Below are 144,179 nucleotides of genomic sequence, written 5' to 3'. Positions count from 1 at the left end.
CCCAGTGGCCACTGTTCGCTGGTCCTGGCCAATGGGAGCTGCGGGAAGTGGTGGCTCAGGTAAACAAAGCGTCTCCCGGCCTGCCAGGGGCTTACCCTGAACAAACTGCGAACCAAGTTTGGGAACCCCTGGATTAGAAGGATCAGTGTAATGTCCGGTGGGAGACAAACCTGTATAAACTAGAGGAACACTAGTTGGGGAGTGGAGGTTGGAGGGGGACATTGACTAAATGCAAAAATATAGTTTAGATCCAGTAATTTGTATCACTATCGGGATTTGAAAAGTCAACACAGGTGCTATGCTTTGTATGTTAAATATTACACTGTTTATAGCCTTTTTGACAAGTTTATTTTGATCAACATTAAATAGCAGATGGTATTTTAAGCAGGGATAATGGAATGTTAGGTGGTTAGACATTTGGGTATGCTTTCAAAAAAGTTAAGATTTGGCTCTGCAGCCCTACTTAGACACATTTGTACAAATCTACATGTTCTTGCAAGTGTGAGTCTATAGGTACCTTTCCACCCATTCAGAAGTTAGTCTATTCAAACCAAAAAATGTGGCTCTAAAAGCTTTTAAATCATGCACAACTAACAGTAGTGCTTGTAAATAGCACATGAGAATTCCAGGCTGGGGCAACTTGAGAACTGAAAAGACAGAGTAACAAATGTAAACCATGAATTAGGAATATTGTTCCTCTGCTGAGTGCTAGCGGATGTCCAGGTTATATATATTGTAACCTGTCCATGTAATGAAATTATAAACTTTCCATGCTTACGTTTGTTAATAATCATACTCTTTATTAATAATCACCAGTTCTTTCCCAAAGTGGGTTACACAGAAGTTTCTCTTACAAATGTTTCTCTTTCACTGTGAGATTGGCATGATTTGCGAGTGAGATAGATATTCAATTATACTCTTTCCTAAAATTTCACTCATCAATATGACGAAATAGCAAAAAGCCTTGTATGTAGCAAATACTTTTAAGCATAAGGTATCATAGCATACTTACAACAATTAGAAGAAATAAACAGAGGAATATATAATCAGTAGAGCACTGCAGAAAATGACATATCAGTTGACACCAATTCAGGAGCCCAAGAAACCTGAAAATTAGACACTGGACTGAATCTTATATCCTGTCTTTATGTAACCCATTGGATACACAACAATATTTGATCATTTTCTGTGATCATAACAATACTAATATCTGCCCATTATCCATATGTCTTATTCCAGGTGCCCATAATTACACTTCTGGTCATTAATATTTATTATCTGTATCAATCATTCTTAACAATTCATATGCACTAATGCATATGAACTGCCTAGTTACCATGTTGTCCCCCAGAAAACCCTTATTGGAAAATTACTTCTGTGATTCTGCTTTATACCCATATTCTCATGGTCACTTTGCCTCTCAAAATAAGAATGCAGACTCATGTTCTGCAGTTAATATTCTGCAATCTTTTAGCCGAAAACTCAGCTTTAGCATAACTGCTCACACAAGATCTCACATTAGTAACACAGGTCTCTAACTAACATAAAGCCTAACAAAGTAATTAATTATATTTTCCTACTTGCCTCCTAATATATATCAATCTAATAAGTCTTATAAAGCTGTCAATATTACATCCCGATAATAGTCCTAGCATAAAACAGGGTCAATGTCAACAGTATAATAAGAGGCTTTGTTTCATTATTTTTATATATTGCAGCTGGAACAATCCAGCCTTCTCTCACCTAAGGCCTCAGTGGCTGTACCTATAGGCTGGTTGTGCTATTCCTTGAGGACTGAGCAGACAAGCTCATCTACTGAGTGATATATTTTATTTCTAAGGCACCTATCAATCTGGTATCTAAGCAACATACCAAATAAAGATGCAGTGGTGTTGGAGTCCGTAACAAAAATGTGTTTTCTCTCCATTCTTTGATGAAGAGGGTTGTGTGACTGAATCTTCACTGGTGTGCCAGAGGAAGGCTTCTTCAAAAAGTTGTCTGTTTAATCAGCTGAATTGGGAATTATGGAAGAGAGAAGGAGCACTGCATGTGCTCCCTCACAGGAGCAAAACCAGAATTTTCCTAAGGAAGGGGACCAGAGCTCTCCCTCCCCTGTCCTGCACACATTTCCCCCCATTTCTTCCATGCAGACTGGCACCCTACACCTATTCCCCTCCCGCTGCCCCATACCCAGCTCCCTCACACATTTCCCTGCATCCAGCTCCAAACTCTCCCCCCGCACTCATCCCCATGGTCTTCCCATGCCACACCCAGCCCTGAGCTCTTCCCCAGAGCAGTGCTCAGGCTGAAGAGCACCATCCCCACCAAGGGCCAGGCAGTTCAAACCCAATCCTCCTTCTGCATCTCCACTTCCCCAGGAAGCACCAAAAGCCTATATCCAATCTTCCCATCCTTCTGTGATAAGGGCACTTGGTGCCCATGGGCACCAGAAGGACCCCGAAGATAGGGAGGAGGCAAGCAGGTGCATGGGGTTTCAACACCACTCAATTGTGCCCCAGTCACCCCTCTAACATGAGAGGAGTGGCTGGACCAAATTTTTAGCTCTGGTCTGGGGCCAAGGGAGCCGCTCACTGTGCCCCTGCTCCCTCCAGATGATGCAGTGAGCTGGGAAGAGACTTAGTGCTGTTCTCCTGGTTTTCAATGTGCGGTTCCAATTATAACACCTCTCCTTAAAATGTCTGGTGGTTTTCAGTAGCTGTTTGTCAAATGCAGATAATTCACAACACTTTGAATCAGTTTTCTTGTTGTTAAACCAAATTGTAGTTGGGTAGACTACTTCAGAATATAGAACAACTGTACCAGTAGCATCATCCTGAGCCTAATAGAAAAACCCCATTGAAGTCAATGTAAGTTCTGTTTACCAGTGTAGAGACAGGCTTCTGGGGATTTATAAGCAGCATGTATTATAGATAATTTCTTTTAATAAATGAAAAAAAGGGCTTTTTACTTCAGGGGAATAAAGAGGAACATGAACTAATAGATTTTATATCTATTGTCCTATTTTTGTAAAAAGATGAAAGTTTTGTCCATGTACTCACTAAGGCACACCTTCCAAACAAATAACAGTAAAATAAATCCAAGATGAAAGTCTAAAAATTTTACTAGAAGCTTTGAATGATAGAGACCTGAAGAGTCTGCAGCCATAATATGTCTGTAGCTCATAAACTGTCAAATACTAGCATACAGTACCTCTCTCTCTTTAAAGCCAAAATTCAGTTTCATTATTTCCAGTTTACTTGGCTTTTCAGTATTCAGTACTTTAAAAGGCAAAAAAAAGAGGAGCAGGAATTTGGAAGTAAGAATAAAATCCTTAACTTCACTAGGTTTAAGAATGGAGTTTGAGTTATTATTGAGTTATAGCTATTTTGTTTCTGGGCCTTAAATGGCTGCTTTAATGACAGTCTGAGACAGCATCACATAAACTGTTGCGGTAAAGAGCAATTTTTTCCTCTGTAAGAAAAGGGAAACAGTTTTTGGTCGGTTAAGGAGAAAATAACAGGCCAAAACATTATCTGTTAAGGGTTTTTTTTCTTTTTCACTTCATTTCTTTTGTGAGTTAGATAATTACAGTAAATTCCCAGCAGAGAACAGTAGCATATGGCAGTGGGCAGGGGAGAGGAAACTTGAATGATAAAGAATGCACAAATACAAAAATAAGCATAAGTCAAGTTTGTGCTGCTGGGTAGTTTCCTTTTCATCTTTCTGTGAGGTTAATTAACTGCACAATATGCCTTAGATACTCTAATATGCCCAGAGTCCAAAATGGCTCCACCTGCACATACTAAATTACAGTAATACACTGTGTTCGCCAAGCTTGCATTGTAATTGAGATTGGTGAAACGGTTGTCGAAAGAAGAAGTAACACAGATCTCAAAGTGAGCTCAAAAGCTGTTTTATGACTCAAAAAAAGGTCTTTAAAAAATACACACAAACCTTTTGCAGAAAAAAAAACACAGAAAGACAGACCCAGTCTATTTTGGTGTTATTTTTGAACTGGTTCAGAGGACAACATGATGGATGTCTCACGAGAAATATTGTTTTCCTGAGCTTTCCACAAAGGGTGAAGTTTCAAATATCAAAACCAAATCACTTTGTGATTCATATCTCACTATCTAAACCTCTCCTTTCTGTGTGTTTTTTCACCCTGTGTAACATTTTGGGGATCAACACCCAGCACTAAAGGGGGTTGTGTCCACACCAGCCCTGAAAATCCTGGGTGCCTTAAATGCTGTTGAGGCTCACAGCCCAGTCAACAACAGCCAGCAGACAAACATGCAGTTCCCTGAGCATCTGTGTGCTGTGCAGCTCTGGTTCAGCACTCTGACCCCAGCAGCCCGCCTACAACACAGCAGCCCCACTCTGAACTCCACCAACCTTGGTTACTACTTGCAGGGTGAGCCCAATACATCCCAGTCCTTAATTTCACCAAAACCATCTGCCCTGAAGTATCCAGCCCTTGCCTGGAACTCTCAGAAGTAATTATTTTTCATAGCTCCTTTAAAGAAACAAAAGTATAGCTCAGGGGTGGCCAACATGTGGCTCCGGAGCCACATGCAGCTTTACAGAAGTTAATATGCGGCTCCCTGTTTAGGCACAGACTCCAGAGCTGGAGCTACAGGAGCCAACTTTCCAATGTGCTGGGGGTGCTCATTGCTCAGTCCCTGGCTCTGCCCCAACTCCACCCCTTCCCTCCCCCTCCCCGAGCCTGCCATGCCCTCACTCTTCCCCCTCCCCCTCCTCCTTCCCCTCCGAGCCTCCTGCACGCCACAAAACAACTGATCGGGAGGTGTGGGGAGGGATAGGGAGGCATTGATCGGCGGGGCTACCAGTGGGTGGGGGGCTCTGGGAGTGGGGGGAGCTGATGCGGGACAGCTGACGTATTACTGTGGCTCTTTGGCAATGTACATTGGTAAATTCTGGCTCCTTCTCAGGCTCAGGTTGGCCACCCCAGTATAGCTGATTACTTTAAATGGAGTTAACAATCACTTCAGTTCAAATACAGCACTGGGTTGGTTCAGGGTAAAAGTAAAATAAGTTTATTCAGTCAAAGACAGAGATTTTAAATGAGTTCAAGTACAAGGCATAAAGCCAAAATGATACTAAGCAAATAAAAGTAAAAATACACTTTCTAATGGCTGAAACCCAACTTAACATCCTACAGTCTTTCTTCAGGGTTGATTTCTTACCAATCTTTCTCTTTTCCAGCAATAATTGACTCTCTCTGTCAGGACATTCCAGAAAAGTACAAGGTGCTAGTTTCCTTTGTCTTACTAGACGAAAGATAGCAAAAATGACTGGGTTTCTGTCTCTGCTTCTGCCTCTCAAAGGGATGTCTTTGTCTTACAAGTCAGAAAGGTCTTCTGGCATTCAATCTCCTGTGTCTCTCTGGGGTGCAGGAGCCATGTTAATTTGCTCTCAAAAACAGGTTAACCTCTGCTGGTTTAGCTAGATAATTTTACATATTAGCATTAAATAAAGCTAAGGGAAATCCACATTTCTTTGTCTAGGAGAGACCTATTTATCCCCTTTACCTACGCTAGGCTGTCTTATCCTAAACATGTTCTAGTCACATCATACAAAGGGAATTCACATATAAGGTTAACACACACATTTTACAATGACCAGAATGTTGTTAGCTTCCATGTACCACTTCACAAGATATATATTGTAAAAATATCATTGCAGTAGTATAGGGTGTGAATACAGGCGTCTGTAGGGTCACACCCTGTAAACACTGTTGTGCAGAACTTCTTGTGTTCATTTCTTCACTTTAAATTTTTTAAACAAAACCTCTGGGGCCTGTTCCACTCTAGACTTGTTAAAAAAAATGTATTCCCTTAAATTTACCATTGTTACCACCAGGGTGTGTTCCCCCCTACTAGTAGTAACAGAGGTAGCACTTGTACAGATTGTACAGATTGCTGGTGCTTTCAATGGCTTCATTGGGACTACTTTTGAGGGAAGGTACCAGTCAGCATGACTAAGGCTATCAGAATCTGGTCCCTGGTCTTATTCTTTTAATATTTTCCTTATATTTGCAGTCTTTGTCTACTTGCTCTAATTCACATTTTTTGAGTGCGGGGAAGGGAATCCCTCTTACACTTTTTTTCCTGAATATGCTGTTCTACTTGAACATGCTGCAAGCTAATCTCTTCTGCTATTTATTTTTTTCATCCACTGGACTGAATGATACTGTAGTGCAATATAATTTAAGTTTTTTGTGTAGATAAAATACATTTAAGATGAAAGATCATGGACTCAAATCCCAGACTAAGATTTAGGCTCATACCCAATACATTACAGTATTAAAAGTAATAAAAAAGGTGCAGCACAATTGGAGTTACCCTTTGAAAGTGGTGGTAGCTGAAATTCCTTCTCCCTGTCTCTTTCGTACTCCAACTTTCTACTCGTATTCTAACTTTCTTACTCTTACTTGCCATAGTCAGCTTTGACACTCACAATACAATAGACCCTGATTTCAAGGATTGTATATGAGCTATTGTTGAGCACAAAATGATGGTCGCATTTTGTATGCCAGGTGCTTATCGCAGCTGGAGATTGACAGAGTGAAATGACAGGTTTCAGAGTAGCAGCCGTGTTAGTCTGTAACCACAAAAAGAAAAGGAGTACTTGTGGCACCTTAGAGACTAACAAATTTATTTGAGCATAAGCTTTTGTGAGCTACAGCTCACTTCATCGGATGCATGCAGTGGAAAAGTTTCTTACATACTTAAAGTCTGTATAAATTATTTTTTCCCTCTCCCCCCTCTGCAAAGATGACTTCCAATGCATGCATCCGATGAAGTGAGCTGTAGCTCACAAAAGCTTATGCTCAAATAAATTTGTTAGTCTCTAAGGTGCCACAAGTCCTTCTGTTCTTTCTACAGAGTGAAATGGTGCTCCAGCCCAGCTCTATGCACTTTCTACCCCAATGGCTGTGATTGGGAGGGAGGGGGCAGATTAGGTGGAGTGGGCTATGCCAGATGTATACCACCTGTGGAGTCCTCCATGCTAGGAGAATCCTCAGTGGGCCTGAAAAACCAGTCTTTAGACCAAAAGTGTTGTGCTGGGACTAAGGACCTGGTCTTAAATGCACTTTACTATGCAGAACACCCAGGCAGACATACAATGACAGTAGCAAAGTAAAACCAGTTCCTTGTCACATGCCATTTTTTTTAAATCTGAAATTAACTAATGTATAGGTGAAACTATGGTGGGGGGGGGAGGAATGGAAGGAATAAACCCATATTGAATATACAGAGTAATCATTTCCCTAAATTCATTTGTCACAATGAATTATATTACTAATTACAATCCAAGAAAAAGGAGAACCATTCACTTACTAATTCAAAAGCCATTACTGCAGTACTCATAATGCAAATATGGCCTTTAATAGCATCGACTCTCTTATCTTTCAGATGTAGCCTTTTGATAGGCTGAATTGCTGTAATTTGCATGATATACATCATTTTTACAATTATTATTTAAGCGGCCTAAATAGCAAAGTTGATGATTAGAACATGTATCTGTTTTCTTATAATTACCAGACTGGATTAATGTTGGACTAAATCAGTTCTTGTCTTAAATTACTAGGAAAAATGTGGGCATAAGACTTGAAATAATAAAAGGATTCTTTTCTTTACATTTCCAGGCCATCTCTAAAGTAAAGAACCAAACTCCAATATATACCATAGGTCTCCGGTAGGCAGACTGAGAGAGGCATTCCATATGTTGTTACCTAAAGGCGTAGTGCCCCATTCTCCCTTACAATGAAATAATCCAACTCACTGAGTTAAATTCTCTGTTGGTAGGTGTGATGCTGTATGACTGGAACATGACCATTTATATCACTGATATGGCAAGTTAGATAATTGCAACAAATCTTGTACGAAGTATGTCATGTAAGGTGTCAATGGAAAAGTTATGATTTGCTGAGTATGATTATCCTGTTTATATGCATATATCATCTTTGTAGCTAAAGTTATGAATGTTAACTATGTACCAGTGCTTCAAATGTGTATGTTCTGGGGTAACACCACCAGATAATTTACATCCAGTCTGGCCAGCACATGGTGAATGAGCTATTCAAGTTAATGGCCCATTAAAGAACATTTAGTTCTCAGAATGGGTCATAGAAAAAGCTTGTCCCTGACAGGTGAGTCTGCCTGAGGACGCTTTAGCCAGAATATAGGTAATGGCTGCTCCTATGAGTCATCCAGCCATGTAAGGTCATGTGACTTGTTCATGTGACAATGGACTCTATCTTGTGCCAGTAATTTCCCACAAACTAAGACTGAGAGCATCCCCTCCACATGGGAGAAGGTAGAAAGGACCTTGGAATCATCTCCATTTTGGCTTCCTGCTCTGATCTCTGGACTTACACTGAAAGGAGTGATCCAACCAATGGACTGAGGACCTTCCAATCTTTTGGAAGTTACCAGGAACTTTACAAGCCCACAGTCTGTACCATCACTGCTACAAACCTGATCCAAGAATTTTGCAATGATTTTATGTATATGATTTCTTTGGCCGTTTAAACACTCTCCTCTTCTTTTCTCTTATAAATAAACCTTTTAGTTATTAGTTACTCAAAGATTGGCAATAACTTGATTATTGGGTAAGATCTGACTTATATAATGACCTGGGTATTTGGCTGATCTTTTGAGATCAAAAGAACTCTTTGTTTGATTACATTGTTTTTCAATAGCTACTCACCATAAAGTCTAGTGTCTCGGTGGTGAAACAAGGGAAGGGGTGCCTATGGAGACTGCAGTTCTGACTTTTTGTTAACCGGTGTGGTGAGATAACATTTAATTTTATATTTGGCTTACTATATCTAATAATGGACTAACCAACAGTTTGGGGTGAGTATGCCCTATTTCTCAGCAGTTTGTCCTGAATCTGATATTCTCAGCTGTGACCCACCGAGGAACAGTGACAGTAGGAACAGACCTAGTTCGCCCTCTACCCCATGGAAAAAGCCAATGACTCCTCTCCTGCAATCCACAAGTATTAGTGGAATCTGTGGAGACTGCTCTAACTTATCCCTTACTGCTGCTAACCCACTACGGGCCATCCTCTGAAGTGGGAATAGCTGGATTGCTGTGTTTTCCAGCCATGCGCCTTCTCTTCCAAGTGTGTCCCTTTTTCCTTGCTCATCTCTGGTGCTACTGGCTACAAAAGGGATGTGTGGGAGAGGTCCAGTATTTTTGACCAAATGGATAGCCCTCTTGTACACATTTCCCTCAGGTCAGTTGTGCCCACTACATAGTCCCTTCATGCCCTCAGAGTAGCAGGTAGAAGGAAAAAAAGAATCTGTCTCAGTATTTTGGCTCAGGCCCATCTCTATTCCTGAGTAACTTGTTTTCACTTAGGGCTAAAGTTGCTGCGGAGTAAATTTGTCTAGATATTCTTAGTGGTAAGTGAAGATATCCTAGTACTACAAATATCTCACTATGCTGGTAGGTTATGTGTATAAACACAGTAACTGTCTTATTTTCAACCATAACTCACATTAGGTTCTGTTGGACATTAGAATCTATTTTACAGAATAATTTTGGCCAACAGATCAGGACTTATGATAAGACCAGTGGACCTTTAATTTGTACACGGTTTAACCCCTCCTACTCCCCCAGATGGGCGGCTAATATATCTGAAGGTATGTCTACACTATAGAGAATATATTGGCATAGCTATTGCAGTGTAGCTATGCTAGCATAAAACCCTATAGTGTAGACAGCTTCTGCCAATGGAAAGGGTTTTTCCATCAGTGTAGGACCACCACCGCCCTGAACAACAGTAGCAATATCAACTGAAACACTCTTTGTCAGCATAGCCATGTCAACGCTGAGAAGAGGTCATCATAACTCTGTTGGTCAAGGGTGTGGGTTTTTCACACCCTGACCAGTGTCACTATATCAACCTCACTTTTAAGTATAGGCCAAAGTGCCAAACCTGACTGTCACAGCTGAAGAATGTTGCTTCTAACAGTAGAGAAGCCTCTGAATACTGCATTGTCAACATCGTGAAATAAGCCGCAATTTTGTAATCTAACCTTTTCCAGATTCCAAGGCTTGCTATGGCACAGAAGCTCATTAAGCATTAAGTGCCTGAAACATTTTGGCTTATCAGAGCTGCTCCAAACGATGTCTGATACTACTATAAATCTATTTTTTTAAACTATTCTAGATTTAACCTGATTAAAGTTCAAGTGAACTGATTTAACCACTTAGTTGGGGAGGAAAAACCTACACCTGGAAAGACAATTATATTTTGCTATATAAGAAGATGGGATTTTTAATTTAATCTGCCATTAAATTAATCATAAAGAGCATAACACTGACACTGAAAAAATATTCTGCCAAAACACGGTGAGAATGTTGATTTCAAAACAGCTATTCACGCAATTGAACACTGAAATACAGGAATTGGTAGAAAGTTTGATATCAGTGATTTTTGTGCATCTTTTTTTAGATCTTACAGGAGGTATTGGACCTGATTTTTCCTTTCCTGGAGAAGAATGGTCCAGTTGTTAGTGTGCTATAGAGTAATTCCTCCAGGAAGCGTAGAGATGCCATATTACTTGTATACTGTTTATGTAGTTCTTGTGGCACCTTAGAGACTAACAAATTTATTGCTACAAGTACTCCTTTTCTTTTTTGTGAATACAGACTAACACGGCTGCCACTCTGAAACCTGTTTATGCAGTTGTTTGTCAGGGGGGCATTCCTGTGAGGCACTGTTTGCTGGGTAATAGAAACAACAAGTAGCATGGACAGGCTTAGTCATATGCTGCAGCTAGATAATAGTAGGGCATGTTGTTCCTTTGTTTCTGTACATAGCTTCTTTCCTAATAAAGGGTTTATCTTAATATACTGTGTGGTACTAGAAGTGGAAGACCTGCAGTTCTAGAAGACCCAGTGAGAGAAAGAACATTACAATGATTACTTGCTGTTGCACAGGCTCTATAGCAATGTCCCTGCCAGCCCTGAGAATCAGGGGAAACACTGAATGAGCTTGGTAAAGTTCAAAGAGCAATTTGAACTGTATATGAAACCACAGGGGCAAATAAACACAAGGATGAGCAATCTTGATGTGTTCTTAACAGAGGCAGGCACAGAAGTTGTAGATGTGGACAATAAATTCTCTACAGATGGTGGAGGGGAAAGAGTTTTCAGAAATAATGAAAACGTTTGAGGCGCATAGTGTCCCTAGGAAAAAAAGTTACTCTCTTTCTCTTTATATATATATATAATGTGAGTGAGAGGATTAGATTTAGATGCATGCTCAGAATGACAACACAGAATGAAGGGGAAACAATAGAGAAGTTTGTCGTAGTCTTAAAACTGGACTATTTAAAGACACTCTCAATAAAGACTAGATTGTCCTGGGATGTAACAAGTTTAGGCAACTATAGGCTATGGTGGGAGTTTTGTGAATCCCAATGGAGCCTAAATTTGGGACTTAGGTGACTAAAGCCAGACTTAGGCACCCATGTCTGAGGTGTAACTGTTTAAATACCTTTGTGAATCCCACCAGTGGTTTCTCTGTGGTTCAGTTTCCCATCTGTAAAATGGGAATCGTATTAACTTCTACCTTATAGGGATAGTGTGTGGATAAGTACTTTAAAGACTGTGATACTTGGATACTATGGTAATGGGAGCCAAATGAATACCATAGACCTATAGATTTCACACTTGTGTAAATCAAGAGTAACTCCACTGACTTCAGAGTAGCAGCCATATTAGTCTGTATTCGCAAAAAGAAAAGAAGTACTTGTGGCACCTTAGAGACTAACAAATTTATTTGAGCATAAGCTTTTGTGAGATGAAGTGAGCTGTAGCTCACAAAAGCTTATGCTCAAATAAATGTGTTAGTCTCTAAGGTGCCACAAGTACTCCTTTTCTTTCCACTGGCATCAGTGAAGTTGAATTAGGCTAAAGCCAGTAAGTGAGGGGACAATCAAGCCCATTTATTTTAAATATTCATCACCTTTTACTATTGAGGTGCATAGTAGACTTAATGAGATTTCAGATAACATTCTCAATTCAGTAGCATTTTAAATACTACCAGTTCATACCACCTCATTTGTCTGTTTATAGGCTCCAGCACCCATAGAAAATTAGGAAACAACATGCATGGGTTGAACTCTGTATCATACCCTTGCCAAAAAGTAATCTTTCTGTATTTTCTCTGGAGTTTGGGCAATATAATCTAGTAATAAGTTACCTGGCCAAAAATGCAATAATGCTGTATTTTCTGACTCTTTTGTACATTGAATTAGACTGACACTGATCAGTACTTTTTATTATACACACAAGGGGACCTTTTTTATTTTGGTATCAAAGTGGGTTAAAAAGAAGCCGTGAAATGGATGATTGTCCAAAATATTTTTTAATATTGCTTCCCCAAGAAAAATAGTGCAGTTTGTTTATTTATTTATATTTTATGTCTTCAATCACACCCTCGGCAAACTTGAAGGTAATTGACTTTTTGTTCCTTTTTAAATACCTGGAGGAGTAATTTAACCTGCATTATAAAACAAATGCTGCTTTTTATTTTCACATCAGGATATTTTTAAAAGGTTTGTATGGAGTGGCAATAAATATGCAAAGAATTCAACAGCTAAGACAAACATCTCAGTAAATAACTTAATTGAGCTGTGAATATTCAGTGATTGAAATCCGATTACTTTGTGACTTAATTTGTGTACTGCCTGACTGCTTTCCAATTGCAGGCAATTTAACAAAGTAGACAGTACATGAAGAGGGAATGTTAAACAGTGACTGAGGTACAAAGTAAAAATGCAGCTTTTTTTTTTTTAATTTTAAATAGTGCATCACTGGTTGGGCTATTGTCTCTATTCAAAAGCCTTGGGAACATATGCAGTGCCTTCAGAAATGTAAAACTAAAGGGTTGTTTTTTTCCCCATATAATTAAATTATTACATTTTCTCCCTTGTAGAGTTTTTGTAATCATTGTGCTCAAAAAGATTAAAGATGTATTACTCTGAATCACCTTTACTCCTGCGAGCTGCAGCTTTCTGTCTAATAGCAGACTAGATATCATGCAGTCATTTTTCCTGTGAAATTCTCTCAACATTTCCACCAATACTCTCATTCCCTTCAGAAACAATATGAAGTCTGTGCCTTTCCTGAACAAAGACTTCAGTCTTGCTAAATTGCATACATGCAGTGCTTTTGTAATGTGTGGTGGTGCTGCTGCTGCTGCTTGTACCAAAAAAGGGATCATCGAATCCATTTCCTGTAAGATTTTAATCCTTCTCCTTTAGAGTCATATTACGGATAGGTCAGAGCTCTTATCAAACAAGGCCCAAATAATTGTTCTTTTTTCAGGTGAATATTTGCTTCTCATTTACATCACATATCTCCAACTTCCATTCATTTTAACTGGCATTCTGCTAAATTATGTAAAATTGATATGCTACTGTGCATGAAATTCTATGTGTCCATTTAAATTAAGAGGGAAGGACTTCTCTTCTTCAGAGGTGATTGGACACAGATACAAAGAGGTGGGACTTGTTTTCAAAAAGTATACAGTAGATTCTCCAGGAAAAGACGGGGGAAAGAATATATGCAGAAATAACAGAGGTGAATGAATTAAAGATGACACAATACATATGCTTGTACAATGCAACTGTTATTCCATGAACCTACCAGGCATTTACAATAATGTAACTGATAATTTACTAAAATTCACACGGGGGTGTGAATGCTAGAACTTGCTATTAATTTGCCAATTAACATTACTGCATTATGTTCATGTTGTAAAAATCTGTCTTTAACATAATGCACAATAATAATCACAGGAACTGATCTGAGCCTCGGCACATGGGGTTAATGGACCATCTCCATCCCTGACAAACTCTATTGAAGTCAGAATTATACCAGGAATAAATCTAGATACTGCTGTTTCTAATGATGAGCTAACAACGGGGAGGAACATGGTAAACTTCAGAGAGAATTACACAGGCATTTCTGAGAATTTACTTTAAAAGATCATAAACAAGGCAGTTATTGTCCTGAAATTCAGGCTAGTGTCACATACAGCTTGAAGCATCCCTGGGGGGGCAAGCTATAGCACTTCTACACTAAAGCTAGCAGTCTTGTATGAAGTTCATGAACTGGGAACTAGTTGGAACATGTTCCTTTATTAGTGTTCATCCTGATACAAAACTAGCCACATACTGTTAAGCTTCAGGATGACTCTATAAACTAGACTGAAAGGCTTCATAGAATTCTGAAGCACTGGACAAACAGATCTATGGGCCCCGATGCTGCTCTTGGTCATACTAAGGTAAATTGGGAATACCTCTATGAAGTCAGTGGAGTCAAATTAGTATTGAGATCAGACTTAGGCTCATGTGCTTTTCCCAGAAAGGTTTACAATTCTCAGTGGACATTGGATCAGTATTAAAAACTGTTTTATCTAGTCTAATTTATAATATGCCCAATCCAATCTGCGCACTCTTACCATTATAATGAACAATTATAAATAAACCAAAGTACAGTAAGCACTCCTTGTGCATCACTAATCAATCAGGTTAAGCAAAATCTCTCAGCCTTGTACTACAACACATAACCCACTTTATCTCTGAATGCTAGTAGAAAAAATGCAGCCATCCAAAAACTGGATTATATACATTAAAAATAATAAATCTTACAAACAAAACATTAACAATCTCAGAACTCTCCTCAGCCTTTTTACAGTAATAAAAGCCATTCATCTTATAGCCTCTAACCTCCTCCTTTCTCAAAAATACTCCACCCAACTTGCAGCATGCACTGTTCAAGCCATGGTAGACTCAGAACCCTAAAGGTAATTTAGGCACCTAATTGTTATTGATTTCAGTGCAAGTTAGGTGCCTTAATATATTTGGGGATCTGGATCTTGGGTTCTAACAGAACAAGAGGAAAAGTGAATTCCAAAATCAAGAATCCACCACTAAAAACTTTATGATAAAATTAGAGGTTTGTCAGCTTGAGCACCTCAGCTGATTTCATGGTACTTCATGAAGAGAAGTGAGGTAGGGCCTAGATTATTTAGCACTTTACAAATTTAAGCCAATACCATAAAGTCACTCTAGAAATAAGGTGGCAGCCAGTGCAGATTACAGCATAAGGAAAATTCCTTTAAGCAGTGGTGAAGCCTCATTCTGCATTAGTTGGTTTCCGAATGGGCTATGGCTACAGTGCCGGATGGAACATATTACAGTAATTCAGTGTCAAAGTGAAAAGGTATGGATAACTGTAGAATGGACTACTCCTAAGAAGAAGGTTGCAACCTTCTAACCATGTGTAGATGGGGAAAACTGTGCTCTTGAGTACTGTTGCTATGTACGTGACCAGAATGAGGCAAGCTCCCCCACCGAAGGTAGCTGAAATAACCTTTGCCAGTTCTTCCCATGGCAACTCTGTACAAGTATATCCTCCATTTTATCTAGATTCAGTATCAGCCCATTTGCCCTCATCCTTACCTCACTCTGTAAGGCACTCAATTGCACCAAGTGGACCATGAATGAGATGGAAATTCAGATGCAGGTGTCATTCATATAGTGGGCATACCAAAGCTCATATTACTTACTTACCTCCCCTAGAGCCCCCAATTATTTGTGAAATAAAAAGAGTGATGGAACCAGAATCATGTGGAACCCTGTGTGAGAGAGGTCTTTGGCCGATGAACAATTTCCCAATAATACCTTGTGGGATCTCTCAAAGAAGATAGCAGACCCACCCAACAGCAGTTCCATCTACAATGGTAGAGTCTGCAGGCACATCGTTAGCATGTCATGGATGGCAGTACTGACATCAACTGACAGATCTGAAAGGATCTTCATGGGCACTTGACCTTGGTTTATAGCTATCAATCTGTTCAATCAGCTTAGTCTCTACCACACTCAAGTTTAAACCCAAATTCACTGCTATTAAGGAGTCTGGAGGCAGCCAGGTATTGGTGAAGCTGCCTTCTCTTTTAAACAGTCTGCACTAAAAATAGAAGACTCAAGGCATGGCAATAGCTCCTGGGTTGGTTAATGCAAGAAATGTGTGGCTTTTTGAGCAAAGATCTAATAATGGTCTCATTTTTCCATCCCTAAAGGATGTGCTAACCATGAGCTTCAAAAATGGTCCCACACCCTCCCTTCTGCTTCTCTCTCACCAGAAGGGATATGAATCTAAATCACAGGTTAGTTGATGAGCTTCCCCCTAGAATTCTTAGAACCTTAGCAAATGGCAAAACTTGAAGAGACACTTCTGAGCCAGATCCTCTGGTACATTCTACCTATAAAGCTGTCATATCTGGCCTCAGGAGGATAACCCCAGTGCCAAGGGAAAACCCTCTGGTATAGAGTCAGAGTGGAGGTTCCTACCCCATCTCCCTCCTGCCTACAGGCAGGGGTGAGGCTGGAACCCCAGGGTTGTAGCCGGAACATCTGATGCTATAAGATCTGGAGCTGCCTTTTCAGAGCCTCAGATCTGTTAGCCTTGGGCACAGTGAACCCAGGATTGAGCAAATGCAAAAGTGAGCTAGGAGGACCTGCGTGTGCACCTCATCCATAACCAAGTATATGGCTCCCTGTTTTTTGTCCCTTCCCTTCAATCCTCCTCCTTCCCTGGATATGTCCAGAGTCTCAGATAAATCCCATGAATGACTGTAGTATAAAATAATATGAAGCAATATATATGTTTCTTGACTAAACACTAAGCAACCTACATGATGCAGACAAGTTTTCTCCATAAAGGGCTTGTTCCTAAGTGGGCTCCATGTGGCATTCTATCCCATATGGATGGCAAGAGAGAGTACAAATAATCATTTGAGTCTCCTTTTGTGATGCAGTTTCCAAGCTCAAAAAATGATCTTCTCTAAGGCACTTTTTCCATTCCAGCAGCTCCCCCCTCTAAGGCAATCTTCAGACTTAAGGAGATTTTTAGTAGTGGTGGATAGCTTCAGGCAGACCTCAGTGAAAAAATCTCTAATCACTAGGAAACATGAAAATGCATTTCCCAGCCCTCAGGAGCTCCATAAATTAGTCTGCTGTCCCAGCTGAATTTGTTGAAACAGTTTCTAACCCTGAGGGTACTGGGAGGCAAGATTAAATGATTGTTCACACCATGAGGCTACACACAGGCCAGGTGAGATTCCCAGAGGCAGTTGGTATCATGGGTGGTTCTGTGAGAAAGTTTCTAGACTGTCTCCCTGTGGGCATCTTTAAACAAGAATGTTCAAAGAGAATCCTTGGAGGAATCTACTTTTCCAGGAGATTTTATATCTATGCACAGCTCCAGTTTAGATAAGGTATGGTAGGAAAACTTTAACATAAAACTAAAAGAAAAAGTATGATTCTAAATAGAGATTGGCTTAAAATTGAGGCATTAACTGTAATGTTAGAGGGAAAGTGTTCTGATCTGGAAATCATGCAGGAGAGTGCAGGTGGTCACTTGTTTGTTTCATGGGTTTTAGCCAAGGAAACTGGAGAAGGTAAGGGAGCATGTCCTGGGAATCAGGATCCAAAGTTGATAGCTGTGGCCAGTAAAAAGAGAACCCCTAAATTGATATGACTGACCACGCATTTATTACATTGTACGTACATCCTGTGTTACACCATTCACACTGCATTGCAATATACTAGACTTGAGTTCTGGGGCACTCTTCAGACTTAAAGAGATTTTTAATAGTTTTGTATAGCCTTGAGTTCTTCATACCTTTACAGCTCCCTGAGCCTGAGGGCCAGTCTACATCGGTCCCTGCCCTGAAGACACTTAGAGCAGCTGCTGGGCTACTTTAAAATACAAAAGTGGAGGATTAGGATAGTGGAACTCTAATACACCTGCCCCCTCCCTACACACCAGAGCAATTCTCTGCTGGTCAGTTGTCTCTAGTCTTTTCCATCTTTGGGCTTGGCTGCACTTGCAAGTTAGAGCGAATTAAAGCATCCCCAGGAGCCCTAGCTCCCAATGTGTCTACACTGTCAAGGCACGTAGAGCGCCTGGACTTTGCAGCTGGAGCGCTCCTGGTAATCCACGTCCACGAGAACAATAAAGCTTGCTGCGCCCTGGCTGAAACGCCCAGGCATCAGTGTGAACGAGGTTTGCATTACTGCATGGTGATTTGCCTCCAGAAATGTCCCATAATCCCCAGAAGTCAAGTGGCCACTCTTCTCATTGTTTTGAAATCAGCTACAGGAATGCGGGCATGCCCTTTCAAAGCTCCATTTCTGACAGTCGGCATGCTTATCTGCACCAGGACAAAGCAAACCATTAGTGTGGAATGCTGCTGTTGTGACTATGTGTGTCTGTGGGGGGGGGAGATGGAGGTCTGCTGCTGTCTGAACTTACAAGACAGCATGCTACCACGCTCTCAGCCCCCCAAAAACCCACTCTCTCTCTCCCCCCACATACACACAACGCACTCCCTGTCACATTCCACACACACCCCATTTGAAAAGCATGTTGTAGCCACTTGCACACTGGGATAGCTACCACAATGCACTGCTCTTTGTGATGTTTCAAGAGCTGCTAATGTGGCCATGCCAATGCGCTTGCAGCTGACAGTGTAAACACACGGCAGCGTTTTCCCTGCTGCGGTCTCCAAAGGCTGGTTTAACTCCCAGTGCTCTACATCTGCAAGTGTAGCCATGCCTTTGTGTCAACACATGGCACAAAGGGCCTGGAATCCGTATCTCTAGGGTATCTGGGCCCCTATGTTATGAAGCCAATACAAAGTGTTCAGACATGACCGAGATGTTGACTTGCATATTGCAGAAGGAAATGATTTTTCATAGAAATCATTGGGGGGGGAAGGGTTGGACTGTTTTATGATGTTTTAATGTCCCCCCTTCCAGCCACAAACAGACTGAGCCTTTATAACTCATTTCACTATTTCAGTCACTTTCCAGCTCGCATTTAGAAACTGAACATACACCTGGGAAAGGTTAGTGTGTTGGATATTATGCCATTTCCAAGGCAAAGTCTCTCTAAGAACACAAGAATGGCCGTACTGGGTCAGACCAAAAGTCCATCTAGCCCAGTACCTTGTCTTCCAACAGTGGCCAATGCCAGGTGCCCCAGAGGGAATGAACAGAACAGGAAATCATCAAGTGATCCATCCCCTGTCACTCATTCTCAGCTTCTGGCAAACAGATGCTAGGGACACCATCCCTGCCCATCCTGGTTAATAGCCATTGATGGACCTATTCTCCATGAATTTATCTAGTTCTTTTTTGAACCCTGTTATAGTCTTGACCTTCACAACATCCTTTGGCAAAGAGTTCCACAGGTTGTTTGTGCTTTGTGTGAAGAAATACTTCCTTTTGTTTGTTTTAAACCTGCTGCTATTAATTTCATTTGGTGACCCCTAGTACCTGTGTTATGAGAACAAGTAAATAACACTTCCTTATTTACTTTCTCCACACCCGTCATGATTTTATAGTCCTCTATCAGATCCCCCCTTAGTCGTCTCTTTTCCAAGCTGAAAAGTCCCAGTTTTTTTAATCTCTCCTTATACGGAAGCTGTTCCATACCCCAATTATTTTTCTTGCCCTTGTCTAAACCTTTTCCAATTCCAATATATCTTGTTTGAGATGGGGTGACCACATTTGCACATAGTATTCAAGATGTGGGTGTACCATGGATTTATATAGAGGCAATATGAAATTTTCTGTCTTATCGATTCCTTTCTTAAGGATTCCCAGCATTCTGTTTGCTTTTTTGACTGCCGCTGCACATTAAGTGAATGTTTTCAGAGAACTATCCACAATGACTCCAAGATCTCTTTCTTGAGTGGTAACAGCTAATTTAGACCCCATCTGGGGTCTAAATACATATTTTATATGTATAATTGGGATTATGTTTGCCAATGTGCATTACTTTGCATTTATCAACATTGAATTTCATCTGTCATTTTGTTACCCAGTCACCTAGTTTTGAGAGATCTCTTTTTTGCTCTTTGCAGTCTGCTTTGGACTTAACTATCTTGTTTGTATCAGTAATTTTGTATCATCTGCAAATTTTGCCACCTCCCTGTTTACCTCTTTTTCCAGATAATTTATGAATATGTCAAATAGGACTGGTCCCAGTACAGGCTCATGGGGGACACTACTATTTACCTCTCTTTGTTCTGAAAACTGATCATTTATTCCTACTCTTTGTTTCCTATCCTTTAACCAGTTACTGATCCATGATAGGACCTTCCCTCTTATCCCATGACATCTTACTTTGCGTAAGAGCCTTTGGTGAGGGAACCTGGTCAAAGGTTTTCTAAAAAGCTAAGTACACTATAGCCACTGGATCCCCCTTGTCCACATGCTTGTTGACCTCCTCAAAGAATTCTAGTAGATTGGTGAGGCCCGATTTCCCTTTACTAAAACCATGTTGACTCTTCCCCAACAAATTATGTTCAACTTTGACAATTTTGTTCTTTACTATAGTTTCAACCAGTTTGCCTAGTACTGAAGTCAGGCTTACCGGCCTTTAATTGCCAGACTCTCCTCTGGAGCCCTTTTTAAAAATTGGCATCACATTAGCTATCCTCCAGTTATTTGGTACAGAAGCTGATTTAAATGATAGGTTACAAATCACAGTTAGTAATTCTGCAATTTCACATTTGAGTTCCTTCAGAACTCTTGGGTGAATACAATCTGGTCCAGGTGATTTATTACTGTTTAGTTTATCAATTTGTTCAAAAACCTCCTCTGGGACAGTTCTTCAGATTTGTCACCTTGGCTTAGGTTTAGGAATCTCCCTCACATCATCAGCCATGAAAACCAATGCAAAGAATTCATTTAGTTTCTCTGCAATGGCCTTATTGTCCTTGAGTGCTCCTTTAGCATCTCGATCATTCAGTGGTCACACTGGTTGTTTAGCAGGCTTCCTGCTACTAATGTACTTAAAAAAATTTTTGCTATTGCTTTTTGAGTCTTTGGCCAGCTGTTTTTCAAATTCTTTTTTGGCCTTCCTAATTATATTTTTACACTTCACTTGCCAGAGTTTATGCTCCTTTCTATTTTCCTCACTAGAATTTAACTTCCACTTTTTAAAGGATGTCTTTTTGCCTCTCACTGCTTCTTTTACTTTGTTGTTTAGCCACGGTGGCACTTTTTTGGTTCCCTTACTATGTTTTTAATTTGGGGTGTACATTTAAGTTGAACCTCTATTATGGTGTCTTTAAAAAGTTTCCGTGCAACTGGTGGGGATTTCACTTTTGGAACTATATCTTTTAATTTCTGTTTAACTAACTTCCTCATTTTTGTGTATTACATTTTTTTAATTAAATGCTACCGTGTTGGGCTGCTGTGATGTTTTCCCTGCCACAATGATGTTAAATTTAATTATACTATGATCACTATTACCAAGCGTCCAGCTATATTCACCTCTTGGACCAGATCCCTGTACTCCACTTAGGACTAAATCAAGAATTGCCTCTCCTCTTGTGGGTTCCAAGACTAGCTGCTCCAAGAAGCAGTCATTTAAAGTGTCAAGAAAGTTTATCTCTGCATCCCATCCTCAGGTGACATGTACCAGTTAATATGGGGATAGTTGAAATCCCCCATTATTATTATTGAGGTTTTTTTATTTATACAGTCTTTCTAATTTCCCTGAGCATTTCACAGCCACTATCACCATCCTGGTCAGATAGTTGGTAGTATATCCCTACTGCTATATTCTTATTATTTGAGCATGGAATTGCTATCCATAGAGATTCTATGGTACAGTTTGGTTACTTCATTTGATTCTATGCTTTCTTTCACATATAGTGCCATTCCCCCACCAGCATGACCTGTTCTGTCCTTCCAATATATTTTGTACCCTGGTATTACTGTGTCCCATTCCACCAAGTTTCTGTGATGCCTATTAAATCAATATCCTCATTAATATGAGGCACTCTCGTTCACCCATCTTATTATTTAGACTTCTAGCATTCATATTTAAGAACTTAAAGTCACTTTTCAGCTGTCTGCCATTACATGATGTAATTAATGATTAATCTAGCAGAGATCACATGAATACATAGACACAAGTAATCTCACATGGATCTTCATGTGCAGGGGGCCAGCTGTGCACAGACCTGACCTTTTGCACATGGTGTCACTCACTGCCACAGAAGTGGTTGCAATGCAGAGAGATCTGCAGGCCCACGGTAACTTGAGAAGACACACATGACAACCCAGCTACTATCCAGCAGAGTTAATACAGCCAGGATCTGTCTTAACTTTCTTGTGGGCTTTCTCCATGTTTGAGAACTCCTTTAAAGGAGGGTTATAAGAGCAGCTGCAGAGTGCTACCACCCACACTTGCCTCTGGTAGAGAACCTTTGCAGTGAGTTACTCAACTCACATACTACCCAGGCCCTTAATAATACTCCTCTCCCTCTGGTAGCAGCAATGGAATGGTGGAGCATTGGGAGTCACAGACGCAGTTCCTTTTTAATGTAATGGGATTTTGAAACTCCCTTCGTTCTGAGCCACAGAGAGCACTGTGCACTTAAGAAATCCTTAGCACTCTGCCACTAACATTGCAAAACTACAGCAGTGCAACTCAGCAGAACAGGCATTTGACTCACTGACACCTCATCAGGCCTTTCCGCAAAAGGTACCTGAGACTGGCTGTGGGAAGCAAGCTGTTCAGCTACTCCCTGAGATGACCTTTTAGCAAAAGGGATGAGTTGCAAGTCGTCTGGTTGTATACAGAGGGTTCCTTCTACTTGTACTGGGAATGCAGTCAGCTTGGCCATCTCCCAAAGAGGTGCTACCCACCCAAGAACAGACAAACTGGCCTGCTTTAATTGGGGAGGGAAAATGGATTAATGATGTGGGTAGTGACTGAGTCTGAGACAAAATAAATGTTGGGGTCTTTTTTCCCTTTGAATTTGGCAACAAATTTGTTTGTGTGGAGGAGGCTGGGGACAAGAATGGCTGGCATGTCAAACCCCAGAGATCTGATTATTCATTACACGGCAACAGTGCATCACCTTCCATCTACGGGTCTCAAAACCAATGCTCTAACCTCCCACAGCCCATGGGCACATCCAGAATTCAGACAGCATCAGGGAAGTGTTCCTTCTCAAGTCTTGCACTGATTGCTGATCTGTCAAACTTCAGAAATGGGCACTCTAGCCTTGCATCAACACTCATTGTATGTCACTTTTTCAACAAGACAGTGTCAATTTCAGATCTTAATTCTTGGATTGTGATGCAAGATATTACAATCAGCTTTTCCTAGCCACTAACAAGTCTATGCCAAAGGAAGTTTGCTACAATGCCAAGTTTTCCTTTGCAATGATTGTTAGCATTGTAACAAATTATGAAGTTCTGATATAATTACTTTGTACTAAATGTGCCATTATCAACAAATAAATATTTTATTACAATAGTGTCTAGCATTTATAATCAAATTAATACCACAGTAAATTGTATAGTTACTGTGATTAATGTGAACTAATTGTCAAAGCTAAGAGTGTACGTCCTTAATATACTCTAAAATGGCTCTTAGTGGATTGAAACATTTTCTAGATCTTTAAATTACATTTTTTTTAAAAGACTGTACATTGCTAAAACGTAGTTTCAGTACATTAGGTAGCCGTAGAAACAAAGAATGTTGGTCTTAGTTTAGTACTGTGTGGCCTCAGAGAACATTTCTCCCCCATGATTGGATTTTTCCATGCCGATCTACAAAGTATCTTAAACTATGTTCCTCCCCTCCCCAATTTAAGTAAGAATAATTTTAGATTCACATGTAAAATTTTGCACTAATTAAAAATAAATACTGCTAGTTTGTGTTTAAAAAAAATACAGAACACCAATCAATTTGGAATAGTAAGGAATTTAGGAAGCACATTTAATGCTTATTTAACCCATTATTACTTTGCCTTTCTTTGCTCATTAATTACTCTTCTTAATCTAGTTATACTATGTGAGCCCCAGTAGAACCCAGGAGCTCTCTGGGCCATTAATGTTGATTTTCAATAAGTTTTGAACAATGGGAAAGTTCTGGAAGAAAGCTAATATTGTGTCAATATTTTAAAGGGGTAAATGGAATGTTCCAGGTAATTATAGGTCTGTCAGTCTGACATCGATCCTGGGCAAGATAATGGAGCAGCTGATCGGAGATTCAATTAATAAAGAATTAAAGGAAGGTAATATAATTAATGCCAATCAACATGGGTTTATAGAAAACAGATCCTGACAAACTAACTTGATATCCTTTTTGACGAGATAACAAGTTTGTTGGTAATGATGATAGTGTTCATGTAATTTACTTAGATTTCTGTAAGGCATTTGATTTAGTACCATGTGACATTTTGATCTAAAAAAAAACTAGAATAATATAATATTAACATGGCACACAATAAATAGGTTAAAAGATGGCTAACTGATAGGTCTTTAAATGCAATTGTAAATGGGGAATGATCATTCAACAGGTATGTTTCTAGAGGGGTCCCACAGTGTTTGGTGCTTGGCCCTGCACTATTTAACATTTTGATCAATGACCTGGAAGAAAACATAAAATCACCATTGTCAAAGTTTGCACATGACATAAAAATTGTCATAATGGAGTGGAAAATAATGAAGAGGACAGGTCACTGCTACAGAACGATCTGGATCACTTGGTAATCTGGGAACAAGCAAACATATGTTAATAGAACTAAATGTATAAATAATATAGGAACAAGAAATTGTAGGCCATACTTACAGGATCCTGGGAAGCACTGATTAAAAAAAGATTTGTGTGTCATGGTGGATAAGCAGCTGAACATGAGCACCCACTGCAATGCCGTGGCCAAAAGGGCTAACCCAAACTTTAGATGCATAAACAGAGTAATCTCGAGTAGGAGAAAAGAGGTTATTTTACCTCTGTTTCTGACATGGGTGCAACTTCCACTGGAAGACTTTGTCCAGTTCCGGTGTCCACAGTTCAAGAATGATATTGAATAATTGGAGAGGGTTCTGAGAATAGCTCAGTGAATGATTAAACGATTTGAAAACACATTATAGTGATAAATTCAAGGAGCTCAATCTATTTAGCTTAACCAATAGAGTGTTAAGGGATAACTTCATCACACTCTGTAAGCACCTACAAGGAGAACAAACATTTAAGAATGGGCTCTTCAGTCTAGCAGGGAAAGTTCTAACATGATCCAATGGCTAGAAGCTGAAGCTAGACACATACAGATTGGAAATAAGGCATGTATTTTTAACAGTGAGGGATATTAACTTCTGGAAAAAATTAGAAAGATCAGAGATGTCAAGGCCAGAGGGGACCATCATGATCATCTAGTCACACCTACACATTGCAGGCCACCCACCCACTCCTAAAATAGACCCCAATCTCTGGCTGAGTAACTGAAGCCCTCAAAGCATGATTTAAAGACTGCAAGTTACAGAGAATCCACCATTTACACAAGTTTAAATTTGCAAGTGATCTGTGTCCCATGCTGCAGAGGAAGACGAAAAACTCCGAGGGTCTCTGCCGTTCTGACCCAGGGGAAAATTCCTTCCAGATCCCACATATGGTGACCCAGTTTGGCTGCTGGGTCTTGCTCAGAGTCTAACACCTGGGAAAGAATTCTCTGTAGTAACTCAGAGCCTTCCCCATCTAGTGTCCCATCACCAGCCTCTGGAGATATTTGCTACTAGCAGTCACAGATCTGCTTCATGCCATGGTACGCAGTCTCATCAGACCATTCTCCATCACTGGCAGTTTTTAATTCAAAGCTGGAAGTTTTGGGGAAATTCTATGGCCTGTGTTATAGGGGAGGTAAGACTAGATTATCACAATGGTTCCTGCTGGCCTTGGAATCTGTGAATCTATTCCTTAAACATTAAAAGGCACACTTTCCAAAATGAAAATCTTGCATTTCTGTAAGTAAAACTATCTACACAATATTCCAGTATAGAAACCCTTTTATGGGATGTATAAACCTCACACAGGGCTAGAAAGGATAAGGAGCAGTTCTGGCCTTGCTGCACCTGTAAAGCCTGCTGCAGCTGGCGAAGGAGCTTAAAAGAGCCAGACAGTTCAGAAGCTGAGAGAAGGAAAGACCTATCTTGAGAGATTGCCTGAGTAAGGGTGCAGCACCAGTCCTGGCTACAGGGGAAAGGTCTGCAAGTGGCAGCTACGTCAGGCCCTAGAGAAGGGATTAGCCTTTCCCTAGGACTGAGGAACCCTTCATTCTAACTTCTAGAAGATGTCTTTTGACCATGTCCTGGCCTGGAAAAGTAAGTGGTAGGCAGCTCTGAAGTGTTTGCTACTGCTGCCTCCTACGGGGCCGGGGCCTCCCCCCACCCTCCTGGCGCCTTGTGCCTGCAGGGATTGGATATCATCAGCCCTGTGGCAGCACAGGAGTGAGTGAGCAGGGCCAAGCAGAGACCCGTGGCCATGACTACGAGTAGGAGGAATATGAGCTCCTGGCCATGGGTGGAGGCCATCCTGTTGCTGAATGGCCCCTGTCCTCTTGATTATCAACTCACAATTACCCAGATAAAAATCCGTGTCCCCCATGCTAATCAGATAATCGAGAGTGTGCTTCAATATGCTGTAGTTTTCTTTTTGGTAGAAGAGCTGGCATTGGAATTCAGGAGTTTCTGGTTGTGAGGACAATGTTCAGTCTATGAAGAAATACTGCCACTTTACAGAGAGTGTTTAACATTGGGGCAATTTTCACCTTTTGGTCATATACATCATAATATGGTGCTACAATAAGAGAAGGCCAAAGTCTGCAAAAACAGTGTTAATTTTTGGATTCAGAAAGATTGTTCAGTTTGACCTTGTGTGTATTAATTAGTAGTGCTTCTGAGTGAAAATTTGTTTAAACATATACCCAATCTCACAATTGTTTGGGAATTGACTGTTCTTACAGTGGCCATATTTACATGAGAAAATTATTAAAATGTTTTTCTTCCATGTGCACAAACCTTTGTGATTAAGATAAATGAGCAAAGCCATGCCAAGAACAGTGGATAGTCATAGGCCCAGATCCCAAAAGGGACTTTGGTAATTAAATCACAGATTTAGGTGCCAGTGCAATCCACAAAACCCTGGCTCAGCTGTTGCCAAAACTCCCTCGACACCTAAACTTTCACTAGGCACCCAAGTCTGCCTCTTGGCATGCACATAATGGCTCACTCTAAGCCCCAACACAATTCTCAAACCAGGTGCAGATTGACATTCCTTCACCTGTGGTGCCTGATCCAGTAGGTGTCCTCAGAGCCCGCCTACTGGATCAGGACTCATTCACAATCCAGCTAGAGAAGGAGGTGCCATTAGTTCCCTTCCAACTTTTAGCCCACTTGGGAAATGTTTACTGACTTTTGGGCTATTGGAAATGCTGTTAGGAGTCTCTCTCTCCATCTCTTTTGCTGAAGCTGTTTCACTTTGGATAAATAGTTATTAGAGCAGTGAGATTGGTCCTCCCATGTGAGTGCCCTCACCAGCAGGCTTGAGTCATTCTCACTCTCTCTTTCTTTGTCCCAATGACTATTTAAGTAGTTATCCAAAGTGGAACAGCTTCAACAGGAGAGACTGAGACGCCTATAAAAATGTCCAATAGCCCAGTGGTTTGAGAACATATTGAAATCATTTCTCTCCACCAGGCAGAAGGGGAAACTGGATCTGGGTCTTCCGAAACTTGGACAAATGCTCTAACCACTGGGTTAAAAGTTGCAAGGGAGGCAGCTCCTCCTCTACTCTAACATTTCTTGAAAGTAATGGCTTACATGCCTAACTGTAGGAGAGGGTTCATGGCTGTGAGTCCCAAGCACAGAGACGTGCCTAAGTCCCAGAGACGGATGGGACTTAGGATACATCCCTTTTGTCAGTAACTCGTATTGGCTATCTGATACAATTGTCTTGTGTGATGGCTTTTGTAGACCGCACTATTCGGCCACCTCTCTCAGTCATATGAGGAGCCAGGGCTCCCACCTCAGACCTGGTGGATTCTAGTGATATTTCTAGGCACTGTGAATGTCACAAAACCCAAGTCCCTTTGTGGATCTGGGCCATAGTGAACAGGTCATGAATACCCATAAATTACAATTTGTTCACAAACTACCTGACATATATGTGTGAATAATAAATACATTCAAAGAAATTCAGCTACAGATCATGAATCTTTCAGAAACAGAAATGAGGGTTTAATTCATTGGCTAACTTATTCACAGGGAATACTTTAACAAGTTCTACTTACAATGTAGCTTGAAGTGATGCTCTCCTAATGAAAATCAGACAGATTGGTTCCTAATTACAATGGTATGTTCCAGAGCCATGTAGTCTTCTGGGTCTTCTCAGAGCAAATTTAGACAAGAGACATTCATTTAAAACTGCTGCAACTCCAAAAGGACATTGAGTGGAAAATTGATTTGATCGATTCAAATTTGATTACATACTGGAAACACATTTAGTTCAAGTTAAGTATATTAACACATATCATCTAGAATAAAATTCCAATTGCTTCTTTGTAATTCATTAATGAAACTTTGACTCCAACAAAACATTAATGAAAAAAAATATTGGCTTGCATAATTCATTTGGAAAAAATTAATTAATTGTTGTATTAAGGGCAGCTCACTCCATGTAGTAGTTACTGAAGCTTAGCTGCAGAATTGCTTCATGATATTTATTTTGCAAGCTGTTGTTTATCCTTTTCATTTCACATTGATCTGGTTATGCAGATAGTCTTATTTCTGTTGCAGAAGGAAATTAAGAACACTTTGAAATAATTGTAACTACATATTTACAATTGATAGGGTGACTGGATTTTTATACTTAGGTTGTTAACATGACGTTTACTAAATTCAAAATCTACTGAAAAGATAAGAAGTTTGTCTAAGGCTGGTCTTCATTATGGAGAGATCAACATTGCTGCAATCAATACAGCAGGGATCAAGAGCTCTCTTCGGTCAACTCCGGTACTCCAGCTCTCTAAGAAGAATAAGGGAAGTCAACTGGAGAGCGTCTCCTGTTGACGCAGCCTGGTGAGGACACCAGGGTAAGTTGACCTTAGCTATGTCTACTCCAGCTACATTATTCACATAGCTGGAGTAGCATAACTTAGCTCGACTTACCCCCATAGTGAAGACAAGCCCTTAGTCTCTGAAATGCTATTAAAGCTGGAAAGAATGTGGTGAAAGTTCACTGACAAATTACACCGCTGGCAGAAATGGGACAACATCAGTTATCTCAACTGCGTTGCACGTTCTCCACTTAACTGGGAATATTCACCTCAGTGGAATAACTGGTAGGGAAGTGATTTTAACCTTATAATGAATTATGATGATTGCTATATAAACACGAATTCTACTTAAAGGGATACATTCACCTACTACCAAGTGGTTCAGTGGTGTTTTGGGTATAATACCTTTACCCACTAATGATGGGCAAACAGGTAATTCCTCAAAAGCACGTCCCTTTTAATTATCCCTCTTCTAGGTGTACTTATGAAACAAGTTATTCTGTGTGTGTGTCCTCAGTGGAAAAGAGATTATCAACATGATACCACCTTAAAGCAGAAGATAACTCATCTGAAATTAATGAATGATTATAATTCTGCTCTGACCTGCTTGAACAGGCTTCCTAGAAGCACAGAGCACTTCATTCACCTTAAATAAATAAAGCTGCAGACTCTAGCTGCAAAATGGGAACATATCTCAGTGCAATGAAAACATTATAAAGTAGTCATGTAAGCCTGGACCTACAAAAAAGGACTCAGGCATTCTAACTTTTAGTCACTTTGGAAATCACAGGAACAACAGTATGATCAAGAAAGCTGAGTTAGGCACCTAGGCTCCCTATACAATGCATGGGGAGAGAGAGGTGCTGTAGAATGCAATCAACAATGTCAACATGCTAGGCAGGGAGCCACCTGAGCTAGCCAATGGGAGATGTCAATGAGAGGGATTGTGTTCTAAGCCCCTTCCCTCTCTGTGGTTGGGGCAGAGGACCAGGCTTCAGGGAGGGGCCTATAGAATCATAGAATATTAGTCCATTCCCCTGCTCAAAGCAGGACCAACACCAACTAAATCATCCCAGCCAAGGCTTTGTCAAGCTGGGCCTTAAAAACCTCTAAGGATGGAAATTCCACCACCTCCCTAGGTAACCCATTCCAGTGATTCACCACCCTCCTAGTGAAATAATGTTTCCTAATATCCAAACCTAGACCTCCCCCAGTGCAACTTAAGACCATTGCTTCTTGTTCTGTCATCTGCCACCACTGAGAACAACCTAGCTCCATCCTCTTTGGAACCCCCCTTCAGATAATTGAAGGCTGCTATCAAATCCCTCCTCACTCTTCTGCAGACAAAATAAACCCAGTTCCCTCAGCCTCTCCTCGTAAGTCATGTGTCCCAGCCCCCTAATCATTTTCCTTGCCGTCCATTGGACTCTCTCCAATTTGTCCACATTCCTTCTGCAGTGGGGGACCAAAACTGGATGCAATACTCCAGGTGTGGCCTCACCAGTGCCAAATAGAGGGGAATAATCACTTCCCTTGATCTGCTGGCAATGCTCCTACTAACACAGCCCAATATGCCATTGGCCTTCTTGGCAACAAGGGCATCCTGCTGACTCGTATCCAGCTTCTTGTCCACTGTAATCCCCAGGTCCTTTTCTGCAGAACTGCTGCTTAGCCAGTTTGTCCCCAGCATGTAGCAGTGCATGGGATTCTTCCATCCTAAGTGCAGGACTCTGCACTTGTCCTTGTTGAACCTCATCAGATTTCTTTTGGCCCAATCCTCCAATTTATCTAGGTCACTCTGGACCCTATCCCTACCCTCCATTGTGTCTACCTCTCCACTCACCTTAGTGTCATCTGCGAACTTGCTGAGGGTGCAATTAATCCCATCATCCAGATCATTAATAAAGATGTTGAACAAAATCGGCCCCAGGAGCGACCCCTGGTGCACTCCACTTGATACCAACTGCCAACTAAACATCAAGCCATTGATCACCTTTACCCATTGAGCCTGACAATCTAGCCAGCTTTCTATCCACTTTATAGTCCAGTCATCCAATCCATACTTTTTTAACTTGCTGGCAAGAATACTGTGGGAGACCATATCAAAAGCTTTGCTAAAGTCAAGATATATCACATCCACCACTTTCCCCATATCCAAAGAGCCAGTTATCTCATCATAGAAGGTAATCAGGTTGGTCAGGCATGATTTTCCCTTGGTGAATCCACGTTGACTGTTCCTGATCACCTTCCTCTTTTCCAAGTGCTTCAAAATGGATTCCTTGAGGACCTGCTCCATGATTTTGCTGGGGACTGAAGTGAGGCTGACCAGTTTGTAGTTCCCCGGTTTCTCTTTATTCCCTTTTTTAAATATGGGCACAATATTTTCCTTTTTCCAGTCACCTGGGATTCCCCCCATCACCACATATTTTCAAAAATAATGGCCAATGGCTCTGCAATCACATCAGCCAACTCCCTCAGCACCTTTGGATGCATTAGATCTGGACCCATGGACTTGTACATGTCCAGCTTTTCTAAATAGTCCTTAACCTGTTCTTTCACCATTGAGGGCTGCTCACCTACTCCCCATGCTGTATTGCCCAGTGCAGCAGTCTGGGAGCTGGCCTTGTCTGTGAAGACCGAGGCAAAAAAAAAGCATTGAGTACTTCAGCTTTTTCCACATCATCTGTCACTATGTTGTCTCCCCCATTCAGTAAGGTCCCACACTTTCCCTGACCTTCTTCTTGTTGCTAACATACCTGTAGAAACCCTTCTTGTTACTCTTCATACCCCTAGCTAGCTGTAACTCTAATCGTGCCTTGGCCTTCCTAATTACACCCCTGCATGCTCTAGCGATATTTTTATACTCCTCCCTAGTCATCTGTCCAAATTTCCACTTCTTGTAAGCTTCCTTTTTGAGTTTAAGCTCACCCAAGATTTCTCTGTTAAGTCAAGCTGGTCACCTGCAATATTTGCCATTCTTTCTGCACTTTGGGATGGTTTGTTCCTGTGCCCTCAACAAGGCTTCTTTAAAATTCAGCCAGATCTCCTGGAATCCTTGCCCCCCCCCCATATTAGCCTCCCAGGGGATCCTGCCCATCAGTTCCCTAAGGGAGTCTAAGCCTGCTTTTCTGAAGTCCAGGGTCCGTATAGCTGCATGTGATTCACAAACCAGGGGACTATAGAGATTCAGCTGCCTAAGTCATGTGCGGGTGGACACCTAACTCAGCACAAAAGAACAGGGGCAGGGGAAGTAGGAAAAACTCCCTTATAACTTTGAACCTAGTGGGTTAGGATAGTCACCTGGGATGTGTAAGGCCCCTGATTCAAGTCCCCACTCCTCCGGAGAGAGAGAAGGGATTTGAACAGGATTCACCTCTCAAGTGTGCCCTAATCAATAGGCTGTGGAATATTCTTCCCCATGCTCTCCTGCTGAAGCTGTACTACGTTAATTCAATAATTAGATATTAATGGGACTAGAGGAAGAGAATAGCCCAGTCATTAGGGAACTCAACATGAGCAGTGATAGATTCCTGTTCAAATCCCTTCTCCTTCTGAGTAAGAGTTGAGACTTGAACTGAGGGTCTCCCACATCCTAGCTGAATACCCTAACACTAGGCTAAAGATTATAAGGGAGACCTTTATCCCTGCCTAGATGTTTTTGTGGAGTTAGGCAACCTCTGAGCATGCCTGGCAGATAGTGTCCCACGTGCAACATCACTCTCTCTCCCCCAGTTTGTAAATCACTCTGGGGCATAGTAGATGCCTACAGGTAGGCTGCAATGTGCATGCTAAGAGACAGAAACAAGATACATAAGGAACTTCTACTGCAAAACTTAGGTGCTTCGTTAGTTTAAGCCTACAGGCTTATGCGGCAGCTGAGTGAGAGTTTTTTGGATTGCGCTGGTGCCTAAAAGTGAATTTAGGGGCCTAAGTACCTCTGTCAATCCCATCTGTACTAAATAAATCATGCATGAAGTTTTCTGCCAGGTGTTTTAACCTTTCACTGCCATGTGGCTGCTGTTTGTTTTGAATTTGACAGGTTTTTCTTGCTGATTTCTCTGCACGTTAATAATCATGAACACTTAAAGCTTTTGAGACAATCAAGGCAGTTGAGAGATTACTCAGTAAGCTTTACATCACCATTGGTAGTTTCTATTTAAGAAAATAATTACAGCAATTACTGTTATCTGACTGACAAAGAGGGAATACATTTCTTATATTTGTGTGCAGAGAAGAACCGCTGTGGACATTATCTAAGAACCTACTATGTTAATGGGAGTCTTTCCATTGTTTTCAGTATGGTTTGCTCAGACCCTGTATGTAGCAATCTGTGTGGAGCTTGAAAGAGGAGCAGGGGTTGCAGGATGGAAGAATGCTAGTTGTAGCTGGAGCATCTCTGTAAATAGTTCTAATAATAAAGAGCTAGTTTAGTTTTACAAGCAGACAGTCCTCTCATGTTAACCCAGCATGTGGTACATGAAACACTGTACGTGATTGCACTTCGACCTGGAGGTGTGGATCAGCTGCCACTGGGGCACCAGCCATCCCTGCTTCAGAGCCATAGGTGTGCATGCTCTTTGAGTCCATGTCTCTGCATTTGGGAATAAATCCCCAGTGATAACTCAGCTAAAAAGATAACACAAAACTAGGGTACTTTTTCCATGTCTCTCCTCTCCACATTGGAAATCTTTCAGATCTGAATCCTGGTGTCATGGAACAGCAGTGGTTAAAAATTGAAACAGGAATGGAAGCTCTCCCTGCATCAACTGAGGAAGAGGAGTTGACTTTACTGAAGCCAGGGAGATAAGGGAAAATTCTCCCTCTGGTTGGTGGGGAAGAGTTTTGCTCTTTCCTGCACTCCTCCTTGCTTTAACCTCTAGTAACCAGAGTAAGAAGCCCCCCTTTCAGTGAAGCTGGGAGTGTCAGAGGGCTGCAAGTGGTTCCAGAACTGGTATGGAGGCATAGGACTACTGCCTGTCACAGATGACTCTGTGCCTTCAGTGACTCCCGGAGGCCTACAAGGATCCTAGGGATTTACAAGGCTTGAGGGCTATATTGCCTGCTGCTTCTGCAGGAAGTGTGCAAATTCTGTCTTCCCACCCTATAAAGAATTTGAAGGAAACTTAGTGGGCTTGTCTACACAGTGTGTTAGTCTGTTCCAGAGGGGTGTAAATTCTGGCATGCATGAGTGTGTCCTGCACTAATTGGTCTGTGTGGACTCCTGAGGTGTGCACTAAAAGTTCCCTAGTGAACACTGTTTGAACCTGTACTATGTCAACGTGCATTAGGGAACTTTTAGTGTGTTCCAGTAGGGTCTACATGGGCCAGTTAGTGTGTGACACACTTGTGTGCACTAGAATATAAACCCCAGCTGATGCAGAGTACTGTGCCATGTAGACAAGTCAAATGACTGGAACATCTTGTCATGGGCAGGCACTATCTGGCCCAGAGTAAATAGAAGAAAGAAGGAAAAACTGGGAAATCTCTGAAAAACTTTTTGTGGCTCAAAATGAGTGAACTCATGAAATAGCCACATGATGGCAACATAAGCTATGAAATGAAAAAGGGCTGCTCCTATTAATCAGGCCATATGGACAAACTTTGTAAACAAGACAAATTGATTCTGAATGTTCTGCCTGGCAGACAAATCTGGGGGTGGAATGGTTTGATCACATATCTGACCAAGGGTTAAAACAGAAGGGAGTAGAGGACATCACAGTTCCTCCTCTTCCTCTGCTAAATGCAGAGAGAAACTTCCCCCAAAACACAATAATGGGAAGAAGGGAAGCACTTTTCCCAGAGAGATTCCCCACCTCCAAGTCATAGAACTATTTTCATAGCAGCACCATTCATTCCCAACTCTCACTCTGACCAGGGGAAGTTTTCTCTGGTTGCCTACTTCCTGCTTTCTGCTGCTAGGCTCCCTTTACCAGCCTCTTTGCAATAGGCAGCCTGAGGTTACTCAGCACAAGCCACACCTATTCTCCTTCCCAGGCCAGATCTCTCTCTTCATGGGTCGGCTATCTCTGAAAGTGGTGGAAGAGGAAATGCCACTCACTGGGATCTGGAGGATGAAGCAGGGAATGTGTTGAAAATGAAGTGGGGATCCTGGTCAGAGATCTCGGTGTGACAGACACAGCTGCAGAGAGTGGGGGAGCATGTTAAGAAATTCCAGCAGAAGGAACTGTCAGTGTGGGCATGGGCGGGGGGGGGGGGAATGGGTGGGAAACATCCAGCCCAGCTGGAAGAGCAGCTGCCCTGGAAAGCAGGGTAGGCATGGAGAATCACATGAGGGGAGAGGTGGTGATGAAAGCCTGACCAGAGAAACCCATGTGCCTTTGTCTCTGCCCTAGTCTTCCTCCTTGCCCTTCGCACCCCTCTCTCTTTGCCTATCTTTCTCTGTGTCCTGGTTTTTAATGCCTGCATCTTTTCCAGCTCTATGCCCTTGTATCTCTTTCGGCCCTCTGCTCTTCTCCCTTTCCTCCAATCTGTGGCTCAGTGAGCAGCAGGAGTATATATTAGGCAGCAAGTCTACTAAAACCATACCATTGTAAAGCTGAAGTTACAGTTTAAATAGGCAGTGACCAATCAGCCTGTCTAGATATTTTACAGGTCTTTTTTCAGTTTTACTCAGCTCATCGGTGATTTGTAAAAAAATTTCAGACTCGCAATTCACAAATCACCACATTATTTCATATAGGTTCCATCTTTCTGCAAGATTTGAGGCTGCACTCTAGGATCTGAGTTTAATTTGGGCAAGAAATTGGAACCTTTCAGTTTTACGTTGTGTACTGCCATCCTGTGGCCAATCCATGCTGCATACTATACATTGTGATAGTACAGATTGATGACAAGCTGTGCTGTACTGCCTTTGCCGAATGAATGTGCCATATTGTAATTGCATTGTGAAATAGATCATCACTCAAGCCTGTTAAAATATTACAGTTTCAGTATGGGATCAAGCTAATTTATTATTGTCATTCTAAGCAGGTAAATCAACTGTCATTTTTAGTGAGCTCTCAAATGTCTATTGTATTTTAGTTTTGAAACTATTCTAATTGCTATTTTTATGGTTGAAGTTTAGTCTCTACATTACCTGCTCATTGACTAAAAGTGCCTGACTCTAAGATACCATTAAACAGTGTCTTTTCCTTGAATACCAAGTTTATGAATTTTAGATTGCCTGTAAGTGGCGATAGTATATAATAGTAACCACAACTACCAAATATTGCCCAGGCTTTGTGGGTCCTCAATTATCTCCAGAACGGCATAATATCTCTCCATCTTTGGGTCAGCTGTTTTGAACCTGCAAATGACTGGCTGTAATTAAATTTATCAATGCATCACAACCATATGATGAAGGAGAACATTAAAAACATAGTAGCACAATAAGGAGACAAAGGCAGAGCAAACCAAGAAAGGCTCAGCTTCATTTTAACATAGATAAACATTCAAAAGCTTAGCTATATAACCAAATGATATGCATTCTTAGCAGGATGTACACAATGCTATTCTTCTCCCACCTCCCCTCCATGGGTTACAGCTACACCCCACTCCCTTTTTAGCCTATAGGTAAGGTACAGGTAGTAATGCAATGAGCCGACAAGCCTTAGCTAACCGAGGCTTAAGTCCCGAAAAGCCTTAACATAAGCAGTTTACCAGGAGTAACCCTAGATCATAAGATAACACAAAATGCTGTAATGATGAAACTGCTGACATACAACCACAAGATACCAGTTTATACCAGCTTAAGATATTTTAAAGTTAGGAACATCAGCAGATGTCCAGCCACAAGGATACCATGGTAGCTAATAGACACAGATGTTAATGAACTTGAGATAAAAGGAGTAGTAGCTTGTGGGAGAAGGGCATAACGACATTAATAGGGTGAGGAATTACAAATAAGGAAAAGGGGATGAAACCCCTTACTGAATATGCAATAGGCATAATGGCAACGACATTACACGTTATAAAAGTTGTATCCCGGCATATGTCCCATGGCAGCTGTAGCTCTTGGGAAAAGCCAGGGTTATGGTGATGAGGATGATACTGATGGTAATGGCTAACACTTCAGGTTGTTTTGCAAGGGATTGTGTGAGTTCACGGATGCTCTGATGCACGCGCTCTATTGTCTCTATCTGCCTTGCTGGGTTGGAGCGTTTGTCACTTTGCTAACTACATTAGTAAAGCTATTACTAATACAGAAGGTGTGTCGTAAGTGTGACTGTTGCAACCATGTATGTTGGGCCTGATCATGGAACAAGAACCTATCAAACCTCAGAATGTTAACTAGGAATTCTTAAATAATTAATATAATTTATACACAATCAAAAGATCAGGCAACACCATCTGTATGGCATTTCTTCTTCCTGGAAATCTTTATTCAGCTACGCATTCCAACAGCCAGTCTTTTTTTAATTTTAAGGTGGCAACTAGGAGTCCTCCTGGGCTAGTAGTTGTCCTAATTTTCCCTCCGCTGCTATAGATCCATAGCAGAGATGTTCTAGCGCAGTGTTTTTCAACCTGTGGTCCATGGACCCTTGGGGTTCTGCAAACTATGCCTAAGGGGTTCACAAAAGGTTGTTATTCCCATAGAACAATGGTTTTCAACCTGTGGTCTGTGGATTCCTGGGCATCCACAGACTATATCTAAGATTTCTAGTGGGGACTGCACCTCCATTTGAAATTTGTAGGGGTCCTGAAATGAAAAAAAAAAAAAAAGTTGAAAACCACTAGTCTAGCAACATCCACCCCAATATGGTGGAGGCTGTGAAAGATGGAGGACATAGAACAACTATGCCAGCCTTTGCTATTTGGGGATCCCCCATGCCAGGGGAATCCTCAACTGGGTGGGCTGGTTTTATGGCCCTTTTGCACTGCCAGAGCAGTGCAAAGAGGCAAGCTAGGAGCCAGGCTTTTCCCAGTTTATGACAACAGTTACCATACAGTGAAAACCGAAATACTGAACTTTTCCCATTTACTTAGAATAGCAAATAACTGTGGTATCTCAGGTAATGTTGCATGCTCACTGTTTGAAAGAGTTGACTTTTTAATGGTAACCACTGTAGGACATAAAACAAATCACATGATCTCCAATTGTTGCCCTGCTCCATCAACACCAAAATCACATTTGTCTGCTGTGATCACTTGCTGTAGTGTGTCTAATCTCGCCTGTAGACAGTATTACATATCTCTGAAGTGCCATGCACCTTTGTTACCTTAAACTGTGTATCAAATGTTTTACCAGTTATATTTTAACTACTGCATTTCCTTCATTAATTTTGTAGTTCTAGCATCGTATGCAATGGAATGATCATTTAGACTGTTTCCAGTATCACGTTTCCAAAAGCGACCAGTATCAGATATGTTAGGGCAGGGGTTGCGAACATGAGCCTGAGAAGGAGCCAGAATTTACCAATGTACATTGCCAAAGAGCCACGGTAATACGTCAGCAGCCCCCCATGAGCTCCCCTCTCCCAGCGCCTCCCACCCACTGGCAGTCCCACCAATCAGCACCTCCCCATCCCTCCCCGCACCTCCCGATCAGCAGTTTCATGGTGTGCAGGAGGCTCTGGGGGGGAGGGGAGAGTGAGGGCATGGCAGCTCAGGGGAGGAGGCGGGAAGGGGTGGAGTGGGGGCAGGGTCTGTGGCAGCGCCAGAGGTTGAGCAATGAGCACTCCCCTCCCTGGCACATTGGAAAGTTGGCGCCTGTAGCTTCAGCCCTGGAGTTGGTGCCTCTACAAGGAGCCGCATATTAATTTCTGAAGAGCCGGAGCCACAGGTTGGCCACCCCGCTTTAGGGGAAGATGTAGAATCCACACACACACACACGCCTCCCATGGTCAGTTGTGGCATAATTTGCCAATAGGAGAAGTTTCTCTGCAGCACTTTCAGTTAGAATTTGGCTTATAGTCTGGAACATGAGGAGCTTATCCCTTCTACATTTTCTATAGGCTATATTAATGTAAACATGAAGGTTCCCATCTAAATGGATGATCTCTTTGAATTCCAGTAAGCCCTTGGCTTGATATCAACATTCCACCATGACTCCATTCTCCTTTCTCTCAGGGCTTTCTCCCTCTTGCCTCCTGCCCCAGTTTTTGTGACACCACGTATCCCGGGAGTGTACGTGGGGGCCAAACTTTGCACTTACAGGACTTATCATTCTGTTCAGCCCTCAAGGCAAGTGTTCTGTCCCCTCCATGCCTTTGCACACCGACTGGTTTGTTATCTGGTTTGACACTGCATATCTCTGTTGAACTTGTGAGCTCATCAAACCTGTGATCCCTGTTCTACACTAGCTGCCTATGGGTTTCAGGGTGAAGTTTTAGGTGTGGGCTTTGACATATAAAATCCTAAATGGCTTCGAACCTAACGATCTGAGAGACTGCCTCTTTCCCCATGACATCTGTTACAGCTGAATCCCCACTCTGGCACTTCGAGTGCAGAAGGTGGGGGCCCGCAAGGATTCTAAAACTTAATACTGGCCACTCCAGGCTTGTATTAAACTCCAAAGATTACAGCTTTTCTATGACTTTGACTTGGTAAATGCTGCCACCACTCAAATACATCCAGGACCCAGGAAGAAGCAGTTGAGAATTCTTCCCTGTGGGGTACCCTCAAGCCCTTTCAACCTACCCTCCTTCTGGGGAAGAGCTGAGAAAGAAAACAAAGGAATTTAGCTGTTTCCACCAGCTAATCCAACAGCATATGCACAAACCTCTTAGGACACCAAAAATCCAATCCTGTTCTTAAAAATGTAAATTTTATTAAAAGCAAAAAGGAAGAAAATACATCTGGAACTTAGGCTTTTGCTAGATTTTAAAAGAGCAATTCCAAAAAATTAAGCACCCAAAATAACTTTCTTGGGGGTTCAGCTTAAAGGTTACAACCAAACAAAAGCATCCAGCGTTAACACAGAGGAGATCCACAAGCTAAAATAAAGAAATAACCTGATCGCATGTATCTAAACATTCACTGTCCCAATGAATCCTGCTAGGTATGGAAAATAATTTTTCATACCTGGTTCAAATCTTACACAGCATTACTGCTTATAGCATTGCTGCTCCATGTCCTTGCAGCCTAGAAAGAACAACAGACAACAAAGGAACAGCTTCTTTTCCAATTTTAAAAAGTTCTAGCCTTCCCATTGGCTCTTTTGGTCAGGTGCCCACTTCCTTTTTTTTTTAAACCTGGGGAACTTTTTAACCCTTTACAGGTAAAGCAAGCAGAAAACCGCTACCAAGAGAGATTTTACAGCCAGCTAGCTGGCTGGCTGGCTGGCTGGCTGTCCATCAAAGGGAGCTACCTCCCCCTTCATTTATCACAGCATCTTAGCAGAGTTGAGATCAACTCAGGGTAGAGCCCCATTATTACAAAGGAGAAGGGACTGGTGGTCAGGTGTTCTCCGTGAGGAGACCCTTTAGGAGACCTCATTTCCCACTGGTCTGAAATTGCCTGAATCTGAGAATCTTCAAGGCATACTGAGATAATCATATGTCCTCCCCAAACATTTGAAAATTTAGGGAAGAGTGGTGAGGATTGTGTGAGTGGGGAATTGTTGAAGGGGAAGGGAATTGAGGTCCTTGGTTGCGTGACTTATTAGTGGTGGGTTATATTAAACTGTACCATTGCACTCAGAGATTGTGATATATTTTAAGCTCGCTCAAGGATGGCTAGAGCATATAGATAGACACCTGGTTTAGCACTTGCATAAATATAAATAAAGGAAGCGATTATGATCTTTTAAGCTCTCCATCTAGCCTTCGACAGGAGTTCTTCATGTAGATATAATGGATGTTGCTTATGGAGACACTAGCTCCTTCTCAAGCCTTAATTGATATGAGCCTTTGATGTTCCCCTAGTTATGTATTAGGGTTATTGTGTTGTCTTTATGGTAGTAGAGTTTTTTATTCTTAATAATGGATGTTTTTCTTCTTTAAAACAAATTCAGTTGGTACAGTTGCTGCACATAAAATTTTCTCAGTTAATTAATTGAGAAGTGAATTTCGGAAAAAAATCAACTTTGTAATTGACTTGTGAGAGCATTTAATAATTAAAACATTAATGGAATTGTTTGAAAGCCGCATAATTATGAAAATTAATACCATGAAGGCTCACAGTTATCATATATAAATATTAGAAAAGGAAAAAAGTATAAATGAATCCAACTGATGTGGGGGGGGGTGGGAAATCCTTGCCTTTGGGGAAAAATAACATGAAAGAAAATAAGAACCATGCAGTTTGTCAATATTGATTTAAGCCTTTTTGCAATAACTGGATATGTATGAAATTATCATTTATGAAAACCCAGCATATGTGTTTGCCATGTAAGTTGAATACAAATTAAGGGTAAGAATGTCCTTCTCTGAGTATATAAGGTAAAGGCAGAAAGGGGGGGATCCATGAAGGGACTTATGCATTGCAACACTGAGCATCACAGCACCGAACTTTGAGGTGCATAGAAAATCAAAGGAGCAACACTATGATCCACAAAGCTGAGCTAGGTGCCTAGGTTCCCTGTGCAGTGTATGGGGAAAGATGGGTAAGAACATACATAAGAACAGCCATACTGAGTCAGACCAATGCTCCATCTAGCCCAGTATCCTGCCTTCTGACTGTGGCCAATGCCACGTGCCCCAGAGGGAATGAACAGAACAGGCAATCATTCATTCCCTGTTGCTCATTCCCAGCTTCTAGAAATCAGAAGCTAAGGACAGTCAGAGCATGGGGTTGCATCCCTGTCCATCTTGGCTAGTAGCCATTGATGGACCTAGCCTCCATGAATTTATCTAGTTCTTTTTTGAACCCCGTTATAGTTTTGGCCTTCACAACATCCCCTGCCAACGAGTTTCACAGGTTGACTGACTGTGCATTGTGTGAAGATTTACTTCCTTTTGTTTGTTTTAAACCTGCTGCCTATTAAAATAATTGGATGCTCCCTGCTTGTGTTATGGGAAGGACTAAATAAAACTTCTGATTCACTTTCTCCACACCGGTCACAATTTTATTTACCTTTATCATATCCTCTCTTAGTCCTCTCTTTTCCAAGCTGAAAGTCCCAGTCTTTTTAATCTCTCCTTATATACAAGCTGTTCCACCCCCATAATAATTTTTGTTGCCCTTTTCTGAACCTTTTCCATTTCTAATATACCTTTTTTGAGATGGGGTGACCAGAACTGCACGCAGTATTCAAGTTGTTGGTGTACCATAGATTTATATTGTGGCATTATGATATTTTCTGTCTTATTATCTATCCCTTTCCCAATGGTTCCTAACATTGTTTGCTTTTTTGGCTGCTGCTGCACATCGTGTGGATGTTTTCAGAGAACTATCCACAATGACTCCAAGATCTCTTTCCTGAGTGGCAACAGCTAATTTAGACCCCATCATTTTGTATGTGGAGTTGGGATTATGTTTTCCAATGTGTATTTCTTGGCATTCATCAACATTGAATTTCATCTGCCATATTGTTACCCAGTCACCCAGTCTTGTGAAGTTCCTTTGTAACTCTTCACAAGTCAGTTTTGGACTTAACTAACTTGAACAATTTTGTATCGTCTTCAAATTTTTCCACCTCACTGTTTACCTCTTTTTTTCCAGATCATTTATACATAACGATACCCTTAAGCAACATTTCCCCTGGAAACACTTTCCCCTACCATGTATTGTCCACTCAGTAACAACAACAAAGCTGCCACATAAGAGCAACATTTGTGACATCATAGCCAGAGGTAGATATTGGAGGGGGGCATGTAGGGGCATTGCCCTCTGCAATAGCGTCTTTCCACTCCCTTCCTGGATCTTCGGCACAGCTCCAGGGCACACAGCCCCATCCACTTGCCCTGCCTGACAGTACCTGTGGGAAGATCTTGTGTAGGAGGAAGTTTTAGGGGAGGGTCTGGAAGAGAGGGATTTTTCTCGGGGGGAGAGGGTAGCTGGGGTAGGAGAAGCAGCAGAGGTGCAGCTGGAAGGTTTCCTCCTCCCTTCATTGGTGTCTGGCTTACAGGCAGTGGGGTGGAGATTGCTATTTTGCAGTGGGGAGTATCAGGGACTCCCACCATGCACTGAGCTGCCCCGTCCATCTCGGTTGCCAGTGGCGGGGTGTAGGTGTGCTGTTTTTCAGTGGAGGGAGAGAGGTCGGGGACCCCCCCCTCAGGGCACTGACCTGTCCCCTTCCCTTCTCCTGTCTCCACTGTCTGTGCTAGAAGCCACCCGCCCTCTCCATTGCATGCTGTGCATGGTGCCTTCCCCAGCCATCCATCCATCCCTCACCAGAGTGGAGCATGACCCTGCCAGTGGGAGCATCCTCAGCCTGTCCCTGGCAGCCGAGCTTGCTCAGGCATTTTGTGGCCTGGGGCCTCCCCTACCAAACTCAGGCTTCTCCATTCCCCCCAAACTTGGGGGTCCCCCACCCCCTCAACATGGCTGCCCCATCCCTTCTGAAATGCCCTTAAAAGCTTCATATACCTTTGGTCAGACAACACTCCTCATAACAGCAACACCTCTTAGGAAACATAGCAAAGGGCACTGATATGTTGCTCCTAATGAGTGTCTAGTGTGTGTGTTTGTGTGTGTATAAAAATAAGGTTCCTAAGGGGATATCTATACTGCAAAGAAAACTTATGGCACTGACTCTCAGAGCCCAGGTCAATTGACGTGAGTATGTGGGGCTTGGATTGCAGGGCTAAAAATAGCAGCGTAGACGTTCAGGCTCCGGCTGGAGCCCAGGCTCCGAGAACTGCCCCCCGCCTTCCTTTGCAGGGTCCAGCCCTAGCCAACCATCAGCACTGTTACTTTTAGCCCTGCAGGCCCCATACATGACTTAGGAGGCTGAATGCCAGTCTTCCCCCAGTTTGTAGATCATTCTGGGGCTTAGGTGGCAGGTAGGCAGCAGTGAACATGCTCAGAGACAGGAAAATAGGTGCTTAGGGAACTTTTACTCTGAAAAATGTAGGTCCCAAGCTAGTGAGTTTAGGTACCTACAGAGTTGTCCCCTTTCTGTTATAATAGTGATTTAGCAATTAATTCCTTTTTTGCTGATTAATTTCACATGGCTCTGAGAGAATTACATTTCATAGTCTTATTGTAACTATTTCTTCAAAGAGAACTCTTCAATTCATCAAGAGAAGTACTCCCATTTCCACCCATCCCTATTCCTATTTAAGGAATAGCACTGGCCTAAAATGCACATAAGCGAGAGTTAGAGCCTCAGCTGGTATAAAAAGGGGTAGCTCCATTGAAGTCATTAGGACTATGTTGATTTATAGTAGCTGAGGATCTGTGTCTCAATGTAGTGGTTCTCAAAGCCAGTCCGCCGCTCGTTCAGGGAAAGCCCCTGGCAGGCCGAACCGGTTTGTTTACTTGCCACGTCCGCAGATTCGGCCGATCGCAGCTCCCACTGGCCACGGTTCACCGCTCCAGGCCAATGGGGGCTGCAGGAAGGGCGGACAGCACGTCCCTTGGCCTGCGCCGCTTCCGCAGCCCCCATTGGCCCGGAGCGGCGAACCACAGTCAGTGGGAGCCGCGATCGGCCAAACCTGCGGATGTGGCTGGTAAACAAACCAGTCCGGCCCACCAGGGGCTTTCCCTGAACAAGCAGCGGACCGGCTTTGAGAACCACTGGATTAGACCATTTAAAATGCATAATACCTGTCTTTGGGCATAGTGCAAATCTCACTTCCCTCTCACAGCACAGCACTGTGCAAGATATTGAAGTGTAGAGCCACAAAGATGTTTAGGCCCCTAACTTCCAGTGAAGTTAGAAGCTTAAATAACTTTGTGGATTTGGGCCTCTGTGAGTCTTCCTCCCTGTTCCCTAAAATTTTTAGCTATTCATACTCTTTTAAAAGCAACTTCTGAGACACCTGTTTGTCTTCAGTGGGAATTGGATCTGGTCTATAATCTGTAGGTTTTATTAATGTGCTAATTATTGACCTCCTCGTTCAGATCCTTAGGGGAGTTATTGTTGACCTAAGTCCCTGTGATACCTCTGTAAAAACACTGGGGGGATATAATACTGATAGATTTGAATGTCTGTTAGCTTGAAATATGCTGGGGGCAAGTAGGATGACATAAATAATTGGGTTGTTAAGCTTGGCTATGATATAAAGGCATGTTTTACTAGTGCGAGGCCTAGTGTGATAAATTCATGTTAAGGATTTATTTTAAGTGAACCAAACAAGGCCCAAGGGCATAACCTTGGCCATGAATTATGCTTTCTCATTCTGTGAAGCAAACAAGTGAGTAGAAGGGCAGGAACAACACAAGTTTTCAAAAGTTATCTTGAAACAGGGGCACAGTTTGGGGGCTTTTGCAATATAGTAATTAGGCAGTTACACCACATCAATGTATATGATTTATTAAGAAATTGATTGACGCAAATGGTTAGTGAGCAGAAGTAAAATTATGGACACATATGGGAAATGGGCAGGTACAAGCCTTATTTTGGTCACAAAACATGGGTAAATATGTTATACATCCAAGTAGCTACATAAACAAAGAGTATAAAAGATCTTAATCAGGTCCCTAAATTTGGGATTGTCGGGGTCCTGAAATTATGTTAAATAGTTTGGGACCAGCCCTCCGATGCGCTCCACTGACCAATTTCTTCTATTTTTGTTTTCCATAAGCCTTAGGAGTATGTAAGTATGCCTATAATTCTAAGAGCTATCTCTCTGTTTGTAGCTTTAATTTGTTTAGTTATATTGATGAGTGGGCTTATTTGAATGTTAAGTAAAGCTTGTACTTATTTCTGTCATCTGTCTCATCAATTCCAATCAGTCAATCAATCAGTCCCAATCAAGAATTACAAGAATCTTCTAAATAGCCACCTCTGGGAAAAGAAACTGTATTTAAAATAATTATAATAACTCTGTTACACCCACTTGCAATAATTGATCAGGCTACATTATTAAATGAGATAGGCCATAACACAATATTGGTGTATACCACTAAACAATCTACCCCATCAATAGGAACATATATGTTTGCCACTGTAATCACAATCCTTTTGCCAGTTTTCAAACCGTATACCATATTGCCAATCTCTAAGTGTTCAAAAATTATGTCAGACCTCCCAAACCCCCCCAAAATGAGATTTTTAAAACTAATTTTATCTACCTTCTAGTATGAGGCTTTAGGGTTCACTCACTAATTTTTATTGAATGAGAGCTAATGTGATCATATGACTTGAGGAGGTTGGGCTTTAAGAAAAACATGAAACATCACCAGAGTTAGCAGCACTGCCTATATTTTATTATTTTGGATCGTTCAAAAATATGTTACCCTATATGGGGGGAGAGGCTGTGGGCAAGATTATGACTTTTTCTGTGCTGCCATGCAGGGGAGAAAAGGGGAATAAGACTTTTCCGGTGCTACCTCCCCACATTGCCAGTCTGTGCCTGGAGAAAGGGAGGAAGGAAGAGCATGTGATGGACTGGCTCAGAGGAAGAAATCATCCATTGATGTTGTGGGCCAATAGATGATCCCACCCCATCCCACCCCACATAGTTCCTCTTCTGGGCTGCACATGAGGCCATGCATAGCTGAGTGACCCTTATGCAGGGTGAGACATAATGGACTTGTCTACAGGGTCAGTTAGTGCATGGAAAGCCGGGGTGTAAATCTGCCACACACCAGCTTGTTCCATTCTAACTGGTCGTGTGGACCCTACTATGCTACTATGAGCTAAAAGTTGTGTAGTGTGCTGTGACCAACTGCTGTTTGAAACGAGAGTATATCAAAGTGCACTACAGAGCTTTTAGTGTGCAGAAGCAGGGACTGCAAGATAGCTGTGTGCAGCAGGTTAGTGTGTAGTACATTCACACCCTGGCTTACTGCACACTGAGTCTCCTTGTGGACAAGCTCAAGGTCTCAATCTTGCCCAGATTTGTAGAACAAACAGTAGTTTTGCTAAACTCCTCGGCTTTAATAGTGTTTTTTGTTTTTTTTAAATGGGGAATAACTCTTGCGGGGGGAGGGGTTAGACTTCTGTATGTATATACCTGTATTATTTTTCTGCAATGCTCTCTTTCAAGGCGTCTGAAACTGGACAATCTGTTTTCAGGAAAATTGCAGTTAAAGGTATATGGAATGAGTTTTGATTTCAGAGTAGGCAACAAACTCTTAAAGAAGAGTTTTAAACTACCTATTTCATCTCTTCTCGCTTTTTTTCTTTCCTTTTCTCTTTACTCCTTTTCTTTCTCCCTTCTTTTTCTTTTCTCGTTTTGCCTTTTCTTTCTTTCTTTCTTTAAAGCCCTACAAGAAATGTTAAGTCTTTCCTTGAGGGAAATAATAAACAAATAATCCCATAGCCGTACGTTTGTATATAATCAAGCATTGTTTTAAGTATGAAAAGCAAACAAAGGAAGTATTTCTTCCCACAACACACAGTCAACCTGTGCAACTCTTTGCCAGAGGATGTTGTAAAGGCCAAGACTATAATAGGGTTACAAAAACAAACTAGATAAGTACATGGAGGATAGGTCCATCAATGGCTAATAGTCAGATTGGGCAGGGATGGTGTCCCTAGCCTCTGTTTGCCAGAAGCTGGGAATGGGTGACGGGATGGATCACTCGATGATTCCCTCTGGGGCACCTGGCATTGGTCACTGTCGGATGACAGGATAATGGGCTAGATCGACCATTGGTTTGACCCAATATGGCCATTCTTATGTTTTTATACTAAAACAGTAATGTAAAAATATCTTGTTTTGAATATGGGAATTATATCAGTCATGAGCTAAAGTTATTCTTACTTAGAGTGAATGAATAGATAACAAATCAGTGACAGTGTAAAAGGGAACTACATGCTGGCACTCTATTGCTCCATGTTTTCATTCTTTTAAATTTGTATGGGCTTATGTAAAGATGTTGATTGACAGCCCTGAAGATGAAATTAATCTAGTATTTCTCCACAGAACAGGTACAGCTCAGGCTGTGTCAGGGAAGATAAGCCATGCTATCTCGTCCCACAAATGTGGCTCAGCCCCAATCTGGAAGAACTACTTTTAGGGTGTGAAGGTAATTCAGTCTCTATGTACATTCAGTGCTTGGGTTCTGGGCTGGAACTGTCAACAAAGCTACCCACGGTGGGGTGTTATTCTGTGGCTATTTTCTATTAGGAACTGGACTGATACGGTTGCATGCCAGGGTGTAATTCAAACCAGTGAGAGGTTGTGTCACTGCTTGTCCTGTAACTCGGAGTGCCTTACAGTGCTCTGCTGCTGTAGCTTCCTGTCTGGACGCTCCCAGCCAGCACGCAAGCACGCACTCAATGTCTGTGTGTTGAGCAGCCATCGTGCAGCAACTCTGATGCCAGAAGCTACAGTAACACTCTCATCTCCACCAGCCTGAGTTACTACCGGCCAAATGATCCCAACTCACCCCCCAGTCCCAAATTTTCCCAAAACTATCTTTTCTGAAATGCCCAACCCCCTCCTGGAACATTCAGAGGAGTATTAAGGTCCATTGCTCCTATAAAGAGACAAAAGCACAACAACTTCTTGCTTTAACTGGCATTAATAATCACTTCAAGTCGAACACAGTAGGAGATTGTTTTAGAATAAAAGATAAAACACATTTATTTAATCAAAGAGAGAGAGAGAGCTTTTAAGTGAATTGACCGAGAGAGTGGCATTGAATAATTCAGTCCCTCCTATCCTCCCAACACTTACTTATTTTGCGAAACACTGTCAATTTGCCTCTTACTCAGAGTTTGTGTGAAGAAGCCTTCACCACGGTGTGTGCAGGCTAGTTCAGCTTTCCTGCGTATTTCTTGATTGGCATGTTTCATCTCATCTCTCCCTCTTTATTCTTCTCTGTCTCGGCTAACCACCATTGTAATTACTTTAAATTAATTAATTACACTCTAAAGCATTTGGGAATCCAGTTTGTATGAAATGCAGTATACAAAAATCAGATTGTGACACCACATGATAGATGGTATTAATCAGTGTTAGGTAAGGATTTCACAATTTGGCTTTAACTGTAGTATACTGGCATGTCTATTATAGACCAGATTATGGCTACAAAGGCACAGTCAGCCCTTGGATACAGAATAGATTTCTGCTTGTATGTCCAATGATCAAACCAGAAATGCACAAGTAGGAAATCTCATGATCACTCCAATGTAGTGCTAAGTGGGGGGATGCTTATGCATGTGCCACAAACGGGAGAGTGAAAAAAGAGGCAGCAGCTAAGTAAAAAGCCTTGGCAAGCAAGAGAAGGAGTTTATGTTAACATTTCTAGCTAAGCAAGCTAACATAAGGCCACGTATATTGGCTTTCAAGGCTTAAAGGCATATGTTGATCATATTTATAGATCAAGGAGAACTATGTACCGCCTTGTGCAGCTGGCTAGAGCATTGTTGTTATGTTGTACCTTTGAGCTAGGTTGTTCTGTGCTGGATGTGTGGTCTGATTCAGTATTCGCAAAAAGAAAAGGAGTACTTGTGGCACCTTTAGAGACTAACAAATTTATTTGAGCATAAGCTTTCGTGAGCTACAGCTCACTTCATCGGTGCATCCGATGAAGTGAGCTGTAGCTCACGAAAACCTTATGCTCAAATAAATTTGTTAGTCTCTAAGGTGCCACAAGTACTCCTTTTCTTTTTGCGAATACAGACTAACACGGCTGCTACTCTGAAACCTGATTCAGTATTGAAATTTCTGTGTTTCTATGAGGAAGACAGCCGTCAGCAAAGAAATAAAACTAGCCTTATAAGATATCTCTCACGTGACAATAGTCAACGTCAGTTGCACAATGTATCCCTAGTTTGTTCTATTACATTTATGTTCTATCTTGTTTGTGAATTAGTCATGTTGAAAGAAATTTTGCAATCACTGTTCCTTAGGAATTTTAGTAGTATAATCATTCTGATTAGAGCCAGTTAAATCATGTTAGTAAAACATGTTTGGACAGCAAGAGGCGGCTTCCCTGTAGCAGCAAAAAAACGTTCAGGACAAGTGTTGAATCTCATCAAGCAGAAAACGTCATGTACTGATGTCGGAATCTCAAATCACTTTTTGAAACAGGTTGCATGACTGAAATGGAGACTGAGAAACAAGTAGAGATAAATCTGATTTCTGTGCATTCTCTGGTGAACTTATAGGCAGAAAGCCATCCTCCGAGATTCCCCTTCCTCACTCATTTTTGCCCTTTCCGAGTGCTTCCTTTACTTTTGGCAGGTGCTACAGATATTAGCACATAAAGGAAGATTATGATAGAGCCACACTCTGCTCAGTCCCAGTTCTGTTCTCAAAGCCTTTACCCTATTTCTATTTGTCGGGCATGGGGGATTGATCCAAGTCCCATTTAAGTCAAAGGAAGCAGAAAGACTTAATTGGGAGATGGAAAATGCTTTTTCAGAGGCATCAGCAAAGTTGCCATCGTCTTTTTTTGATTTCGATAATCAAATCTGAAAACATTTTAAAAATAAATTTAGATATTTTAAAAGACTTGAGACTCATGCTCAGAGCTGTAGCTAATGGATACACAACATGGCTTGTCTAAAGCTGACTTCACACTGCTTTGAGTAACACTTGCTCATTACTGCATTATCTAAATTTGGGCCACTCAGTTCTGATACGAGTGCTCCGCCTTCACCCCCACAACTCTTAATGGGAACTCTTTCTTCCCAGTGTGATGCTATCAGCTGCCCTAGATTCTAAATCAACTGTGTCAGCAAAGCGTACACAGGTTCTCAACCTGCTAAGACTTGATGTTTGCCACTTCTAGCTCAGCTCCAGACCTGCCAGTGGATCCTGAGTAAGAAAGCTAGCAGATTCTGTATGCATTTGTAAGACCCTGCTTTAGAAAAAGCAATAGGATACTTTGTGTTCAAGGCATTTTTCAAATGGATTTTTTTAAGTCAGCCAAGTCTGTCTGTATAGTTTATATAAAAATATGTTTTAATGCTTCCTGTGTGTGAATTAAACTGGCTGGTTCTGGTAGCAGCAGCTATGTTTGCAACTGCAGAGCTATAACAAAATATTGGACTGAAAATTTCTCCCTCCAAAATCTAATCAAAGTGAACTTTGATTACATGTTGCTGCTGTTACAAACTGTAGTTTATTTTACTACAAAGCCTACTCTGGCTTTGTTGACAAATTAAATTATATCTCATCTTTCTAACAAAACCAACTTCATTTGAACTATCAGACTGTGGTCAATGGCTTGCAATTCCCTATTAAAATCAAATCAAACCAAACCAGTTCTTCTCTCTTCACATGTTCCTCCTCCCCTTTTAAAATGACTTATGTTTCAGGCAAAATGTCTAGCTATGTTACAATTCTAGAATATGAATTACAAGCTCCTTGTGCAGTTTTTTCTGTCCAGTCCAGGCTGTAGTGTCACCACTGCTCAGTTCCAAAGAATGGTGTATGACCCAAATTGTAAATTTAAAGCCAAATTACATCTGGCTTTGTGCAGGTGCAACAGAAGATGTGGAATGTCCCCTCCACCCAGCATATCCATGCCATAACGTGTGCTCTCCAATCAGGAGTGCCTAGAATGGGCCAGCTAGTGCTGCGACCAGTAATCACTGCTCCAGAGAGGGCTTACATGAGTAGAGAAGTAGCGTGGCCAGGATCTTATCTCTACAGAGATGGGGAGGGATAAGTACTAGAAGGTGAGTACTGGGAGTAGGGCAGGCCACACTTACTTAAAAATATCCCTAGGGGTATTATGCCTTACATAGACATGACTAACGTATCCTTCTACTGCCATTAGAGCAGTTGGTGCTCTTCCCAAGCCAGGGGCCCTGAGTCATATTTTGACCTTTAATTTTTTGTTTTATATAATATATTCTAATTAAACTAGGTAAGTGCAAAGAGATATTCTCAAAGAATATGTGGGAAAAAATGAAATGAAGAAAAATGAAATTAAATGATTTTAGTGAGAATGGTTATGGATGATCAGGTGTTATATACCATCTGATACTTTCAGCAATCAATATCCTGTTCACATATGAAGTCACCTACTGTATAAATGTGTACAGCCTTGGAGTATAGTACTAACAACTACCATGTTTAAATACAGTTGCTGCTGGCATGCTGCTCTCTCCACTTCCCTTAAAAGTGTGAACTGAGTTTCATTTCCCCCTCCCACACATAATCATGTTACAGGCTAGCACAATCTATGCTATAGATGCTTGGAAGGATTAGATTATCCGTAAATGTCAATTTACCCATACATACAACTGATTAAAAAATATTTCCATAGATAATCATCAAAATTCACAGAATTAAGAAAAATGTTGCTTGAGACCTTTAAGTCTGTTGACTGTGTATGTTTACATGATGTTGACAATTTGTGTTTGAACAGTTACAAAGCTTTAACTTTTTGAATCTCAACATCTACTGTCATTAAATAATTTCCCACAACTGTGAAAAATTAAATTGATAAATATAAAAAGAAATTGATGTGTCACAATTATAAAAAAGAAAAAACATCTAGCACAGAATATCCTGGGGAATAGTAAATAGCATTGTTTGCCTAGAGCAGATCTCAGCAGGAAAAATATCACTTGGACACAGTGGTTACGGAAAAGGTTCTAGCAACACTGTCTTTAGTTCAGAGTGTGGACAAGGCTTAAAATCTATAGCAACTTCAGGTCTACATCTATTCTTTTTCTAGTATACAAGAAATGAACTACTTTTGCAGTCTTTTTATGTTCCAAAAATCCATTTTATTACTCACTGTTGTACAATTTTTTAAAAAAATGACATTAAACAAGATGATGTTTACACAACTAGACAGTTTTTGAAATTACCTAGTTGGAGAGAACAAGTCATCCAAGACAGTAACAATCAGTGAAGTATAAATTTTCAAATAACGTGTGCTTAGTGCAATTTTTTTTATAGTTAAATGTTTTAAGATTTATAAATCTTACGGTTTATACAAATTCTCAAATTAGATTAGACAATCTAATTTTAAAATTATTTTCCTAGTGTAGGCTATTACCTTTTTTAGCATAAGGTTACCAAATATAACGGGAACACTACTAGGTAGCTATGGCACCACGTTTAGGCTTGGTAGTGACAAAAATGAATAGTAATGTCGATTAAAAATGGTTTATTTGGATTTAAACATTCACCTGCTATTCAAGCAATGCATGCAGCAATGTACAAGTGAAACTGACTCATTTTAATTGAATTGTCCAAGCTGAGTAAAATGTACAAAATAATCAAACAGGATAAATGGTGAATGTAAATTAGATTGGTAACATGCTTTTGGCTCCAGTACACTCAATTAAGTCACACCAAGGATGAATATTTTTGGCCCCTGATTTTTAAACAGTACTGTTCTAGTGTCTTCTTGAATAATGAAAACAGTTCTGGAATTTTACTTTTTATATCCAGTGTTTATAAAAAAGACTGGTGGGCTGAGTTTTTTTGTTTGTGGTTACATTTACCATGGACCCTCATGAGTCAAAGGCTTTCTTATAGCTAAAAAAAAGATTCTAAAGGGAGGAGGAAATCAAGTCATCTTAAAATATCTACACCTAACATTGAAGATACTGTATATGAAAACAGAAAGGCTAATACTAAGTCCCTTAGGGCCCCATCTTCAGTTGGTGTGAAGTCAGCATAGCTTCATTTGCATCAATAGAGATATGCAAATTTATACTGGCTGAGGACCTGGCCCTTAATATACAAAGAAACTCACTGGTGTGGGTGAGTAGCAATGCCATCAGGATTTACTTTTTCTGTAACAAGATTAGTTCAGAATACCTTTGATCTTATTAAAATCTTTGATGTCAGTAATGGTCTTGCCTTTAGTGTTGGCAGCAGACATTGCTCAGTGTAAATTCAGCTCCACTGACAGACTACTGATAATCTAGAATACCTTTAACATTTTCATCCTTGTGAAGACCACCACAATTAGGTCTTATTAAAAATATTCTGAAGTCTACTTACAGTCTGATAGATAAAATATTACTTAAAGTGTAAAGCTTTGTATCTACCTTTTGCAGTTCTTTAGACAATTAGGGTTTTGCACCGACTTGTATTCATGTGTGGAATTCTCATTGTCATCAATGGCAGATCTCCACACAGACTCAGAGCAACATGACCCTGTGTCATGGATAACTTGTTTAAAAAAAAAAAATCATAATACAGGTAAAAAACAATTTCCATCCTAAGGCACGTTTTTACAGAGCAACTCCTAAAAGCAGCATTAGAAAAAAAAACCAAAAAACCTTAAGTTTCTCTTTTTTTTTTTTAAATAATACAAGGGAAACTTATTTAATGCACAAAAGAATCTTGGGAGCACAGCAAAGATGAATAATTTACCCAGGATAGCAAAAATTAACCAGCTGAAGACTTACTGAATTCAGGAACTGGTGGTTTATATCTTACTATCACAATCATGAGGTCACAATCTTATATACAGTGTTAAAGTATTTTAATTATGCTTGTGCAATATATTTGTTCATTTTCCTAATGGGTCTATAGTTGTAAACTCCTCATATTAATAAATAGTAGGATATTTACTGTCCATAACAGTGGGCATCATACTTGAATTTTTTTTTTTAAAGAAAAATTTATCAGTGCCATCTGTGTCCAGTTTTATGCTATATTTTTTGTCAGTTCTGCTCACAGAAAGAAATGACTGATTCCATAATATGATTAAAAATAAAGTTGTCACTGCCTCCTTTGCTTTGGGGTCCTTTTTTCTCCAGTGACACATACCTAACCTGAATTTTACAGTTGGCATGAGTAGCCATATTGTATAAAACTTTAAGCGATATTCACCATCTCTGATGTGGTTATACTGAAGCTTACAAACAGCTGAGGAACAAATTATATCTAGAACAAGACGATAAGTAATACTCTTGGAGTTCAAGATATGAGGTCTATTGTACTTCATTTGCATTACAATAGTTATCCCTATATGCTGAATTCATGATCTCCAAGCATATTACTTAAATGCTTATATACAATACTTATCTACATCCCTTGGGATAGTACATTTGGTGGGCACTAGTCCAATAGGAGGAAATATATTTTTGAATATTGTTACATATATACAGTACATACTGGTTTTTCGTTTTGTTTTCCATCCAACAAAATTTCTTACAATGTAATCCTCTAGCATCTTAGTCTGAAATTTTACTTGTAAAATTGAAGTCTTGGATCTCAATTTGTACAGCTAAGACATTAAAACTAGTTATTTTGATATATACTATTTTTTCCTAAGAAAAAGGATGAATGAAATAAAGCTTTCCACCTCTCAAGCCAAATAAAAGAAAAATGTGAAGGTTAATACTTAAAATAAGGAATACACCAAGTCTTGTATTAAAAGTAAACACAATAGAAAATATAATGCTAAGTAAAATGCAATATTATTATATTCACATCATTTTAAAAGAAACACCTAAGATATAAACTTTAAAGCATAGGTAATGAGTACAGATCAAAAATCTATTATATACTACAGAATTAATGCAGGATTTACATCCTTATAACAACCCTAAATATATTTTGTAAGCCACTTCCCTTAGCAAGAAGGAAGGAAAAAAAAAAAAAAAAAAACCAAAAAACAAAAAACCACAACAACAACAACACAGAATCGGCTACATTCAAGTTTAAAAATATCTATCCTCTGAGAAGCACGACGACAATACCATTTATTTACAGATTTCAGTACTCTGACAGGCACATTTATCTCTTTACACATGTTTCTGCTAGTGTCCTAAACTTGGGTTCCAGTTGATCTAAAAACTCAAGCATCTCCTCTTCTTGCTGATCACTGCAGCAGCCTACAGAACCAGCCAATGATCCTCTTCCTTCATAGTTATATGGAAGGACATAGTCTTCAGAACGCTTATTTTCTTCATCCTGTCTGCACATATACACCTTCTGCATAAAAAGAAAAAACATACTATTAGTTTTCTTAAACTGTTATCCTAAACATATGGCATAAAAATAATTTTTGATTTACCTTTCATTGTTTAATTTTTAATCAGAGTGTGTCCTCTAATGGGTTCCTACATACAAAAAATGCACATGATTGGTCTATATCATTCATACTATAAAATAAGTATTTAACAAAAATCATTTTCTAGTGATCACACACAATAAAATGTGAAGAAACCTGTTAAACAATTAAATCCATTTGAAAACAAGATTAAAAGCATGATTTACACAAATATGGCCCTACCAAATTCACAGTCCATTTTGATCAATTTCACAGCCAGAGAATTTTAAAATTGGTCAATTTTATGTTTTCGGATGTTTACATCTGAAATTTCACGGTGTTGTAACCATGGGGGTCCCAACCCAAAAAGGTACCCAGGAGGTGGGTCTGATCTCATTTCCCCCTTCCCTGAGCAGCCGTGCAGGGGATGGACAAGTCCGGGCACTCCCAGTAGCATGAAAAGATCAGAGTCACAGGGAAGGGCTTATTTCAGTGTCCGTGACACTTTTTCACACCCGGGAAACTGGTAGGGCCCTATACATAAAACTTGGGTTTTCAGTTCATGGTGTATATACATTTTCTAATGTTGCACAGCAATACGTGCACCACAACTAGCACGTACATCAGGCCTTAAATTTTATCACTTGGAAGCATTTAGATAAAATCAGTACAATGGACAGTTAGACCAAAAGCAAGTACATCTGTGCACATACACACAGCAGTCACATTCTAAATGGACAATAATAGTTCTGCTTAAAAACTATTTTGGTGCGTTTCTCTTTGGAGGTAATTGGAGATAGTTAAACGATTGTCTTCGTTTTGCTCAAAAAGAGTGGTCTAACAATCATCAGGGGGAGGGGAGAGGGAGGAATGGGAACAGTTGTAATTTCAAACAGTAGAATACCGGAGACAAATATTAAAATACTTACTTCACCTAGACGAGAATGCATGAAATTCTGCCATTCTGAGTATGAGTATCTGCCTTGTTCCATCGTGGACTGTCCATATCCCCTGACTGATTCCAAGGTCTGATGTCCTCCTTTGGACATTTCAAAACTCTGTCCCCCAGTTTTTACTTCATGTCCTATTGTGCCCATGCCAACCCCTTGATCACAAGAATTTACAGTTGCAGCTTGTAGAGGAATTATATTTGGATCCTAAAAGCAAAGATAATAGTGGTGGTGGGGGGGGGAAATTTTACCAAAATTACTTCAGGTATAAATTTTTCTAACAAAGAAATATTTCCTTTTCTTTATCACCTTTGCTTTTGGACATATCACTTCAAAAGGATACAAGACTTGGAAATGGTCAGTGCTTAAACTGAAATGTCTCATTGTGTGTGCATACAGTATTGTACTGAATCCAGGCTGAGCACTCTCACTGATGTCTAAAAGAAGTTTGTGCATAAATCATGGGCAGTTGATGGCCTTTATATGCACATAGTTTAGAGAGCCTCTTACAAGGATTACTTTGGGAAGCAAAAAGCACTCAGATACTTTCATATTATAGATCATTTGCTAGTATGCTATAAAATATACATAAATAAAATAATGTTATTTAGGTTGTAAAGTCAAGCACTAAAAACTTGCAAAGCCAAATTTATAGTTGCTTGTGCAACCTTCATTCTGTTCCCTTGGGCATTTCAGTCTTTGTACTGAATGAGGCTGGAGTCCTGTAGAAAAAATTGTATATGATCACATAATTAAAGACTTTTGCAATGCCTAGGCACAAGGATGCCAATTTAAAGTTACACAGGCAATCATAAATCTGACATTTCCTAACTTTTTGAAACCTAAGTAACATTTTAACCTTTTTAGTGTCATTAAATTTTTAATAGGAAAAAACTGCTACTGTAACACCTCCCCATACACCCTAATAATGCATGATTATGATTTGAATCCAGAGCCTTCAGCATGGACTGATATTACTTGAGCAACATTAGGTAGCAGCAGAAGGCTGTCAGAGGGGGGGACAGACTGAGTCTGAGGGTGGCTGGGTGTGGAGAGTCCTGGCTCAGTTCTCACCTCCCTTCCACCTCATCCCTCCACTCACACAATCAGTTTGGGGAGCTCTTCCCTGCATTTTGTCCCAAGAAGGGGAACTAGGCTGAGCCATGGCAGTTTAGGGTTTGTTTTTGATTTTTTGGAGGGGGAAAGATGAACCTGCTCAGGTTTTTCTTCTCCTCTCTCCCCACCTCCCTCCTGGAAAGTGGGGGTCTTGCAGATTACTGAAACAGTGTCAGGTCAGGGATGAGACTTGACTCTTTTTCCTATCTCCAATGGCACAGCTGCTTTGGCAGCTCCTAGGTGTTCCCATGGTGGTAGCCGTGCTGCTACAGCAGCATGAGCCCAGCTTTAAGACGTTTCAGGTGTTTAGTGACTGCCATTTTGCCAAATGAATGTTCCCCTTGCAATTCTGGCATTTCCAAACTTGAGTGCTTGATTTTACAACTTTAATGTTTCTTTTAACCATCTGAGCTAACAGAGTAACTGATAGCAGTTACACGCCATTATCCCCTGTATGGACCAGCCACCGCAAGTGGGAAAGAGAGAATTTGCCAGTGCATTTCTCATGTACTTGCTTACAGCAGGGGACTGTGTAAGGACTCAGGATTTCTGGATTTAATTCCAGGTTATGGAGAAGAGTGCGTTCTAGTTATGAGACTCTTCTGTCCATGTCCTCGCAGCCTCTCCGGGTCTCCAGCTACTACACCCGCTCATCAAGAGTTGAGCCCCCTGCTCCTTTTCCTATTTAACCCATCCCTCTATTTAAAAAATTAAACCATGCTTTTCAAATGAACAATACATTTACGAATGCATTATCCTAGCTTTTTATTATTTCACTTACTCACTGATTCATAAATTTGCAAAGGGTCTCCATGTCATACTGTATTAACTACAATATCTTCATTAGATGTTCCTACAGATAAATAAACAAAACACACAACTCACCATCACCTCTTCTCCTGGTGCTTCTGTGTTTGATATAATTAAGTTCTGATTAGCTAAATCATCAGTCACATGTTTACTCACTGCCCCCGTGCCATAACAGCCACAAAGTGTAATCAGGATTACTACATAAGGGAAAATAAAATGAAAAAAAAACTTGAGTATAAGGTACTGGATTTTTGTACATGTCAGAGGAATATGTGCACAGTCCCGTATTGATAAAGTACTAGGATTTGTGTCTGGAAATAAAATACTTAGTGCGATTAGTGACTGGCAAATTTGAAACCTCTAAATACTCGTGTGCAAAAACTAGGGCTGTCGAATAATCGCGCTTAATTCACACAATTAACTCAAAAATTAATCACGATTAATCACAGCTTCAATCACACTGTTAAACAATAGAATACCAATTGAAATTTATTAAATATTTGTGGATGTTTTTCTACATTTTCAAATATATTGCTTTCAATTACACAGTATACAGAGTGTACAGTTCTCAATTATTTTTATTACAAATGTTTGCACTGTAAAAACGCTAAAAGAAAAAGTACTTTTCGATTCACCTCATACAAGTCCTGTAGTGCATTCTCTATGATGAAAGTGCAGCTTACAAATGTAGATTTGTGTGTTACATAACTACACTCAAAAACAAAATGAAGTAAAATTTTAGATCCTACAAGTCCACGCGCTACTACTTCTTGTTCAGCCAATTGCTAAGACAAACAAGTTTGTTTGCAGGAGATAATGCTGTCCACTTCTTATTTACAAAGTGAGAACAGGCATCTCCATGACACATTTGTAACCAGCACTGCAAGGTATTTACATGCCACATATGCTAACCATTTGTATGCCCCTTCATGCTTCGGCCACCATTCCAGAGAACATGCTTTCATCCTGATGACACTAGTTAAAAAAGTAATGTGTTAATTAAATTTGTGACTGAACTCCTGGGGGGAGAACTGTATGTCTCCTGCTCTGTTTTACCAGCATTCTGCCATATATTTCATGTTATAGCAGTCTTGGATGATGACCCAGCACATTTTGTTCGTTTTAAGAACACTTTCACTTCAGATTTCATAAAACTCAAAGAAGTTACCAATGTGAAATTTCTAAAAATAGCTACAGCACTCGATCCAAGGTTTAAGAATCTGAAGTGCCTTCCAAAATCTGAGAGGAACAAGGTGTGGAGCATGGTCTCAGAAGTCTTAAAAGAGCAACACTCTGATGAGGAAACTACAGAACCCAAACCACCAAAAAGGAAAATCAACCATCTGCTGGTGGCATCTGACTCAGATGATGAAAATGAACATGCGCCGGTCTGCACTGCTTTGGATTGTTATCAAGTAGAACCTGTGATAAGCATAGACGCATTTCCTCGGACATATGAAGAAGGGACATATGAATCTTTAGTGCATCTGGCACGTAAATATCTTGCAATGCTGGCTACAACCGTGCTATGCGAATGCCTTTTCTGACTTTCACGTGACATTGTAAACAAGAAGAAGGCAGCATTATCTCCCACAAGTTCAACTTTCATGATAAACAGAGAGTGCACTACAGTACTTGTAATGAGGGAATTGAAAAATACTATTTCTTTTGTTTTTTTTACAGTGCAAATATTTGTAATAAAAAATATAAAGTGAGCACTGTACACTTTGTATCCTGTTTTGTAATTAAATCAATATATTTGAAAACAGAAAAACATCCAAAAATATTTAAATGATATTCTATTAACAGCGTGATTAATTGTGATTAATTTTTTTTAATTGCTTGACAATTAAAATTGTAAAAGTAACTATACAAAATCCCGACATCAACTCTCCCCCGAGGAAAGGAGAGAAAAGAAAAGAACCAGAAGTGACAAATATTAGTCACGTCATTTAACACAGTTCTGGAAGTTGCTCAGACACATAGCCTGCGTCACCATAGTAAGAATATTAATAGAAGAGGCAGTATCAATTTTGAAACAGACTAGTATCTAATTTTAAAAAGATAATATTTTGCATTTCATATAAAAGTACCAACATACTTACATAGCAGTAATAGTGATCCCAGAATCATTGCAAGGATGGCCCATACACCAAGAGTAATAGTTGATGAAACTTGTCGGGGAACACCACAATCACTTGGAGTAATACAATCACAATAGTTAACTGTAACCATACTTGTTCCTTGTCTTCCTGCATTATCCGTCACACGGATAGGAATTGTATATATTCCAAATGGAATATCACTCCTTGGTAAAAGATATATAGATTTAGCTGCAAAAAAGACAAAACAAATCTAATGTTGACTGTTAATCAGTTGTTACCTTTTCTTTGTAACTGATGCAAAGGAAATTTCTAAAGGCTCCAGCCCTGCAAAGGAATCCATGTGGGTGGACTATATCACCTAAATACATAAAGTCCCGCTGAAGCCACTAGTGTATTAAATGAAGTAGGTGAGACACTGTACAGGGGTAAGGGTCTGCCCACAGAAACCCCACTGCAGGATTGGAGCTTAATTTTCTAGCTTTCAGTTACTGGATAGGAAAGCAGTTATTCTGTGCTGTACCATACAGTTAAGTTTTATCACAACAAAAAAATATTTCTAAGATTTACACGCCTTCTCTAAGTATACTTTTTTGATGATTAAGAACACGAAATGAAAAGTGAGCTGAATTGTCCTCTTCTGAAGGTCCCTAGTATAAAACTTTGGTAGGTTTTGTTACTGTTTTCAGTTTTACTGATTTAAAATATTTGTTTCCACAGTGAAGATGCCAGTCTATGCTCCTGATGAAGGGACATTCTGTTGTCTTTTTCTATTAAAGAAACAGAAGCTAATTAATTCTTCCTCCATTCCTTAATATGGGAACTGCCATAATCAATCAGATGAGCTGTCCTAGTTCAGTATCTTTTTTCTGGTAATGAGTGGTCTTACAGAAAGATGTCTTGCATGCCTTACAGCAAGATACAAGAAACCAATATTGCACAACAACGAGGAAGATGCCAACTAGAGAAGTTTCTTCCTAATTCCCATCAGTTACTGGCTGGGTTTACCCTGAGACATAAAAATGTATATCCCTTCTAAAATATTTAGGTTTGTCTAATGAAACTCTGGATTTTTTTTTTTAAATATAAATTTCTAAATCACTTTTTAATCCCTCCAAGCTCTTGGTCTCATTAATACCTTGTGGCAGCGAGTTTCACATGTTAAAAAGAAATAGATACACAATACAAAGTTGTTAGTTTTAAATTTGATGCCCCTCAAGATAACAATGCGATGACTGGGAACAGCAACAAAAGGCATGCCTAACTACAGTCAAATTTTTGTAGTTATCATGGTACAGGAGAGTTTGAAGGAGGAAACGTGAAATGGCTTTGAGAATGTTTACGGGGAGCTCCTTGTAGGCACGGGAGAAAGAACATAAGAATGGCCATACTGGGTCAAACCAAAGGTCCATCCAGCCCAGAATCCTGTTTACCGACACTGGACAATGTCAGGTGCCCCAGAGGGAGCGAACCTAACAGGTAATGATCTAGTGATCTCTCTCCTGCCATCCATCTCCACCCTCTGAGAAACAGAGGCTAGGGACACCATTTCTTACCCATTCTGGCTAATAGTCATTAATGGGACTTAACCTCCATGAATTTATCCAGTTCTCTTTTAAACCCCGTTATGGTCCTAGCCTTCACAACCTCCTCAGGCAAGGAGTTCCACAGGTTGTCTGTGCACTGAGTGAAGAAGAACTTCCTTTCATTTGTTTTAAACCTGCTACCCATTAATTTCATTTGGTGGCCCTTAGTTCTTATATTATGGGAACAAGTAAATAACTTTTCCTGATTCACCTTCTCCACACCACTTATGATTTTATATACCTCTATCATATCTCCCCTTAGTCTCCTCTTTTCCAAGCTGAGAAGTCCTAGCCTCTTTAATCTCTCCTCAAATGGGACCCGTTCCAAACCCCTAACCATTTTAGTTGCCCTTTTCTGAACCTTTTGTAATGCCAGTATATCTTTTTTGAGATGAGGGGACCATATCTGTACACAGTATTAAAGAGGCGGGCGTACCATGAATTTATATAAGGGCAATAAGATATTCTCCGTCTTATTCTCTATCTTTTTTTTTTTTAAATGATTCCTAACATCCCGTTTGCTTTTTTGACTGCCGCTGCACACTGCATGGACGTCTTCAGAGAATGATCCACGATGACTCCAAGATCTTTCTCCGGATTAGTTGTAGCTAAGTTAGCCCCCCATCATATTGTATGTATAGCTGGGGTTATTTTTTCCAAATGTGCATTACTTTACATTTATCCACATTAAAATTCATTTGCCATTTTGTTGCCCAATCACTTAGTTTTGAGAGATCTTTTTGAAGTTCTTCACAGTCTGCTTTGGTCTTAACTATCTTGAGCAGTTTAGTATCATCTGCAAACTTTGCCACCTCACTGTTTACCCCTTTCTCCAGATCATTTATGAATAGGCTGAATAGGATTGGTCCTAGGACTGACCCTTGGGAAACACCACTAGTTACCCCTCTCCATTCTGAAAATTTACCATTTATTCCTATCTTTTGTTCCGTCTTTTAACCAGTTCTCAATCCATGAAAGGATCTTCCCTCTTATCCCATGACAACTTAATTTACGTAAGAGCCTTTGGTGATGGACTTGGAAATCTATGTACACTATGTCCACTGGATCCCCCTTGTCCACAGGTTTGTTGATCCCCTCAAAGAACTTTAATAGATTAGATGGGAGGGATAGCTCAGTGGTTTGAGCATTGGCCAGGGTTGTGAGGTCAATCCTTGAGGGGGGCCATTTAGGGATCTGGGGCAAAAATTGGGGACTGGTCCTGCTTTGAGCAGGGGGTTGGACTAGATGACCTCCTGAGATCCCTTCCAACCCTGATATTCTATGATTAGTAAAACATGATCTCCCTTTACAGAAACCATGTTGACTTTTGCACAACATGTTATGTTCTTCTATACGTCTGACAATTTTATTCTTTACTATTGTTTCAACTAATTTGCCCAGTACTGACGTTACTGGTCTGTAATTGCCAGGATCACCTCTAGAGATCTTCTTAAATACTGGCTTTACATTAGCTACCTTCCAGTCACTGGGTACAGTGGCTGATTTAAAGGACAGGTTACAAACCATAGTTAATAGTTCCGCAATTTCACATTTGAGTTCTTTCAGAGCTCTTAGGTGAATGCCATCTGGTCCCAGTGACTTGTTACTGTTAAGTTTCTCAATTCCAAATCCACAAATGTGTTTGTTGGAAAATCTGACAAAAATGGACAACCCTTCCTTACTGGGAGAATGGAGGCAGAAAAAGACATCTCAATAAATGAATAAGATTTATAGGTAGGGTGAGATAGACCGGAAAGGTCTAAAGTAAAAGGTCTTAAGTGAAGACAATTTTTGTGTCTGACTCACTGGAGGAGAGAGATGAGAAAAGGGGAAGAAGGTGGAATGGCTGAAACAACAAACTAGGAAAATGATCACTGGGACAGCATTTTGAATGCATACAAGTAGGGCAATGTGTCATTTGTGAAGACTGGAGAGGAGCAGGTTGTAGTAGTTAAGAAAGAATGTGGTGAGGTCCTGAATAAGAATTATAGATGTCTGGGGAGAGAGAGAGTGAGAGAGAGGGGAAAGGCTGGATCTTACAGATGTTGAAATACAGGAAATAATCAGGGCAAAACACTGGTCTGCAATTTTTTCCATCTGTTTTTGACTAGTTCTAGTATAACATGCTATACCTTCTAATCCTCCAGCATAATCATTCATTTTAAAGAGATAGTGTATATTTGTGTTACCAGCTTGGCCCTGTCATTCTTAAACACCATCAGTTTCTGGTGACTTTTGTTATTGTGTTTCAGTTTATTCCATCACCTCCTCTTTTGACACTTTAATCTCATCTTTATTATCTGTAAAGAGTGGGATTCAGATTCTGTGCTGTGCAAAAGACACCATCCACCTTTGCACCTTCCTATTTCTGGGTTGATTAAGGTGCCAGCGTGGCTCTCAGAGTAGTTAGAGCAGCTCCTGTATCTGCTGTAACTTACAGGTGTTTCCCCACTGTTGCAAATGGGCTACTCCAAAGCCAGAATAGCTGGAGCACAGAGCTCTCTGGAGCTCCTCTCCATCTCTTTTCTATTCCAGGTACCCTCAGATGGGGGCTGTGCAGGAGGGCAGCACTTGGCTGCAAATCAGGGGCAATGCTGGACTGTATAGAGAGTTCTGTTTAGGGGGTTACAAAGGAAACTTGAATCTGGCCCTCGTTTGGAGTAGGTGGTTCCCTAACTTCCTCATTTGGTGAAGAGCGATGCCAAGAAATGTAGCATTTCTGCCATGTCCTTATTCTCCCTTAAATGTCCCCTTTACTCTGTTGTAATCCAACAGACCCACCTCTTACAGTTTTCTTGCTTATATTTAAAAATCTTCCTATTTGTTTTTGGCTATTTGCTCTTCAAAATTACTTTTAGCCCTCCTAACTTGCATACTTTTTGCCTGCATCATTCCTTTTTATTGCTTGGACTTCCATTTTCTGACAGATATCTTTTAGGTTAAAAAAAATACCTTTCTATTTGATCATTCTAGTTTCTTTCTTGTTTTGCTACTTCCTGTCTGAGGGTTTGCATGCTTTCTGTGACTCTGGTATGGTATGATTAATCTCCAAATACTTATTTTAAGTATGTCAAAAGTACAAAAAAAGTAGCACAAATCTGCTTACTGAAAAGATACAATAAATCTGGCAATTAATACTATTAATATTCTTGTTTTTAAAAATAATACACAATATTGCATACCATCATGTTGTGTTGTTTGCCATCCTGAACCCATACTCCTTTCAGAAATATCAAATCTGAAAGGTGCAGAATAGGGAGAGTCATTAGGAGTGACTGCAGTAATACAAACTGGTTTTTGGTCTCTGCACATTATAAAGTTTTGTGGAGTCAAGGTGGGATATTGTCCGTTGCAATCATCTACAGTAGCCAACACTGTTCCAGTACCTGTTTTACCACCTAGGAGACAGAAATAATAATTTCAGTGCTGTTTAACTTTTAATGCTCTCCAAGTTTTAAAACTCTGTGGTTGCATCTAATCCAAGCTAGTACCCAGGATTTAAAAGTAAAAGCAGAGGGGACTTTATCTTACAGGAGCACTGATTTTCCCTTGGCTGCTGATGTGAGGGCTCAATAGCCAGAGGACTGTGAAATGAAATCAGAAGCTGATGCCTTTCTGGGTAGCTGGGGCAGAGGGGAGGAGACCCAGCATTTCTGGGAGCAGGTATAGCAGCATCTGATAGGAGGGGAAAAGGTGTTCAAATTGGTACTCTCTTACTCAGTTCCTCTAAAGAAAAATCTGCCTCTTGCTTCCCCCACACCCACCTTTTCAAAAACAAAGCTGCAAGGAGCAGGGAGACCTACAACTGGGAGCTTTATCTCCACTTTAGGGAAGAAAGACAGAGAAATCATTCATAATAGATTGTATGATAAATCCCTGTCTCGAATGGTCATGAGATCTTTAAAAATGCAAGCTATTCCACAGCGTATTTCTAAATCATGTAGGGAAGAATTCTGCCTTTGTCCCCAGTCTCCAATATCTGTTTTTACATCATTACAGATTCTCCATCCTGATCAAACCTAAACGATGGTGTTTACGAAAGTGGGAGAGCGGTGCACCAGGATGCAGGGGTCAACAGTTCCACATGCTGATGTGCACACGCTTTGTTTGGCTGGCTATGGTCCTGCTTGGGAACGTGAATTCCTTTCACATACAATTCTTCTATTGTCCCTACTCTTTCCCTTGCATCATCTTTCGGTGATGGGATGCAGCAATGCCACATCACCACACAACAGACCTATGACAACAGTCACCAACACCAGTAAATCCTCCTCTTATCTGAACTGACCCACTGTCAATACCTGAAGTTATCTAGTAACCTCCAGAGAAATGATTAGGACTTGCATATGCAGAATGCTGAAGTCAAATTATTTCTTACTGCTTCCTTTTATAGATATATCTGTTCACTGTTATATACTGCATTTGCAGTTAGCATCTTAAATTGTAAAATTTGAGTATTCCAATTGTATCAAAGTTAGTTAAACTTTTTAAGTACAGGTTCTGCTTACAAAGTAATTTGAAGAACTTTAAATTTATTCCCATTCAGGTTTTAACAGATAAGGGCTAGATCCTGCCACTGTGTCCAATGCATTTTTGCTTTCAATATGAAATGCATGTTGTAATGCCTCTAATAGTACTCACACTGTCACACCAAAATATTTAAGACTTTAGTGATTGCAGCCCAAATTTACCTTGAGACTATTAGCTACACTAAGCATTTGGGAAACAAAAAGGGTACTTCATAAGCTTATCTCAATGATGTCTGTTCCTAGAACAACAAAAGGATACAGATGAGTACACATAAAATGTGTAATCAGAAATAGAGAACGTAATCTTTTAATTTAATGTTAATTTTCAACACCAAAATCAGTTTTAGAGTAAAAACCTGATTCAGCAACCCTTAAGCATGATGAGTAGTACTTACCTGTCTAGTAGTCCCTATTTTACCTGGGATTACTCAATCTGAGTAAGTACTACTTATTGTGAGAAATGTTGCAGAATCTAGCCTTAAATAGGGTACTGGAGAAGAGAGAAAATATATTATAGGGGAGAAAAAAAAAAAAGTAAAGCAAAATTACTCTTAAAAGTGCTCTTAATTTAAGCGCTTCCCAGTTAGACTGCAAGGGATCAAACAGAAGAAGATTAAAAATAAACTTTACAGGGATTTTGTATTTACAGAATGACATCCTGATTCCACCCCGCCCCCTCCAGCCAACCTCATGGCTCTCTGTTGTACCATCAAGGGGATTGGTGGGGAGGAGGGTTATTTGGGAATAGGGAAGGAAATAAAAATCAAAAGAAAAAAAAAGTGTTCACCAATGAAAGTATCAGATTTAATATATTTCAAAATAAATATCAAAGCATTTTAAATGAGAATTGAGCTCTTGTGGAAATCTGGCCCCAGTTGTGAGTGATGAATTCTTTTGAAAATCTGGCCCTGAAAACTGTATGCAGTTGCTCAAACTAGAACAGCTACTCCCAGTCCCTGTGAACAACTGTTATTCTTTTCCTCCTATTGGGGGATGGGAATTACCGCTCCCAAAAAAATGCAATGGTAAAAAGCCTGTCTCCATTACAATCAACTGCAGGTTAAGAGAAAAATAGTTTAATGAGACACAGTTCCGTGAATATTTGTGTGTGATTCATTTATACACCAAATAGATTATACACATAACATTTGTACTCACTTCGGTCTATTGCAAGGACTGTAATATTGCACTGCCTGACTGCCATATCTTTGTCAAAAAGTGTAGTAGTTCTGAGCTCGCCTGACTTTTCATCAATGGTAATCCAGGTGCATTGGCCAGGTTCTATCCGATAGCTAGTAAAAATAAAAATGTTTAAAAAAAAATAATTGTACAATGCTTATCTCCCCATATCCCCCAAAATGTGGTACATTTAATAAACTAGTATAATAAAATTATTTATACCTTATGCCTTCACTATTTCCTGTTTCTGGATCCTCTGCTACGTATTTGCCAACCACTGTTCCAATTGACCCGCATCCGTCAATTTTTATAGGTAACAAACAAGGTTTGAATACTGGTCCCTCATCATCATCTAGTACGATAACTCTAACAGCACAGATGCTCTGGGGAAGTGCACTTGAATATGGTACTACTGCATAAGGTATCTCATTAGCTACAGTAATCTCAAGTATCCTCAGATTGGCAGTTTCGTAGTCCAATCCCTGTAAAACAAATTTAGGTCTATTAAAATTCACCAAAACCTGCTATAAATTTTCTCATCACAGTTTTTAATAATAAAAAGAGACCAAGTCATACATGGTCATGATTTTAGAAAAGGACTAATTTTTTTGGGTGCTCAATTCTTGGGTGTCCCACCTGAGAAACCTTAAAAGAGCTTGATTTCCAGGAAGTGCTAAGTACCAGCTTATTTAAGAAAAAGAAGTGGCATCCCTAGCATGGCATAAGCAGCACCAAAAAACAAGGTTATATTTGTAACTCCCTAGTGGGCTTCTCCTCTCCACCTCAAGGGCTACGTTAAAAACTAAGTATGTTTATTTCTGTAACTGAGGCCTGGTCAGTCTACACTTAACAATTAGATTGCCCTAGCTATACCACTCAGGGCTGTGGACAATTTTGCACCAAGTGCTGTGTATAGGTTGACCCAAGAATTCTTTCATCGACCTAGCCTCTTGAAGGGGTGGATTACCTACATTGGTAGAAAAACACCTTTCATTGATGTACGAAGCATCTATGCTATGGTGGCATAGCTGCCGCATCATAGCTGCGCCGCTGAAGCGTAGAGATGCCCTGACTTTCTTCCTAGAATACTTGCTGCCTTTCCTGTCTGTTGCCGTAAGTCAAGAATCCTTTCCTATTAGAAATGCATATAGGTGCTTAGTGAGAATTCAACAACAGAAAGAACCTCTGAACCTATAGTGCAGCTGGCATGACAAAGTTTTCTTTTTTTTTTTTTTTGTACATGGCATCTAGACTGTCCTTAATGGCGGATTTCTCACCTTGTAAGCCTCCCATTTATAAACACTAATAGAGATATCAGGTTGCTTTTACACATGCAGAAATATTGATAAACACTGATTTAAAAAAACAACACATTCTTGAAATGCTTTGATTACCTTACACTTTCCAATATAAAAATTCTCCTATTTAAGAGGACAAATATGATGAAGCCATGTTCCATACAGCAAGTATGGACATTATGGGGAAAAGCATAGTGTTAACTCTTAAGCTAAAACAGAATCCTCACTAGCTGTAGCAGAATTGTTAGAAATGTTATCATGTGTGGGCCAGCGAGTAGAAGGTAACAGTCTACTAGTTTGAGAAATTTCAGGTGAGTTGGTGCACTTTGGTCATAGCAGGGTGCTGTGTTTTTCTTAAAAAAAAAAAAAAAAAAAGTGTCAATATTTTAAGCAGAAAGCTAGCCATATCCATACTTATCTGCACGTAATAAGAGATTTGCATTTTCCAAGTACGGAGAGACAGAGAGGTTAAGGGTCTTGCCTGGGAGAAATTGTGATCCCCCTTTGTCTCGTATTGCCTATCTGTAAAATAATACCTATAGAGATTATTTTACAGACCTAAGCATATACAGGAACTAAGGTGTGTACAGCCACAGATAGGTAGAAAGGCAAGAATCATTTACCTACACACTCCAAATTACAGATAGTTAGGAAACAAATATTAAGTGACTGCTTTGAATGGGTTACTTAAACTCCGTAAGCTTCTGTTTCCCATTTGTAAAATACGGGAGGATAATATTTCCTTCCTTCACAGTAATTTTATGAACTGTAGTGAAACATTTGTAAAGAACTATGCTAGATAAGACCGAAGTGTTGTTATTAAGGGTAGTCATTGGCAGAGATAGTATAAGAACTCAGGACTGCCTGGTTTTAAGCGCTCACTTAATCCATTCAACTATATGATCTTTTAAAGGAGGACCTCTTAAGAACCTGAGCTAGCCCCCATTGACTTAAATGGAAGAAAAATCAGCACTTAAGAAAACTGGATGTGAACCTGCAAACCTATACATTAGTATTATGCATTCTTTTGGTACTTAGTCTCAATGTATATTTTACAGGCTTGTCTACATGACACCACAATCTGGACTATAGGGGTTGGGGGCGGGATGTTAATTGCAGGGCACTCACAAGTACTGTGCTCTAACTGCTCCACGTAGACTCTGCAGGTGTGAACGAAAAAAGGTACCCAACTTCATGTTGATGTAGTCCTGTTTCAATTAGTGAAAGGCACCATTCCTTGTCAAAACTAGATTAAGCAAAATGTGGAATTTTGGCCTAGCTATTAAAGAATTAAAATGAATTACTCCACTCCCTCTCCAAAAAACATTAGGAAAACTCAAAAAAGGGAAATACACCTAAACATTTTATCAAATCTCACTAAACATGTTGTCCAATTTGCTACAGATTTTCCAGAAAAATTCTACCCAAGAGAAGTATCAGGTGAATTTGTTTGTTCAATTTGGGAAGGAAGCAGAGCCAAAATCCAAACGATAATTAAGTGTTATTAACTAACCAGAATTTATAGCTACAACAAAAAAGTGAAAACTAGATTTGTTTTTTAACAAACAAAACAAAAACCCAGACTTTTGGCTGATGTTTTCATCTTTGCTTACCTTAACAACACATAATACCCCTTCATTTGTTCTTCCATCTGTTGTAATAGCAAAACGATCATCTTCATTTCCTTTTACAATGCTGAATCTACAGTTCCAGGCAGGTGAGTTAGGCTCATCCTTGTCCAAACAAGGAATTCTCAGTATTTCCACATTCACTTGGTTTTCCTGTACTTTTGTTTCATACTAAAATAAATAATTAATTATCTATTGTTTAAATTAAATAAATATAAAATACAGTATTACGTAGTTCAGGAAAGAAAGTTATATTGTGTTTAAATGCAAGGCCTTAAATCCAATGGCCAGTGTAAAGCTTTACTCATGAGGTTTTGGTTCTTGGGTTTGTTTATTTGTTTTTCTATAAGTGAAACATTAAGCATCCCTTTCTGTGACTGTAGGTGAAATTCTCTGGTTGAAATCTTAGTTCCATTGACTTCACTTGGGCCAGGATTTCATCCAGAGAATTTCACCTTCCCCAAAAGGAATACTTAATGCATTGCTTAGAGAACAAACAAAAACATAAAACCTCACTACAGCAGTTTTATAGTTTAAACTGCTACCAAAGTGACATGAGATAAACCAGAAAAAGACACTCTTGTACCAGAATAAGAGAGTGTCCTTTGTGAGGAGTTATACCAATATAACTATAGCAGCTTAAATTCGTTCTTTTCCTTATACCAGTATAACTTCCTATGTAGGCAAGCCCTTAGATGGTCTGGTTGGATGACTGGGACAATCCCGTCGGAGATGATAAATAAATAAATAAATAAATAAATAAATAAATAAATAAATAAATAAATAAATAGACTTCCCATCTAGGCCCTGTAATAAAAAGATAGTTGAGAAATATGGTATTTGGAGATCAGGGACACAGGAAAAGGGATAAACAGTCTGGGAGAGTCACTCTCGGAGAAACAAACAGGGTCCCGACTGTATCCTAAGGGATCCTTGGTTTCCTGGGAAAAAAAATGTATATTGGGACTGTTCCTTTCCTGTAATTCCATAGGAAAACCCATCTAAATTTAGTTTGTAATAAAGCATAAGATTAGATGAGAGTAAATATGCATGTATACTATTTATTGTTTTGAACCAGTTTTATCTAATGCTTTGTTCCGTTTGCTAATAAATATACTTCTTGTAAAAAGGCTGTTGGTCAACATACACCACTGATCAGAAGGCTGTCCAAAGAAAGGATCAAGCAGGTGCCTGAACTCTCTGGTACAATACCCTGTCTTTGTTTCAAGAGGCCCGATGATTCTGCCCTAAGGGTGGGAAAATTGCAAGATTCCACTCCAAAACAGGTAAGGGTATGAGGCCTAACACCTCAAGGTGTACACTCAGAATCCAGAAAGGGACAGAGGTGCAATCAACCCCACAATTGTGACAGTGGCATAATAACAAATACACTTACAGATGAATGGCCACAACATGGGGCATTGTCATTTACATCTTCAATGTTAATGACAACAGTTCCTGTATTGCACAAACCGAAAGGCTGACCTGCCATATCTCGTACTTCAATTAGCACTATATGTTTGCCTGTTATCTGAAAACGAACATAAAAAAATGGTTACAGATAAAACTTTCACATTCATGTAACAGTATGTCACTTTTATTGTAGAATTAAATGCTTTACTTCCCTCCCCTTCTTTCTAAAGATACGTTAAACATGTAATTATTTTCTAGGATAAAAGAAATAAGACAACCAGCTTTTTGCATAGAAAAAACAGGGAAACACACAAGTAAAATATTTTTCAGCGGCTAAGCAGCACACAGAGCTCAAAGTTTTACTAGAAACCTATTAGTCATGTTGAACGCCAGAGAAGGATCTCTAGAACGTCCTACTCCCACAATTGTCTCCTCTTTCCTATATTACATTACACACACACACACACACACACACACACACAGGTGGCAGCCAGGCCTTCCCCATCACCTGCACACCTGGGAAAAGCAGCAAGGAGTTCTACATAGTCTGATACACTACTGTCAGGGGGTAGTGGGAAAGTTTCCCATATACTATGCTATCTCTTCCTGGGTCTTCTGATGCTGAAGAGCCCACTCTCTTCTCCAACTACTCATGGATGGAGAAAAACAAAGATGCTTCCTTCAGTGCCTTTTTTAGTTCCATAATCTTGTGCTGACCTCTCTCATGCTACATCTTTAGTAAAAAGGTGGAAATGCTCCTGTGATCACTCTTGATATGATAAGGCATGCTTGTCAGCAAGGTCTGACAATGCAGGAGCAGCACTCTTACACATCCAAATAGGATCATTGAGGGGAGGGGAAAAAAAAGCATTAAACTGGACAATAATTTGAGTCACAGCAATAAGATGCCTAACACCACCTGAGAGAGACGGGCTCTGGTAGATTAGGGCTCCCTAGAATTGCTGGGCTAAATTTGGTTTATTGGGAAGAGGGTATAACTTTGCTTCATAAACTCTTCAAATTCATCTGTAGGAAATAAGTGATGGTACTCTACTCTCAAGATTCACTTTCCATGGCCATCACCCCAATATTTCTCATTCACAATACCCACAATCTCAACATTATTCTTTTTTTAAGGCTTTGTCTACACTGGGAAAATTGATGGGCATAGCTATTTCACAATATCCCTCTGTATGGACGTTGCAGCCTTCTTTAATATAGTCCACTCCTAAGCCCCACTGCTCTGTTTCTTCATTCTTTGTTGCTTGCCTAGGAACCCGCTGCTCCCTTTGCAAGTGGCACAGTCAAGTGATGCCAACAAGGTACTTCAGAGATTGGACCAGCAAAGCAAAATTGACACTCTCACATTGGGTCAGGGAAGCAGAAAAAAGTTCAGATTCCAGTTCATCTGTAAAAAGAAAAGGAGTACTTGTGGCATCTTAGAGACTAACAAATTTATTTGAGCATAAGCTTTCGTGAGCTACAGCTCACTTCATCCGATGCATTCAGTGGAAAATACAGTGGGGAGATTTATATACACACACAGAGAACATGAAACAATGGGTTTTTATCATGCACACTGTAAGGAGAGTGATCCCTTAAGATGAGCCATCACCAGCAGGAGGTGGGGGGGGAAGGAGGAAAACCTTCATGGTGACAAGCATGAACTGCTTGTAACTGCTGAAAATGGCCCACCTTGCTTGTCACCATGAAAGGTTTTCCTCCTTCTCCACCCCCCCCACCCCCCGCTGGTGATGGCTCATCTTAAGTGATCACTCTCCTTACAGTGTGCATGATAAAAACCCATTGTTTCATGTTCTCTCTCTCTGTGTGTGTGTGTGTGTGTGTGTGTGTGTGTGTGTGTGTGTGTGTGTGTGTGTGTGTGTGTGTGTGTGTGTGTGTGTGTGTGTGTGTGTATAAAATCTCCCCACTGTATTTTCCACTACATGCATCCGACGAAGTGAGCTGTAGCTCACGAAAGCTTATGCTCAAATAAATTTGCTAGTCTCTAATAAATTTGCTAGTCTCTAAGGTGCCACAAGTACTCCTTTTCTTTTTGCGAATACAGACTAACACGGCTGCTACTCTGAAACAGTTCATCTGTGTTTTCCCCAAGCTATGGGAGAATCTTGCTTCTAAATCATTAGAGACCATTTGAAACCATATATGGTGCCTCTCTAGTCTCATTAAAATCTTGCATACTTCTCTGTATATATCTGCTCACAGAATTGTGAAGTGAAGTTAAATATAATGCTGTAGATAAAAGTTACCTCTCTATCCAGTTGTGATGTTAGTGTGGTAATTACACCTGATTCGTGGTGAACAGAAAACATTTTGGGTAATGGCGGTTGTTCTGCTACAATTCGATATCTCAGGGTAGTGTGCAGAGTATAAGGTTCATCTCTGTCTTCTGCAATGACTTTTCCAACTACTGTACCTATATATACACACAACATTATCAATTTTAAATTCCAAAAATCCCCCAAGTAACAGTTTCAAACTAATTATTTGGTACTTATTTATACATAAGATAGAAACACACAAGTGTTGCTTCTTTACATGATGTGACAAGTTGGGGGAATCAGTGTACTATTTCTGATTGTGTGTGTGCGCACGCACGCGCATCTTTATCCAGCTACAGACTTCATTTTGAATGTGTTGCTTGTTTGCCTTCTCTTTTATACTTCTACCTCCATGTTGGGCTGGAATTCCAAGGGGGTAGTGGTATGGGGCTAAAACAGAGACACATTAAGTCTGTATGGTCCACTAATCAAAAGGAAGCCTTCTAAACAATAGGCTAGTTCCTACCCAGGACAACTGCTTTAATTAAGTCTGGTCATCGGAGGCTGATCAGGGAGTCACCTATCAAAGGGAGAGCAGGGACACAGAAGAGACCAGAGACTCCATATTCTGGATGAGAAGCCATGTGTAGGAAAGTGGAGGGGAGGGGGAAGGAAGAGGAAGGATCCTAGACTCCCTAGAATATTCTGCCCAAAGCCAAAGCCTTCACCAGAGTGGTAAGGAAACTGAGAAAGGAAAAATGCATACAAATGTTTATTACAGTGGAACCCCAATTATCTAACTGGAACCAGGGCCAGATCGGATAACCAAAAATCCAGATAAACTGGAGAATGGATAGCCGGGGCTTCTGCTGTCATCCTAGGGTGGACAACAACACAAGCCCCAGCTGCCTGGGGTGGATGACGGCCCTGTGTGGCTCAGTTAATAAGGAGAACCAGATAACAGATGCTCAAGTAAATGGGGTTCTACTGTATTTTGTCTAGATCTGTGTACATCTCTCAGGCTATACAAAAAAGAGTAATAATGTTTAGAAACCTGTGAAAAGGCTGTCGGTCTGTTCTGACTATCACATATCCTTGAAATCGTAAACTGTAAACCAGAAGGCTCACCCCTTCGGTGGAATTCTGGGAAATGTGCCTGAGCCACTAGTGACGGTTGGAAGACAGAGCACTAGTTTCAGGCCTAGGCAATTGGACTGCCAAGAGAGGTATCAGACACAAAAGGTCTATATCTGAGAGTGCATGCTGAGAGGTCCAAAGCCCAGGATGATACCTGAACTCTCCCCAGCACCAGCACAGTAGGGGGCACATGAGATTCAACATTTGGATACCCTCCCAGCAGCGTGGCAAGCATCCAGTAGGGAGAAGCTTTACCGTATCTGTTTACTATAAAAAACAAGACCTGAATCATATTGAAAACCTCAGGAAAAGTGTAAATTTGTATTTTCTATTTCTGAGCATTTGCCTAATTATTTTTAAATCTCTGTTTATGACTGCCGTCAGACAGATGAGACGCACAAAATAGATAAATAGGGTCTTTAACAGAAATACAAAGGATCAAATTTGAATGAATGATTTGTATCTGAACAGCCCAAACATTCCTGAAAAGCTTTAAATATATCCAAATTATTTCTTCCATGGAATACTGTAATCTGATTTATCCATTTACTGAGGATTAAATTCTGATACTCCCAATGCACTCTACTCCATGCATAGTCCTGCTGATATTCAAAGGTCTAGACTGTAACCTCATAATCTGCCTGATATAAGAATAGAGGAAGCTGAACTTCCTCAGGAGCAGAGTGGAGAATGAAACATGACTCAGTCACAACTCCATCCCTTCCCCACTATTATTCTGGGCAGAGAGTAAGTTAATTCATCCCCTTTTTGTGAAGCAATTTATACCCCTACCCTGTGCTCCTGGCCAGTAAGGAGAAGAAGAAGCGGCAGAGCCAGGGTTCTTTCCATTCCTTGTCCCTTCCTGTCCATTCGCTTGAAGTAGACTGTTGCAGGTAATTAGGTCCCTGTTCTCCTTATGACTAGACCTTAAATAATCTAACAGTGAGATCCTAAATTGTGAATACAGGTGGCAGAATCTAACCCTTACTTTCCTGTTCAAGAAAACAGCAATTTTCACAAATTCACCCCCAGAGTAACTTCCACTGAAGTTACACTAACAGTGAATATTGCCTTTGTGTTTGGCTCCAATTCTCCTCCTACTGAAGGCAACAGAAGTGTTACTATAGATGTTGGTGGGAGAAGGAACATGCTCTGTGGATGCATGGCCTTTATGTAACTTTGAGAGAGAGAGAGAAAAAAAACACATCTAACAGTAACTAATGGTAAAATTTTGCCCCTTCAAAAGGAGGACAGGTAAGTAAGATCAATAGATCTTATGCTATAAGGGCAGCATAATGTAGAATGTATTTTGCTTTGTTTTTTAGGATGAGAGAAGACAGCCCAGGGCAAAAAAAGGGTCCTATATCTATTATTCTGGCAAATATGGTCAGTGTTTAATGTATACCTATTGTACTCCTGTGTGTGTTCATTCTATATTTAAGTATTTTTGTATACATCTTGCACTTCATTCTAGGTATTCAGCCCAGAAGTGACTTTAAAACCCACTTCTAAATCAGATATAATGTGGACAATAATACTTGGACTAAGAATCAACCAATATGAAGAAAAAAATGCTATAAAAAGTTTACAACTCTTATTTTGCATACTCAAATTGGGTGAAGAATCTGAGTTATCTATGTCTTTATAAGTTGGCTAAACATTAGCCACAGTGAAGTCATGTGACTATTCCCAGGCTTAAAATAACTATGTTCCCAAATGTTTGCAGGATCCAGGGCTCAAATTTGTCATTCCTGCATGAAATGATCATTCCCCCGCCCCATGAATTGAATGGTCTCTATAAGAGTTTGAGATACCACAAAATGAATTTTTAACACAAGTCCAAAAGTTTATACTTGTGGCTTTCAAAGTAAACCTGCATTGTCAATTCCAAACATTGACCCTGTGATAGGAACAAAAGGTGGTATTTCACAATTCTGAGTTTTTGAGCAATTATCTTTGCACATTATGGCTAAAAGGCCCCATTTACATAAAATACGTGCACAATTTTTAAGCTAAGGGCCGGGGAAAAGCTGAGCGGTGCAGAGGAGCACATGATTCATACAGATGTCTCTTAGGGCAGGATTTATTAAAGGGAATTTTCTATATCCTGGTAAAGAAGACAGGACAGAAGCTGATAAAATACAGGTAGAAAAGAAGCAGTCAAAAGAAACAAACCAAAAAAAAAGTCCCATTCAATTACATCACATGAAGGCAGACAACTAAATAGGGACAAATTTTATAAGGGTTTGTACACAAATGCTAGAAGTCTAAATACTAAGATGGGTGAACTTGAGTGTCTGGTATTAAGTGAGGATATTGATATAACTATGTACCATAGAATCTCCATGAATAGAAATTCCATGCCTGAATAAGACTACTCTAGCAGTAGGAATATACTACCACCCATCTGATCAGAATGGTGACAATGACTGAAATGCTCAGAGAGATTAGAGAAGCTACAAACAAACAAACAAACAAAAGAAAACCCACACAAACAACCCTCCCCCCGACCCTCAATAATAATAGGGGGCTTAAACTATCCTCATATTGACTAGGTGCACATCACCTCAAGATAGGATGCAGAAATGAAGTTTCTAGACATCATTTTGCTTCTTGGAACAGCTAGCCCTGGGGCCCACAAAAAGAGAGGCAACTCTTGATTTAGTCCTAAGTGGTGCACAGGATCTGGTCCAAACGTTGGATCATATTAAAGAAGTTCTGTATTAAAATCACAAATGAGTTTGATTCCCCATAGTTTAAATTCCAGAGTATTACTAATTAAGAGGTCTTTTGGTTTTTGGTACTGTTTCTCTCCCTGTGTGTGTGAAACTTGCAAGCTGCTAATTGTGTTAGTACATTCTAAGACAGTCTGTTCTCAAAGCAATCCTTTGTAACAACAACTACTCACACAGAGAGAGACTCCAAGCAATACTCTGTAACAACAGAAACAGCACCCAGAGACTCCCCGCCCTTCTGTTGTATTCATCTTGCTTTGTTAAGAATTGTAATTAAAATAGAGATAGAGGATGTATGTGGATGGATGCTTGGTGTGAATAATAACTGAATGATCAGGGGAGGTGCCAGCCTAAGAATCCAGTGTCCATCAGCTGAAATCCAGTGTCCATCAAGTGGAAATAACCAGAGGACCCCTGGAGGGCAGACTGGAATCCACCCAACAGCCTTAAGGATGGGAGAACCAAAGAACAAAATAACATCTGGCAGCACGGAGCCATCAGGAATGTGCTATCTGCTGATTGATTCAGCAACAGCATGATGAAGCAATTCCCATAGACTGGCATAGGAAGAAATTCCTATAAAAATGGGACTCTAGAAAGTGAGAACTTTGGGTCTGATTCTGCAAACCAACTTCCAGGAGCATCAGACAAGACCCTGCTCCCTCCTCATGTCCAGGCCACCTGGCCAGTGGCTTGGCATGAGCAACTCTAAGGCTGGTACCTATGATAACCTTGCAGAACCTGTGTGTGTGTGTGTGTGTGTGTGTGTGTGTGTGTGTGTGTGTGTGTGTGTGTGTGTGTGTGTGTGTGTGTGTGTGTGTGTGTGTGTGTGTAAATATGAGATTGAATGGAATGTTATAGCTTACTATGATTCTTTCTGTATTCACAATAAATGTGGTATTTTGCCTTTTCCCCTTTAATAAGATCCTGCTGGTTTTTATATTTTATTTTATTGGTATAACACAAGAAGTGAATATAGCTGAACCGCTCAGTAGTGATCATAATGTAATTACATTTAACATCCTTGTAGGCCAGAAAATACCAAAGAAACCCACCACAGCAGCTTTTAACTTCAAAAAGGGGAGCTACACAAAAACGAGGAAGCTAGTTAAACAGAAATTAAAAGGAACAGTCACAAGAGTGAAAGGCCTGCAACCTACATGGAAATTTTTAGTTTGAGCCTCTGTTGTGGTGGTTTTAAAATGTGAACAGTAAGAGGACCAAAAATATGCCACCAGGGCTAAACAGAGTAAAAGTAGCAGTTACAAAACAACAACAACAACAACAACAAAAGACATCCTTTAAAAATTGCAAAAAGAAAAGGAGTACTTGTGGCACCTTAGAGACTAACAAATTTATTAGAGCATAAGCTTTCGTGAGCTACAGCTCACTTCATCGGATGCATTTGGTGGAAAAAACAGAGGAGAGATTTATATACACACACACACAGAGAACATGAAACAATGGGTTTATCATACACACTGTAAGGAGAGTGATCACTTAAGATAAGCCATCACCAACAGCAGGGGGGGGAAGGAGGAAAACCTTTCATGGTGACAAGGAGGTAGGCTAATTCCAGCAGTTAACAAGAATATCAGAGGAACAGTGGGGGGTGGGGTGGGGTGGGGGGGAGAAATACCATGGGGAAATAGTTTTACTTTGTGTAATGACTCATCCATTCCCAGTCTCTATTCAAGCCTAAGTTAATTGTATCCAGTTTGCAAATTAATTCCAATTCAGCAGTCTCTCCTTGGAGTCTGTTTTTGAAGCTTTTTTGTTGAAGTATAGCCACTCTTAGGTCTGTGATCGAGTGACCAGAGAGATTGAAGTGTTCTCCAACTGGTTTTTGAATGTTATAATTCTTGACGTCTGATTTGTGTCCATTCATTCTTTTACGTAGAGACTGTCCAGTTTGGCCAATGTACATGGCAGAGGGGCATTGCTGGCACATGATGGCATATATCACATTGGTAGATGCGCAGGTGAACGAGCCTCTGATAGTGTGGCTGATGTGATTAGGCCCTATGATGGTATCCCCTGAATAGATATGTGGACAGAGTTGGCAACGGGCTTTGTTGCAAGGATAGGTTCCTGGGTTAGTGGTTCTGTTGTGTGGTGTGTGGTTGCTGGTGAGTATTTGCTTCAGATTGGGGGGCTGTCTGTAAGCAAGGACTGGTCTGTCTCCCAAGATCTGAGAGAGCGATGGCTCATCCTTCAGGATAGGTTGTAGATCCTTGATGATGCGTTGGAGAGGTTTTAGTTGGGGGCTGAAGGTGATGGCTAGTGGCGTTCTGTTGTTTTCATTGTTGGGCCTGTCCTGTAGTAGGTGACTTCTGGGTACTCTTCTGGCTCTGTCAATCTGTCAAGATCTCTATCATGCATTCCTACAACTACAATACCCACCTGCTGAAGTGAAGAAACAGATTGACAGAGCCAGAAGAGTACCCAGAAGTCACCTACTACAGGACAGGCCCAACAAAGAAAACAACAGAACGCCACTTGCCATCGCCTTCAGCCCCCAACTAAAACCTCTCCAACGCATCATCAAGGATCTACAACCTATCCTGAAGGACGACCCATCACTCTCACAGATTTTGGGAGACAGACCAGTCCTTGCTTACAGACAGCCCCCCAATCTGAAGCAAATACTCACCAGCAACCACACACCAGAACCACTAACCCAGGAACCTATCCTTGCAACAAAGCCCGTTGCCAACTCTGTCCACATATCTATTCAGGGGATACCATCATAGGACCTAATCACATCAGCCACACTATCAGAGGCTCGTTCACCTGCGCATCTACCAATGTGATATATGCCATCATGTGCCAGCAATGCCCCTCTGCCATGTACATTGGCCAAACTGGACAGTCTCTACGTAAAAGAATGAATGGACACAAATCAGACGTCAAGAATTATAACATTCAAAAACCAGTTGGAGAACACTTCAATCTCTCTGGTCACTCGATCACAGACCTAAGAGTGGCTATCCTTCAACAAAAAAGCTTCAAAAACAGACTCCAACGAGAGACTGCTGAATTGGAATTAATTTGCAAACTGGATACAATTAACTTAGGCTTGAATAGAGACTGGGAATGGATGAGTCATTACACAAAGTAAAACTATTTCCCCATGGTATTTCTCCCTCCCACCCCCCCCCCCACTGTTCCTCTGATATTCTTGTTAACTGCTGGAATTAGCCTACCTGCTTGTCACCATGAAAGGTTTTCCTCCTTCCCCCCCTGCTGTTGGTGATGGCTTATCTTAAGTGATCACTCTCCTTACAGTGTGTATGATAAACCCATTGTTTCATGTTCTCTGTGTGTGTGTGTGTGTGTGTATATAAATCTCTCCTCTGTTTTTTCCACCAAATGCATCCGATGAAGTGAGCTGTAGCTCACGAAAGCTTATGCTCTAATAAATTTGTTAGTCTCTAAGGTGCCACAAGTACTCCTTTTCTTTTTGCGAATACAGACTAACACGGCTGCTACTCTGAAACCTTTAAAAATTGAAAGTTAAATCTTACTGAGGAAAATAGAAAAGACCATAAACTTTGGCAAGTCAAGTGTAAGAGGAAAATTAGGTAAGCAAAAAAAAAAAGAAAAGACACCAAAACAAACGGCAAAAACATTCAAGTACATTAGAAGCAGGAAGCCTGCCAATCAACCAATGGGGCCACTAGATGATTGATGTGCTAAAGATGCACTCTAGCAAGACAAGGCCATTGCAGAGAATTCTTTCCATTGGTCTTCACTGCAGAGAATGTGAGCCATTCTTTTTAAAGTAACAAATATGAGAAGCTGTCACATTGAGGTGTCAATAGAGAAGATTTTGGAACAAACTGATTAAATAATAATAAGTCACCAGGACAGATGATATTCACCCAAGAGTTCTGAAGGAACTCAGATATGAAATTGCAAAACTACAAACTGTGATACATAACTTATCACTTAAATCAGTCTCTGTACTAGATGACTGGAAGGGTAGCTAAACGTTACACCAATTTTAAAGAAGCTCCAGAGGTGATCCTGGCAATTACAGGCCTAACTTCAGCAGCAGGCAAATTGGTTTAAACTATAGTAAAGAGCAATTATCAGACACAGATGAACACAATTTGTTGGGGGAAGAGTCAACACAGCTTTTGTAAAGGGAAATCATGCCTCACTAATCTATTAGAGTTTTTTGTAGGGATCAACAAACATGGACACAGGTGATCCGGTGGATGTAGTGTACTTGGACTTTCAGAAAGCCTTTAACAAGGTTCCTCACCACAGGCTCTTAAGCAAACTAAGCAGTAATGGGACTAGAGGGAAAGTCCTCTCCTGGATCAGTAACTGGTTAAAAGACAAGAAACAAGGGGTAGGAATAAATAGCCAGTTTTGAGAGTGAAGACAAGTAAATAGTTGGTTCTCCCAAGGATCTGTACTGGAACCAGTGATGTTCAACACAGTCATAAATTATCTGGGAAAAAGGGTAAACAGTGAGTTGGCAAAGTTTGCAGATGATACAAAACTACTCGAGAGAGCTGTCAGCTTTGGACTTCACTAAGTGTTACGAAGGGATCTCACAAAACTCGGTGCCTGGGCAACAAAATGACAGATGAAATTCAATGTTGAAATGTGCAAAGTAATGCATACTGGAAAACATTCCACTTAATACATACAAAACGATGAGTTTAAGTTCTCCTCCTGGAGTGGTAAAAGTTATCTTGGCGTCATCATAGATAGTTCTCTAAAAACAACTGCTCAATGCGCAGCAGCTGTCAAAAGAGCTATTAGGAACCATTAGGAAAGGAACTGATCATAAGAGAAAAAATAATGCCACTGTCCATACCTTGAATATTTTGTGCTGGTTGCCACATTTAAAAAAAAAATTATATATATGAAAACATACAGAGATGGGCAACAAAAATGATTAGGGATATGGAACAGCTTGCCAGGGCATTTTGTGAAATGCCAGAAGTATAACTGGGTTAAAAAAAAAAAAAAAGAATTAGACAAATTTATGGAAGATAGGTCCATCAATGACTACTAGCCGAGATGGTCAGGGATGCAGAAGTTGGGACTGGATGATGGGATGGATCACTTGATAATTTCCCTGTTCTGTTTATTCCCTCTAAAGCATCTGGCTCTTGCCACTGTCGGATGACTGGATATAAAGCTAAATGAGCCATTGGTCTGAACCAGTATCACGTTAGATATGCTTCTCGTACTGAGTGCACAGAATCTCTTTCAAGACTATGCCCTATTTTAATTTCTAGTATCTGAAAATCCTCCCTTCACGAAGTACAGTACCATAGCACACTCAGTAAAGTCACTTTTTCCAAAGGCCTGCTGATTTGAGTGTGCATATAATTTGTCCATGTGTACATGGCTAACAAACTATCTGGCATGCATATACAGGTGTGGATATTGCATGCAAATTGGAGCATGTGCAAATTTGAAATAAATTGGAAGTACTTTGGAAATGTAGTTTTCAATATAAAAATATTGAGTTATTCCTACTGAAAAACTGATCAAACATCAGAATTATACACATTCATCATTGTGGTATGTCACTGTTGGAAGTTGATAGCATTTTAGATATTTATTGATCAAAAAATCATAGTACTAAAAAAAAAAAAAAAATCATAAAATTATGCTTACCAGGTTTGCAATGTTCAGGAACAACAAACTCAAAAAGGTCCTGTGTAAAGCATGGGACATTATCATTATCATCTTCTATTCTGATTGTATGCAGCAGTGGTATCTCTGGTGAATATCCATCTGCAGTGGTTGCAAAGCAAATTATCTATAAAAAAGAGAGAAAACCTTAGTTGCCCACTATTCTAGAGCAGGATGAAATATTCCTTTTCAGCCCAGTGGATAACAGGATCTACAGAATAATTTCTGCAAAGCACAGTATGTCAAATATACCCTTTTCATAAGCAGACAAAACATAATAGAAGTAAATGGCTTATGCCTGCAATAGATATTTTGCAGCTACTTGCACATAATAATCTTTCCTTGTTGACCCTGGAGGACAAAGCTGAGCTCTTTCTAGCCATTGGTCTACTGGGTTTCTTTTCCTTTTGTTATTAATGGTTTCTGCTTCAGGACAACATGCTAGAGCTAGACCCAGACAATTTCAGTAACAAATTTGTCTTCAGTCAGATGCAAGAGGAGATGATTGATGTTACAAGCTGGCAGTGGTAGAAGTAATGCATTTAACTGCTTCCCAGCCCCCATGACAACCATTTGCATTATTTTCCACAGTTACACGTGAAAGATTTCCATCCTGGGATCTGAATACACTGAGTAAGAACTTGCATTTGACCCACTGTCAGTCACAAAGAGACCATCCTTAACCAACCTATCTTGTATCCAAGTGTCGCACTTAGTGGTGCTCTCTTGAGCAGAGTGCATCTTTTGGCAAAAGTGGAAACAGAGGAGTGAGCAACCAGTGCAATACTAGCAATTTTGTGTATGGGGACTATGTAGACATAGATGCAAGAACAACAAGCTACAGAATGATTGCTTCAGTTTTACTGAAAGATGCATTCCCTCTGCCTCTGGGGGTAGTGGCAGCACTTTTTGTAGACTTTCCACACTTAATGTTATTTCTATATTCCCCTTAGTGGGCAATCTGAAGCTGCCTTGTCTGACACTTTCCTCCTCACTGTCAAAGTCAGACATACTTGGCAGTTCTACAAATTCCTGTGGTGGAGAGACATTATGTAATTCCATAAGTTTATCTTCTGGCATACCTCCCTCCTCACCCTACAGAGGAACGTTGGCTGACATTAGCACACCACCAGTGTGGCATGCTAGAGAGTGTGCCACAGCAGCATACATTGCCAAAAACAGCAGAGCCAACACTTTGTATAGTTTTGCTTGTTTCTACCTGAGACAACAGTCAGGCAAGTAAAAACAACATGTTTTCAGTACTGTATAGGCAAATGGTGTCCAAACATAGCAAGAGTCTCTGATACTCTTCTAATTACGTGTGTTTGAGGTGCAGAAAGTGAAGAAGCAATGGTAGTAGACATAATTGACCATGTGTTTCTCATTTGCTTTCTTTTCAGTTAAGGCATAAGACTGGCTAACCAACTGCCTAAGAGAAAGGAAGAAGCATATTCACTAAGAAATAAACTGGAGGAAAGCAGAATGAACAAACCAATCTAATGTGCAGTGGAATTATTAGACTGTCTTATTTCTACTATTTCCCTATTGTGTAGGAAAACAATGGAATATTAAAATGTTCCCAACAGTCCATTGGAAGCAGAGCTATCCACTTCTGCCACCTCCTTACACCTCTCAGCCAGTAGAGAGAGCAGTTTACCCATTTAACAAACATTAAAACTGAACAGAACAAGCAAATGCTGCAGAACTAATACAGCTGTCTTGACTATCTTTTTGTCTCATTTTAATTTTACATAGACTTTTTCAAGTCTTCCACCAGAAAAGAAAAAAAGTCTTGTAAAACTAGATCTTCCTTCACTCCCACCACCAATTTCTGTCCTATAAATATCAGGGATACTATTTGGGATAGTTGTCTGAGCACAAATGCATTTTCCTCCCATTCCTGTTAGAACACACCAGTGAAGTACTTTAGCAATAGAATGAAAATACTAATACATTTAATTGTGTATACAATTTAGGCCCTTACCTGAAAGCTTGGATATTGTTCACGGTCTACTGGGCCAGTAGCAAAAATATTCCCAGTTTCTCTCTCTATATAGAACAAACCCTTTGGATCTCTATCAATTCCAGGACCACTTGCAGAGTAATAAATGGTGTAGTTTTGGGCTGTGTCAGACTGGACCTATAAAGAGTAATTTGTTAAACACAGACAAAATAAATCATTAAACACCTTTCTATTTCTGTGTTTTCTGAATTAATGTAAGTGTGAGATAGAAAATAGTGTCACACTTCAGAAAGGATGTATAAAACCCAATTCTTAGGTTCAGGTACTACAGCAGCTCAAACTTTTACACAGAACAGAAAAATGGTCTGCTCTGTGCCAATCTTAACTACCTTTTATTAAATGCACTTGTGAGAAAGGCTGCTAATCCTTCACAAATACCAATGGAAGAAAATCCAGCTTGGAGTAGAGTGCATGGGGAAGAGGAAGATATGAGTAAAATATATTTTGTCTCAGCATCATTAGAGAGACAGAGCTGCCAGGTGTAGCAAAGGTTGCTTAACACTTTTCATTAGAAACCCCTATTTTCAATCACTCAACCATTCTGGTTAACATTTTCTATGTCTGAGATTGACTTTTTAGGCAAAACTGGTTCAGCCATTTATGACTGGAAGTGGTTTCTGGGTTTTTTTGCCACTGTTAGTACCTACTAAAGTTTCTTTCAAGAAATCTAGAACCTTCTTTCTTTGGAGCAGGGACTTGATATTTGGCAAGGGGATAGCGCAGGGGTCAGGGAGATGCCTTTTCTTGTCCTCATAAAAATCCACCCAGATTTCACCCAGTTATAAGCCTCTGAATAGTCGTATTTACACATAAGTAGAGCTTTTTAGAGGAATGCCACTAAAATCTCCAGAAACGCAATAAGCATGCTCCAGCCCCACAGATCTCCATGGCAACTGCAACGAACATGTTTTCAGGCCCCACCTTGTCTCCTACATAGTAGGCAGAGAGCTAGTGCTCCAGACAGAACATAAACACAGCAACAGAATCTCTCCTCTTTCACCTCGGTGAAGTGCTGGGCAAGACTGATGTTAATAACTTTGCACAGTTCACAGCCTTTATTATTGAGTGAAACCTCACACTTCTACTTTACTAGGCATGCAAATAGCATTCTCTCTCCTTTACAGACTGGGTAACTGCCTGTGCAACTGCCTGTGCACCCTTAATTTGGCTCTTTATGTATACGCATGGTACAGTCTTCAGTGACATGATCATATTTGTTCTATGGGACCCCAGTATAGACAAAGAATGAGACAAGAAGTTCTGAGAAATAGGACTGGGATTCAGGAGTTGTGTTCTAGACTTACCTCTGCCTCAGACTTCTTATGTGTATGTGGCAAGACTGTAATAATGCATATACACAAAGGGGCTGAATTAATCTTATGATATTTTTCCTGAAAAGCAGTTACTAAGGATTCACCGTTGCTTTTCTAAAACAATAATTTAGTTGGTTTTCTTCACTTTTTTGCTAAGATGCCATCTGAATCTAAAGGCAATGGCTTACAGTATTTTGTACTGGTCACATAGGTAAGTAACTTACATTATAAAAATAGCTGGTGTATAAAATGTACCTGTTGAATTTGCATTGGAAAAGGTCCTAGAGAGTTCTCCATCATAGAGGATGGGATAGGAGCCCACCTTCTTTTGGTTCGCCTGAGGACTGTATCTCTAGTACGTCTTACCTTATGCGTCTGCATTTAGAAGACCAAAAGAAATCATTAAATAAAGATTTATATTCTTGTTTGTTTGCTTCCCCTCATTTTTCCCCCTCACAGATTTTTCAGAACTCCCTCCAAATCTTAAGGAGCAGTTTTTGCTCTTTTAAATCCTCTTTTTCACCATTCTACTTAATCCTGGTGTCTTGAGAATTCTTCAGCCCCGTGCACCACTCATTATTTTAATACTTCCTATCAATATACAATGCTCATGAAGTTTTTTTAATTGCTTAAAATTTGCTTTTATAAAATCTTAACGCCCTTGATGAAGGTCATAATTTCCAGCCTTTGCCACCTCAAGAAGGAGTCCTGAAAATTTGAAACCTATGCATTTATTAGGTATTGCTAAATTAGAAGTACACAATTACTATACAATAGCTATGCCTGATCATTTTAAGAGTTATAAACAACTTTTACATAATGAGAAGCCAAACTGTAAAAAGACAGTTTCCAAAAAATAAAAAGTAAAATGTCTGTATCAATTATGAGCCTACTTTTTCTTGATGAGCTAGCAAATTGACAAGTATCTTCTTTTCTTCACGTCTTTGAATGTCCTTGAGTAATATGGTAAAAGTCTTTTCTTCAGAAGATAAAGAAATGATATTTGTTGTATACACAGAACCATCTTCTAGAATTCTAAAGTCAGGATCGCTTGAACTGATATGTTCTGCGGACTTAAGGCACTCTTTCAGATTTACTGTAAGAAAGAAATTTCAAAGATTCTCTCAAGTCACAAAAGAAATGTTTTTAAACTTACATGCCTAAAGTTTGGTTTATATTTATGCACCTATGTAAAAGTGGCCCGATTTCAAGTCAAAGTCCTTAGCACCTCTAAAGATTAGACTACTTTTATTTAAGAATATAGAGCCCAGCTTCTGAACAAGTTTACATTCATGTTGCACATCTATTCATTCGTTAAGCACATTAGGCCATTTGCCAAAGGATACTTGGCCATAGTGAGTACTTTACATAGACACTGTCAGAATAGGGGCAAAAACAAGTTTAATTTGGTGACTAATATTTCCCAAAGTCATATAATTCTTCTTGTGTATTTTTTGCCCCCCAAAGTGCTTACCTTCCCTAAAAGAGTGCCATCACCCATGTACATAAAAAATTCTGCTACAAAACAATGGGTGAAATCTTTTCTCCATTGAAGTCACTGGCAAGATTCCGACACACTTCAATGGGACCAGGATTTTTTCCAGTATGGGCAGATGATGGCAGACAAACATTCATTAAAACAGATTCCATCTCAGTGTTTCCTAAGTATAACCACTGAGGGGGTAATCTGACAGTGTTCCTTTCTCTTCTTAAAAAGAACTTGCCTTACTGTTGAATGTTCAAACATTATTATAGAGCATTTCAGCAAATATCACCCCTTATTGGTCAGCATTCAAGACATCATGGAATTTTCCTTCAAAGAATGGTCTGCTAATGGCACTGCTTTCCCATAAGTGAGCACTTGAATATGAATTCTACTTCTGAGGCAAGGTAAGTCAGCATTATTCCTAGTACTGAACAGCTCGGTGTATCGTTATATCCAGTAGGATATTAAAATCATATAGAACTTAGCAATTGTGGGGAAAATCCTTGCTTATTTTACTATTGTGCTACGAGTCACCAGTTGTATTACAACAAAAAAAGACATCCTTTCTCAATAAAATATTAAGGGACAGCATTCAGGCTACCATGGCATGGATAAATGTTTGCAGACAAACAAATAGATGCATTGTATAAAATTCTTCCATTCTTCATGTGTGGTTAAAACTTTTGAAATATTCTTCAATAAAGTGAAATTAAATGAATTACTTTCATATTCATTCAAGTTAAAATAAGATACATACCCACCTCCCTCATACAAAATACACAATGATCAGTTGCACAGATTTTCATTATAAAAAACCTGACATTGAAGGTTAGCTTCTCCATTGCATGTCCTTTTTATTCACCCTCATTTTAAAGGTAGTCTTGATTAATAAACTCTCAGACTATGATGGGATAAAAATCTACTGTTCCTTCAGTAGAGACTATGGCCACTACCATGGACCATGGTCCAAAACTGTGCTAATACTGGTATAAGACAGCCTCAGATTCAGCTCTCAGAGGATCTCCATTGTGTGGGAAGACCCTCAGGTGGCACAGATCCTCTGTAGCAACTCCTACATCAGACCTTTCCCAAATGCTGCCACAGAAGACTAATCTGGAAAAAGAGGGCGTTGTCTGGGTTTCCCTAATCCCCATCAAATTGCTCAAACTTGGGCTGCTCAACCCAGTCCAGAACAGGCCTGAGGATTGAGGAACTTCTCTCCCGAATGCTGCACTAAATACTTCATAGCCACAGCTGAGGATTTGGCCATATGTGATTTCACTGCTTATACATCAGTGACACAGGAAAAATCTGTTTTTGGTTGTTTTTTTAAGACAACCCAAATTAAATACTATAGGGCTCTACCAAATTCACGGTCCATTTTGGTCAATTTCACAGTCATAGGATTTTAAAAGTTGTAAATTTTCCTGATTTCATCCATTTAAATCTGAAATTTCATGGTGTTGTAATAGTAGGGGTCCTGACCCAAAAAGGAGAGGGGGGGGGGGTGGGCACTTCAAGGTTATTGTAGGGCTGAGGGGGAGGGGTTGCGGTACTGCTACCCTTACTTCTGCATTGCTGCTGGCAGCGGCGCTGCCTGTAGAGCGGGACGACTAGAGAGTGGTGGTTGCTGTTCAGGAGTCCAGCTCTGAAGGCAGAGCCGCTGCCAGCAGCAGCGCAGAAGAAAGAATGGCATGGTATGGTATTGCCACCCTTACTTCTGTGCTGCTGCCTGCAGAGCTGGGCCCTCGTCAGTAGCCACTTCTCTCCGGCTGCCCAGCTCTGAAGACAGCACAGAAGTAAGGGAAACAATACTATGATCCCCCCGCAACTCCACTTTAGGTCAGGACACCCAATTAGAGAAACACTGGTCTCCTCCATGAAATGTGTACAGTATAGGGTAAAAGCACACAAGAGACCAGATTTCACGGGGCAAGACCAAATTTCACAGTCTGTGACATGTTTTTTATGGCTGTGAATTTGGTAAGGCCCTAACTACAGAAAAATGTATCTCTTTTATGTAAGCTGTGAGCGTTCAGCACTTGCAAGGATTAGACCACATATTTAGATACTATCTTTAGGCATCCAAGTTTGAAAATGCTGGCCAAAACTTCTGCCTTGAATCAATCAATCTGCTAGTAATTGGTTATAACAAGAATCAAAATGTGCACACGCTGCCGATAAGCAGCGTTAAAATGTATAACAAAACACAGCAAATCCTTCAGTAAAAGGTTAATCCAATAGGTAGCTGAATTTAACTAACTAGGTGTTGTCCCAACTGCAATAAATTGTATTACAAAATAAATCAGTATCTCCCCTTCATTGTAAAAGCAGTTACAGAAATGGTGAAATGATGATGTAGAGTTTTGAAGGGCATCTTGAAGCGTCTCACCTCTGCCAACTAACATTCCAGCTTCTAATTTAGAAGGAACATTAAAAGTGACTTTCTTGCAAGCTTCACAAAATAAACTCAATACCTAAAAAGAAAAGAAAACAAGAAAGAATAGTCACCCTTGCTGTGAAAGTATTTTTAAACATTGTTTGAAATCATGGCATAAAAAGTATATAGTAGCTAGATTTTTAGTCATGTTAAAAAACACCAAACATGTAGAGTTGAAATATGTATTACATATTTTGGTGACCGATTTCAATTTACGTGAGTACTGAGAAATAAAGGGAGGTTTTTTTGTTTTGTTTTTTAAACAGTCCAGTGAAACAACCTAGAAAGCATCATTTATTACAAACGACAGGAAAGCATTGTGGCATAACGTACAGGGTTAGATCTCGGAAGATGCAGGTTCTGTTCTTGACTCTCACCATGACTTGTGTGACTTCGGCAAAGACATTTAACCTGTGATTGAAATGCTAGGCACATTGACGTCAATGGCAGAACTCCTATTGACTTCAACAGGGTCAGGATTACACTCGGCCTCCCACTTTACCACATTTTGAAGTGGGAAAATAAAAATGTATCTTCCTTTAAAGAGTACTTTGGGCTCCATGGATGAAGTGTACTAAGAATTAAGACTCAATAATTCATGAAGTTTATTTCCATAGAGTTGCATTGATTTGTAATGTTTAAAGGAACAAATATTTTATTTATGTCGTAATACTTGGCGCAATATGTATTAATTTGTATCTTCAAAAGTGCTTTACTAACAAACTACTTAAGCCCCAAATCCTTCAATTGTATCGGATTAAAATATGGGCAGAGAGGTCTGTCAATTTATATATATCGCATTACAGAATTGGGGCTTCAAACTTCAAAACTCCCATCTGTAGCTGGTAAATAACTACCACATTTTATAAAATGAAGTGGAGGCATAGAGTGGTTCCTAGTTCCCAGCCTGAGCTGAGACCATATGTCTAGCCAAGGTTTTATTCAATGAATTTATATTCTAATCTAATTCTTATAGAGCCACTCAAACTATAGAATACAGAAAAATCAAGAAGGGTTTTTGTGCACATGCACACACAGAATGGGAGTACTTCTCAACAAACAATTTATAGGAAAAAAACAACAAATTTAATAGTCAACAACAGATGAGACACCTTATTTTGTGAAAACTTTTAGCCATATGTTGAAGGTACTATAAAAAAAAAAAAAGAGAACAGCAAATTGAAAAGTGAAAGGAGTTGCTTTTCCTGTGAAAATTAGCTCATACATTTTGAATTCTTTAAAAAGCAAAAAAAGTCTTAAAATCATGATTGGCTAGAATTTCAAACTGATTAATTTTGAAACACTCTGGATAACCACAGCATTTAAGATAATTAAAATATCATATATGCATCAGTAAAAGACGCTTTTCCTATTTAAATTATTTCTGTTATTAACATCCTTTCATGAATCTCAACCATATAATTGAAATCACTATTCATTTCCCAGCTAACATTTGGGCTATTTGTAATAGTAATTAATCCTTACAAAACTTCCCTCTTTCTCCTGGGGGAAAAAAAAAAGTTGCTTTTTTTTAAAAAAAAAATTAAAAATAATACATAACATAATCAGGCATAGTTTAGGAGTTTTTCTAGGCCAATGAAATGTAATTTCAAAATATTAACCAATGAGTTTAGTCTGATATTAACATGAAGAGTTATGGTAGTAATATATACAGAGACAAGATAAGAATAGACCTGTTGGTAAATATAAAAGGGTTCAATATGCTCTGAGTGTACATATGACATAGATGCCTACACTTGCATTATATAAGGAGTGTTTGTTATGTTGAGTTTTGTTTGTTGCAGGGGTTGGGGGAGTGCAAGAGAAGGCAGGAGAATTTTCCTTTCTTTAATTGGATTAGTGAGTAAAGTATGATTAGCATGGCTTTTTCCCCTCCATTCATAAGGGTAAGTAAATGGATAGTGTCTGGGCAGGTAAGTTTTTGTGAGAATTTTCCAAGATTGAGTGCATTACATATAAAAATAATCAATTTAGCCTGGCAATAGTATTGAAAATTTACTCATGCAGGGATAATCTACTAAACTATTTTTTAGTCTAATTATGATAGTGGGGAGTTGGGGGTGGCCAACCTAATGTTTACTTTACTCACCCATTAAAAAGAGGTTTTTTTTCCTGAAGGCAAACAGAATTGGTCACAGCTGATAATTATATATGGGTATAAATAAATATATTTGTTACCCTTCATTTAAATGGGCCAAAAGCCGTTCACCCTCCAGTGCATGGACCCTTTGAAGTAAATAGGAGTACTTGTGTGAGCATGGTGAGCAGGATTTGGCTTAAAATGAACAACTGAATTTGATTTTTATAAATACAACATATAGACATAAAGACTCTTTCCTTTTCATACCTAATTTATTGACCAATAATAAATATCTGTATTAATGATTATCCTTTACTGCTGTAATAACCAGCAGAATATAGAATATTAGGGTTGGACAAGACCTCAGGAGGTCATCTAGCCCAATCCCCTGCTCAAAGCATGTCTAGTCTGACAACCCTAATCAAGGAACACCACTTAAAAAAACCCAAAAAACACCCAAGCACCATTTTGGGTAATTGGACTAAACAGATCTATAAATGCAGGTGACAAAGCACCAAAGTCAATTTAATTTCTCTGACTCATCTAGTCTTCCCTTTCTGAAGTTCACGTACTTAAGGATTCCATACCAGAAAGGCACATATACTTTTCACCATACAACATGATATTCCTTCCAGGGCATGGAATGGTGCCTTGGAACACTTCAGTTTAAAAAAGTTAATGTAAAAGGGGGAACGGTTATTAAGCCCTACCTAAAAAATTAAAAAAAAAAAAAAAGAGAGAGAAGCCAAGAATGAACTTCAACAAGCCTTCACTGACAACTAGGACCCCAAAAAGGTTCCAAAAGACTCAGGCAAAAGATTTTTTTTTTTTTTTTTAAAAAAAGGAGGGAGAAATGGTTCTCTCTGAATCTAGACTTTGGAACTTTGGTTTAGATGCACTTCTTTTTAAGCGAAGCTTATTCAACAAGCAGCAGGCAGGCAGACCACACGGTCTTAACATTTCACTAACGCCCACTACCGTTGGTTTCTTCTAGCTAGAAATAAGGGGCTGCGCTGACGGGTCTAGACAAGCCAAATCAACCCATCTCTGGGGCCAAACTACTCCCAACACGCCCAACTGCCACCGAGCTAGCCCCGGCACAAGCAACAGCTGTCCCCGCGCCGCTGCTTTGCGGGCTCGCCCAAACCTTGCGGGGAACGACTACGGCCGGTATCCTGCGCGGATGGCGCCAAAGGCTTCCCGGCGGCGGCGGCGGCGGCGGCGGGGACCAGCCCGCGGATCTCCGCGGCACCGGGAAGAGGCGCCCCCCGCTGGGGTGCCGGGGAGCGCCGGCCACACTCACCAAGAGGCCGAAGAGGAGCTGCCGACAGGCGGCTCTGCAGAGCGAGCCCCCCGGGCGGGCTGCGGCGGGGGCCATCTCCGGGCGGCGGAGGCGCTGGCTGAGGGCGCCCGCGAAGGAGCAGGGGGCCAAGGCTGCTGCCGGGGCGGCGGCGGCGGCGGCGGCTACTTTCTTTTCCCTCTTTTGGGTCGGGGCGGGTGGGGCGAGGCGCAGCGGCAGACGCGCCGTGCGGCTCCTCGCAAGGACTTGAATTGTTTGCTCCGCTCCTCGCCGGGGCCAGGAAACTCCCTTCTCAGCCAGCCCCCTTCCTCCGCCGGCCCGGTCGGGCCAGGTGCCGCTTCCCCTCCTCCGCCCACCGGGGAAGCCGCCCTGCCCCGGCGCTGGGCGTAGCGGCGCACGAAGAGGGCGGCGCCAGCCACGCCTGAGCCCCGCTTGCCTGGGCGGCCGCGGTTTCCGCACCGTGGCTGGGGGCGGTCTCGGCGCCCTCGGGCCGCCGACCTCCCCGCTGGCAGCGGCCTTCCCCTGCCCAGCTCGGGGCCCCCTGGTTGCCCCCGGGGGTGGGGACCGCCCCAGGGGCTCGGCTTCGTTTCCCTAGAGAGCGAGTTAAATCCGCCCCGGGCACGCTGCGGAGCGGGCAAAGGCTCAGCCCGAGGGGGCCGCCGGAGCCGACGCCGACGCCGACGCCGAGAAGGCGGGGGCCGCGGGCCGCGGGCCAGTCGCGAGGCGAAGGAGAGGCGGGGATGTTAGAAGCGGCTTCGCCGGTGAGGTTGACACAGTCCACAACCGCGCGGCAGCCCAAAGCCTGGGGGCGTTCGCAGATCAGCGCTTGAGCCGCTCTCGTCAGCCCCAAACCTCCCGCGACGAGCCTCGCAAGTCACAAGGCGAGCTTTAAAAGGGGGAGATTTTTTTTTTTTTTTTTAAAAAAAAGCTTTATGGTTCTTTTTTATTGGGCTTCTGATTTTTATTTCATTTTCAAGCAACCGAGCTGTCTGGATTTCTTTTTCTCTTTAAAAAAAAAAACAACAACAACAAACGAACAAAGTTGAAAGAAAAGGAGGACTTGTGGCACCTTAGAGACTAACAAATTTATTAGAGCACGAGCTTTCGCGAGCTACAGCTCACTTCATCGGATGCATTATGAAGTGAGCTGTAGCTCACGAAAGCTTGTGCTCTAATAAATGTGTTAGTCTCTAAGGTGCCACAAGTCCGCCTTTTCTTTTTGCGAATACAGACTAACACGGCTGCTACTCTGAAACCTGAACAAAGTTGAGATTCTCACTTAATTACAGGTTTCAGAGTATGCATCCGATGAAGTGAGCTGTAGCTCACGAAAGCTTATGCTCCAATAAATGTGTTAGTCTCTAAGGTGTCACAAGTCCGTCTTTTCTTTTCACTTAATTACATTATTCCAGAGGCTGGGGTATGAAGAAAAAGCAACAGTTGGCAATGCCGAGTATTCTGTGATGGTTTTAAATATTCAAATGGACCGTGATTTAAAAAAAAAAAAAATCCCCCCACAAACTGAATAGTGCAATGTTAAACAGAAAATGAACCTGAACAGAAACAAAGGTGAAGATGAGTTTTGTATTTTGTTGTCCAAACTGAGTGAGGTACAAAAAGTAAACAAACTACTTAAATAGTGAAAAGTAAATTACTATTTTAAAATACATTCCATTTATCTTCTAAAGAGCTGCTGGATATTATAAATTAATTGAAAAAAAGTTCATTAAACCTTTTTTAACATGGTAGTGTCCTGTTGTACCTAGGGGCTTCTCTACATTTACTGCACTGCTGTGACGCTTGGTGAAGATGCTACCTATGCCTACAGGAGAATTTCTCCTGTTGACATACCACTGTCTACACCAGGGGTTAGGTTGCTAACTATGTCGCTCAAGGGTGTGGATTTTCCACACCCCGAGTGATGTAGTTATTTCGACATAAGTGCCTTGTGTAGACCAAGCCTAGCCATCTTTCACTCTACTTTGCTTTCAGTTTGTCCTTTCAGTTAAAGCCCTAATTATCCCTCACCTTGTACATTATAGGTCTGCTGTATGGGGTTTCTGCACAGGCTTGTAAAATACACCCCTTAGCAGGAAAGAAGTCATCTGTACCATTCATTTTCATTACCAATTTTTCTGTATTTAATGATATTGCTAATGAAATATTTTCTGTCAAATATGTGCGCCGGGAAACTGGAATTCAGGTGCTAACATTTGGGAACTGGGAGCTTTCCCCCTTTTCGCTTAATAAACACAACCTGCCAATTCCCATGGTGGCATCAAGCTGTCTTTCCTATTCCATGCCATCTATCCATACTGTGAATGGCAGCGTGGATAGAAGAGAAGCTTTCTTGGGACCATTGCATTCCTCATAATATGTGAATTTGGGTGGCGAGTGGATGACAAGGAACAGGGAATACTCCATCCCCCTGCACTAGCCAACACATTGCACCAGGGAGTATGTACTGCACCGGTATAGGGCTGCCACAGGTTACATACCCTCTGGAGCAGGGAAACAGATTGTGACAGCTCCTGGGGCAGCATAGCTGTGTGTTGCCCCATACATAGGGCTTGTGGCAAAATCACAATTGTCCCATGGTAATTATATTAGAATGAATTACAGTACCATGCTAACCTTCAAAATATTAATGGGTCATAGCCTAACATCAAAATTACACAACTTTCATTCATTTCAAAAAGAATTGCAGACATGGTAAAATGCCAGGATATGGCTACAATTTGGATCCACTTATGACACATTTCCAAATGTAATGCTCCAAGTGAATCAGACTGCTCATATTAGTAAGAATTATGCTCAACAGTAAGTTTTTGCCCTTTTGAATCCTTAGTTATGTGTCAGCATATTTACCTGGAGAAATCCATAGCGGAATAGTTAAGAGCTGGGTATTCAAACTCCTTATTCTGAAGGAGTGGCTAAAAACCTGAACTGTCATATCGTTATAATTGTTGTATCGTATAATTTATGATCTGGCTACTATAGGGACTGTCTCTCTTCCTGTGAGTCATTGCAGTGGCTTCAATCGATACACTTATGTTGAAAGTCACTAGATGTGTACTTTTGAGGCCTAGTAGCAGGGGCCCATAAATTGGGGTAAAGTTTGGCACTTTGTACCACACTATTCTGAGCATGGAGCCCCTTCAAATGGGCCCAAGAGGATCACTTTAGTGCAAGATGGATCCTCCAGTGGTATAAAACAAAAAGAAAAGGAGTACTTGTGGCACCTTAGAGACTAACAAATTTATTAGAGCATAAGCTTTCGTGAGCTACAGCTCACTTCATCGGATGCATTTGGTGGAAAATACAGAGGGGCTCCCCTCTGTATGTATCACGAAAGCTTATGCGCTAATAAATTTGTTAGTCTCTAAGGTGCCACAAGTACTCCTTTTCTTTTTGCGAATACAGACTAACACGGCTGCTACTCTGAAACCTGTAACCGATGAAGTGAGCTGTAGCTCACGAAAGCTCGTGCTCTAATAAATTTGTTAGTCTCTAAGGTGCCACAAGTACTCCTTTTCTTTTTGCGAATACAGACTAACACAGCTGCTACTCTGAAACCTGGTATAAAACAGTGTTGCAACTCCAATACCACCTCCTCCCTACTGGTGGCATAGATGTATGGTCTTGGAAAAAGAGATGTGGCATTTGCTTCACTGATTACTAATTGATACATGGGCCCCTGGGAATATAATCTAATTCCAAGTGTTCTGGCTGCTTGAAGTTACTTAGGAATATCAGACCAACACACCACAAGCCAAGAATTGGAGTGGGGGGCCCAGAGACCACATTTGCATCTTCCCTTCTGAGTGGCACTGTGTGTTCCTTAATTGCAGTAGCCAAGAATCTAGATCAGAATGTTTTCAGTGCAGCATTACTTGCTCTGAAACTCACTCCCTTGGTGGTCCACCAGACGCTATATTTAGTGAACTTTAAAATATGGGTCAAGACATACTTTTGCCAAGCATTAGACTATGAACTGTTCTATGTGTTGAGGGGAGTCTAATGTGGTGAATGTTATTAATTTAGATTACGCACTCAGTTCTGAAGGGTATATAATAAATAAATGAGACTTACCCTAAGAAACTAATATCTCTTCAAACTCTGCCTTTATTAATCCATCAGAGGGAATAATATGCAGCTTGTAAGAATTGTAAGAATAATTATTAAAAAAAAAAAAGGTTTAAATCCTTCAGACTTTACTCATTCCCAATTGATATTTGGATTGTGTAAGACTGCAGAATATAGCTTTTACAGTATGTTTTCTTTTTGTCATAAGAAACCACCTAAAACATCCAGAAAGTGTAAATAAAATATCTAATTTTAAAATTATTCTCATTAAAAAGTTTTTGTTTAATAATTTTTTTAGAAGTTTTATCAGTCTCTTCCCTACATAAAATGATACACCCAAGCATACTTTAACTAGCTTTTCTTGTTTTTACCTAGTGATTTAGCTCAACATTTTCATATGAAAATCACCATTTCCCAAGACCAGAGGTGTATTATGTCAGGCATTAATATACTTTTTGTCATGGCAAAACCTGATTTTCACCCAACCTCTTTGAATTATGAGATCATTATAGATGCATGCTTCATTGTGCCTAGTCATTCAAATAATAGATAATGTCACTTGCAGGTTTAAATGAGTGTAAATGGTGGTTTCTCTGTAACTTGAAGTCTAAATCATGATGTGAGGACTTCAGTAACTCAGACAGAGGTTATGTGTCTGTTACAGGAGTGGGTTGGTGAGATTCTATGTGCAGGAGGTCAGATTAAATTATCATGATGGTCCCTTCTGGCCTTAAAGTGTTTGAGTCTTTTTACCAATACAATTTAAAATACATATTTTAAGAACAACTAAAGAAGATGTATTTTAAAGGAATACATCTTTATTATCAAAATTATTTTATTTCCAGTATTTGAAACCCATTCTTTATAACATGATTCTGGGTTCTGTACAATATTTGAATTGCTTGAAGAATATAGCATACAGTGTGGAAATTGTTCAACAATTTCAATGCTGGAAGAACCTTATTCATTACTGAACAATATACTACCTCCAGAAATATTCTTTTCAGGCAAACCCAGAGAAAAAAGATGGATGGATCTTACACCATGCTTTGAAAGCCAGCTGACTTGGAATCTACTAGACTAGTGGGAGAAGTGAAGACCAGAGTGAAGGACCCTCATCTGGAAATCTCTGTCCCCATTCCTAGAAACCAGAAGTTCCCATGCTGACTTGTGGCAGATACAGTAGAGAGACAATGTTTCAGGTAGTCAGCACCTCACTATTTAGGACTTTACAGATGTATATGACCTGGAAGTAAACAGAAAGTCAGTTCTATCCAGAAATTAATTTGCTATAGCTCTCTTCATCAAACAGATGAGAACTTTATTCTGTACTAGCTGTATCCTCTGAGCAGTTGTCAAAGGAAGCCTATGTACAGGACATTGCTATAATCCAATCTGCAAGCTAAAAGGGCATGAGGAACTGCAGAATGGTCTTTGTCAGAAATAAATTATTGGAATTATTGGAATTGTCTTATCGTTTGTTTTTTTTAATTTTGGCTGCTAATGCCACCTGACAATCCAAACAATCAGAGATCCGAAAGCACCCCTAAATTATGAGTCTTTTGGATAAAGGGTGAGTGGACCCCCTAAATATTGGAACAGATTCCATTCCCATCATAACTCCTTAATACTTCCTCTAGCCACTTGCATCACCTCCATCGTGTAGCAAGTATGTGAGCTGAGTTACACATTTAAAAGAATCAGCAACTGGATATGACTTACTTTGATTTAGAATTTCTTGCGCCTAGTGACACATGAGGCAACCCAATTTTTCCATTGCTGTCTAACTCCATCTTACTTCATCTCCATGATGGTAGCATTTTTTTAGTTCTTTCTATAATAAGTCCCTTTTCTTTCCCTCTTCCCAGCGGGAATCTAATCTAAGACACCTTCTGCTTCTTCCACAGGGTAGCCTGATGACATGACCAAACCACAATAGTCGTCACTATCTGATTATTGAGTCTCCTGACCCGTTGGTGCAGCACTTTCGTATTGGTTAGATGATCTCACCAATGGATTCCCAAGATTCTTATTAAATAAAGTTGGTGAAATATTTTCATTTCCTGTTGAGTACTTCCACCATCAGCCATATTTCCAAGGCATACAGTAGTGTCAGAAAGACAATAGCACTGTATAATCTCATTTGAGTATGTAGATGTATCTTCTTATTCTTCGAGATTTGAGTGCATTGTTAGAAGGAAATCACCAACCAGCAAAACTAGCCATGTCTCTCTGCCATGCTCAGGCCAAAAGCCAGAATGAAAGTGAATTTTTATCACTTCAAATTATATTAAATCTGCCTCATCACAATTTTGTCAATAACCTGATTCAAAGAATAGGAATATTAAAGACATGGTCATAAATAATTAAATAACATCATAAAAACCTATCTTTTTGTGCCTGGGCCTAACACACTCATCCCAGAAAAGTTGACATCCTGACACTACCAGTCTCACTCAACAACAGATTTGATAGTTCCATACTTGATTTTCCTAGACCTAAGGAGTGAAGGCCACCATGCAGGCCTTTTAGCACCTCTAGAATCATATTGAATTCCTATTCCTCTCTGTGAGAAACACTCAGTTCTGCTTCTGAGCAGAAATAGCATAGGTTTGCCAAGCTAACTACCACTTGGAACAAGTTCTCTGGTCAAGTTTACATGGACATTCTAGTGGATGAGAAGAAGCATGCTTTGCTTTCACTACAGCTACCATATAAGATTTCAAAAGAACTTCTTGACATAAGATATCAGACTCTCTGCAATTTCTGCCTCTGGTGTTCTCGTCTCCTCCCCATGCTTCATTTTTTTGCATGCCATCTGTGCACCCATGAGAATGGTGTAAGAGGAGAATAATTGAGGAGCCACTGCATGGATAGGCAAGGACAAAAGATGGCTATGATAATTAATGGTATTAACAAGAACTAAATCTTCAGTTATTACTGTATTGTATGTATTATGACTCTTGGAGATTTAAACTTTTTGTGCTGAATGAATCATACATGTAAATCTGGATTTAGTGCTGTGATATACTTATGTATTTTTTTACTCATGTATTCTGAGAAAATTATTGTTAAAAGATAATTTTTTTAAAAAAAGAATAAAATAGCAGAATTAAATTATAACTTCATCCAAAAGACTGTGTTACAGACTTCATAATGGTAGAATTTTTAGTTTGCATATGTTTTGGCATTAAAATTATATGGGAAAGACTGATGTGATTGCAATTGTGACAGTATTATTCACTAAACATTTCTTTCATATGCTGTATTTATTAAGATTTATAGATATTAAGGTCAGAAGGGACCATTATGATCATCAGTCCGACCTCCTGCACAACGCAGGCCACAGAATCTCACCCACCCACTCCTGCGAAAAACTCTCACCTATGTCTGAGCTATCGAAGTTCTCAAATTGTAGTTTAAAGACTTCAAGGAGCAGAGAATCCTCCAGCAAGTGACCCATGCTACAAAGGAAGGTGAAAAACCTCCCGGGCCTCTTCCAATCTGCCCTGGAGAAAAATTCCTTCCCGACCCCAAATATGGCGATCAGCTAAACCCTGAGCATATGGGCAAGATTCACCAGCCAGATATCCAGAAAAGAATTTTCTGTAGTAACTCAGATCCCACCCCATCTAACATCCCATCACAGGCCATTGGACCTATTTACCACAAATATTTAAAGATCAATTAATTACCAAAATCATGTCATCCCATCATACCATCTCCTCCATAAACTTATCGAGTTTAATGTGTGACAAAGCTCTGTTCTTGCCTCTGTGGGTCCTGCGTTTCCTGGCGGATTTCGCTAGCCTCAGAGGCTCACTGTGACCCTCCACGTAACCCTTATTTCTCCAGAGACAAGGGTCACAGTCTACTGAGCCATTTTCATCATAAGCCAACGAGGGAGGTGAGGAGAAGTTATCCTTCCTTGCATAGTCTCTGTTGTCTCCCAGTCTCAGTGATTAAACATGGGGGCAAAGGTGGGGGGGAGCCCAGGCCCACCCTCTACTCCGGGCTCCAGTCCAGGGATCCTAATAGTATCAGCTATGGTAGCTGACCTTTTAGAAACATGACATGTACAATTCCCTGGGCTACTTCCCCCACAGCAGCCCTCACTTCCTCAAGCTCCACTTCACCCTTACCTCAGGGCCTCCTTCCTTGTGCCCAACATTGTGTGTACTACTCAGCCTCTCCAACAGCGCAACTTCTTCCCACAGCTCCTGACATGCACCCGCACCTGACTAACTGGGAGGTTTTTAACTAGTTTCAGCCAGCCCCTGATTGGCTTCAGGTGTTCCAATGAATCTAGCCTTCTCCCTGCCTTCTGGAAAGTTCTTAATTGGCCCCAGGTGTCTTAATTGACCTGGAGCAGCTGCCATTTCACTTATCCTGGTACCAGGGATTTGTTTAGCCTGGAGCTAATATATCTATCTCCCACTACTCTTCCTTAGTCCGGGCATGGACGGGCTGACCGTGGAGTTCTACCGCGTCTTCTGGGACGTCCTTGGCCCAGACCTAGTCACCGTCTGGGCCGAGTCTTTGCAGAGCGGGGTCCTCCCTCTTTAGTGCAGGCGAGCCGTGCTCGCCTTATTGCCGAAGAAGGGGGACCTCCGCAATTTACGAAATTGGCGTCCTGTCTCGCTCCTCAGCACGGACTACAAAGTTGTGGCAAAAGCAATCTCACTGCGGCTAGGGTCCGTGCTGGCGGACGTGGTCCACCCAGACCAGACCTACACCGTCCCGGGCCGCAGCATCTTCGACAACCTATATCTGGTCCGGGACCTTTTGGAACTCGGGTGTAGGGATGGTCTGTCGTTCGCCCTCCTGTCCTTAGATCAGGAGAAGGTGTTCGACAGGATGGATCATGGATATCTCCTGAGCACTCTGCAAACTTTTGGCTTCAGACCCCAGTTTGTGGGTTTTCTCCGGGCGCTGTACGCCTCCGCAGAGTGTTTGGTCAGGCTCAACTGGACCCTGACCGAACTGGTCAGCTTCGGGCGAGGAGTACGGCAGGGGTGCCCCCTCTCGGGCCAGCTGTACGCTCTGGCGATTGAGCCCTTCCTCTGTCTCCTCCGAAGGAGGTTGACAGGATTGGTGCTGCAGGAGCCGGAGCTGCGGCTGGTCCTGTTGGCATACGCTGATGATGTGCTCCTCGTGGTCTAGGACCCAGATGACTTGGCACGGGTGGAGGCTTGCAGAACTGGCAGAATTTAGAGGGCAGGGTGATAGAGCGGCTCCAGAAATGGACAGGACTACTCCGGTGCCTCTCCCTTCGAGGGAGAGCGTTGGTGCTTAATCAACTAGTCCTGTCCATGCTCTGGTACCAGCTCAACACCCTGGTCCCGGCCCCGGGTTTCCTGGCCAATCTCTGGACATTGATTCTGGAGTTCTTTTGGTCAGGACTGCACTGGGTCCCTGCAGGGGTTCTCCATCTACCTCTGGAGGAGGGAGGGCAGGGCCTAAAATGTCTGCTTACTCAGGTCCATGTCTTCCGCCTCCAGACCCTGCAGAGGCTCCTTTATGGTGCAGGTAGTCCGGCGTGGAGCATACTGGCCTTTCTGCACGCCTTCCTGCGCCACTTCCGAGGGCTCCGATACGACCGGCAGCTCCTTTATTTCCATCCGAGAGGTCTTCCGCGAGACCTCTCTGGGCTGCCGGTCTTCTACCAGGACCTGCTCCAGACCTGGAAACTCTTTTCAACGACCAGGTCCGTGGCGGCCACCGAGGGGGCAGATCTCCTCACGGAGCCCCTGCTACACAACCCCCAGCTCCATGTGCAGGTGGTGGAGTCCCGCTTGGTGCGCCAGAGGTTGGTCCTGGCAGAGGTCACAAGAGTCGGAGACCTCCTGGACTATGACCAGGGAGACTGGCTGGATCCTCTGACACTCACTCAGCACATGGGGCTTTCCAGACCTTGTACTCCCCGGCGCATACTTCAGGAGGTGAAGGCCGCTTTGCCACCCGCTGCTCAGGTTTATCTCGACCGGGTCCTGCACGAGGGCACACCCCGCCCACCCGCTACCCCAGGCCCGCTGGACCTTTTAATTGGACCCCTGCCCCGTGGACCCAACCGACCCCTTCACCCCTTCCCTGGAAGCCAGCTGCACGAGATGCAGCCGGTCTGCTTTCAAACCGTGCCAAGAAAACATCTATACACGCTTGTGCTCCACACCCTTCACGCCCTCACCCTCGTGTCCCGCCCTGATACAAAATGGCGGGACCTCCTGCCACCTTTGGAGGGTGAGAAGCCCCGGTGGTCCAGCCTATATTCCACCTTAGTTCCAAGGCCCGCCGGGGATGTCAGTTGGCAGCTCCTGCACGGAGCCGTGAGCAGGGGCGTGGACTTGGCGCGGTTCATCTCAATCCCAGACACCTGCCCCTTTTGCGGCGTGAGGGATATCCTGGCACATATATGCTTGGAGTGTGCCAGGCTGCAGCCCCTATTCCGGCTCCTCACTAATATTTTATTATGTTTTTGGTTGCACTTCTCCCCTCACCTTCTTATTTACGCACTCCCTATCCATGGCCCCACAAAGTCACGGGATCTCCTGGTCAACCTCCTCCTGGCCCTAGCTAAAATGGCCATCTATAAAACCAGAGTGAGGAGGTTGGCTGATGGAGTCTCCTGTGACTGTGGGGCCTATTTCCGATCCTCAGTCCGTTCACGCATCCGGGCAGAGTTCCTCTGGGCGGCATCCTCTGACTCCCGTGACACCTTTTAGGAGCAGTGGGCGCTGTCCGGGGTTCTCTGCTCGGTGTCCCCATCCGGTTCCCTTTGTTTGACACTTTGACCACACTCCTGTGCCTGTTATTTCATTAATTGTTCCCCGGAATTTTTTGGGTATCTAGGTCTTGTGGATCCCCCTTTTAGGCTGGGGGGGATCCTTTAGCGGTGGACGGGCTTTGCCCGCCCACTTCCCGGATCCCAATAAGACTGCTCTTCCTTAGCCATCTGGCCTTGCCCTGTCACATATCCACCCCCTCTGCTCATCACCATAGAGTTGGGCAACTTGGGACACCAGGCAGTATGCTCGTGACAGACCATCAGCGTTGCCATGGTGGCATCCAGCACTGTGCCGTATGCGGAACTGGAATGGTTGGAGGGATAAGAACCACCTGGTGACCCTTGCATTCTTTTCCTTATTCCGCTGCATCCACTGGAGGGGTGCATGGTTCGTCACAAGAGTAAATCGCTGGCCTAAGAGGTAATAACACAGTGTCTCCATAGCCCATTTGACAGCAAGGCATTCTCTCTCGACTACTGCATATTTCTGTTCTTTTGGGAGAAGCTTTCTGCTTAGGTAGAGGATTGGGTGTTCCTCTTCTCCCACCATTTACGACAGAACTGCTCCCGACCCACCTCGGAAGCGTCTGTTTGTAAAACAAATTCCCTGTTAAAATCCGGGGCTATGAACACGGGGTCATTACAGAGGGTCGTCCGAAGGTCTGTAAATGCCCCCTCTGCTGCGTCGGTCCACTTTACCATGTCTGGACCTCGGGCCTTCACCAGGTCCGTTATGGGACTTGCCCTAGTGGCGAAGTGGGGAATAAACCGTCGGTAGTAGCCTACCACACCTAGGAACGCACGGACCTGCTTCTTTCAGGTCGGCTGGGGCCAGTTTTGAATTCCCTCTAGCTTATTCGTTTGGGGCTTCACTATGCCCCTTCCCACAATATATCCCAGGTACCTAGCCTCTGCTAGCCCTATAGCCCATTTAGCAGGATTAGCAGTGAGGCCAGCCCGCCTTAAGATGCGCAGTACTGCCTCAACTTTCTCCAAGTGGGTTCCCCAGTCTGGCATATGGATGATGACATCATCTAGGTATGCAGCTGCATAACTAGTATGGGGGCGCAGCAGCTTATCCATGAGGCGCTGGAATGGGGCTTGGGCCCCATGTAGCCCAAAAGGGAGGATGGTGTACTGGAATAGCCCATCCGGGGTGGAGAATGCTGTCTTTTCTTTAGCTTCTTTGGTCAGAGGAATCTGCCAGTACCCTTTTGTCAGATCCAGTGTAGTCAAGAATCAGGCACTACCCAGTCGGTCAACCAGTTTGTTGATGTGTGGTATGGGGTATGCATCAAACTGGGATATTTCATTCAGTCGGCGAAAGTCATTACAGAATCTCATGGTACCGTCAGGTGTAGGCACTAGAACAATTGGACTGGACCATTGACTGTAAGATTCTTCAATAATCCCTAATTCTAACATTTTCTTTACTTCGGCCTTGATTTCCTCTTTTTTAGCTGCTGGGATTCGGTAGGGTCTCAATGTTACCTTGGCTCCGGGGATCGTGCGGATATGGTGATAGGTCTCAGTCGTCCGCCCTGGTTTTGTGGAGAACACATCTCTGTTGCGATTAATCATGTCGGCTGCCTCGATCTTTTGGATCGGCGTCAAGTCAGATGATATCCTCACTTGCTCGTGTAAGTTATCCTCCTAGGGAAGGGTTTCCTGCATGACTAAGCATGTCTCTTGATCATGCCAAGGTTTTAGAAGATTGATGTGGTAAATTTGCTTCGATTTCTGGTGGCCTGGCTGCTGCACCTTATATTTCACCTTATATATCCAACAGTTTACTTTCTGCTGTGGGCACCAGTACCATCACCCGATCCCCTGGTTGGAACCGTCGAAGCTTTGCTTGGTGGTTATAATGGGTTCGTTGGGTCTCCTGTGCTCTCTCCAAATGTTCCCATACAATGGGCGTAACTCGGGCTATCCGATCTCTCATCTGCAGTACATGCTCAACTATGTTCCTTCCGGGATTTGGCTCCTCTTCCCAGGCTTCTCTGGCTATAACCAATATGCCCCGAAAGTGGCGCCCATATAGTAGTTCGAATGGAGAGAAACCCGTGGAGGCTTGCGGAACCTCCCAGATGGCGAACATGAGGTTAGGCAATAGGGTATCCCAATTTTTCCCATCCTGGCTCACACTTTCCTGATCATGGCCTTGAAGGTCCTATTGAACCTTTCCACAAGGCCGTCTGTTTGCAGGTCGTATACAGAGGTCCGTAGGGCTTGTACTTGGAGCAATGAACAGAGATCTTTCATCAACTTGGACATGAAAGGTGTCCCTTGATTAGTCAATATCTCCTTGGGTAGCCCAACCCGGGCAAAGATCTGTACTAGCTCCTTAGCTATTGTCTTGGAAGCTGTGTTGCGCAGGGGAACAGCTTCCGGGTACCGGGTTGCGTAGTCCAGTACAACAAGCACATGTTGGTGGCCCAGAGCTGTCTTCTCTAGGGGCCATACCAGATCCATGGCTATCCGTTCAAAAGGAACCTCTATTATTGGAAGAGCTATCAAAGGAGCCCACAAGTGCGGGCGAGGGCTGTGTAACTGACATTCCGGACAAGAGGTGCAGTATCGCCGGACATCTTCATGTACTCCTGGCCAGAAGAACTTCCGCAGGACCCGTGCCTGGGTTTTCTCTACCCCTAGGTGTCCTCCAAACAGGTGACTGTGGGTGAGATTCAATATGGCTTTTTGATGCTTTCGTGGCACCAGAAGTTGTTGTATCTCTTGCTCCTGCATTTGCACCACGCAGTACAGGAGATCTTTCTTCACTATAAAGTAAGGACCAGGACCCCCAGACCTTCCCATCCATGGGTATCCCATCAATCTTGGCCACCTCTTTCCTGGCGTTATCATATCCGGGTTCCTCCGCCTGGTCCCGCCCAAAAGTCTCTCTCCCGGGACTAACCTGCCCAAGCTCCCAGGGGCCAGCTTCTGCTTCTTCCAATGGCTCGCCGCCATCATGGCTGGGGGTAGCTTCTCGCTCACCTTCTGTGGTGGAAGTTTCTCTGTTGGCTGCTCGCGTCCATCTGCCTACTAGGGAGGTCTTCTGGCCCTGGGTCAGGATCCGGGTTCCCAAGGCCTTCACGGCCTTCCTCTCCTTTTTTGTCTTCTGGGTCTTTCAGGGGGGCTGAGAACAGATCCTGAGAAATCTCAGCGAACATTGGGGGTTGACATTCCCCCTATGACGAGTCGCTGTCCTCAGGGTCCCCACCTCCCTCCAGCCTCTCCGGGGGGAATAAATTATCAAACCCTGGATAGTCCCTCCCAATGACTACAGGATATGGGAGTTTAGGAACTACACCCACAGTCACCTCAATGGGGTTTTCCTGAACCTCTATCTCCACTGGGATGGTGGGGTAATGGCTCACGGCCCCGTGCACGCACGTCACAGCTACATGTTTAGCTTGTAGCAGCTGACTATTTTTTACCAGCTTACCCGATATGAGGGTGATAGCACTCCCAGAGTCCACAAGCGCTGTAGTCTCTGCTCCATTTATGCTCACTGGCCTGGTGTAATTATGTGGGGCTAATGCGATCCCCGTGAGGTGGATAAGGGAGCATGGGATCTCCCAATCCCCCAAGTTACATTGCATAGGCTCCTTGGTGCTGGGACACTGTGCTGCTATGTGTCCCCACTCCCCACATGCATAACATCTATAATTGCTTTTAATCACTCCCCTATCCCGGGGGTTAAGGGGTTGAGTCCCAGGGCTCCCCCCACACAGGACAATCCCTTCCTTCTGGGATCCCTGCTGGTTTTCAGCCCTCCCCTTCTTCCACCTAGGACTCCCCAAGGGTTTGGCTGCCAACCTTCCAGGGTTGGGGTCAGGTGCTTGCTTCAAAAGGGGCCTTCCTTGGGTAGTCGGGTCAGTCCCCAGTCATACATCTTTCTACCAGTGTTATCATCTCGTCATACGTGGACAGATCGTTCTGGCCTACCCATTTGCGGAGATCTGGCGGCAGTCCCCGCATGTAATGGTCTTTGACCAGAGTTTCCAAAATCTCCTCCGGCCTGCACGCCTCGGGCTGTAACCACTTCCATGCGAGGTGTATGAGGTTGAATAGCTGGGACCTCGGGGGTTTGTTCTCCTGGTATTTCCACTCATGGAACCTCTGGGCCCTTACCGCTGCTGTTACGCCTGCTGTGCTAGGATCTCTGCCTTCAGACAGGTATAGTCAGTGGCATCTGTGGCAGGCAAGTCAAACTAGCCCTTCTGGGCCTCTCCACACAAAAAAGGGGCGAGGATGCTGGCCCACTGCTCCTGGGGCCACGCCTCACGCTGAGCAGTCCTTTCGAACAAGAGGAGATATGCTTCTATGTCATCTTTGGCAGACAACCAGTGGCCCTCAGGGTTTGCATCCCGTCGGACCCCCGGGCCTGGGTGGTGAGGATCTTCAGCTGGTCCACCACCTCTCTCAAGAGGGCACAATCTTGGGTCACCTGGCTCATCAGTAATTGATTGGTTTCCTGCTGTAGCTGCATAGACTCCTGTTGTGCCATTGCCCGAATCCGGGTGGCCTCCTGCTGGGCTGCCATGGCTTGTACCAGAGCTCTGACCACCTCCTCCATTGTGGTATAAAGCAAACAAACAAAAAACAAAACAAAAAAAATCCAAAAGCCCAGTGCACTTTTTTTTTTTTAAAACCTCTTTCTTCCGCCACGCTGTGAACGAAATCCCACATTTGACACCAGTTGTGACAAAGCTCTGTCCTTTCCTCCGTGGGTCCCGCATTTCCTGGCGGATTTCGCTAGCCTCAGAGGCTCTCTGTGACCCTCCACGTAACCCTTATTTCTCTAGAGACAAGGGTCACAGTCTACTGAGCCATTTTCATCATAAGCCAGCGAGGGAGGTGAGGAGAAGTTATCCTGACCGCTATTCCTACCTACATGCCTCTAGCTTTCATCCAGATCATACCACTCGATCCATTGTCTACAGCCAAGCTCTACGATATAACCGCATTTGCTCCAACCCCTCAGACAGAGACAAACACCTACAAGATCTCTATCATGCATTCCTACAACTACAATACCCACCTTCTAAAGTGAAGAAACAGATTGACAGAGCCAGAAGAGTACCCAGAAGTCACCTACTACAGGACAGGCCCAACAAAGAAAATAACAGAACGCCACTAGCCATCACCTTCAGCCTCCAACTAAAACCTCTCCAACGCATCATCAAGGATCTACAACCTATCCTGAAGGACGACCCATCACTCTCACAGATCTTGGGAGACAGACCAGTCCTTGCTTACAGACAGCCCCCCAATCTGAAGCAAATACTCACCAGCAACCACACACCACACAACAGAACCACTAACCCAGGAACCTATCCTTGCAACAAAGCCCGTTGCCAACTCTGTCCACATATCTATTCAGGTGATACCATCATAGGGCCTAATCACATCAGCCACGCTATCAGAGGCTCGTTCACCTGCGCATCTACCAATGTGATATATGCCATCATGTGCCAGCAATGCCCCTCTGCCATGAACATTGGCCAAACTGGACAGTCTCTACGTAAAAGAATGAATGGACACAAATCAGACTCAAGAATTATAACATTCAAAAACCAGTTGGAGAACACTTCAATCTCTCTGGTCACTCGATCACAGACCTAAGAGTGGCTATCCTTCAACAAAAAAGCTTCAAAAACAGACTCCAAGGAGAGACTGCTGAATTGGAATTAATTTGCAAACTGGATACAATTAACTTAGGCTTGAATAGAGACTGGGAATGGATGAGTCATTTCACAAAGTAAAACTATTTCCCCATGGTATTTCTCCCCCCCCACCCCACCCCCCACTGTTCCTCTGATATTCTTGTTAACTGCTGGAATTAGCCTACCTTGCTTGTCACCATGAAAGGTTTTCCTCCTCCCCCCCCCCCCCCCCCCCCGCTGCTGTTGATGGCTTATTTTAAGTGATCACTCTCCTTACAGTGTGTATGATAAACCCATTGTTTCATGTTCTCTGTGTGTGTGTATATAAATCTCTCCTCTGTTTTTACCACCAAATGCATCCGATGAAGTGAGCTGTAGCTCACGAAAGCTTATGCTTTAATAAATTTGTTAGTCTCTAAGGTGCCACAGGTACTCCTTTTCTTTTTTCTTGCACAGTCTCTGTTGTCTCCCTGTCTCAGTGATTAAACAGGGGGCAAAGGTGGGGGGGAGCCCAGGCCCACCCTCTACTCCGGGCTCCAGTCCAGGGATCCTAATAGTATAAGCTATGGTAGCTGACCTTTTAGAAACATGACATGTACAATTCCCTGGGCTACTTCCCCCACAGCAGCCCTCACTTCCTCAAGCTCCACTTCACCCTTACCTCAGGGCCTCCTTCCTTGTGCCCAACATTGTGTGTACTACTCAGCCTCTCCAACAGCGCAACTTCTTCCCACAGCTCCTGACATGCACCCGCACCTGACTAACTGGGAGGCTTTTAACTAGTTTCAGCCAGCCCCTGATTGGCTTCAGGTGTTCCAATGAACCTAGCCTTCTCCCTGCCTTCTGGAAAGTTCTTAATTGGCCCCAGGTGTCTTAATTGACCTGGAGCAGCTGCCATTTCACTTATCCTGGTACCAGGGATTTGTTTAGCCTGGAGCTAATATATCTATCTCCCACTACTCTTCTATAGCCATCTGGCCTTGTCCCGTCACAAATGTTAAAGCCAGATAGGTCTTTTGTCCCCACTGCTTCCTTTGGAAGGCTATTCCAAAAGTTCACACCTCTGATGGTTAGAATCCTTCGTCTAATTTCAAGTCTAAACTTCCCAATGACCAGTTTATATCCATTTGTCTTTGTGTCCACATTGGTACAGAGCTTAAATAATTCCTCTCCCTCTCCAGTATTTAGCCCTCTGATATATTTATAGAGAGCAATCATATCTCCCCTTAACCTTCTTTTAGTTAGGCTAAACAAGCCAAGCTCCTTGAGTCTCCTTTCATAAAACAGGTTTTCCATTCCTCGGATCATCCTAGTAGCCCTTCTCTCTACCTGTTCCAGTTTGAATCCATCCTTCTTAAACATGGGAGACCAGAACTTCACACAGTATTCCAGGTGAGGTCTCACCAGTGCATTGTATAACAGTTCGAAAACCTCCTTATCTCTACTGGAAATATCTCGCCTGATGCATCCCAAGACCGCATTAGCTTTTTTCACGGCCATATCACATTGGCAGCTCATAGTCATCCTGTGCTCAACCAATACTCCAAGGTCCTTCTCCTCCTCCGTTACTTCTAATTGATGATCCCCAGTTTATAACTAAAATTCTTGTTATTAATCCCTAAATGCATGACCTTGCACTTCTCACTATTAAATTTCATCCTATTACTATTACTCCAGTTTACAAGGTCATCCAAATCTTCCTGTATGATATCCCGGTCTCTCTCTAAATTGGCAATACCTCCCAGCTTTGTATCATCTGCAAACTTTATTAGCACACTCCCACTTTTTGTGCCAAGGTCAGTATTAAAAAGATTAAATAAGATTGGTCCCAAAACTGATCCCTGAGGAACTCCACTGGTAACCTCCCTCCAGCCTGACAGTTCACTTTTCAGTAGGACCTGCTGTAGTCTCCCTGTTAACCAATTCCTTATCCATCTTTCAATTTTCGTATTGATCCCCATCTTTTCCAATTTAACTAATAATTCCCCCATGTGGCACGGTATCAAACGCCTTACTGAAATCTAAGTAAATTCGATGCACTGTGTTTCCTTTGTCTAAATAATCTGTTACTTTCTCAAAGAAGGAGATCAGTTTGGTTTGGCACGATCTACCTCTTTATTCACATCACATCAACAATGAAACTCTATCTTTTTCTCTTGCATATAATATTTTGTCAGGTTAGATAGAGGGTAGGAAGGACCGGCTGTTACTGTTGATACTCATGAAAGAAATGAGTGACACAACTGTGAGTTGCTTCTGCCCTATATATGTGTGTGGCTGTAAACCCCACTCCATTAGCAGGAAAATGTGGAGGTAACCTGGAAAAGAAAATTCACAGAGTTTTCTTTCTTGTAGTATATACATTGTAGAGGGTGAGCTGGACCAGAATTTTTATTGTAGTCCCTGTTTTAAAATACACACAGTAGGTTAACTCTACTCTATCTCTAATCCTTATAACAATTTCATATGTATTTCAGTAAAAAACTATTCCCCAAACTAATTCTATCTCAAATATAAATTGCCAAATTCTGTTCTAATTTAGACTTATAAATCCCATGAACCTCACTGACTTTCACTATAATCATCCCAAATTACTGAAGATTATACCAAAATAATTATAAATTGACCCGGACTTGTTAATTTTGTGTCCCTTTTTTCAGTCATTGAGTAGGGCTTCCCCAGTCAGACACTTCCTCTCTCTAGGTATGAACATTGAGTTTCTCATCTGCTCACAGGGCCTTGTTTCTCTGGCAGTTCCTGAAGTATCACTCCTCCTTGCTCTATCACGAATGTTTATTCCCAGAATATCAAAGAGCTGTTTTCCTTGTATTAGCTGCTCTCAAGGTATAGGGCTCAAGAATAAACACCTCACTTTAAGCCATACTACTGTTTCTCTTCTAGATATTAGTACATACCAATATTGTTCCTAATACTCAGTATGCAGTTTTCCAATACTCCTCACTTTGTTAAATCAAAATAATTTTTTTACATAAGAAAAAAGCATGTTCCTTAGTATGTGCTATGATCCCAAACCTGCTCCTGTTCTTTTTGCGGATACAGACTAACCAGGCTGCTATTCTGAAACCTTAATTCCCATTGACTTCAATGGGAATAAGATTAGGCTCTATGTATCTGCAAAGTTGCAAAGTCTAGCCATTTTTGCTGTGGCCATTTCTAAAAATGTGTGGTTACATTTTGTGTACAATTCCCCCTCTCCAATAACTGAATAAGGATTGAAAGGATTTTACTCCAACAATTAAAACAAAATAATCATCACCTTTGGGCAGAGAAGAAACAGCAAATGTCAGCCTCCTTGGTAATGATTCTAAAAGTTATTATGAAACAGTGAAAACACTGTGAAAATAGTATATTATAAGGGACATAAGGGAAACCATCTTGCAGCCTTAACTACAGGAGTTGTGGATGAAGGATTTCACCAATATGTGTTTCTTTCTTTTTTAGATTATGATTGGGCAGATAATGTTTTGAAAAGGATATATAAGTAGAAGTAGATGGAAGCCTAAGTCACAATACACTTCTCTGCTTTTGACCCTCAAGTGATACTTCAATACAATTTTGACTGGTTTTACAAATATTTGAACAGTGATTAGGAGTGTCATTTGATGAATGCAATATTTTATTCATTTTAAATGTTGTATAGATATTTTCCCCCTTGTACTTTGTAGGTCTCTCTCTGATCAAGTGCTAAAAATATATACCAGTGAAAGATGAAGTTCCAGCAATTTGGAGATGTCACACAATAGAATTAATGCCCTGCTTTGCATATTTGATGATTATGCATTAATTTATTTTCATAAACATTAGCATATGTTCTGCTCACCAAAATTTAAGCTTGACAAGGCTACAGAGTGGAAAAGGACTTAGAAACACAGGAATTACTATATTCCTGGTTGGCTCTGATATATGCCTGGGATGGTGTTCAGGTTACTCTTGCAGCTGCTTGAGGCTCTGCCCATGGTGGCTTCTTGTCCTGGACTGGGTGCAGGGCAGTGGTTGGGTGGCTAGTCCTTGGTGCTGGCTGCTATTTACCTGGGCTAGTAAGGGAATTTGGTTGCTTCCTGTTGTGGCTGAACTGCTGGCCCTAATCTGGGTGCCTAGCTTGTTGCTTGCTCCCTGGCTGGGGATGTTTTGGCCCTGTTTGTTGCTTCCCGATTAATGCATTCAGGCCCATGTGGCCAGAGAGATGGCTGGAGCACTGGCCAGTGTTGCCAGTTCCAAATCGGTGACCACACATGGAGTGGAGTGAGGATCATGCTGTAAACTACAACTCTATGTCACATGCATCCAACGAAGTGGGTATTCACCCACAAAAGCTTATGCTCCAATACGTCTGTTAGTCTATAAGATGCCACAGGACCCTTTGCCGCTTTTACAACTCTATAGTTATAGTCCTCATTAGCTGGGGCTCTGAGGTTAGAATGCTGGATGACTCCAGGTGCAAAGACCTGGTCCCATTGAAGTCAATGGCAAAATACCAAGATTTCATCCCAGAATTCTAACCATAGGTATCCTCCCTAAAGAAGACCTGACTACAGAGAAACAACCTAGATGGTCTCCTAAAATCCTGAAATTAGGGGATTTAAAACCCTAGGCAGGAGTAATTTATCTGAAAAAAGGGGCTTTGTAGCCAGGTTAGTAGACTTAATGGGCCTGATGTTAGTTAATTAGTTAGTTTGTGCTGGAGTAGCATGAACGTAATGCTATTACTGTGATCAAATAACAAATATTTCTGTACTGTTTGTGCAGTAAATCTGTTAATTTTCATTGACAACAAATAATTCCTGTTGTCTGACTCTCACTCTTCTTTCCTTTCTTCTCTTTCCCTCCATTCCATGTTTATTTCCATATTCTCTCCGATTCACTGATGGATGACATTGTGTGTCTGGGTGTGTCCTTAATTAACACATCAGCTGGAATCAGCTATAAACTGTTGACATTTTTGTAAGAATTTTTTGAGAGCCTTGTAGTTATATCACTACATTTTTTGTTCTGTTCCACATTTACATCTTTAACATACGAGAGGACCAAAACACTGAGTCTCCTTTCACTTAACCTGATGTAAAGCAGGAGTTATTCCCCTGAATTTATACCAGTGCACAGCTCATGTAATTAAGAGGAGAATCAGAGCTTGAGCTTTCTTTGGTTGTCTGCAATGCAAAAATTAAGTTGGGAATCCATTTATGGGTGAAACTTTCTATCTAATCTATCTATCTATCTATCTTTAAACCCATTGAAGTTGAGCAATATGTACAATTAATAGGAAGTTGAATATATAATTAATTAAGAGATAATGTTTGTAGTACAGGACATTTTTCCAGGATAATAATTTCCATCTTATTCGTACAAGTATAGTAAATGTCCGGTAATATATTTTCAAGCAGGAAACATTCATCTTGTGACAAAGTTCTGTTAGAATGCTTTTACTTTGGTTATACCAAGTATAGGATAGTAACTAACATAGGACAATAATATAAGGAGTGGTAGATAGAAGAAATTATGACATTGACAGGCTGGCATAGAAGTGTAAAGTTGATAGAGGATTTAATTTCAAACACTAAAACTCAAATTGGTTATTTTATTAATCTGGGTATCAAATCAGGAAGTGAGAGCAGTAGCGCATGCCTGTAATCCTAGCTACTTGGAAGGCTAAGGTTGGCAGATCATTCAGGGGTTATGGGCTGTGGTGTGCTATGCCAGTCAGCTGTCCAGTGCTACTGACTGCCTAACCAGTGAGTGGCTGAAGGACTGCCTAGAACAACATGAATGATGTGTTGTGATCAGCGCTCTCTCTGCGAGGGCTGACGGACCAATTGATCAAGGTGATGATCATATCAGGACATGTGAGAAGGTTATAGCAAAATCATAAAGAAGGAAAAGATGCGGGATCATAGCATAGGTTAAAAAGGCAATTGGGTATAAAAAGCTTGGTGGCTTATACAGTCCTCAAAAGCAACTCGAAGAAGAACTCCAGTTTTATGAATAGAATGAAATTTAATCAGATAAATGGAGGACTTTTTAATGCGAATGTTGCATGTCTGGAGACATAATCAAACTTCAGATAACAATGATTTTCTGGTAAGAGGTGTTTGGGTGAGTTTCTGTTGCATTATATTACCTTTCAGATCAGTCTGCAGGGAAAATATACCAGTGTTCTACATACATATCATTGAATCATGGAGATGTTATTCAGTTCTCTCTCCCTCTGGAAAGCATCAAGTGCAAAGATTATTGCTTTTTCTAAAAGGGTGGAAGAACTTTACAATCATAAGGGAATTTAATACTTTGGTACAGATAAGTTAAAGCAAGAAAAACAGCACTCACAATGTTGCTTAGCAAGGAAACAAGTCACAACCCTTCACCAAAGTGGATAATGTATTTTGGAATGCCACGTGAGAAAGGTAAACCATGCATAGTTGCCCAATTATGTTTTTCTGTCCCATGAGTTCTTCTATGTGAAGGGATGATTTAAACCATATTGTTTATTGTAAGAACATTTATGAGACCTCACTATATATCTTTTCCCTTTCTTGGCCAATAACTATTAAAGATTCCAGTCATGATCATTAATAAATAGAGCCATGAATCAAACAATGAAGTATGTGTTCAGAACCTCAGTTTTATTATAAGGAAGGTGGAAAGCTATTTGATTTTATTTAGGAAGTATTACACTTGGCCATAGTGAGCATTATACACCAAGAAAGGAGAAGTTCAGAAAGATGCTAGACTGGATTGCAGTCACAAGGAGTAAGTCTTTCAAACAGATTAATAAATTATTACTATATCTAGTGGAAAGGATGGTGCCATTTATCAAAGTACCAATTAGTCATATGCATTGGTCCTGGTGGTTGGACTTATTCATATCTGGAAACAACATAAAGAAAAAGGAAGGAGGATAGCACAGTAACATAATCCTCAAATAATGTTAAACTAACACTAGGATGTCAAAAAATTAAATTGCATTGTGTGTAGGACGGACCTTTGTTTTCACACCACACAAATGAATGTGATAAATTGCAATGGTCACAGTCTGCCTGAGGAGCACATTTCACTGCAATCAATGTTTCAGCTTTGGCAAGATTTCTTCATGATGCCTAACAAGTTCCAGTCTCACCCCTTGCCTCGTACTGGACAATCAGTACAAAACTCAGGTTTTCCTTGGTCTTCCCTACCATATAAGTATCTGCATATGAGGGTGTGTCTGATAAGGAAGTCCCAGAAGAAAGTATGCTCTAATAGGCCAAACCAGGAACAAACCTGTTGAACTCTGAAATGAAGTAAAAGTAGTTTGAAAGGGAACAACTGAGGGCATTTTGAATGGCATGAGAATGGGAGAGATCTGTGTGCAGTAGGATGTGGGGAGTGAAGGAGATATTGCCAGTGGCATCTCTTGCAGGTTAAGAAGCACAGTTGAAGTCAACAGAAGGTAGAGGATGAGACAGATCCAACAATTTTGAAATCCAAATTCTGAAATTTTGCTTCTGAAACCGAGTCATGCTATTTGTTACTCAGGGTGGTACATAATCCTAATTGTTTGTAAATGATATGATATCATCTAAAAAAAAAAGTGCAACATGCCATTTCACTGACCTTTGTGCATGTGCCACAAAATATTGAAATTATTTATTTCTACTTTTTTCTTTTGGAGTCTATGATCTATCTAGATTTATTTTTATAAAAGGTACCATTGTTACCATCATTGATTCAGCTTCATTGGTAAAAGTCTAGTGTAGACAAGTGGCATTCAGCATATTAAGCACGTTGTCTAGACCAGGTGAAGCAACACTGTGTTCAAAATACAAATGACTGCTTGGTGTCCTGTCTACAATGGTATCTTCACCCTTACTTCTTTATGTGGAGTTGGAATGATGGTAGCAAAGGTGGGAAATGATTTGTAAAAATAAATATAGATATCGCTTCAAGGTCAGATCCTACTCTTAAGTTATAGCAGTGTAAGTGTGGAATAGTTCCACTGATCTCAGTGGTGTGGCTGAAAGCAGAATCTGTCTATTTGTTTCTGTTGAAAACATGTTGATGGTGGGTCCATGGTATGGGGAATATTCCCCATTCTGACTCTCATATGGCCTGAGAGGCCAATTAACTGAACTGGCTGCACCTGATGCAGAAGCCCATCTTTGTAAATGAGTAAGTTTTGGGGGAAGGGATTAAGAGATTAATATTTTTAAATCTACTATTTTAGAGCAGATTTAATTTGACGAAATGCAGTAATCTCGGTCAAAATACTGTGTTTTGTTCTGAAAGAAATATTTTAAAAGTGATCTGGTTCTCTCTGATTTATCGAGAATTAATGTTTTCTGCATGGTAGCGATAAAGAAATGTACAAGTGCTACTTCCAAATTAAGTTCTTTTAGGCTTCTCTTTAGAATATTATTTATATTTGGATTCATCTCAATCTACTGTGGTCAATGAAGAGAAAAAAGGATTAAAATGTTAGAGGGCTTGTTTTATTTTAAACAAAAGGAACTGCTCATCTTGGTTGGTTTAGGAAAAACATGCAGTTGATGTATCCTCTTTTAAGCACCTAATCCTGGCTCAAAGCAGCTCTCTACTACTGAGATCTCATGACCACTCAGCTCCGGAGCCAGGAGTTAACATGAAATTTTAAGGTCCTTTCAGTGTATATCTACCTAGCTACATACATGGCTCCTAACACTGTAGTATCTGGGGTTTTCCTCCCACGCAACAGTGGTTGCATTGTGCTTACACTGATGCCCAGTCTTATTCCTCATAGGGATGGAGTCTGTGAATCTAAACCTCTGCCAGTCCAAATGCCAAATACAACAGCTGGAGTACCAGTCCAGTTACGCCGCAGTACTCACCAGGGCCAGCTGTGATCTGGATCAGTACCAGGTAAATTTACATATAGTTTACATTCGAGGCCAGAGTATGTCCTCACTGACACCTGTGCAATCCTATCCTTTCAATAAGATTGAATCCGGACTGAATTTGAGGACTGAATTTGACCTCAGTTGCTATGTAAGCTGTCTCTATCTGTTACCCATATTGGTTACATAGTGGAACAGAAATTTTGGCTTTAATAGTCCAATAGACTGTTTAAAAAAAAAGTGTCTAGGGTTAAGAATGTCCATTATGAGCTGTTTCTGTTATGATTCTTATGGGAGATTGCCATCCCCTAATACGGGGTGGGCAAAATATGGCCCGTGGGCCAGATCCGGCCCATCTAACTTTTCTGTCCAGCCCACCAGGCTCTTTGGCTGCCCCCTCATGATCTCTGGGACGCTAAAAGTCCTGCAGTGCAGCAGGGCACTCGGGCAGGCTGCCTACATGCCATGGCCCCACGCCACTCCCGGAAGTGGCCAGCTGTTGCTGGCATGTCTCTGCACACCCCTGGTGTGGGTGGGAGGTGGCTCCGTGCACTGCCCCCACTCCCAACACTGTCTTTACAGCTCCCATTGCCTGGAAACTGCCCAATGGGAGCTGCGGGGGTGGTGCTTGTGGGCGTGGACAGCGCACGGAGACTCGCTTCCCCCCTCCCCCCAAGGGGCACAAAGAGACATACCAGCAGCAGCCGGCCACTTCCAGGAGTGGCGTGGGGCCACAGCAGGCAGCCTGCCTGAGCGCCCTGCTGTGCCGCTGGCCGGGAGCCTCCCGGCCAGAGCCTGCCCCTCGCACCCCCCTGTGATAAGCGCCTTCTGGCCAAAGCCTGCCCCTCGCACCCCCTCCCTCACTCCAACCCCCAGCCCCAGGTCAGAACCCCCTCCTGCACCCAAACTCCCTCCCAGAGTCCACACCTCTCAATTAATATAATAGAAATGTGCAACCCATGACGATTTACCAAAATTGGTAGAGTGGCCCCCCTGTGAAAATTATTGCGCACCCTTGCCCCAATAGCTAGGTAGATGCCTACTAAAGATTTTTGATTATCTTTTCTTAACTAATATCTGATTGATCTTTTTGAAAAATAAATTTATATGAATCATCTGTGCACACAGCTGGCCACTGAGAATTCATATTCTTAATATTATTTCCCTTTTCTGCCCTCCTCCATTCCTTCCAAGTGTTACTTACACTCATACGTTGCATCTTGTCTTAAATTCCAGAAGACTGGAAGAGTGCTAATGTTATGCCAATATTTAAAATGGGCAGTGGCATAACTGTAGGCTAGTTAGCCTGACATCAATCCCAAACAAATAGTGGAAAAGATGATACAATAATAAATTGATAAAGAATATGAAGATAATGCCGGTCAATTTGGTTTTATGGAATATAGATTTTGTCAAATGAACCTGATTTAATTCTTTGAGATTATGAGTTTGGTTGATAAAGGTAACTGTAGATGTACTATTCTAAGACTTTTGTGAGTTGTTTGACTATTAGGGCAAAATATTCAAACTCAGCTGCCTAAAATTGGGACTCTAAATCCATATTTAGGCACCTATATAAGGGGTCTGATTTTTCTCAGGTGTTAAGGACCCACAGTTCCTACTGATGTCAGTTTCAACTTCCATTGAAGCTCATGAGAATTTGTCTGAATAAGAACTCATAAAAAACAAGTCATTATCACAGAAATACAGACTTGGTTGTGTTGCTCATTCCATCACACAAGCATAGAATCCTGGGCTCTCACAGTTCAACTGGTTCTGCAAGACTGCAAAAGTCTTTATTTACAGGTATTATTCGGAGCCAGGACATCTGCAACAGCCAGGAGAAATTTAAAGACTCCATGAGTGACAAACAGAAATTAACACATGAAGAAATATTTGTATGTTTAATCACTTCATTGGTTTGATTCTAGTTTTGTAAGAAAAGATGGTCCACTCCACCCACCCTTTTATTAATGTCATCGTAAATAGTTTATAGTCACAGATATCCTATTTCCTGTTCTAGTGTATTTCTTTCTTGTCATTTACCTTACAAGCCTTTCAGAGATAGGTGTGGTTGTGTATTCATTTTATAACTAGCTCCCTTGCCATGTTCGTTAAGTTTATTCAGTTCATAAGCAAAGGCATGTTTATGCATGCACATTCGTTTCAGCACATCTTTAACTTTTATTATTTAGATGTTTTCTGAGATTATCCTGGAAGACGTTTGTATTGCTGAAATACTTTTTAATCTAGTGAATCTATACCCTTTTTCATAAACAGCTCTTCTTCATGTATCTCTCTTTTCACTAACGTTATTTTAAAATTGTAAAAAACAGGATGTTGATTTCCTACTCTATTGTAGTGTTTTAAAGTGGATGATATTAAAAAATATTTATCGTTTCTACATTATTATGGTTTTGCACAATGTTGAAAAAAAGTCACCAAAATGAACGCCTCATTAAAATAGTGCTTAAACTTTAGCAAATTATGTACAGATATAACACATTTGAATGTTCATTATATAAAGCATAAGAATATTACCTTCTGATTGTAATGCAAGATGCATCATTGGCCAAATTACAGCTCTTTTACAGTTAAAGTGCAGCTTGCAGAGCCCCCAGTATTCCTCCGCCACACAATCGCCGCCTACCAGACTGGGCAGGAGAGCTCAGGGCTTCTGCCCTGTAGCGGGTGGTGGAGCTAAGGGCTTCTGCCCAGTGGGGATAGGTGTCTTGGGGCTTCAGCCCCACAGGAGCTGCATGCCAAGGCTCGGGGCTTTAGCCCCGTGGTAGACACCTGCCAGGGCTTGGCACTTTAGCCCCATGGGGCACACCTGCCAGGAAACCCTCTTCCCTGCAGGGCAGAAGCCCCAAGCCCTGGCAGGTGCCTCCTGTGGGGCTGTATCCCCAAAAAAATCCCTCCCCGCAGGACAGAACCCCCATGACCCTGCCACAAGGCTGAAGCCCTAAGCCCTGGCAGGTGCACACAGCTCTTTAACTATGTGACTCAGAGGGTCGGTTCATTTGGCCATTCCTCAGGTGGAAGTTGCTATCCAAATGGCTTTGAAAGCAACAGCAGGTGGATTACTAAATGGAGCAGCATCAGGAATGGAATTTAGAGGAGGGCACATTTATCCTGGCTTTCCAGTTGAGCATGAGGGACCGCTGTGACAATGTACTAATGACAGGGCAATCAGAGATACAAAGGAAGTTAGCTTTGACTACATAGCCAATCTATTGTATAGACTGCAGTTGGCTACCTGAAACTATTTTTTTTATCATAACAGGAAAACAAAGAGAAACATTAAAGAACACATTAGGAAAACATGCATCCGATGAAGTGAGCTGTAGCTCACGAAAGCTTATGCTCAAATAAATTTGTTAGTCTCTAAGGTGCCACAAGTACTCCTTTTCTTTTTGCAAATACAGACTAACAAGGCTGCTACTCTGAAACCTGTCATTAGGAAAACATTTTACAATATTGGCACAGTTTGTGACTTACAAGTCTGTAATTAGAGGTTCCTGAAGTACAAAGGTGAAGCAGCACGGCTAGTACTAGTATATGGTACAGCTCAGGTATGTTACATCATCTTCCCTCTCTTAACTCTCTGGAGTGGGGAGTTTCTAAATTATGCAGTTAAATGGAAGATCTTCCCTTTTCAATTAAGCTTGTTTGAACTGAGAGGGAAAAATTACTGTGGCATTGATTGTACTGTATGTAGCCTAACTGGCTATTTTAGTTTATTGTTGTATGCTTTTATTTGAAAGTAGCGTTCAAGTCAGTTCAATAAAATCTATGGAGACAGATGTATAGAATAGAAATGGAAACATAGTTGCTAATACCCATAAAAGGAGAAGTAATTATTGCTAGCATCTCAGTCAAATTAATTCATAAATATTTGAAAATGTTATTAGATATTTTTAAACTTGCATTCTTAGTAGAGTTTGTAATGTTAATTTAGTCAAATGCTATGAAAATGAAACAATGGGGTTAGACCAATTTATACCAGCTAAGGATCTGGACAAATACTTTAATGTTGATTTTAGTAAGGCTTTTAACAAAGTTTCACATGAGAGTCTCATGTGCAAACTTGGGAAACTAGGGAAAGGTGGTCTAGATGAAATTACCATAAGATAGGTGTGCAATTGGTTGAAAGACCACACACAGATGGTTTGCTGTCAAACTGGGAGGATGTATCCTGTGAGGTCATAAGATCACAGAATGGCCATACTGGGTCAGACCAAAGGTCCATCTAGCCCAGTATCCTGTCTTCTGATTGTGGTCTATTGCCAGGTGCCCCAGATGGAATGAACAGAACAGGTAATCATCAAGTGATTCATTCCCTGTCACTCATGCCCAGCTTCTGGCAAACTGAGGCTAGGGACACCATCACTGCTCATCCTGGCTAATAGCCATGGATGGACCTATCCTCCATGAATGTATCTAGTTTCCGCAGGGGTCAGTCTTATATCCGGTACTATTTAATATTTTCATTAATGATTTGGGAAATGGACTGAGAGCATGCTTTGTGGATGACTCCAAGCTGGGAGGAATTGCAAGTACTTTGGAGGATAGGATTAGAAGTCAAAATGACCTTGACAGATTGGAGAACTGATCTGAAATCAACAAGATTAAATTCAATAGAGATGAGAAACTAGACTTCAGAAGAAAGGAATCAAATGCCCAAATACAAAATGGGGAATAACTGGCTAGGTGTTAGTACTGCTGAAAAGGATCTGGGGGTTATAGTGGATCACAGATTCATGATAAATCAACAATGTGATCCAACTGGAAAAAAAGCTAATATCATTCTGGGGTGTATTAATAGGAGTGTCGTATGTAAGACACAGGAGGTAATTGTCCTGCTCTACTCGGCACTGGTGAGGCCTCATCTGGAGCACTGTGTCCAATTCTGAGCACCACACTTTAGGAAGGATGTGTACAAATTGGAGTGAGTCCATGGGAAAGCAACAATAATGATCAAAAGTTTAGAAAACCTAACTTATAAGGAAAAGTTTAAAAAATGACCATGACCATCTTGAGAAAAGAAGATTGAGGGAAGACCTAATAGCAGTTTTCACATATATTAAGGGCTCTTAAAGAAGAATGTGATCAGTTGTTCTCCATGTCCTCTGAAATAATGAGCTTAATGTGCAGCAAAGGAGATTTAGGTTAGATATTAGGAAAAAAATTGTAAGTAATAAAAAGAAAAGGAGTACTTGTGGCACCTTAAAGGCTAACAAATTTATTTGAGCATAAGCTTTTGTGAGCTACAGCTCACTTCATCGGATGCATCAGATGTAACTAATATTAGGGTAGTTAAGCTCTGGGATAGGTTTCTAAGGGAGGATGTGGAATTCCCATAATCAGAGGCTTTTAAGAACAGGTTGGACAAACAACAGTTAGGGATGGTCTAGGTTTAAATATTATCAACTTTATTTGATTGTTGATGTCAATTCATGCTCCTCACATTGCTTACTCACATCTAGCAGTATCTTCACATGTATGCTCCTCACATTTTCCTGTCCTCCTCCCATGTGCTTCATCCAATGGCTTTAGGAAGGTCTTCTGCCATGTTTACAGCATTTAGAGAAGCACCATTCCATCAAGCCTCTCATCATAGAGATAGATGGTACACTATGGGAAAAAAACATAAAACCATCAGTAATAAAGTTTGCAGATGACACAAGAATTGGTGGAGTGCTAACTAATGAGGAGGACAGGTCACTGATACAGAGCAATCTGGATCGTTTGATGAACTGAGCATAAAGCAAACAATATATGTCTGAATAGTGATAAATGTAAATGTAGGAACAAAGAATGTACGTCATACTTACACAATGGGGAACTTTGTTCTGGAAAGCAGTGAGTCTGAAAAATCATGCATAATCAGTGGAACATGACCTGCCAGTGCAGCAGGGTGGTCGAAAGGGCTAATGAAATCCTGGAATGCATAAACAGGAAGCTCTTGAGTAGGAATATAGAGGAATGTATTTTACCTCTGTATTTGGCACTTGTGTGATTACTGCTGGAATGCTGTGTCCAGTTCTAGTGTCCACAATTCAAGAAGGACGCTGATAAATTGCTGAGGGTTTGGCGAAAGCCACAAGAATGATTAAAAGATTAGAAAACATGCCTTATAGTGATAGACTGGAGCTCAATTTATTTAGCTTAACAAAGAGAAGATTAAGGTTTGACTTGATTATTTAATAATGGGCTCTTCAATCTAGCAGAGAAAGGTATAACTCATTCCAATACCTGGAATCTGAAGTTAGACAAATTCAAACTGGAAATAAGGCATACATTTTTAACAGTGAAAGTAGTAATTAGCCATTGGAACAACTTACCAACAATCATGTGGATTCTCCATTACTGATTACTTTTAAATCAAGATTCCATGTTTTTCCTAAAATAAATGCTCTAGGAATATTTTTGACTAAATGGTCAAACTGGTCCCTTCTGTCCTTCAAATCTGTGAATCTATGAACATAGTGAGTCAAAATATGCTTGTGGGCCTTGCAAGGATAGCATTTCCCATAGAAAACTGGAAAAGAGATTTAAAGTGAAGATGAAAGGTAAAATGGAGAGTAGAAGAGTAGGCTGGGCTTGCTCTGTGTTTGTGCTGTTCTGTGCCTACTCAGGATCTATTGTTCCCTCATCTGGGAGTGTTTGGATGACTGAGTGCTCAGCCCCTGGGGAGAAGGGAGTGCCCTACTTAATCCAATAGCTAACATCTCCTGCCAGTTAAGGAGTGGTATTAACAGTCACTAAAGAAAAGCCATCCAGTCCATCTTCTTTGGAAGGGTTCTGACATCAAAATGGCATCTTGAGGATGGAGGGTGGGTGCTTATAAAGCTACGAGGAGGGCATCTTTATGATAAGAATGGAAAGGGTGTTTCTTTCCTATACAAGATAGAAGAGAAAAAAGGAAATCAGAGTTATTTCTGACATTGCTGAAAAGACTTATTTTAATATCTTCCTCAGGGTCTGCCCAACAAACCTCAGATGGAGTCACAAGGCTTGATTCTCTTCTCACTTACACTGGTTTTACACAGGTGCCAATCTATTGAGTTCAGTGGAGCAGCTCCTGTTTTACACCAATATAAGTGACAGGAGGATCTAGCCTGTGGATTCCACATTTGGGTAGCAGGCAGGTTTAAAGTATCACATAAGCATTATTCAGCAACCCCATAAAGCAGATTCAGCAATCCCACTCCTAATTCAGTTGGGCCTCAGCAGTTGCAGGGCTGGGAGCCGCTCAGGGAGGTTTGCTGGCTTTTCCCACAGAAAACAAATCAAAGTGTATGTGCCCTAGATCTGGTGTGCGCAAAACTTTTTGTGGAGCTGGAATGGAAAAACAAACTTGCAAACTATGTTATAAAACTGAAGATTTTCTGATAACTTTGCTTGAGGTTCACATAAAGATTTTCAGGTGCATGAGAGCCCCAAACTCCAAATGAACCTAAGGGTTATGGACCCTGGTGAATCTGATAGGATTGTGCAAAGTTATAATGGTGGGTCACATAACTCTACTATTGTTAAAACTAAGCATATGTCTACACTGCACATGCCTTACAGTGGCACATAGAGTACATACACTGCACACACACCCAGCGCAGGTATAAATAGCAGTGTAAACAGTGAGATACTGCTTAAGTGAGGAGAGTAAAGACATGTCTGAACCCTAAAGTTATGGACCCTACGTGGCTCTTTACACACCCAAGCAGTGCCTCCCCTGTGTACACTGCTATTTTTAGCAATGTAGTGCCCCACTGCCTCCTCACTTCTGGAACCATATAGCTACATACTACATTGTGAATGCAATCTGCTTTTCACTGCAGCATGTCGCTACACATACCCTACATGCCACCACCAGTGGCTTCCAATGTAAATGTGGCCTACAAATGCTAAAACTAAATGTTTCTTTTTTAAATATCTAATTCCTTTAAAATTTAGATGTGCTTATGTTACCTTGTAAACTTCTGTATATTCTGGATGCAAATATATCCCACTGGTGTAAAGATGTAGTGCACCAGCTGTAAGAATGTTGCACTCAGGGGTATAGTTTATGATGAGTTCAGCACAGCAAGCTGGGTCATGCCACTTTGGTGAGAAAGCTGAACCTCACCCAGTGGTGAGGTTTCTCACTGAAAACTCAAAGTATCCAAAACAATTATGTCTGAACGTAGGCAACAATTTTAACTAAAACAGCAAATATTTTGGTTAGCTGAAAAAAAGCCTAAGTGAAGTTATTTTTAAAGAGTGATTACATTGTTAATTTTTTAAATAGGGAAATTGTGACCAGTCCCTAAATGGGTGTGCATGGGGAAATAAAGGCTGCACATACACTGAAGGTTCATATTTATACTGGCATTCTATAAGTAAGTAAATCCATTTATTCATGTCTGAATATTGATGACATTATAGAAGAATTTTCAGAAACCTTCCCAATCCCTCACTAACTTGAAGCACTCTGCAGCTGACCTTCCATCCATCCATCTCCTTGTTGGTCATCCCGTACTAGGATGACCATTCACCATTCCTTTCATAACAACTTTCTCAAGATTATTTCCATCTCTACACCTAATATGACTGAAGTACAGAAGTTTACATCTGTTGATTTCCAACATCAGAGTCTGCTTTTCTCTAATAATATTTCTAACATAGGCATTTGTCTTTTTTTCCATCCAGGAGATACATAAAAGTCTTCACCCGCACCATATTTCAAAAGCTTCAATTTTCTTCTTATCAGTGGCATTAATTTCCCACAATTCACATCCATAAATTCATATAGGAAAAATTAGGCTTTTCACTGTTAGCACATTAATATATTTCAAGATGCCATGGTTTTTCCACCATGGAAAGTCATGTCAGGTTTGGAAACTGCTAACGCAGTGGCTGTAGACTGTAGAACCTAGCCAACTCCAGGTGCTGAGCAGTAGTTAAGTACAATAGAACCTCAGAGTTACGAACCCCAGAGTTCTGAACTGACCTCACACCTCATTTGGAACCAGAAATATGCAATCAGACAGAAGCAGAGACAAAAAAAGCAAATACAGTACAGTACAGTGTTAAATAAAAACTACTACAAATATAAAGGGAAATTTAAAAAAAAAGATTTGACAAGGTAAGGAAACTGTTTCTGTGCTTGTTTCATTTAAATTAAGATGGCCAAAAGCAGCATTTTTCTTCTGCATAGTAAAGTTTTAAAGCTGTATTGAGTCAATGTTCAGTTGTATACTTTTGAAATAATTTGTTCAGAGTTATAAACATCTCAGAATTACGAACAACCTCCATTTCCAAGGTGTTCGTAACTCTAAGGTTCTACTGTAATTGGCAAACCTCAAGAAGTGCCACTGCTTTTGAATAGATGAGGAGGGTAGTAGGACCCTTGATGGAGCAAATGCCATTGAAGGACGGAAGAGTTAAATCATGACTTAACCAACAACAACCGCAAACCAGAGGGAAGGCAACAGGAAGCCACCTTTTGTACGTTCACTCATGAGAACTATTATGGCAGAACAAAGGGAGGATGCAAGTGCACATCACAATGAAGAGACATGAGCTGAACATACAAATGGGAAGCATGTCAACCATGCTCGCTGTAGAGGCAGTAGATGAATTTAATTATCTGAGATCATATATATCCAGCCAAGGAACCTGTTCCAAAGACACTGGAAGAAGACTGGGAATAACTTGCTTAGCTATGGCCACCCTTTAGAAAGTGTGGGAAAACCATGGAAAAACTGGCATTAGCCTGTTTAGAAAGGGCAAAGAGGTCCAGTTGATCAAAGATTATATCTCCTCCTCAAATGCAGTGCAGCAACCACGCTCCCAGCCTTGAAGATATCCTGCTGGAATATAAAATTGATTAAGAACTTAAAAGTAATCTGTCACACTTCTAGGTATGCAGCATAAGGAACATAGAACCAGTGTAAAACTCGTGATTCCTCAGATCAGTGCAGAAATGGGCTGTGGTATTAAGAATAAGCTGTAAACAATGAAGAAGCCCTGTCCTAAACCCTTGGAAGAAGGAATGCTAGTAATCCAGCCTCATGTGTTCATAAGAGTTTGTGGTATCACTGTGAAGTAATTACAGGATAAATAGGGACATAGTGTTTTTCCCAGCTGTGCAATGTGCACAGGCTTTCATAGTGTCCAACACATGGCTGTTCATATGTAGGGCATGGTCAGAAGTGTTGACAGGATTCTCAGACTGATTCACTGTCTACAAATGAATCCCTCAGCTTGTAAGGAAATGAGAGGAAGCCAAGCCCTTTCCATCAGTGGGCTGATCCAAAGTTCTTTGCAATCAATGGCACTTTGCAGTCCAAAGCACTTTGCAACTTTCCATTGCCTTCAATGTGCTTTGGATCAGGAACTTAAATGGCCTATACACAGAATCAAGACTTCTGTTTTCCCAAGGCTGAAGAAAAGGCAGTTCTGATTAAGTCAGCTGGTAATGCATTGAAGCGATCCTCCAGGAGAGAGACCAAACATCTAGGGTTGCCCGGGCAAGAAATATAGAGTATATCTCCATATCATCCACATCAGAGTGCCAATTAAGAGGGCCTGGTCATAGCACTTGCTAAGCTGTGCATATGCATGGCTGTGCAGGGTACCTACCATGCATCTCATGTGTTGGGAGCATGGCTAGCACCTGGGTCCTCAACCTGCCAGGAACCCATGGTAGTTCCTCTTGCCACTGGGGACTGCCTGGAAGCTGCCAGTGAGCCAGTAGGGAGAAATAGTAAAGAGCAGGGCAAGGGGAGGCAGGGGTTCCTTGTAGGGATTGCGGCTGGCGTGCGGGTCCCACTATCCTGCCAGGAACCCAAAACAGCTACTCTTGGTGTTGTGGGAAGCCTAGACCCAGCAAGGAGGGGTAAGGAGTGGGGTGGGGGAGGCAGGGAGCTGTGGCTCAGGGGACTGGGGTGCGGGGAACCTGTGCTGCCACTGTTGCTGAAGCAGAGATGCCCAGTCTATGTACTCCTGCCCATTCCAGGCTATGATGGCAACTGCTTCCTGGGATGGGTGTTGGGAGGGAGCAGGGCTGGCCTAAAATCCCTTCCCCAAAGAAGCCTTGAGCTAGAAGGGAGGGGTAAAGAGCAGGTGGGGAGAGGCATGGCCTCCTGGGAGGAGACAGTAATGGGGATCCCTCAAAGGCTGAGACTCCTGGGAAAGGGTGGGTATAAGGATTCATGGGGGGGGGCGGAAAGGCAGGGACGACTCCTTCCCTGGATTTCTAACTTTGTGTGTTTTTTAGCTCCAAAATTCTTAAAAGTTAATAGTACTCAAAGCACCGCTATGTATGCTTGTGTGTCCCATCTATATGTGAATTACTGAAATCTCAGTTGAAAAATATCTTACACTCTTCAATGCAATACAGTGTAAGAAAAGAAAAGAAGAGAAAAGTGTAAGCTTGCACAAGGACAGAAATGTAGTTCTCAGTGACATTTGTAGCCCACTTGTTTGATAAAATTATTGTATGTAAGCTAGCTAGTTTGAACTACTGTGTAGAAATAAATTAAAAAAATCCATCATGTTGTTTTTTATTGTGTATTTAAATTCTGATCTGAAAAATTTGCCACCCTCAAGAAATATCTAACTTGGCACCGCTGATCAGCATATTGATGATACTCTGCACAGTACTTACAAATGACCTCCCTAAAGGACTTCATGTAAACACTGAATAACATGGTGTGGACAGATATTTGTTGGCAACTACATTTCAAATCCTTTAGTGATATTATACAATTACCTACCACTATCAATTAACTCCTATCTTCTAGCTGCAATTTGAATCACCCATAGGAAGTTCCAGACACTAGCAATGTACTCTTCATTGCTGAAGCAACAATCCATAGTCTAGCATATGAAAAACAAATCATTTATGACTTTGACTGGTGTGGTTTCAACTTCAAAGGGAGGAAAGAACTGGAACATGTCCACAATGGACTTGATCCAAAGCCCTTATAATTTAATGAAAAGACATCTTGATTTATATGGGTTTTGGATTAGTCCTACTGTCCTTATCTTCATGCTTTTACCCATGTCAACAGTCCAAGATTCAAGTACATCCTGATACTTCTATCTGAAAATTTATCAATGCCCTTCAAAAGAACAAATAAACTCATCATGTTTGTGATAAGAAATAAGCAGAGATATTCAACAAAACTCTAAGAAGATAATGGCCTGGCTAAGACTATGTATTTGCTGTATGCTGTGTTATTGAAGCCATGTTGGTCAGAGGATATTATAGACACAAAGTGGGTGAGGCAATATCTTTTACTGGCCCAACTTCTGCTAGTGAGAGTGGCAAGCTTTCAAGCTTATACAAAGCCTGTCACTGACAGAAGTTGATTCAATAAAAAATATAACTTCACCTACCTTGTCTCTCCATGGATTTGCCAAACACTCAAGCTACATTTCAAAGTTGCTATATGATTCCGTTGAACAGTGAACTACACTAGTGTCATCAACTCTGATGACTGTATCACAATTCTCATGATATTTGGTGTTTTTCTTAAAGCCCCAACTCCTGGAGTCAAGTGATTATGTGAGAATCACAGCTTTCATTTAAAATGTAGATGTCATAGCAGAATTGTGTCCTGAAAGGAATATGTAGGAATAAAAGGCTGTAGCTTTATGGATCCCCCTTGTTAAGGCATTCTATGCATAATGTGATGAATTTGGGGGAACAATATGACCATACAGAAGGACAATATGAGTTCTTTATATCTCACCTTCTTTCAAAACAAAATGCTGAATTTGTACAATTAGACATTAGGGCAGCGGTTCTCAACCTATTTCCCATTGTGGGCCACATATGCAGCTCTCTCTGTGTTATGCGGGCTGCAGCCACATAATATATATATACTACCAGTATGGTCCTGAGGATGTCACATGGGCCACAGCTGAGTGCTCATTGGGCCGCAAGTGGGCCACAGGCTGAGAACCATTGCATTAGGGCATCTATTCCAAACTCTCATAATAAGACACAGCTCATGTTGTTGACTGTGGCTAAAATTTTCCAAAGCCTCTAAGTCCCATTTTTCAAATTGCCTTAGTACTTTAACTATTACAATTAAATGTCTCTAAATTTGCGGAACTGGATAACTTGCACCCACTAGTGCACCCAAAATTAAAAAGGGTTTGGTGAGGAGCTCTCTGAACCATTTATGTAGATTTTTTTTAACAAGACTTAGAACACTGGGGAAGTTCTAAAGAATTTGGGAAAAGCTAATGTAAGGCCAGTATTTAAAAATGTTTAAATGAATGATCCAGGTAACTATGAGCTGGTAAGCCTGACATTGATCCCGGGCAAAATCACAGAAATACTGATATGGGAGGCAAGCAGTAAAAAATTAAAGGGTAGTAGCATAATTAATGCCAATGAATATGTTTTTATGGACAATAGGTCATGCCAAACAATCTTTAAATGAGATCATAAGTTTGGTAAATAAGGTAACTGTGCTAATATAATAGATTTCTATAACATATTTTACTTAGTCCTTTGTGACATTCTGATTTTTAAAAATGCACTAAATAAAATCAATGTAGCCATGTTACATGGATCAAAAACCAGTTAACTGATAGATCTTAAAAAGTCAAGAACTATCAACCAGTGGGAGTGTTGATAGTTGATATTGGGGTTCTGCAGGAATTTGTTCTTGTTCCAATGCTCAAAATTTGTATCTATGAAAAATATAAAATCATTGCTGGTAAAATTTACAGATAACGCACAAATGAATGGAGTCATAAATAATGCTTGAGACAAGTCATCTACACAGATTGGCCTGGATGAGCTCACTGAACAAGATGTGTTTTAATACAACCAAATGCAAGGTCATACATTTAGAAACAGAGAATGTCCTGGAATGCAGTGACAGTGAAAACGACCTAGGAATGCAGTAGAGCAAAAAGGCCACATGCTGAAATATGTGCTATCACAATGTCTTGTCTCAGTATGTCCTGATCCCAAAAAGAGAACTACCATTGAAATTAGAGCCCAGTTCTGTAGCTCTATCTTTCTTTGGATTGGTTTATTTATTATTATGACTGATATCTACTGAGAGTGTATGTGAGGAAGAATATGGGTCTTTGCCTTCTAGAGCCACTTATAAATTAGTCAGCACATGAAAAAAGTGGCTAGCCTTAACAGAGTTTTAATTTAAAAAAATTGAAGACAGAGGTTACACTTGCAGTGTTATAATGATAATAAGAGGGGTACAGAATTAATAATCTACTCTCTTGATGGATAAATAAGAACTTTCTCACAGTTCCCCCGATTTAGTGTCCTCTCTTGCAAGGTGTTGTAAACAGTGCAGATGTTTTTCCTGTGAATGAAAACAGATACTTGGAGGTTTCACATACAGAGCTATTCATAGAACCTGTATTGAATAATAAGGCAGTGTGGATATGGCCCAGATAAATGAAACACGGTGAAACATTTATCCACCAGAAGTAGAGCAACTAGACATGTAACATCCGATGAAGTGAGCTGTAGCTCACGAAAGCTTATGCTCTAATAAATTTGTTAGTCTCTAAGGTGCCACAAGTACTCCTTTTCTTTTTGCGAATACAGACTAACACGGCTGCTACTCTGAAACTAGACATGTAACATGTGCTTCTATTTTCTTTTTGTGGTAAAAGAAGGAAATAATCAGTTTCTACAATTAATAATTCAAATCCTTGGCATTGTACTTGATTACAGTGTTGATGATTCTGGGTCAAAGACAACATTGTTGCTTTGCTCCTTTCTTACTAATTTCACCTTACCCACCTTGGCTCCTTTTACATGACTGTTGTGTGCTGCAAGGCATTAATCAATTATTTTACTACTACACTGAAAATGAACTGTGGCCCTTTTGTAAAAGGGTGTGATAAATGCAAAAGTAAAGTGTACATATATGGTAGACCAAAAAGCTCTTGGGAAATACATTTAAGTACCATGGTTAAATTTTCCACACTTAGATGCATCAAATTAGAAACCTAACTTCAGGCACCTGTAACAGCCCTTGATTTTGATGAAAGCTGCTGGTACTCATTTTAAGATTAAAGATCAATGGCAATTTTTACAGGGTTAGGAGTGTTAACCCCATCCTCCCCGCTGGCCAGATCCTCCATTGGCTGCATACCAGCATAGTTTGGCCATAAAGCCATCCAGATTGGCCCAAAGAGGATGAGCTTAGTGTAAAGGTGATTCTCCAGTGGCATAGAGTCAATACAGGGGCTCTTATGTCACATATGTACCCAACTCTTAACATAACTGGGGAAAAAACAACATGGCAGGAGAAAAAGAGCACAGTCACAATGCCCCTAAAACTCCCAAATCCGCGGCTATCTTTTTGGCCCTTGTTGGCTATCACAGCATGACCTAAGTGAGAAATGCATAGGATTAGCACCAGAATCAAGGAAATATAAAAGAGGGCTTTGAGCTTCCTGTGCTTGAATGCTGTGCATTCTGATCACACCGGAAGATCTGCCCTCAGTATCCAGGCCTAGTCCAATGCAGATAATTACATTCTATCTGCAGTTTTATGTTGAATAAGGTATTCCTAATTTCCTCTCCTAAACTGTTTGATAGTGTAATGCAGGGGCAGGCAAACTTTTGAGGGCTTCATCGGGTTTCTGAAATTGTATGGAGGGTTGGTTATGGGAGGCTGTGCCTCCCCAAACAGCCAGGCCTGGCCCGGCCCCCTATCTGACTCCCCCTGCTTCTCGCCCCCTGATGGCCCCATCCAAGTCCTGCCCCATCCAACCCCCCCCATTCCCTGATGGCCCCCGGGGACTGCTGCCCCGTCCACCACCACCCTCGCTCTCTGTCCCCTGACCAATTTTGTTCAATATCTTCATAAATGATCTGGAGGATGGTGTGGATTGCACTCTCAGCAAATTTGCGGATGATACTAAACTGGGAGGAGTGGTAGATACGCTGGAGGGGAGGGATAGGATACAGAAGGACCTAGACAAATTGGAAGATTGGGCCAAAAGAAATCTAATGAGGTTCAATAAGGATAAGTGCAGGGTCCTGCACTTAGGATGGAAGAATCCAATGCACCGCTACAGACTAGGGACCGAATGGCTCGGCAGCAGTTCTGCGGAAAAGGACCTAGGGGTGACAGTGGACGAGAAGCTGGATATGAGTCAGCAGTGTGCCCTTGTTGCCAAGAAGGCCAATGGCATTTTGGGATGTATAAGTAGGGGCATAGCGAGCAGATCGAGGGACGTGATCGTTCCCCTCTATTCGACACTGGTGAGGCCTCATCTGGAGTACTGTGTCCAGTTTTGGGCCCCACACTACAAGAAGGATGTGGATAAATTGGAAAGAGTACAGCGAAGGGCAACAAAAATGATTAGGGGTCTAGAGCACATGACTTATGAGGAGAGGCTGAGGGAGCTGGGATTGTTTAGTCTGCAGAAGAGAAGAATGAGGGGGGATTTGATAGCTGCTTTCAACTACCTGAAAGGGGGTTTCAAAGAGGATGGCTCTAGACTGTTCTCAATGGTAGCAGATGACAGAACGAGGAGTAATGGTCTCAAGTTGCAATGGGGGAGGTTTAGATTGGATATTAGGAAAAACTTTTTCACTAAGAGGGTGGTGAAACACTGGAATGCGTTACCTAGGGAGGTGGTAGAATCTCCTTCCTTAGAGGTTTTTAAGGTCAGGCTTGACAAAGCCCTGGCTAGGATGATTTAACTGGGACTTGGTCCTGCTTTGAGCAGGGGGTTGGACTAGATGACCTTCTGGGGTCCCTTCCAACCCTGATATTCTATGATTCTATGATTCTATGATTCTATGACCACCCCCAGACCCCTCACCCCTAACTGCCCCCTACCACCCCATCCAACCCCCCTCCTTGCTGACTGACCCCCCAGGACCCCTGCCCCCATTCAACCCCCCTGTTCCCTGCCCTCTGACCATCCCGACCCCTATCCATGCCTCTGACCACCCCGTGAACTCCCCTACCCTCTATCCAACCCACCCACTCCCGCTCCCTGCTCCCTTACCGCGCTGCCTGGAGCACTGGTGGCTGGCAGTGTGGCTGCACCAGGAGAAGCAGCCGTGCAGCACAGAGCACCGAGTCAGGCCGGGCTCTGCAGCTGCTCTGCCCCAGGAGCTCACCCTCCCCGCCGCCCAGAGCGTTGCGCCGGCAGTGTGATGAGGTGAGGCTGCAGGGATTCGGGGGAGCCTCCCGGGCCAGGAGCTCAGGGGCTGGGCAGGATGGTCCCGCGGGCCAGATGTGGCCCACAGGCTGTAGTTTGCCCACCTCTGGTATAACTCGTTAAACAATTCTATACTTCACTGCATAGATTGCTCCCTTTCAGAGGCGGATGAAGTCATCTCCTTGTATAGTTTGTATAGCAGTTGGATATGATTGTAAAGTGTACTGTGATCTTTCAAGAGGAAAGATGCTATATAAAACCTACGTCCCTATTACATTTCACCATAATAAAGGTAAACTGCAACTCATTTGAATACATCTGTATGTATTGCCTAAGTGATAATACCCTCAGATTGTTTTAGAAAGTAATCTCAATGTTTTTTTCTTTCTTTCTTGTTCTATGGGCCCAATCTTGCAGTTCTTCTGTGAGTATTTTGCCTATAAGGGTTGACTTAAAACTTCAGGGTCTGACCCTTATTCACACTGCTGCTTTTTTAATGTGTAGGTCCCACCCGTGCTAACCAGTTAGCTATTTGGCTACGCTCTCCCTCCATTTCATATCTGCCTGTGCCTTCATAATGACTTGTTTTGTTTTGTTTTCTTTTGCAACTGAAGTCCATTTATAAGATTTAATAATAAAAGAATAAAGCATTGATAAGAATAAATGTCCCCCAAACTTTTTATACAGTTTTCACTTATGCTAACTGAAAATACAAAAAGTTTGTTAGATGAATAAAATGAATGAAAGATTTTTTTAAACCCGTAACTTATTTAGTCTATTTGAAATGCCACAATTCTTCAACTATTTTCTCCCCAAGACTCACCTTCCATTCTGGGTAAAAAATATGATAGTATATAAGGACTTTATAAAAAAATCGTACTTCAATTCCAGATAAGTATCTTCCTCACATTTCCTATTAAATAATATTTAAATAACACTAAATAGGCCTTAGCTAGTCCAGGGATAATTTTTGAAAATCTTCCCAATATTGCTAAAAGTTCAGCTGAACCAATGTTAACAGCATCAGGAGTCCTGACAGGGCTATGTCTATGGACACCATTTTCACCTATCTGAAAATTAAACCTATACCTTTGTGTCAATGGTGTCAGCAGCTAGCAGGCTGTGTATGAGTGTTGCCAACCCTGCTTCAGTGTTAGGAACAGTGGTAAAGTTTTTGAAAGAGGAGTTCGACTTTGAAGTTAGCACCTCACTTGGATGAATGGCATAGGTAAAGGATGACATCATGCATCATGCATAAGGTTAGGTGGAGAGAATGTATGACTGTGCTGGGAAACAGTGGTTCACTTATTTACATTGTGAAGGATCTCTTCGTAACTTAGAGCCAAATTCTGTCTGGTTCTGACACATTTGCACAGAGAAAGGGTGCAAAGAGCCTACTCCTTCTGTTTCCCACCCCACATACAAGGGTCAGGACAATCAAGGAGTGCAGGGAATACTCCTTTCTAAGGTTTCCAGGATGCAAGTCACTCCAAAGCAGACAGAGAGAAGCAGCGGGGAGGCAAGATCAAGTGTGCATAATGGCTCTTTGTGGGTTTCCTATAACACTCATGAATGTGGGGGCAGAGGGCAGGGATTAACCTTCTAAAACACAGATCCTTCCCAGAGCTCCTCCTGAGGTGGGACAGCCCCTTTACTTCCTTGTGTGAGTTTTTTACTTGGTCTGTAGGATGTATCTCCAAGAATCCTATCCTGGGTGGTACTGAATGTTTCCAGTATTTTAATTTAATTAAAGCTGACATTTATAGGAAACTGATATAAGAATAAGATGATTTTTAAGGTTAAAATATTTTGGCAAAGAGTTTATCCCTATAAGAATTCTCCATTAGATAACCCTCCTCCTCTGTGTAGAGGCCTTGTATCTATATGCCTGAGTTCTTAATCCAGGAGTGCTGAACTATGCTCCCTTAGAGTAGCTCTGCACTGCAGCTGGGAGCAAGACTACAAGACTGGGTAGATAGGACTCATGTTAGCAGGTTCAAGCTAGCACTCTAGATCTTGCAGCTTGGTCTCTCAAGCTCACCTGGCCCCCAAGGCTCGAGAGCCCGAGCGGGAATGGCCACACTGCAATGTGCTAGCTGGAGTCCACTAGTGTGAGTCTGACTACCCAGGCTGTGAGACTCACTCCCATCTGCAATGTAGAGCTACCCTTACGAGTTGGCAGGGGACCAGTCCTCTCATTGAAGTTAATTAGTATTCTCTTTAAAGTCAATGAGAATTTTGCCCTCCTATTCAGTGGGAGAAGGACCCATGTGTTTCTTTTAAGTGACATAAGATTTGATGCCTCCCTTCACTGGGAACTAAGAATGCCATCTCTGCAGCCCTTCCATCCCCTACCAAGAGAGTGAGAGAATAATCTTCCTGTGTAATATGTTTTGGCTATATTAATTATAGCTCCAGTGAGCTGTTATTAATGCTATTATCATTCAAAGATGAAAGTTAAACTTGTTCCATACGTATGCTGTAGTTATAACCACACTCATTAATTAATTAGATTAAACCACATTAAATGTTTTACTTGGCAAAAAAGAAACAGGTGCTGAACCACTCCCTTTCCTTTGCAACAGTGCATCTCCTACAGTCCCCTCCCATATGCCAGACAGCCTGCATCCAAGCGAAATCCTAATGTGACTCAAGTGTTCTTGCAACTGAAAATTATTCATGATAGGGAGTAGTCTCCCTACAAAAGCTTCTATGGTTTCTCTCTTCTGTAATACCAGAATCTGAAATGGTAGTATTTATATATAAATGCAAAAAAACCATGGCCAGAAATACCTGATGAAAACATGGAAATTTCATTTGTGGTACTCAGTTTTTAAAATTATCTCTTTAATACTCTCTCTCTCCCCCTCATGATGTTATGTTATTTGAGTTAATTTCAGCAGTTATATATTTTTGCCCTATTAAGTTTCAATATAAGTAGTTTGCCAGCAGCTCAGAACATTCCTGTATCATTTTGAATATTCTGTGAGACATGTATGTACTAAAGACAAAAAAAAAGCTACAAAAGGGTTGGAGGGTTAGATAGGCTTAGGTAAATATTCATAATGTTATCCAAATCTGAAAAATGCATATGTAAATATCATAAGATTATGCTTCCCCTCCCCCCAAGATCTTCATCATTTCCTGATACCAGGAAGTGCAGCATTTTCAGGTTCCAAATCCTTGTCTTGTTCTAAAAAATCACATCCATCCTTCTAGCCTGGGTAAGTCAGTTGATGTTCTATGCAGCACATGATTTCATTGGCCTAATCATGACTTCAGTCTCCAGTTCCACAACATTCAGGTCTCCTGTAAATGAGGACAATATGGGTCAAAAGTGAATCAAAATACTGTCTAATGCCTTGCAGATCATCTTCTCTCTTATTAATATGGTCCAGTTTTTGGTCATCAATTTAAGACGTACATTTCCAGTGGTAACAATAACCAGCAGAATCAGACAACACCAACCCTTGACATGTGTCCACTATTGACCTTTATCATCTGACCCAGATCACATGACTGGGGCCAGGAAATAAAGTCTAGTTCTTCTTCGAGTGTTCACAGGGATTCCACTTCTGTTACACACGCACCCCAGGCTCTTGAGATCAGATTCTTTTGGGCTAGCAATGACTGTTGGAGCTGTACCTGTGCCCTGGATACCCTCACTGCCCCCTTACTTGAGTACATAAAGCTGAACCATCCCTCAGTTCCTTCTTACTGCCTGTGGCAATGAGACAGAACTCCTCCAGTGTCTGGCCTCTTCTCTGCTTACTGTGTGATCTCTTGTTAGGCTAGTTAGAAATAGTTAGTTTACTTAGTATAGTTACTAGCTTTTTTAAACACCCACTGGCAACAAAACAAAACAGAACAACCATTTTATTACAGATCAGGGGACCCTATAAGTCCTGGTACTGGGATTGTAGCATCTATTGCTGAAACAATATCCCTGGAATTTAAAACTTGCCCCTCTTGAGAGTTTGCTGTCTCACCCAAAGATGAGCCCCCTCGGTGTCTCTTTTGCCTGAGTGAAGGAAACACCCCTGACAAATGCTCTATCGCTCTTTCAAGAGGACACAGAAATTAAGGGAGGCCTGCCTCAAGCTTTTTCTACTGGAATGCTCAATGAGGGCCTCTTCAGAGCTTGACGGGAAAGATTCTGTTGAGCCAGAACAACCACAATCAGCTAGTGCTCCTGTGAGTCACAAGTTTACATTGGGATCCAGGGCTTGTTATTCATTAAAGAGATTAAACTCCTTGACTATGGAGTCCAGCAGAGCAGTCAAGATCTTCTTCACTTACTCACTCCTATTCCTTTTGTAGACTATCATTCTAGGGTGAGTGTAGACATGGGTCACCTTCTCCGATGCCTAGTAGAATGAGACAAAAGACCCACCATGTCTCTGTGTCAACTCATGCCCTTCAGCCACAAGGAAGCTCATGACCCAGATCAGCTCTTTTTTACACCTCAGTGTAGCACTCATAAGGGTATGTCAGGACTAGATTTCCTTGTGTCCTGTTCCTTTAAGGGTAGAAAGTCTGCTACGGGGGGACAAATGGGAAAGTTCTGATTTCAACAGCAGAATTATGTGTGCTTTAAAAGGGCTGAATGGCCGTGAAGCTTGGGGCAGCTGTATTGTTTTAACACTAAGTTTAATAAAACTCCAGTTTTAAAATTGTCCGAGGTCTGGGAGAGTAATATTAGCATTGGCTGGTCACTGAGTATTCAAGGTACCTCCTGTCATTTGCCAGACTGCACTTCCCTCAGTACTAACTCCTTGTTCCAATGTACTCAGTACAATAACCTCAGTGTCCATGACTATGACAATGACCTCCATGGTGCAGATACTTGCCCTCCTGATGGTGGGGATTCAAGAGTACCCTAGGACAACAGACAAGGTAGCTCTTCCATAGAAGGAAATATATCAGTTATATTCTTCCCTTTTTGAACATAGCAGTGAGGTATCTTTACACCTCACTCTTCCTCTTATGAGCTCCGTTGGTCTGATAAAGAATCCAGGATTGCTCTTACACAGACCTCAGGGATCTCATAGAGAACATTCATCCTGGTTTCCATGCCCCTGGTCCCAGTCTCTTACTCTTACAGCAGCATACAGTTTTGGCCATATTGGGCTCCCTGGGGTTTACAACCAAATAGAAAACATTCCTTCCCTGCCTCCCACCCCCTGAGTTAGATCTCCCTCCCTTTATTTACATTGTAGGTCTAATCAAGAGCATCAGTAGGTACAGACTCACATTCTTCCCCCACAGAAGCAAGACAAAGAGGAAGAACACCAGCAAAAGACAGAAAAAATCAATTGATTCCAACAGCAATATCTGCCTTCTCCCTAGTGAGGCATTCATCCCTTCTACTTATAGCCAGCAGGAGTATTGTAGAGTCTTCCAAGACCTCTTGCAATACATGGCAGGCACTTTGGAGATTCTGATGGAGGTGGTGCAAGAAAAATCCCACAAATTACTGGATATTCTGCACTCCTCCATGCCTGGTAGGCTCACCATGTCTCCAACAAAGGGTTGTTGGAACTGGATAGGGATCTGTGGCAGACCCCACCATCTGAGTCACTCAAAAAAGGCAATGGACATTATCAAGTTCCCTCTAAGAGAGTTGAATATTTTGACACCCATCTAATCCTGGGCTCAGTGGTGGTGGCTGGAGTTCATGAAAGATCAAAACAGCTGACACCAAGGGAGAAGGACATTAAAAAACTTGGCTTGTTTGTCAGATTAAAAAACTTGGCTTGTTTGCTCCCCTGCTAGTCTTCAGATGTGCATTTCTAATATTCAGGCATGTCTGTCAAAATATGACTATCTGAAGTTAGATAAGGTGTCTCAATTCATACAGATGCTTCCACAAGAACACAGGGAGGAGCTAAAATTCCTTGTGTGTGAAGAGTAATTAATAGCCTGAACACCTCTGCTGGCTGTTCTAGACACCGCTAATACAGCAGCATGTTCAGTGGTCACTTGCACTGTGATGTGCAGTGCTGCATGGCTCCAAACTTCTGAAATACCCAAGGAGGTTCAAATGACCCCCATTCAAAGATTATGAACTATTTTAGCCTTGAACCAATTAAACCCTTCATTCTTTAAAGTATTCAACAGTCACTTTCTGCTCATATATCAGGCCAGTTCCCAAAGCTTCACCAGACAGAAGCACTCTACTTCTTATTGCAATAACCAAAGAAAACATGAGACCCACTGAGGAAGCAGTAGAGAGTCCATCATAGGACAGTCCATCTGCTTCTTCCTTCTCTGCAGCACACTCTGCACCTACCTCACAGCAGCAGGTTTGATACCATCATCAAAAAGTAATCAGAGTTATCTCAGGATTTATACCCTTTTTCTCATGCCCCTATGTGGTGTTCTCTTTTTTAATTTTCAGAAGGCCTGGACATGAATCACTTCTGACCAGGGGAACTGGAAATTATAAACAGGAGGTGTCCTATCCAGTTTACAGGTGAGTGCCTTACACCCTATTTCCCATTCTTTTTCAGGGTCCCCCTCTCTTCTGATATACTTTTAAAACTGGAGATAGATTCCCTTCTGCAATTCGGAACAGTGGAAGAGGTACCCCTGGAATTCAGAGGCAAGG

The 144,179-nt window shown here is 41.2% G+C and overlaps 1 protein-coding gene and 1 long non-coding RNA gene across 3 annotated transcripts; one reads left to right on the top strand and one right to left on the bottom strand.

Moving 5' to 3' along the window:
- Positions 1-52,649: 52,649 nt before the first annotated feature.
- DSC1 (desmocollin 1) lies at positions 52,650-95,248 on the bottom strand. Of its 2 annotated transcripts, XM_038391886.2 has the most exons (17): positions 95,001-95,202; positions 91,549-91,633; positions 88,564-88,766; positions 87,926-88,045; positions 86,319-86,474; positions 84,317-84,461; positions 74,787-74,953; positions 72,500-72,634; positions 71,089-71,274; positions 68,400-68,659; positions 68,157-68,290; positions 65,652-65,867; positions 60,887-61,114; positions 58,857-58,978; positions 56,835-57,062; positions 55,930-55,975; positions 55,709-55,847 (listed from the first exon to the last, which is right to left on the bottom strand). In XM_038391886.2, the coding sequence occupies exons 1-16, from the start codon at positions 95,073-95,075 to the stop codon at positions 55,940-55,942; spliced, it is 2,496 nt and encodes an 831-aa protein (XP_038247814.1). In that variant the 5' UTR covers positions 95,076-95,202; the 3' UTR covers positions 55,709-55,847; positions 55,930-55,939. The 2 variants fall into 2 exon arrangements, with proteins under 2 accessions (XP_038247812.1, XP_038247814.1); XM_038391884.2 differs by lacking the exon at positions 55,930-55,975 and having other exon boundaries at positions 52,650-55,847; positions 95,001-95,248.
- Positions 95,249-95,440: 192 nt separating this feature from the next.
- LOC119851668 lies at positions 95,441-102,213 on the top strand. Its single transcript, XR_005291323.2, has 3 exons — positions 95,441-95,758; positions 100,091-100,285; positions 100,991-102,213. It is a non-coding gene; the product is annotated as an uncharacterized LOC119851668 (long non-coding RNA).
- Positions 102,214-144,179: the final 41,966 nt, after the last annotated feature.

The sequence above is a fragment of the Dermochelys coriacea genome, chromosome 2 (assembly GCF_009764565.3).
Source record: "Dermochelys coriacea isolate rDerCor1 chromosome 2, rDerCor1.pri.v4, whole genome shotgun sequence".
NCBI classification, from domain to species: domain Eukaryota; kingdom Metazoa; phylum Chordata; order Testudines; family Dermochelyidae; genus Dermochelys; species Dermochelys coriacea.
Note: the sequence above shows the minus strand (reverse complement) of the source record. Positions and strands in the feature narration are given on the sequence as shown.

Excerpts from the sequence above, each read along its gene's own strand:
- DSC1 (XM_038391884.2), bottom strand. The coding sequence starts at position 95,075 with ATGGCCCCCGCCGCAGCCCGCCCGGGGGGCTCGCTCTGCAGAGCCGCC. Across the intron at positions 71,275-72,499 it reads CATGTTGTGGCCATTCATCT|TATGAAACAAAAGTACAGGA; the intron begins GTAAGTGTATTT and ends TATTTATTTTAG. Across the intron at positions 58,979-60,886 it reads GGGATCACTATTACTGCTAT|TAATCCTGATTACACTTTGT; the intron begins GTAAGTATGTTG and ends TCCCTTATGTAG.